Source organism: Lacerta agilis, chromosome 15, assembly GCF_009819535.1.
Source record: "Lacerta agilis isolate rLacAgi1 chromosome 15, rLacAgi1.pri, whole genome shotgun sequence".
Lineage (NCBI taxonomy): Eukaryota > Metazoa > Chordata > Lepidosauria > Squamata > Lacertidae > Lacerta > Lacerta agilis.
This window is the reverse complement of record NC_046326.1, coordinates 28,002,937-28,145,648: the sequence shown is the minus strand read 5'-3', so window position 1 is coordinate 28,145,648 and position 142,712 is coordinate 28,002,937. Positions and strand designations below refer to the sequence as shown.

At 47.2% G+C, this 142,712-nt stretch overlaps 3 protein-coding genes and 1 long non-coding RNA gene across 4 annotated transcripts; 3 read left to right on the top strand and 1 right to left on the bottom strand.

Annotated features, from left to right (window-relative positions):
• The first annotated feature begins 7,880 nt into the window (after nt 1-7,880).
• LOC117060341 (C-C motif chemokine 5-like) lies at nt 7,881-11,330 on the top strand. The gene is made up of 3 exons (XM_033172555.1): nt 7,881-8,090; nt 9,805-9,916; nt 11,093-11,330. Exons 1-3 carry the CDS (start codon nt 8,018-8,020, stop codon nt 11,178-11,180), a joined length of 273 nt encoding a protein of 90 aa, XP_033028446.1. The 5' UTR covers nt 7,881-8,017; the 3' UTR covers nt 11,181-11,330.
• Nucleotides 11,331-47,195: 35,865 nt separating this feature from the next.
• Nucleotides 47,196-50,751, top strand: LOC117060168 (C-C motif chemokine 5-like). The gene is made up of 4 exons (XM_033172333.1): nt 47,196-47,369; nt 48,890-48,928; nt 49,680-49,782; nt 50,570-50,751. The coding sequence occupies exons 1-4, from the start codon at nt 47,297-47,299 to the stop codon at nt 50,655-50,657; spliced, it is 303 nt and encodes a 100-aa protein (XP_033028224.1). The 5' UTR covers nt 47,196-47,296; the 3' UTR covers nt 50,658-50,751.
• A 3,542-nt stretch (nt 50,752-54,293) lies between these two features.
• Nucleotides 54,294-55,583, top strand: LOC117059949. Its single transcript, XR_004427963.1, has 3 exons — nt 54,294-54,417; nt 55,029-55,073; nt 55,490-55,583. It is a non-coding gene; the product is annotated as an uncharacterized LOC117059949 (long non-coding RNA).
• Nucleotides 55,584-66,363: 10,780 nt separating this feature from the next.
• On the bottom strand, nt 66,364-139,675 carry PITPNM3 (PITPNM family member 3). Its single transcript, XM_033171909.1, has 20 exons — nt 139,578-139,675; nt 117,680-117,772; nt 108,261-108,368; nt 104,987-105,034; nt 93,762-93,838; nt 92,697-92,932; nt 83,529-83,718; nt 82,629-82,748; nt 81,558-81,739; nt 79,877-80,049; nt 78,732-78,902; nt 77,288-77,479; nt 76,985-77,133; nt 76,181-76,297; nt 75,934-76,050; nt 74,154-74,302; nt 73,877-74,026; nt 72,697-72,880; nt 71,700-71,828; nt 66,364-69,434 (listed from the first exon to the last, which is right to left on the bottom strand). The coding sequence occupies exons 1-20, from the start codon at nt 139,606-139,608 to the stop codon at nt 69,126-69,128; spliced, it is 2,925 nt and encodes a 974-aa protein (XP_033027800.1). The 5' UTR covers nt 139,609-139,675; the 3' UTR covers nt 66,364-69,125.
• Nucleotides 139,676-142,712: the final 3,037 nt, after the last annotated feature.

The following is a 142,712-nucleotide window of genomic DNA, read 5'->3' as shown; positions in this document are numbered from 1 at the left end:
GACATGGTGAGCTCCCATTGCTCGGTCCCTGCTCCTGCCAACCTAGCAGTTCAAAAGCATGTCAAAGTGAAAGTAGATAAATAGGTACCACTCCAGTGGGAAGGTAAACGGTGTTTCCGTGCGCTGCTCTGGTTTCGCCAGAAGCAGCTTAGTCATGCTGGCCACATGACCCGGGAAAACTGTCTGCAGACAAATGTCGGCTCCCTCGGCCAGTAAAGCTAGATGAGCACTGCAACCCCCGAGTCATTCACAACTGGACTTAACTGTCAGGGGTCCTTTACCCTTTTTTTACTGAAAGGAGTGGGTGGTTATACAATCCCCAAAAAGCAGTGTAGTGAGGAATGCAAGGGAAGCTTTCGATGTTCCATAAAATGAACCTCCAAACCCACGCTTCATCAAGATCAATCAAAATGTCACAGAACAGTAAGCAAGCCTTGGGATGTTCCTCCAACGTTCCCTCTTTAGGCTTCATAGCTCCTGCAGAAAGTGCCACGTATGACTCTCTGGCTGTTGGACTGCAGCTGGGGGTGTGTTTCCTTGGTACAAGGAGCTCCTGGCCCTCAGGGAAGCTGACTCCTGGTGAAGCTGGGAGAGGCAGCACAGTGTTGTAGATGTCTGCTTTGTACAAGGAAAACTTGGCTCTTGGGAAATGCATTTGTTCCTTTGCTGACCAGGTTGCTCACCTGGAGAGGTCAAGGGCTTCTCAGGACTCATTTCCTATTGCACTTCACCTGCAGCTTCAATTTAATATTCATTTTTGTGAGACAGGGTGTGTGAGCAGGCTGCTACCAGTGAGAGACAGGGTGGGATTTGTGTTTAAGACCATTTGGCTGTTCAGTCTGTTGAATGTTCTGTTTGCGTGAGGAGGAGTGGTGGAGACTGCCACCCCAAGAAGAAGAGGAACGGAGTTGGGAAATAATGGGTGAGGAAGAGCAGGAGCAAGATAGCAGTGAACAGAGGCAGGAGTCATATGTGTTCAAATCTGTGCAGCAGCCAAGTGAAACACTGTCTCTGGAAAGTTTGTCAGAGCCCCCTTTCTCTGAGAACTAGACATGCTCTGCGTGTCTCAGAACAGAAAGCCCAGAGGAGATTTGCCCTTAGCAGCCACCGTAGTTAGCAGGAGAAGTCTGGTTGCTAAAGCGTAAGGATGTTTCCCCCTTTGTCTTCTCGTGTTCCTGTGGAAAAATAAAAGAACGGAAATGCTCTTTCTCTGCATCTCTGATTTCCTCGGCAGATAGTCAGGAACTGTCAACAGCACCCTGACATAGGGTGGCTGTGATTGGGGGGTAGGGGGCAGACACGCTGGTTGCCCACCACAGGTGTGTCACAAATGACATGTGTGTGATGTCACACAGCAGGAGGAGGCCCGACGAGGCCAATCACACCCTCTGAAAGGCACAGCGGGGCCTGCCGCGGGTGAGCTGTGCTCCATCGCTGTAGTGTCGGGCTCCACTGGGTCCTTAAAACAACAACAACAACAACAACAAACACACTGAGTTTGCAAACATGTAAAAAAAAATTCCTGCCAATACAGAGAAAGGATCTGCCCCAGATGACTTGCTCCCCCAAGTTTGTTTACATGGAAGTTAGGCTTTATCTGGGCTTTATTGAACATTTGTTTGGTAATGGGGAGCTTATAACATCCTTCATGGGAAGTTTTTAAGCAGAGGTTGAATTGCTGTCTGTCAGGGATTCTTTAGCTGTGATTCCTGCATTGCAGGGGGTTGGACTAGAAGGCCCTTGGGGTCTCTTCAAACTCCACAATTCTATGATTCAGAGGGAAGCATTTCAAGCAAGGAGAACATCAGAGCAAGTTGTCCATGGAGGTGCAAGACATGAACACAGCCGTTTATTGCAGTACAGAACTGAAACTGAAAGTGGTGGATGGCTTAATTTGTCAGTTTTGTTCCCTCTCAGTTTTTCATTTCTCCAGCCTTATGTTTGGTTTTCTACATCCGTTTGTGGTTTGGTTATTATTATTATTTTAGTGTCATTGGTCTGTTTTATGCAAAGTTGTTTTGAACTGCTTTGATGCCTTCTTCATGAATTACCCATATATAAATATTTTTATAAATGAAGTCCTCATGAAGCCTTCTCGGTAGTGGCGCCTGCCCTGTGGAACGCCCTCCCATCACAGGTCAAGGAGATAAATAACTACCTGACATTCAGAAAATACCTGAAGGCAGCCCTTTTCAGGGAAGTTTTTAATGTGTAATATTTTTGTATCTGATTTTTGTTGGAAGCCGCCCAGAGTGGCTGGGGAAATCCAGCCAGATGTGCGGGGTACAAATTATTATTATTATTATTATTATTATTATTATTATTATTATTATTATTATTATTATAGTGCAAATTTCTTCTACTTATATACGGTACTTATTTGCATGCAATTTTGCAAAGCGATTTCTCCTAAAATGATGCACTTTCATCAGGTTCCAACGGAATGAGTGGACGAGACCAATAGTGGATCCGGTGGTCATTAAGGCAGTATCTGCACATGCTTTAGAGGGAAATGAAAGGCAGATGGGGCCCACCAACCTGGGAAGGCAGCTCATCTAGTAGAAGAAAAACTCTGACCCTAAACCACCACCACCTTGAGGGACATCTTTGGGAGAAGAAAAAGTTAAGGAGTAAACCCTGCACAAATCCAGAGTCCCTAAGATGGTTGGATGGTACCTTGTACGTCTCTTTCCAGCAATTCCTGCAGCCATACCGGTGCCAAACATATTGCTCTGCTTTCCTTTGGACCACATTGGTGAGGCAAAAAAAAGGGGGGGTCTTGTCATCTGGGCAGCCCAGAACCTCGATATACACTGCCCAGGTTTGCACCCTCAGGGATGCTCATGCACTCCATCGTCTGACAAATCAAACGTTTACTATTATGTGCATTTTTATGCACAATTTACCCCAGGATATTTGCTTGCTTGCAAGTTGCTTGCCCTGGGCAAGATAAAGCCACTGACAAATCATCTCTCTTTCTCTACACCTCTATCTCTGTACTGCAGATTATGTGGCTTCTCATGAGCACCCATGGCAAAGGGAAAGAGCAAAATAAGAAGGGCATTCCGGTTCTCCTTTTCCCACCCTCCTTCTGCCTTGGCTTTCGGGAAACCTTTCCTGACCCAAACCTGGGTGAAGTGAAACTGCTTTGTTATGGTGGTGTCTTTGATTTCCTCTGGGGAGGTATTTAGTCACATGCATTGCAGGGGGTTGGACTAGAACAGTGTTTTTCAACCTTTTTTGGGCAAAGGCACACTTGTTTCATGGAAAAAATCACGAGGCACACCACCATTAGAAAATGTTAAAAAAATTAACTCTGTGCCTATATTGACTATATATAAAGTAATTTTCCCACGGCACACCAGGCAACATCTCGCGGCACACTAGTGTGCCACGGAACAGTGGTTGAAAAACACTGGACTAGAAGACCCTTGGGGTCTCTTCCAACTCCACAATTTTGTGATTCAGAATTGTGCTTGGATCTTCTTGTGCTCAGGTGCTCCTGGTTGATTTCTCATGATGGGCACCTGGCTGGCCATGGTGTGAGCAGGATGCTGGACTACATGGGCCACTGACTAGTTCCATCAGGCTCTTCTCATGTTCTTCCTGAAGCTGCCTTGTGCCCTTGGCCTTCTTCAAAGCAAAATGTGCCTGCACCCAGGGCAAAAGGGAAGAGAAAACTGAAAAGGGCCTACCGGGTCCTCCTTTTCCCACTCTTCTCCTTCTTTGGCTTTTGTGGACCATTTTCTGGTTCTGCAGGGCCACGAACCAAAGCCACTTCAAGTGAAACTGCTTTGTCATGGTGGCGTCTTAGATTTCCTCTGGGGATATATTTAGCCACATGACACAAACCACGTAGGGGCAGAGGGGAGAGGGAAGCTGGCTGTGACCCATGAAAAAGGGATCTCGCATGAGTCAAAAGTTCTTGGTGGCTTCTATGCTCTCTGGCACTTGAAATAGTAATCCCTTGAGACTTCCCTCTCTGGGGAGAGGGATCCACTCTGTGTCCCGTGTGATGGCCCTCTTGCCAAGGTTTGACTCAGCTGGAAGTTGGCATGAGTCATTTCTTTCCTCCTGCCTCCATGGGTACCTTGAACAGCATAGCCACAGATCAGCGCCCCCCCCCCCTTCTCCCATCTGCCATAGGCAAAATGGGTGTGGGGTGCAGGCAAGTGCCATTCAAGGTAAACAAGTGTAAAGTGATGCATGTTGGAGCAAAAAAATATTTATTTCACATAAATGCTCATGGAATATGAACTGGAGGGGAAGGACTTGAAGCAAGACCTTGGGCTCAGAGGACGTACTGGTAGTTTCATGAACCTGTGGACATAGAGTGTAGCAGCTGTGGAAAAGGTAAAATCCATGCTAGGCATCATTGAGAAAAGAATTGAGAATAAACCTTGAGATTCACAGCTTGTACAGGAATCAAGGAAAATATGATGAAATTAGTATATAGATGGCATTTGACACCAGAGAAAATAGCAAGAATTTCAAAAGCTAAAACTAATAAATGCTGGAAAAGCCATGAGAAGGTAGGCAATTATTTTCACTGCTGGTGGGAATGTATAAAGATTTATGGATTTTTGAATGAAGTATATGAAAAAATAAAAAACTTGGAAATTACTTTTGAAAAGAAACCTGAAGCCTTTCTACTGAGTATGACACCGGAAAATATACCAGAGGATAGGAAAAATATTTTTTTGTATGCTTCTGCTGCAGCTAGGTTGCTTGTTGCCCAAAATTGGAAAGGAGGGAAACTACCAACGGTCCAAGATTGGCAGATTAAATTAGTGGAATTTATGAATTTAGCTAGAATGACGGCAGTAATTAGAAATATATCAAAACAAAAATGTAAAGAGGAGTGGAAATATGTTGAAGATTATTTGAAAAAAGAAGGTATAAAAACAGAATTGGTGATTTGCTTTGATTGAGATTCATACGGGGACGGTTATATCAAAGAGTGAACTATTGTTTTATTTATATTTTCATGTATTAGATATAGCAAATTATGAGTAATTATTGAGAGAAACGATGTACAAAGAATTGGAAGCTGACTTTTAATTGGTTCTTCTCATGTTTTCTTTTTCTTTGTGTATTCCCCCCCCCCCCCGCTATATGATTTGTGTATTGTATTTAAATAATCTAAATAAAGTTTATTTTACAATAATAATAAAAAGAACTGAGAATAAACCTGCAGAGATGATAACCCCATTTTACACATCTATGGTGCGACCACAGTTGGAATGCTGTGTGCAGTTCTGGTCTCCTCACCTCAAAAAGGATATGGTGGAGTTGGAAAAGGTAGACAGAAGGGCACCAAAAGTGATCGTGGGGATGGAGGGGTTCCCCTATGCAGAAGGGTTGCAGCGTTCTAGTCATTTTAGTTTAGAGAAAGGGCATGTAAGAGGCTAAATGACTGGTGCAGGGCATGGAGTGAGTGGAAGGTGGGACATTTTCCTTCCTCTCTCATAAGAACACAACAGGTCGACACCCAATGACGCTGAATGTTGGACAATTTCGAAGGATAAATGGAAGTACTTCTCCACCCAGCACATAGATCAACTATGGAACTCGCTTCTGTGGGTGGCAGGTATGGCAACCCAACTTGTTGTTGTTGTTGTTCAGTCATTCAGTCGTGTCCGACTCTTCGTGACCCCATGGACCAGAGCACGCCAGGCACGCCTATCCTTCACTGCCTCCAGCAGTTTGGCCAAACTCATGTTAGTAGCTTCGAGAACACTGTCCAACCATCTCATCCTCTGTCATCCCCTTCTCCTTGTGCCCTCCATCTTTCCCAACATCAGGGTCTTTTCTAGGGAGTCTTCTCTTCTCATGAGGTGGCCAAAGTACTGGAGCCTCAACTTCAGGATCTGTCCTTCTAGTGAGCACTCAGGGCCGATTTCCTTGAGAATAGATAGGTTTGATCTTCTTGCAGTCCATGGGATTCTCAAGAGTCTCCTCCAGCACCATAATTCAAAAGCATCAATTCTTCGGTGATCAGCCTTCTTGATGGTCCAGCTCTCACTTCCGTACATCACTACTGGGAAAACCATAGCTTTAACTATACAGACCTTTGTCGGCAAGGTGATGTCTTTGCTTTTTAAGATGCTGTCTAGGTTTGTCATTGCTTTTCTCCCAAGAAGCAGGCGTCTTCTAATTTCGTGACTGCTGTCACCAGCGACCCAACTTAGATGGCTTTAAAAAAGAATAAGGCAAATTCTTGGAGGGTAAGGCTACCAATGGCTACCAGCCATAGTGGCTGTGCTCTGCCTCCACAGCTGGAGGCAGCAATGCTTCTGAATACTAGTTGCTGGAAAGACAGGAGGGGAGAATATGCCACTGTCCGAACAGGGACCAGATGGACCACTTGTTTGCTCCAGTAGGGCTATTTTGAGGTTGTTATATTCTTCAACCAATCTCGCCTCTTGTAATGAAAACAAACACTGAGAAGGAAAATGCTTTGGGAGAACTGAAGACTGGTTTGATCAGTGGCCAAAAGATTCATCTGGTCCAGCATCTGGATTCCAGCTGTGACTACAAGATGTCTCTATTGCACAAGCACAGCATGAAGGCAAGAGCTTCCTCCTCTCCTTCATCTGTGAATTTCACCGGAGAAGTGTTGGGGGGCGGCGACTTGTGAGGTCTCGCACCATGGGGAAAATTGCAAGCCTGGAAAACTATGAAATGGTCTAATAAATTGGCTTTTTGTGGCTCTAAAAAGTGTTCTTGGCTGCTGGATCAGGTGAAAAGTGAGCCCTCCAAGTCCAACATCCTCCTTTCCTCACAGTGGCTGACCAGAAGCCTCTTCTTCTGCAAGAAAAGAGATTCTGATTAGAGCATTTGGAATAACTTTCTGATGGTAAGAGAAGTTTGACAGTGCAACAGACTCCCTGGGAAAGTGGTGGACTCCCCTTCATTGGAGATTCTTGAGCAGAGGCTGGGGGGGGGCACCTTTGCTGTGATTCCTGCAATGCAGGAGGGTGGCCCTTGGGCGTCCCTTCCAGCTCTACAGTTCTCTGATTCATCTGGGAAGCTCATAAGCAGGACCTGAGTACAGTTGCCTGGTCTGAATCAGTCTCTGGTTGCCACATCTAGGTCCACCAGCCTCACATTACCTGGTTTTTCCTAGGACTTTCTATGATACAGGTGAAACTCGAAAAATTAGAATATTGTGGAAAGGTTCATTTCTTTCAGTAATTCAACTTAAAAGGTGAAACTATTATATGAGATAGACTCATGACATGCAAAGCGAGATATGTCAAGCCTTTATTTGTTATAATTGTGATGATTATGGCGTACAGCTGATGAGAACCCCAAATTAACAATTTCAACTTTGGGGTTTCCATCAGCTGCACGCCATAATCATCACAATTATAACAAATAAAGGCTTGACATATCTCGCTTTGCATGCCATGAGTCTATCTCATATATTAAATTCCAGTAGCTAATGAAAACAATTGCTTACATAAATGGACTTTTCCACGATATTCTAATTTTTCAAGTTTCACCTGTATTTCTGAGACTCCTAGGGTGTCCGTTTATGCAGAAATGTGAGTAGATGTTTAGGAGTCAGAGCTGCATCAGAGAAGGGGCTCTTTAATCCTCTTTTGGGAAAAGCCCAACAGAGGGGACCCTAACAGGTGCCTTGTGATGTCCCCACATCCTGGCTCCAGGCCTTTTAGGGCAGCGTTGCTCCCCTCACCTACTGAGCGCCTGCAGTAATGATTGATCACCTTCCTCTGCTTCCTCTTGCGTCCAATGATTTCCTCAACCCTTCTCACGCAATTTCCTTTTTCTGCTAGCGGCAGAATCAGTTGCCCCATGACCAACTCTGGAGGATGAAACTCTGGTGTTTCCACCTCCACGGACCCACGCGGACACTCACTCTTTCCACTGCGACAGTGTCCAGAACCCTATATAAAGAGAGACTTGGGGGACAGAAAGGTAGAGAGCAGCAAAGCAGCACAGAGAGACTTTGAGAGACGATCCTCAGCTCCACTCAGCATCTCCAGAAGACATGAAGGTCTCTGTAGCTGGCCTCGCCTTCCTCCTACTCCTTGTCTCCTTGTCTCTGACCGTCGCTTCCCAACGTGAGTCAAACCTCTTCTGCTTGTATATCTCAAACTCAGAACTTTAAAATGAGGGACAGAAACCCTTTAAAAATAGGGGGAGAATCATGGGTGATAAACTTTGAAATGAGGAATATCATTTTGGCAGGGGGTTGTTTTCATTGTTGTTGTCATTATTATTATTTAATTAAACTTATTAGTCCCTTTAATTTTTACAAAAGGAACTCAAAGTGACCTACAACAGGGCATACATAGCACATCCATTCAAACCAGCATAAAACAAAACGGGGAGGGGCATAAACATACCGTGTTTCTCCTAAAATAAGACATGGCCATAAAATAAGCCATAGCAGGATTTCTATGCATTTGCGAAATATAAGCCGTTCCCCGAAAATAAGCCATACCCCGAAAATAAGCCATAGTGACGCGGCACCTCCCATTAAAACAGCCTGGAGAAGCGTGGCTATGCAGCGTACCGATGCGACGCGGTTAAAATAAGACATCCCCTGAAAATAAGCCATACTGTGTTTTGTTGAGGGGGAAAAAATATAAGACGGTGTCTTATTTTATGAGAAACACGGTAGTCGCTTAAAACAAACAAACAAACCTAAAAATAACTTACAGCAATGAATAAATAAAACATGCGTTAAAACCAGCATGAAACAAAAATAATAATAATCTAAAATACATTCAGATTTTTAAAAGGCAGGTTTTAAACATCCTACCCACACAAAAAGGCCATAGATAGCTAAAAACCAAAAGCCTGATTAAATAGGAATGTGTTTGCCTGGTGGCTAAAGATATGTAACTATATTGGCAGGCAAGAGCATCCCACAAGTGGGGAGCTGTCACAGAAAAGGCCCTGTTCTCCTGTTTAGCCATCTTCTGGACCTCCTGTGGAGTGGCCAATGCAATTGGTGCAAGATGGCAATCATCCGTAGAAGAATTATGAACCTTTGAGAGTTCATAAAGCTATTCTGGGACTTTGATCTGCCCAGAATCCACAGATAAGGAGTGTTGTAAATCACGGGCAGCAAAGACAATGCCCTCCAGATATCGTTGGACTACAAGCCCCATCATCCCTCACAGCACTGACCCCACTGGCTTCAACCGGTGGGAACTATAACCCAGCAACAACTGCATAGCAAGGGGTTGGACTCATAGCTGTCAACTTTTCCCTTTTCTTGCGAGGAATCCTATTCGGAATAAGGGAATTTCCCTTTTTTAAAAAGGGAAAAGTTGACAGCTATGGCTGGACTAGATGACCCTTTGGATCCCCCCCAACCCTACAATTCTATGATTCTATGGGAGGCACAATGTTGAACACTCCTGTGATTCAAAATGAGCCAGATTCCATCTGAGAGTGGCATGATGGATAGGAACGGGAACTAGCTCAGTTGGTGAAATTCAAGAGCCTCCAGGGTTAAAAAGGCCAGCCATATTTATTTATTTGCATTTATATCCCGTCCTCTTTCTCCAAATAGCTCGAGATTGGACCTGGGGGGATTTGAACCCTGGCCTCCCAGGTCCTACTCCCAACAACAACAACAACAACCCTGTAAGGTAGGTTAGATGGAGAGGCAGTAAACTGGCCCTCAAGTTAACCCATTGAGATTCATGGCTGAGTGGGGATTTCAACCCTGGTCTCTCCCAGGTTCTACTCTGACACTCTAACCACTACACTGCAGCTTATGATCAAAGGTTAAAACTGACACCTGCCTTTTGTAACTTCCAGGTGCTATGGATGCGTCTCCCTGCTGCCCCAGGTACAACCACAAACCGTTCCCAAGGAGAATCGTGAAGAGCTTTTTCCGCACCAGTTCGCACTGCGACCATCCTGCCGTGGTGTAAGTTTCGGGACTGGGCAGATGCCAAGCAATCCAATGCCCAAGAGGGCATTTCTGTGTGGTCCACTTTTGAACCCAGGAGGCTGCCTTATACCAAGTCAGACCACTGGCTCATCTAGCACAGTATTGCCTACACTGACTGGCAGCAGCTGCCCAAGTTTTCAGTCAGGGAGCCTCTCCCTCTCAGCCCTGCCCCTGGGACCTGAACCTAGGACCTTCTGCATGCAAGGCAAATGGTCTACCTCTGAGCTAGGGGCCTTGATTTGCTGCATTTTTATTTTGCACTAAAATGTAAAATGTAGGTGAACAGACAAAGCTTTCTTCAGGCTTTTGGGGGCTCCTGTACCTTTAGTTAAAAGGGTCCTGTTTGCACACCCTACCCCTTCTTCTTGTTGATGGTGGCTTGGGGACTGAGTAGCCACTCTGAATTGCTCCAATGTCCATTTTGTCTGGCCTTAATTACTGATTTTGTCACCCCCTTCATTTCAATAGTGGCCATTAGCTGTAAAAAAAAATGAAATGCAAAAGAAAAGAAAGAAATGCCATGAAATTAGTCATTAAAGCCCCTCAGCCAACAATGGGACAATTGAGGAGCAATTCATCACGAATCCCACATCTGGAATTAATAAAAAGCAATAAATGGGTAGAGCGTGTGAACAGGAAACTTTTAATTTACACTCCAGGATGGGAACAAACCAGAGAAGTCTCACCTGTGACAGGTGTGGCTGGTTGTGGTTCTGCCTCCCTGCCAATCAAGGGCACGGCCCATGGCAAACATGACCCTGTGGTCATCTCCTAAAGTGTGAGGCAAGCTCCCATCTCTCTAAACGGCCACCAACTTGGATGGCTCTTTGAAAGGCACAAATTCATGGCTAGCGATGGCTACTAGCCACAATGGCTATGCTCTCCCTCTCCAGTCAGAGGCAGCAGTGCTCCTGAACCCCAGGAGGGGGAAAGGCTTTTGTGCACTGACCCTGCTTGTGGGTTTCCCATTGGGGGCATCTGCCTGACCACTGTGAGAACAGGATGCCGGACTAGACGGGTTCGCTTGGGCAAGATCCAGCAGGTTCTTCCGATGTTGTTATAAAACGCAGGAGGAGCAAGAGCATCTCACAATGGAGAGATCCAATTGTGATAGAGAGGGACTCTGTAAACACCTGCTTCTTTCCTTGACAGGTTTGTATTCAGGAATGGTAGATCGGGCTGTGCTGACCCCAAGGCCGAGTGGGTGATAAAACTGATGGCATCCCTTACACCAGAGTGAGAACAACCCACCTATCCATCAACCGTCTGCATCTCTGCCTCTATCCTTCTGGTGCCAGCTGCAGATCTCCTGCTAGGAAGAGCTACCTTTGAGCCACAGCCTCATTCCACTAGTGATCCTGCTGTTTCTCTGATATCCACCCACCCAAGGGACACCGTTGCCACCCAGGTTGAGGTCCCTAGGGGCCACCGCTCTCATGAAGCCATCCATTTCCAGAGAAGGGCTCTCTCAGCGAGAAGTGGTCCGGGGATGAGAAGATGCCCTTTCTTGGCTAAATCGCAGAATTATAGGATGGTAGGCTTGGAAGGGACTCCGAGGGTTATCTGGTCTAACCCCTGCATTGCAGGCATCACAGCAAAGGAATCCTCTTCCTTGCTACAAGTCTCCGTCTTTTGAAGAGCCTTTGGAAATAAGCCTGAGCTTTCTGGTGTGGCTGAAAGTCAGGTTCATTACTAGGCCACAATATTTGCAGCCATGAGGAAATTTACACACAGAGAGGGGAGGAAGGGGGCCGGTTTCTGAATGTTCAAATTCAGTCTTGGTGGTCAGCCTTGCACATTTGCTGATCAGTTTCAAAAAACTGGTCTGCGGACCCAAAGTTTGATTCTGAAAGATGGTGAAGGAAAACAAACTCTATCCCTTCCCCCTGCCACCCCAAAACATATTTTAGGACCAAACTCAAGATTTAGATATAGATAGATTTGGGAACATATATTACGGTATGTGGCTGATAGAATACAGGGTATGATCTAGAGCTCCAAAAGTGCTTTCAGGATCACTGTCCTTCCTGGAGAGATGCAGCTTTGTCCATAGAATTCTCAGCAAAGCACAAAACTCCCATTCCCACAATTCCTTGGTAAAAGTAGTATAAGCTTAACTAAAATGAAATTTGGAGCAGGTTTTTGCTGGGGTGTGTGTGTGTTGCAAACTAGAGGTCTCCGCATGTGCATACTCCCACTTTTGTGAATCCATTTCCATACCTGTTTGTATGTGTTATTTATATATTTAAGTACTCCTCGACCTCTTTGTGAGATTTAAGAATAGTGTGTTTCCTATTTATACTGTGGTGTTTTTTTAAAAATAATAATAATAATAATATATTTCATTGTTTTATGAACCGCTTTGAGGTTTCTTTGTTTGTTTGTTTGTTTGTTTTAAAAAAAACCCCAATCAAGCAGTATATGAATTTCATGAAAAAGTATTTATACTGTGTTATTATAAGCTATTCTCACTATTTCTTAATGCATGTCTGCATATTGGAAATTCCTCAGCTCTCTTGCTGCCTTCCAAAAATAAAGATGCAATTTGGTTTTATCTCTGCCTCTTGCTGAGATTGTCTCTTCTCTGGGAATCTCAACGTGGAGTGGGGCTGGAGGGTCCAAAAGGGGTGGCAGGGGGAGGGTTCCTGGGAAAAGTCTCCCTCAACCTGGTGGTGTCATTCAGATCTTTTGGACTCCAACTTCCATCAGCCCCGGCCGGCATGTTGATGGAAGCAGCAATCCTGCAATCACCAGATTGGGGAAGGCTGCATTTGGGTTGGGGAGGGGTTCATAGGTGCCCTTGAAATCTCAGGTCCAAATCCAAGGTGTGTTGCTATCAGAAAAACCTTCAAGGGCTATCTGACTGATGGACATGAAAGCCAATTCTTGGGCAGGCAGCAAATGTCACTCACACCCAGGTCCGCCCCATAGGAGGAGCCCGGCAGCCTGTTCTCTCAGCAGCCAACCAGATGCCCCAAAGGGGAGCCCACAAGCAGGCTGTGAGGGCCATAACCTTCTCTTCTCCCAACCTCTGCCACTCTAAGCTAGACTGACTGTCCATGGAGACTGCATTTAGGAAACATAGCAACCTTAGGAGAGCCCTGCAGCAGCTAGACCAGGCCAAAGAGGGCCCATCTAGTCCAGAGTCTGACCAGATGCCCCCAAGGGAAGCTCACAAGCAGAACCTGGGTGCAATAGCACTTGCTTAATTCTGTTCCCCAGCACCTGGTCTTCAGAGGTATACTATTGGTAGCCATTGATAGCTCTTCTCGTCTAATCCTCTTTGAAAGCCAACTTAGTTGGTATGGGCTCAGGACCACCATCTAAATCAGTGGTTCCCATGTTTTTTGGGGGCCACTGCCCCCTTGGTTCCGTAAGCTCCTCCCCAGTGCCCCCCCTATAAAAAGCTCATAATAGTGGTTTGAACGGCCAACTCAGGAAGATAATAGCACAATGAAATTCATAACTGCAATGAAAATTCAAAAAAGTAATAACTAAGTACAGTAGCTGTTTTATCTCGGCATATTATGAAAGGGTACTTTTTAATGGGTATGCATTTTTGTGTATCTTTGAATAAGTATCAATAAATAAACTTTTAAAAAATACATGGACCTGTACCTAGAAAGTGTGGGGCAAAACATGTGTGGATAGGCCCCCCCATATGGACATGGGGAGACCTTATTTACTAGGCTAAATATAATTTATCAATTGTTCCTCTCTCTCTCTCTCTCTCTCTCTCTCTCTCTCTCTCTCTCGTTTCCCCCTTGTTCTTCCTTTTTATTGTAGCATATTGTTTTGTACGTTTTAAAAATAGTAATACTGTAATGGGTTTTTATTGTTTTTAAAGCCATCCAAACTGGCGATCATCACTTTCTCAACTTTAGATGTTCTTGAACTACAACTCCCATCATCCCTGACCACAGGCCATGCTAGCTAGGAATGGAGGAAGTTGTAGTTCAACAACATCTGGGGAACCCAAGGTTAAGAAAGGTTGCTTCATCAGGTGCAGAGTAACTGAGGCTTTTCACATTATTTTGGCACCTGAGGCAGAGCACACAAACCCCCACCTGCATAGCTGTCAACATTTCCCTTTTTAAAAAAGAAAATTCCCTTATTCCAAATAGGATTCCTCACAAGAAAAGGGAAAAGTTGACAGCTATGCCCACCTGCCACCCCAGACACAAATATCTCCTCTGGAAGCAAACAGAAAGCAATGAAGGAAATAACCAAGGATTTGCTGTCTCCTTGTGGCTGCATGAAGTGACTGCCTCACAGATTTAGAGAACTGTAGAGTTGGAAGAGTTGTAGAGTTGGGATGCGGGTGGCGCTGTGGGTTAAATCACTGAGCCTAGGGCTTGCTGATCAGAAAGTCGGCAGTTCAAATCCCCACGACCGGGTGAGCTCCCGTTGCTCGGTCCCTGCTCCTGCCAACCTAGCAGTTCGAAAGCACGTCAAAGTGCAAGTAGATAAATAGGTACCACTCCGGCGGGAAGGTAAACGGCGTTTCCATGCACTGCTCTGGTTTGCCAGAAGCGGCTTAGTCATGCTGGCCATATGACCCGGAAGCTGTACGCTGGCTCCCTCGGCCAATAATGCGAGATGAGCACCACAACCCCAGAGTCGTTCACGACTGGACCTAACGGTCAGGGCTCCCTTTACCTTTGGAGTTGGAAGGGAGTCCCAAGGCAGGAATTGCAACCAAAGAATCCTTGAGAGATTATGACTCACCTTCCATTTAAAAACCTCCAATGAAGGAGAGACTACCAGCTTCCAAGGGAGTCCGTTCCACATTCACTTTCAGAAAGTTCTTCCTAATGCTTAGTTGGAATCTCCTTTCTTGCATTGGTTCAGGTCCTACCCTGCAGAGCAGCAGAAAATGAGCCTGCTCCAGAAATTTGAAGAAGGCTCTCGTGTCACCTCCCAACCTTCTCTTCTATAGGCTAAACATCCCCAGTTCTCCCAACCATGCTTGGTTTCCAGGCATCATCTTGGTTGCCTTCCTCTGCACACCTTGCAGCTTGTCAATATCCTTATTGAACCATGGTACCCAGAACTGGACACAGAACTCCAGGTGACCTCAAGACCAGCCCACCCATGACGCAAGATGAGCACACCACTCAACAGTCCTGATTTAAGCAGGGCACCCCAGAATTACAGAAGCCAATTCTGGCTTCTGATTGGAACCTGGAATGTCCTGCTTTTTTGTCCCGGCGCTCTGGCATGAGTCAGCTGGCTCCCACCAGAGCGTCAGACTGGAAGACTCTTGTTTTCTGATCTCACACTTTTGTTTTTAATGTTTGAAGTTTTATTCTGTTTTTAGTGTTCCGTTGGGAGCCACTCTTATTATTATCTAAAAGCCTTAATCACCTTTTGAAATTTTAAAATGGTTATTTCTAACTGATAATTCCATCGCTCCAGTCTTTTTGTAAATCAAAATACGCACCGACACTATACATCTCTGGGTAGGCTTGCCTAAAGAAAAGAAATGTTTTTAGCAGGTGCTGAAAAGAGCAGAGCGAAGGGGCTTGCCTGATATCAAGAGGCAGGGAGTTCCAAAGTGTTACTGCTGCCATGCCGAATGCGAAATGGGTATTATGCGACTCCTTCCACGGATTGAAGCTGCCGAGTGGGCATGTATGAGGTAAGGTGATTTCGTAACTATTAGCAAACATTAACCAAATACAAATTCTAATAACAGAAAAGTCTTTCAGGAAAGCCTGAGTCACCTGGGCAGACATTTCTGTGATGCACGGATTCATCAGACAGAAGAATGCTTGTGTGTTTCTTTAGGGGAAAAGAACAAGGCAGGGAGCCATGAATGTGAGGCTCTCTGAAAGGGCCAGCTCAGAGGAAACGGAATAGGGAGATTCAAGGAAACGGTGCTGAGAGGCCCCTGCCAATCTGGTGCCTTCCAGACATTGTTGAACTATAGCTCTCATCATCCCTGCTGGTTGGGGAGCGATGGGGTTTAGTTCGTTATTTAGCACATTTGAGCTCTTCAAGCAAACCGTCTCCCAGAGTGGCTTGCCTGCAATTGATTAAAGCAAGCTGTGACCTGCAAGAGGAAAGGGATGGGCAGGGTAGAGTGAGCAAGGGATCCCATTCAGTATCTCCAGGATTATCGCTTTTAACATTTCCGTTTTATAATGACTTTCTAAATCCAGCATCTAAGGTAGTTAAAGATTCCAAGCCATGGCAAAACATTGGCTTAGAAAGCCCTAGAGGGGCAGTGCCAATTCCTAAAACCATTGTTCTTATGATGACCAAGCTCCTGAGAAATCCTTTGTGGCTGAATCAATCCGCTCATTCTTTGGAAGTAGCTGGCCAGAGACCCGCCACTTGCATACCCCCAAAGAAGACACTGGGAAATTTCTCATTGCAATGTGGGAAATTCCAGCCAGGCTGTCAAAAGCCCACCCGCTGCCTCCTCCGCTGTCCTTTTGGCTGGGCCGCAAGAGGGTTCAGCTGCTGTTCAGGGTTGGGGGGGGTGTTCACCTCTTCTTCAGGCGTAGTTTGTTGTGTTCCCGTAAAGGAGGCCTCGGTCCTGAGAGCTGATATCACAGGAGGCCTTTTTTGGATTGAGTCAGCCTGCTTTCCCTGGATTCCAGCCCTGTGCGCTGGCCCATGATTAAACGCCAGAGGCATAAAAATAGTGCAAATCATGGCCTGGGTCAAGAGTCCTCTTGGAGCCTGACACTGATGTCCAACCTCTCCTTGGACGGAGGGAGCAAGGTCTTCTATTATGACTTATACTTGGTTCTTTTTTTCCTTTTTCCTTTTTTTTTTTTTTTTGCAAAAATACCTTGTAGCAATAAAGAAATGAAACACGCATTTGCACCGGCATGAAACGAAACACAGAGAAATCTAAAACACCTTCCCTTTTTTAAAAGGCAGGAGAGCTCTGAATGGAGCCAGTATTTCTCTTTGTTATTCCAATGTTTGAGAACTTGCTTTATCAGAAAAGTTGACCAACGAACTATGTGTTTCCCAGGGGACAATGCAAAAAGGATAGATTTGCAGAGCTTTGGTTTGGTTATATTACACGTGTAAATAAGGGGGAAATGTGGCATTCTTCCTTAAGGAAGAGGAATGCTTCTCAATGGATTTGGTTGATTCAATAATATATGAGAGTATATTATTGAATTCATCCCAGCCATGCCAATGAGGTATTTATTTATTTATTTCATTCTGTGTTTAATTGTATACTCAGTCTTCTGTTTTTAGTGTACCAGCTTGATGTGTACTTTTGTTGTAGTTGTTGTTAGCCCAATGATATTGTTATGTATTGAAGTTCTCAGCCTAGGCCACTAGGGGTGTGTGTATATAGTTCATTCTGCTGCATTTTTCACTCAGGTCCGCACATGCAAATGAGGGATTGAAAGTGACGTTCAGGGATTGGGTAACTACAGAAAGTTGTTACTGTTGCTTGTAGCTGAGTTCTATATAAGCAGGCTGCTGAGCCCTTCAGCTCACTTCTGTTCCACTTCTGCTTGGAGAAAGCTCCTTCCGCCCTTAGAAGGAGGGGGGTTTGCAGTTGATATGTGGTTATCCCTTCCCGGACTGCCAGTGCGACGTACTGGAGTCGGATATAGCTAGTTAGGCCCAATGCCTAATGCCAATTCCGCTCAACATCCGTTACCAATAAAGTTGTGGCCATTTCTCGCCCATTTAACCTTATCTATGGTGTCTTGTGTTTTATTTTCCACGGGAGGGGGCGGGATGTAGACATGCAATCACTGTGTCATCTGCTATGTCCACCCACTATTTAATAGATATCTATACAAATAAATTTTAAAATATATTTTTTAAAAAATTAAGCAGGATTAAAACACCCAGCCCACAGAAGGAGGCCAATTAAGAAAACAAGAAAAGCCTTGTGGACTAGGGAAGCCAAGGAACCACCAGGCATCATAAGCAACACACACACAGAAAAAACCAACACCCTCTCTATCCTCCAGGCAGGCAAGAGGCACCATCGGAGTGGATCATAGCCAGGCCAAAACACATCAAGGAAGGGTGCAAATGAAGGGTGGTGAGGGGTTAGGGGCTGAGAAGTGGGTACGGCCTAGGGGTGTGTGTCCCTGAGGGTTGTGGAACTGCTGCTGGTTCCCAAATCAGCCTTTGTATCGGTGGTGGTGAGGTATCCTTTCTTCCAGCATCTGTTACGCCATGATGAAAAGAATGATTTGCCCTAGACAAATTCTATTTCTAACAAGAGCGGGGATGAATGTTTCTCAACAAGCACAACTTATTGGTGTCCCTAAGTAACATCCAGCCAGCAAACGGGACACTGGTCTGGCGAGCTGAAGCACAAAACCCGGTCCTGCCCCCAGGAACAAAGCTATATCTCTGCTTGCTCGCTGGCCTGACAACCCCATAGGAAATCAGATACCGGGCTTCTGTTGCCATGTTCAAGGTGCTGTTTTCATGATTTCATGGTTTGTGAGCTTCTGCCAGGAGTTCTGACTTTAACTTGTCATTTGCCACCATGAGAGGGGTCACTCTGGATGGCAGCCTGCCAAAGGAAAGAAAGAAAGAAAGAAAGAAAGAAAGAAAGAAAGAAAGAAAGAAAGAAAGAAAGAAAGAAAAAGATTCCCGCATTGCAGAGAGGTTGGACTGGAAGACCCTTTGAGTCACTTCCAACTCCACAGTTTTAGTATTCTAAAGACAACTCCTGGCTGGTGGTTCCTGCCCTTGGGGGGGGGACCCATAAGAATTTAAGGAGAGCCTTGATGAATCAAAGGGGGGCAATCTAGTCCAGAGTCCTTTGCTTGCAGTGGCCAGCCAGTGGCCTGTGGGAACCCAGCAAGCAGGATTTGAGCACAAGAGCCCTGTCCCTTCCTTCCTGGGGTTTCCAGCAACTGGTATTCAGAAGCATGGCTGCCTCCTTGGCTAGTAGTCATCAATAGCCCTCTCCCCCTCCCCCTCTGTGAACTTGTCCAGTCTTCTTCTAAAGCCATTCAAGTTGGTGGCCATCACTGCCTCCTTCCTGTGGAAGGGAGTTCCATAGTCTAACTATGCACTGTGTGACGAAGGACTTTTGCTTTGCCTGTTCTGAGTCTTCCAGCGTTCAGCTTCATTGGCTGCCCACGGGCTCTAGCCTTATTATGAGAGCGGGAGGAAAACTTTTCTCCATCCACTTTCTCCATACTTTCATAAACTTCTATCTTGTTGCCTTTCTTACCCTTTCTCTAAAAAGTCCTGAACACAGCAACGTTTGCTTTATCCCCTTGATCATTTCTGTTGCCCTTTGCTGAACCTCAAACATGAACAAGGACTGCTCTGCCAACTTTCTCATCATCCCCAGTACATCGAAACCGACACGTTAGCTGTTATCAAGAGAATAGTCAACATTTCCCCATTAACATTCTTAGCATGGCCTTCCGAGTAATTCAAAAATGCATTTATTGGATTCCTTGGAATTTCATACCCATGTGATCTGTTTAACATTATCTAAGGCTGTAGAAAGATGAACATACACGCCACCTCCTGTGACTTCCCCACTGCTGGCATTTAAACATTAGCCACAATTCGTAGCTATCTTGTAATTTCTAGAGAAATTCTGCTATTCGATCAGAGCTGGCCAACCCATGGGGCAGGATGAGGCAACTGCCTCAGGTGACAGAAGCCCAAGAGGTGGCACCCTCACGGATGCCCCACCTGCTCTGCTGCCTCTGCCACTGGCAGAGAAGTGGTGCTGGCAGCAGCAGCAGCAGCTTCGTGTGAGATCGTGTGAGATCTGCTGAGATCTCACCCTGGAGTCATGGCCACAGCAGGAATCAAAGGGTTAAAGCTCCCTCCTCGCACCTCCTGCTAGGTTCCAGATCAGGACCACTGTTGTTGTTGTTTTTTTTAATGGAGTGCAAACTAGGAAGGAAATGCCATATGCAGTTTGGACCACATTCATAGAATCATGGAATTGTAGAGTTGGAAGGGACAGAGTGGCTGGGGTAGCCTGGCCCGATGGGTGGGGTATAAATAATAAATTATCATCATCATCATCATCATCATCATCATCATCATCATCATCATCATCTAGTCAACCCTCCTGCAATGTGGGAATCACAGATAAAGAATCCCTGACACTCTCCTTGCTATACTTGCAAATAACATGTGTGAAAGTTACCTCTGTTTAGGAGGTACTTGGACACCCCCCCCCGCCAGGTTTCTGTGGATTTAAACAAAGGTGACTCTGTTTCATTTGTGTCTCTTGAAGCAATTTGCAAACAGAAATGCAGAACCATCCTTCAATATCCTTCTGAATTTTGCAGTGCACTTCCGCAGCCAAGGAATGTGTCCAAAAAACCACACGTTTGTGTAAAGTGTGCATAAAAATGCACGGATAGGTTAAAAAACACTCATAAAATGTGTGTAAGTTACCTCTGTTTGTCCCCCACCCCCCAGCAGGTTGAAGGGGCATATTGTAAAGAGGCACTTTGAAACAACCCAACCGACCTCCGGAAGCAAGAGTCTCATGCCTGCCTGATCCTCATTATAAGTGATAACCAAAACCATCTTCTTGGGCTTGTTGGTTTTCCTCCCTTGGGGATCATCTGGACATATCATATGAATACAATATATTTTTGCTTATTCGAACACTGGGCAAGTTGCATTCCGGACAAAGTTCAGAGAGGCCAATGTTAAATAAGTTGATTTTGCAAACTCATCTGTTGCATCACAGCCGTGGACTGGCAGGAGCCGTGTGAAGAGTGATCATTATCACCAGTCCCAAAGTAAAGCCTGATTCTTTTGCAGAGAGATTAGACAAAGCTGCCTACTTCATGAGCGTTCACTCAGATTTTGTTTTTGGGGAGGCTAGATGACGTTACAAGTGTTCTCCTGCGCTAGGGAGTGAGGAGAAATTTGGCCCAGTTCATGCTTAAAGGTGACTCTATTTAATTTGTGTCTCTCGGAGCAATTTGCAAACTGAAACACAAAACCATCCTTCAGTAGGCTTCTGAATTTTGCGGTGCACTTCCGCAGCCGAGGAATGTGGCCAAAAATCCACACGCTTGTGTAAAGTCTGCATAGAAATGCATGGATTGGTTTAAATGCATGGGTTGCATTTTATTGGCGGAAATTGCTTTGCAAAAATGTGTCTAGGTGGCAAAATTGCATACATGAATGAGGAGAAGTTTGCAGTAAAATCCTGATGAGTTTTTGGGAGGGATTTTTCTTAAAATGTGAAGAATTGGGAGGGGGGAGAGAGCCCCTCTGGCACTTCCTCTTTGCAAGGACGATTAGGCCAGCAGGTGCTCAGTGAAGAAGGGAACATGCGAGAGAGCTATTCTTACATCCTTCCTCTTCTGATTGTGGCAAAACTTCCTCTTCTTGCTTATCTGGTTCTAAAGGGCAACAAACAATCCCCCCTGGAGAGCCAGTGTGGTGTAGTGGTTAAGAGTGGTAGACTCCTAATCTGGTGAACCGGGTTCGTGTCTCCGCTCCTCCACATGCAGCTGCTGGGTGACCTTGGGCTAGTCACACTTCTTTGAAGTCTCTCAGCCCCACTCACCTCACAGAGTGTTTGTTGTGGGGGAGGAAGGGAAAGGAGAATGTTAGCCGCTTTGAGACTCCTTCGGGTAGTGAAAAGCGGGAATCCAAACTCCTCCTCCTCCTCCTCTTCTTCTTCTTCTTCTTCTTCTTCTTCTTCTTCTTCTTCTTCTTCTTCTTTTTCTTCTTTGGTTTCCTTTGCAGAGCCAAGATGCATCCAGTCAGTACAGGAGGAGCAATGGCAGTTTTGATCTAGCCACCACTGAGCCCTGTGGAGCCTCCTTTCCTCAGCCACCACCAGGTAGCCCAGGATTCCTCTGAACATGGCCATTGGTCAGGGATTATTGAGCTGTGGGGATTGGACTACATTACCTGTGTGGATCCCTTCCAATGCTACAAATTTCTGAACGCTACAATGCTAGAAATTTCCAATGCTACAATTCTGTGGTGGAGCAGTTCCCAGGAGAAACCAATCCTGTCCCATTCCAGGACCAAGTTTGGCCCTGCTGGGAGGCTCAGGCATGATGCCCTGAGTGCCCCCCCACTCCTGCTCTTTGAGTGGGTCCATATTCACTTGGGCGTCTGCCCTTGGGCCCAGGTCTTTTGGGAATTATAGGGACAGAACTACCTAAAGTGCATAGAAATTTATTTATTTATGTATGGAAAGAAGAAGAAGTCCCAGCAAAGGAAGAATGGATACAGAAACTTATGGAATATGCAGAAATGGCGGAACTCACTGGAAGAATAAGAAATCAAGATAACAAACTTTTTTATATAAAAGAATGGAAATGGTTTATTGAATATTTACAGATAAATTGCAAACAGATAAAAACGGCGGCACGATTATTGTAACAACCTGCAGTTTCATAAGAGTATATATTTAAGGAAGGTAATTAAATGAGCAAATTAAATGAATTTGGATATGCAGAAGATATTTTTTTTTATTAAAAAAATACATTTAAGGAACCGCAGAAAGAGAGCGAAGGAAGTCAAACCTTGAAGTGTTAAAATGATTGTAAAATTAGTGAAATGTATAAATTTGAAAAGTATAAATAAATAAAAATTGAAAAAAAGAAAAAAAGAAGGCTGTGTCCAAGGCAGACAAGCAGAACCAAGGCTCAACAAAGACCAGAGATCATGTGCTTAAGGAAATAATGGAAGATGGGGCTATGGGTGGCTACCATCCATGATGGCTGTGCCGGGCCTTCACTGACAGAGGTAGCAATGCTTCTGAATAACTGTTGCTGGAAACCACAGGAGGGGAGAGGACTCTTGTGCTTGGATCCTGCTTGCTGGTTTCCCATAGGTGCATGTGGTTGGTGAGGACAGAATGCTGGACGAGATGGGCCTGATCCTGCAGGCTGTCCTTATCGTCTTATGCTTTCAAAGTCTGTGTAAACTTTGTGCAAGCAAATCAGGATGAACTCTCAACCTTCCTGTCATGGCCTGACTCACATTTTCCATGTGCAAAAGCTGGTTTGCCCAAACTCCTTAGTCTGAAGGCCATTCACCAGAAAGGGCACGTCAAAGCTGCAGGTTTTTGTCACCCAATTGTTGGTAGGATGACTCGACGAAAGTTTTCATCACAGATTTGGACCTGTAACTGTCCTCCAGACCCCACCCTCCCCCCAAACAGAGCACTGGTCAGACATGAGCAAAAGTTCTAGGGCTGCTTCTAAAATGGGTGAAACAAATCTACTTCATGGGCATTTGGTGCAGCTGAATGTTGTGAGATTCAGAACAGATAAAAGAAAGTCCCTCTTCATGCAGTGCATAGTTAAACTATCAAGTCTCTTTCTCCAGGAGAACAAGATCCCAAATCTGTCTTTGCCTCCCCTTTAACAAATCAATGCATAAAAAAGGAAAAGAAAGACCTCAAAGATGTCTCCACAGTCAATTTTACAAAAGAGAGAGAGAGGAAAAAACCCAAATTCTTATGCAATAAATTTGGGTTGATTAATCAGAAATTGAAAGCAAGAGCTAAGGAAAACTTTCTGTTTTGTTATTTGCTCAGTTACTCTGAATGCTATTGTCCAAAATGAGTTTCCTCTAGGGGGAAAACCATCACACATGGTGGACATGTGAACCCAACAAACTCCAATTTCTCCAGCCAATGGGATCAGCCAATGTAGTGATTTCTCCCAACAGGCATGGTGGTGAGGTGCCAAGTGTTGAAACGCTTTCAAAGCGCTTTCTTTTCACTCTGGCGGAAGTGGTTTCAAAAGGCACAGAGCTGTAAATCTTGCCCCGCTCATTGGCAGAAGTTTCATCTCTAACATCATGTTCCCAGAAATGCCTTATCGGAGCTAGGCATAAACATCACGAGAATGTGGTCGATTTTTGATATTGTGCCTTTCCCCCCCCCCTCTGGCCCTGGGCTGAACCATCAGCTCTTCAGAGGGAGACAGAGGCCCCACGGCCTGGTCTTTGACCAGAAGTAAAGCTCCAAACTGGGATCTTTGATGCAGCTGAATCCATTTAAATGGAATGTCTCCAAGGGGTTCTTGAATCATAGAAGGGAAAGCGGCGGCACGATACCTCATAGAATAGAATCATAGAATCATAGAGTTGGAAGAGACCACAAGGGCCATCCAGTCCAACCCCCTGCCAAGCAGGAAACACCATCAAAGCATTCCTGACAGATGGCTGTCAAGCCTCTGCTTAAAGACCTCCAAAGAAGGAGACTCCACCACACTCCTTGGCAGCAAATTCCACTGTCGAACAGCTCTTACTGTCAGGAAGTTCTTCCTAATGTTTAGGTGGAATCTTCTTTCTTGTAGTTTGAATCCATTGCCCCGTGTCCGCTTCTCTGGAGCAGCAGAAAACAACCTTTCACCCTCCTCTATATGACATCCTTTTATATATTTGAACATGGCTATCATATCACCCCTTAACCTTCTCTTCTCCAGGCTAAACATACCCAGCTCCCTAAGCCGTTCCTCATAAGGCATTGTTTCCAGGCCTTTGACCATTTTGGTTGCCCTCTTCTGGACACGTTCCAGCTTGTCAGTATCCTTCTTGAACTGTGGTGCCCAGAACTGGACACAGTATTCCAGGTGAGGTCTGACCAGAGCAGAATATAGTGGTACTATTACCAGTACCTCCCTTGATCTAGACGCTATACTCCTATTGATGCAGCCCAGAATTGCATTGGCTTTTTTAGCTGCTGCATCACACTGTTGACTCATGTCAAGTTTGTGGTCTACCAAGACTCCTAGATCCTTTTCACATGTACTGCTCTCAAGCCAGGTGTCACCCATCCTGTATTTGTGCCTTTCATTTTTTTTTTTTTGCCCAGGTGTAGTACTTTGCATTTCTCCCTGTTAAAATTCATCTTGTTTGAAATTGAGCATGTGACACAGGTTTGCAATCTCTGTAAAAGTTCCAAGAGACTTGCTCCCAAGAGAATATTAAAAACCATTAACTACCATCCGGTTATGCCCATCTCTGCCACCATTTTGAGATTGGCGGGCGGGGCTCTGTGTTTTTTAGCCTTCTCAGGCAGGCCAAGGGAGTGGAAGGGAGTGTGTAACTTCCACTCAGTTCACAGCTACAAACTCCTGCCTGTGATTTCTACTAAACCAAACTTTCGCCTCTCCAACCCCGACTTGGCTTGCAACTGGGTGATCATGAAATTCCTTGTTTGTTTATTGTTTCTCCCCGGATCAAGCTTATAAACTGCAAGGACACTTGTGGGAAAATAATTAAGCACAGCACCCTGCTGAATCCGTTTCAAATTCTTGCTGCCCAATGAAACAGGCAGTCAGCTGGATTCAGTGTCTACTGAATTTTTTTTTTTGGGGCTTGACCTATTTGGATCCACACCAAGCCTACAAATCACAAATGTTTCTAATGTACTGCCTTTTGTAAAAGGCGAAAGGTTTATACTGTCCGAAGAGAAACCAGAGTGCATTGGTTTATTTTTGCACATAAGTAATAGGCAAAGAGCATAAGAACTTAGTAAACTGTTTTAGTACTGAGACAGAGGAAGACATTTGGTTCATCTAGCTCAGTAATGTCTGCACTGACAGGCAGCAACTATCCCGGGTTCCGGTTGGGAACATGCCTGTAGATGTTGCTGGAGTTTAGACCTTGTGCATACAAGGCAGATCTTCTACCCCTGAGCTCTCACTCTTCCCTGAAGTAAGATTCTAGTCCTTATGGTTCTGAATTAAGGACTGTGCTAAACAGGCACACCAGAAGCTGCCTTGCAGAAGGTTAGACTGCCCCCCAAAAGTGGTTTGTTTTGTTTGTTTATGTGATAAAGAAAGTGCCAGGAAAAGATGCTGCAGTAAGTGGGATAACATCTGCTTGATGCCACATTATCTAACCACCCTGCAACTTATCTAGAAGAGACCCAGAGCTTCATCTATTTATACAACTGTGGTTTATATATCCCCCCCCCCTCTCTCACACACACGCACACTGCAATCTGGTGCTGTTTAGATGTTGTGGCTTGCAACTTCCACCAGCCTCAGCAACATCATTTTATGTGCAGGGGTTGGGGAGCTGCTTTGTTACAGATCTGAATTCGATGACTGAGCTAAAATGCCATAGCTGAGGGGTAGTAGTTAATGTGCCGGGCTGTTTGCTGGGAGAGAACAGGATTCAAATCCTCCCTCAGCCATGAAACTCTCACTCAGGGTGACCTTGGGGGCCAATCACCAGCTCTCGGCTAACCTACCTCACAGGATTGTTGTGGGGATTAAATGAAGATTGTGGAGAACCATGAATGCCACATTGAGTTCCTTGGAGAGAAAACGGTGAGATATAAATGCAAAAAAATAAAATAATGAGTAAACAATAGTCCCACATGTCTGTAAAGGGAGACAGCAGTTAACCTGGGAAGAGTGAGGGAGCCCCCAGTTCCCATAATCTATTTCTTGATTGAAGAAAGAGGAATAAGTGGAGAACATACATCCTCTGCTGAGCACCCAGGAACAACCACAACATGGACTGGAACACACCCCGCCCTGGTGTCTGCACCTCTCTCACTCTCAAGATCAGGATGTGTTAAGACAGGCTGATTGACAGTAGAGTCAAAGCTTTTACTCTTTTAAGGAAAAGGGAGGAAAACATTTCTTCCTTCTGGAATGAACCACAGAACATAAGAACATAGGATGGATCCTGCCAGATCAGGCCAATGAATGGCTCAGCTAGTCCAGCACCAAAAGAAAAGCTGGGCTGGATCAGACCAATGGCCCTTCTAGTCTAGCATCCTCTTCTCACAGTGGCCAACCAAGATCATTCATTCATTCATTCATTCATTCATTCATTGAATTTGTTCATCAATTTATCTTCTTCCCCACGGCAACCCAAAGTCACCTACAACCAACCAAACAGACCAAAAGTCCTACATAGATACATTAAAACTAAGAGGAGAAAGAAAGGCATTCAAGATGTCCCGTCCACTTCTAGAAGGCCACTGATAGTTAAAAGCCAAAGACCTGCTGGTTATTGAGGAAATGTTTTGCCTGGTGCCCCAACGGGAAGCCCTCAAACAGGAGCTGAGCCCAAGAGTACTCTCCCCTCCTCTGGTTTCCATAAGGACATAATCCTCCTGGATTGGGCCATTTGCCCACCTAGTCCAGCATCCTGTCTTCACAGTGGCTGATCAGATGCCTATTGTTGGAAAGATGTTAGTGTTTGGGACTTTTTAGTTGAGAGAAAAGGTGGGAAGAGGAGACAAGATGGAAATTTACGAAATGATGCATGGCATGGGGGGAGTGAAAAGAGGAGAGTGGACACCCAAGTTGAATGTTGGAAGATTCAGGACAGAGAAAAGAAAGCTCTTCTTCACAGAGTGCATAGTTAAATGGTGGAACCCCCTTCACACGTAGGTGGCAGTGATGGCCACCAACTTGGATGGACAAATTTATGGAAGAGGAGAGGACTATTGGTGGCTACCAGCCATAATGGCTATGCTCTACCTCCACAGTTGGAGACAGCAATGCTTCCGAATACCAGTTGCTGAAAACCACAGGACAGGGGAATGTTCTTGTGATAGTGTCAGCCCAGGACATTTTGGCACCTGAGGTGGACCCCAAAATAGTGCCCCCCTCCCCACCAGGAAAACATCAGGAACAAGTAGGGAGAAAGATTGACATCAGGATCTGCTGCCCCACGGGATCCTGCCACCTGAGACCAGTCACCTCGCCTTGCCTCATGGGTCAGGCCCAGTCTTGTGCCTTCGTTACATATATTTAGGTGCCTTCGTTACATATCATTAGCATAGCTGTCAACCCTCCCTGCTGTTTCCCAATGCTGTAATAAGGGAATTTCCCACACAAAAAAGGGAAAGCTTGACAGCCATGAAAAAACGTTGCTTTTCAGCCAGGCCTTTGACTGAATAAAAGAATCTATGACATTCAGAATGTGTTGAGGGTATTTGCTGCTGTGTTGTGTCTTCTTGTTTTTATTTTGTATTTTTATGTTGCAAAGTGCCCTGTGAACTTCAGATGGAGATCAGTATATCAATTTAATAAACAATAATAATCTTAATCATTTGGATTGCTGGCACTCCAGGGTTGGGTACATTGTTCTTCTTGAAATGATACCTCATGAACTAAAAGTATCTAAAAGACAGAGCTTGAATGTCCATTTTAAAAAAAAATGGCATGATTTTATTTCTTATAGAAGTACAGTGCCATCAGTATACGTCTGGCTTATCTAGGACTGTCTCTGGAAAACAGGGACACTTGGAGGGTCTGGAATCCTTTTTTTAAAAAAATAAGTCTTTATTATTTATATAGGGAATCAAGGTAGCCAAGTTCTGTGCTAGAGCCATAAAAATTCGGTCCAATCTAGTTAGCAGTACCCACACAACTTCAGGACAAAGCTAAAGACGAACCAAGGCTATAATCGGCTCCAGCCCACCTTTTAAAGTAGTGATATCTTCTTTTATTTAAAAATTTTAAAGTTGAAAGTTGATATTTTTAGTTTATATTTTAGAATGTATTTTGGATTGTTTTTATGGATATATGTGTGTGCTGGTTGAGAACTGAGAAATACCGGTACATACTGTATTCGACCGACAGTCAGAAAAACATTTCTCAGTACAAACTAAAATATCAAACAGGCTACACAAGTAAAATATGGACTAATAAACACTATACAGATAAACCCATGTCGAGACATTCAGTTTTACGTTTCCGACACTTGAGCGCTAGGAAGAGGAATTTAGCCACCGATAAAGCTGTTTTTCCGGTGGGCTTATTCAACAGATATGCTACCTGCCTTTCTCTAGACAGAGAACTAACCTAAGAGAGATATGGGGCTATGAGATATTGCCTTAGATCAGCATAAAAGGGGCAGCTCAGTAGAATGTGTTCTGTGGATTCTACCTCTCCCAAGGCACAATGGCACGTTCTCTGATCATATGGGACTCCTCCTCCTCCTCCTCCACATTATATAGGGAATCTTTGCATGAGTTAATACTTTACTATCCCTTTGGAGCTGTACTGGATCTTTGTACTTTTGTCCTTCCAGACTAGATGCTTTTATAGTTTACACTTTTGATTCTTCGTTTTGTTATGCTTGTATTTTTGCTGCTGCTGCTGCTGCTGCTGCTGTTGTTGTTGTGTGTAACCCACCACCACCAGAGCCCATAGCTGAGAGTGCTGAGAATTATTTCCCTCTCCAAAACAGGCATGAAATGTAAATGTGTTTTTTTTTGCAAGGACATCTGGCCCAGGGCTGATTCCCCCAACCCCTTGTTCCAGCTCTGCTCTTAAATTTCTCTGCGTCCTTGGCTGGGTTCATACATGGCTTCTCTGGAAGACCCTCAGAATGAGTTGCAGATGGTCCAGGAACAGTGCCGGCGGATGTGTGTGTGTGTAAGATGGTCTTGGATTCCATTGACAGGCAATTTTCTGCTTTCCCAGGTCAAGAGTTATAATGCATCCTCCCTTCTCCTGCTGCCTCAGCAGGGTTGTGTGTTCAAACTGCGAGGGTTGTGTGCTTGTGCAAAGGACAGCATCAGCGCCTTGTGTGTCACTGTGTACAGCTTGGCTGCAGGCCTGAGACATCCGTGGAACTCAATCAAGTTCCCCAGAAAACCCATTGGGACAAATATCTGCTAAGATTAGCAAAGCTTCTACTTTCAACATTCTGAAAGGACCTTGCAAGCGCAGTCCTGGGACCAGCAGGGTGACTCAGCTCCCGCAGTTCAGAAGAAACCGATGGGTGGCCTTCCTGTTAACTCATGTGGGTGCTGTGCAAGGGACCCTGCTGAGCCCAAGGCAGAGAGGCTCTAGAAGTACCCACAGTGACAAGAAATCTTGGGATGGGGGAGAGATTTGATGCATTTTGCATTTAAAGGAGAACCTACTTCCTGCGCAAAACAATTCACCAACTGTCATTTGAAAGTTGTGCTTCTCTGAATTTTGCAATGCAGTTCACCAGCCAATCGTGTGCCCAAAAATGTGTATATTAAGGATATGTTTACATTAAAAGTGCATTGAATTATTGAAAACAGCAAGCAAAAATGCATTATATTGGGGGAAATTGCTTTGCAGAAACAGGTAAAGGTAAAGGTAAAGGGGCCCCTGACCATCAGGTCCAGTCGTGTCCGACTCTGGCGCTCATCTCGCTCTATAGGCCGAGGGAGCCGGTGTTTGTCCGCAGACAGCTTCCGAGTCATGTGGCCAGCATGACAAAGCCACTTCTGGCGAACCAGAGCAGAGCACGGAAACGCCGTTTACCTTCCCACTGGAGCGGTCCCTATTTATCTACTTGCACTTTTACGTGCTTTCGAACTGCTAGGTGGGCAGGAGCTGGGACCGAGCAACGGGAGCTCACCCTGTGGCAGGGATTATATTAGGCCAAATGAGGCACACATAAAGATGTATACAGTGGTACCTTGGGTTAAGAACTTAATTCGTTCTGGAGGTCCGTTCTTAACCTGAAACTGTTCTTAACCTGAGGTACCACTTTAGCTAATGGGGCCTCCTGTTACCGCCACGCCGCCACCACGCGATTTCTGTTCTCATCCTGAAGCAAAGTTCTTAGCCTGAGGTACTATTTCTGGGTTAGCAGAGTCTGTAACCTGAAGCGTCTGTAACCTGAGGTACCACTGTATATGGGGAGAAATTTGTGCCCAACATGCAGCTTCGTAGGATGTTCACGAGTCCTAGTGTCATGGGAAAGGGAATACAGTAACACTTTTCTCTATTCGCTTTTTCATGCCAGGCAAAACAATTGAAGCTTAAACCATGTTGCCTCTTGCTTTTCTTTTCTCTAAATTAAACAGTCCCAAATCCTGCAGTATTCCTCACAGAGAAGCCACTCCATCCCCTCAATAATTTTGATGACCCTTTTCTGAACCTTTGGCCAACTCTATAATATGCTTTTTGAGGTGAGGCAACCAGAACTGTACACAGTAGAGTGCTCCAAATGCAGTTGCACCATAGATTTCTAGCCAAATGAAAACCAATAATAAAATCACCTAAATGTGTTAAAAGTTGAATGATATCATATTATGGGTAACTTCTAATTTTTACCCTGCAAAATAAAAATGCCTTTGGTGCCTCTGCTTCCCGAAAGATGGTGGGTGGGTGGGTGGGTGTACACACAGATAGACAGACAGACAGACAGACAGACACACACACACACACACACACACAGAGAGAGAGAGAGAGAGAGAGAGAGAGAGAGCGCATATGCAAGACCTCTAAAATAGTGGACCAGATTCAATCCATCTCAAAGCATTATTTATTTTAAGACTTTGCACTATATTTTGGTTTCGTTTCTTTTTTTAACATGCATCATGATTTAGTACATATTATTTGTAGTTCAATTAGTTTGTTACATTATTTTATGATTTTTGCATTGTTATGATTTTGGTGGGGGCGTTAGGCTGTAGGCCGAGACCCACCTAATCCCTTCTAATCCCTGGATCCATCAAGGTTTCTAGTTCTTGGAATAGCCAGGCTGGCCCACTAGTGAGATAGTAGCCTGGGTGATGGGCCAATAAAGGGAAGGGAACAAAGGAAAGGGAATCTGTGCAAGATGGCAAATGTGTGGGACCCCTCCCTCAACCCGCAAATAGTTAGAAAGGCAAAACTAGAATGGAGAGCAGAGAGTTTTGGCAGTGATGTGAGCAAGCTGGAGAGAGAGAGTCAGGGCACTGATTGCTTTCTGTTTGAAGAGGGTTGCCATGTTTCAAAAAGTGACAATCCGGACAGAAAAGTTGTTTGAGCTTGTGGGGGGGGGCAAAGTTGTCAGGCTTTTTTTTACTTTAGCAACAATGCAAAGAAATCGGACGTCTTTGAGCTGTTCCTGAGGGAAATGGGCAATAACGACACTGCCAGCATGGACTGCCATATGTCCGGATTTCCCCAGAAGTTTCGCTGATTTCCACCCGGACACTGCTTTCGGCTGCAGTATTCCGTTTATGTCCGGGAAATTCCGGATGTACGGCAACCCTATAGTTTGAATCCAAGGCTGCTAAGGGGAAAGCAAGGCTCTCCTGGTTGTTAATGCCGTGAACCCCTCCGCTGTCAACTCAATATGTATATATGTGCAAATAAACCATATACAGTCGTATCTTGGATCCTGAGCACCTTGAGAGTCTTAACGCCTTGGCTCCCAAATGCCGCAAACCCGGAAGTGAGTGTTCCAGTTTGTGAATGTTCTTTGGAAACCAAACATCTGACGCAGCATCTGCGGCTTCCGATTGGCTGCAGGAGTTTCCTGCAGCCAATCGGAAGCTGCACCTTGGTTTCGGAATGTTTTGGAAGTCGAAAGGACTTCCGGAACAGATTCCGTTCGACTTCCAAGGTACCACTGTATCCTAAAGACAGCACAGCCTCCACCATGGCTCACACCAAGGAGTCTTACCGCGCTTAGAAACAGAGGAGGCGTGTGACAGTATGTTATATTTGCTGAACAATAAAACTGCTGTTGTGTATATTACTACTGTACTATGGAATTTCCTATTTTGGTGTTTTACAGCTCCTGCTTAGGAAATGTTATGTTTGTTGTTGCTATTGTTAAAATAATAATAATAATAGTAATAGTAATGACAAAATAAAAAAAAAACCTTCCAGTAGCACCTTAGAGACCAACTAAGTTTGTTCTTGGTATGAGCTTTTGTGTGCATGCACACTTCTTCAGATACACTGAAACAGAAGTCACCAGGCCCTTATATATAGTGAGAGAATGGGGAGGGGTATTACTCAGAAGGGTGCTGGGAATGGGTGATTGGCTGATAGGTGTGGAAAACCTGTTGACGACTGTTAACGACTGCAATTGGTCTTACAGGAAAAGGCAAGGGGTGAGATGGCTAAAAAATGCTTTGTCATGTATAATGAGATAAGAATCCAATGTCTTTGTTCAGACCAGGTCTCTCCATGGTTTTAAGTTTGGTAATGAGTTGCAATTCAGCAACTTCTCTTTCCAATCTATTTCTGAAATTCCTTTGAAATAAGACAGCTACTTTGAGATCTTGTATAGAATGTCCTGGGTGATTGAAGTGTTCTCCTACTGGTTTCTCTGTCTTGTGATTCCTGATATCAGATTTATGTCCATTTATCCTTTGGCGTAGGATTTGGCCTGTTTGTCCAATATAGAGAGCTGAAGGGCACTGTTGGCATTTGATGGTATACACAATGTTAGAAGATGAGCAATTAAATAGTCCTGAGATTGTATGTTTGATGTTATTGGGGCCAGTAATGGTGTTGTCCGGGTGTGTGTGGCAGCAAAGTTGGCATCTGGGTTTATTGCAGGTTCTGGTACCAGTGTCCATGTTGAGTCCTGTTGTTGTATTATTGTGGGTGAGGAGTTGTTTAAGATTGGGTGGCTGTCTGTAGGTGAGGAAAGGTCTTCCTCCCAGAGCTTGAGAAAGAGAACTATCATTGTCTAGGAGAGGTTGTAGATCTCTGATGATGTGTTGTACTGTTTTAACTTGGGAGCTGTGTGTGATTACTAGTGGTGTTCTGTTATTTTCTTTTGTGAGTCTGTCTTGCAGCAAGTTCTCTCTGGGTATCATGCTCCTCATCTTCTAACATTGTGTATGCTATCAAACCTAGTTCTTCAGCTTAAGCCAAGAAAAAGTTTTCTTCATGAATTTGTATATGTATCTAAGTCTTGAGAACCACTGAAGAAGCCCATAATCTTTCGTGGGAGTGTGCCATCTGCAAGCCCCAATCAAAGGGCCCCATTGGCGATGAATAACGGCCTCCTAAACTACAGGATTGCCTGGGCAAAACAGGTGAAAAACGCTGGCACCCTGTCTCTTCATCTTTATGTACATCTTTATTAATGTCTGTTTGTAATATTCATCAACACCTCATGCTTTTGGAAACTACAGTGAACTTACTTTTGTTGATATCTTCAGAATTCCTGAAGATGAGTTTAACATCTGGAAGACATACTGGAATTAGATATTTAGATGGTATCAAACGTTTGAAAAAACACACACATTGTAATTAGATATCAACAGTCTGTTTTCAGATTTGTCAGGTTATAAGTCTTTGTGGCTTTTGTATAAGGCTTTATATATTCTTCTCAGAACTTTGATGACTAATATATGATAACGAATGTATACAGTAATTGACTTGGAGATTATTGTGCGCCGCCAACGTGTTGCATATATTATACTGGATTGTTCTTTTGTTGGCATTTCTCCAGACTTCCAATTTTGAGCTATTAAAATTATTGACGCGGCTGCCGCATACATAAATAATTTACATTTCCCTTTCACTAATTCTTGATGTATCGTTCAAGGTTAAGGTTAGGTTCAGATGATACAATAATTTCTAATTCTTTCTGTTGCTTATAGTTCGAATCCTGCTCACGGGTTCCTGATTCTATAATATTTATTTAAATAATCCGAAAAAGGCTTCCATTCTTCAATGAAACAACCATCATTAAAACAAAATAAAAAACTAAAAAAAATCCTTCCAGTAGCACCTTAGAGAACAAACTTAGTTGGTCTCTAAGGTGCTACTGGAAGGATTTTTTATTTTTTATTTTGTTTTGACTATGGCAGACCAACACGGCTACCTACCTGTAACTGGAACAATCATTAAGTTCCTTTATTTTAGCTGGTAACTTTGCTGATTCAGTCCATCTCTTTCTTTCTTTCTTTCTTTCTTGCTTTCTTTCTCTCTTTCCTTCTTCATTCTTCTTTAGTGGGAACCTCTTCATCTTTCAATTTCAGGGGGGGTGGGGGTGGGGAATCCTTGCTGCTGAAGTTATATACATAAACAACTTAATTATCTTTTTTTTGGAATTTCTGTCCCTATAATAATCCCTAGCAGAAAATCTTCCCAGTGTCCTGCTATTTCTTGTGCATCTGCAAGAACAGCAACAACAAAAAGCCCCTACTGCTGCCTCCCTCTTGGAAATGTTCCACAGATTGCTGTGCTCGTTCTTATCCCTCTGAGATCTGGTGCTGAAAACTTTCCTCTTCGGACTGATAGCCAAGGCAGCAAACACATCCTTGCCTTCTCTTCCCGGCCAGATCCAGCCATCTGCAGGACCAGCAGGGGATTGCAGAATCTCTTTTTCACTTCCCCTTCCGTCCCTTGCTAGCTAATATGGATCCTTTTCACTTCCCCTTCCCAGCAAAATTGGGCTGGGAATGGATGTCGTCACTCCTGAGTGATTTGGCTTCCAAGGAACCCCCCCCCCCACTTTCCTCCTAACTTTCTGTATAAAGAGGGGAGGGAGAAACTCTTCCATTCCACAAGCAAAAATGAAGAGCTTCATCTCTGCCTTTGCTTTCCTGCTGACCATCAATGCCCTCCTCTTCTCCCAGGCTCAGTCTCGTGAGGGTAAGTCCCCCTTTCCTTCTTCACAGCATCACTGCCAAAGGCATCTCAAGCCTTGGGGACCACAGTCCACACCACCATCTTATTCCAAGGCTGTCCTGCACTCCTGGCTGCTCCTGCTGCCCCAGGAGCTGGGCCAACCAGGAGAGGGCTATCAGTGGCCACCAGCCATGGTGGCTATGCTCTGCCTCTGTGGTTGAAGACAGCAACACTTCTGAAGACAAGTTGTTGGAACCCACAGGAAGGGAGCGTGCTCGGGTCCCACTTGTGGGCTTCCTATTGGGGCATCTGGTTGGCCATTGTGAGAACAGGATGCTGGGCTAGATGGGCCACTGGCCTGATGCAGCAAGGCGCTTCTGATGTTCTCCTTCTCACTGGAGGCAATGATGGCCACCAATGTTGAAGACTTTAAAAAAGCATTAGATCAGTTCATGGAGGATAGTATGACTCCTCTTATATTCTTAAGGGGGCGCACAGTGAAGGAGCGATGGTCTCCTCCTAAAGGGTTTGCTAGGGAGGAGAGCAGGCCCCCACTGCAACCCTCCCCAAGGCACCTCTGCTGGCCAGAGAGAGAGTATTTTCCTCTCTCCAGTGGAGGAACAGTTTCCCATAACCTCATTGAACACAATGGCCTGTGTGAGCAGGAACAACTCCCAGATCATAGAATCATGGAATTATAGAGTTCAGGGATTGGACCTGCTAGAACCTTCTGCGCGCAAAACAGGGGTTCCCAGGCACAGAGATAGTACCCTCTCTTCCCTGCCTGTACCTGTAGAAAATAGCCAGTAAGTGTCATAGAGCCATGGAGGGGTCTTTGTGGGGTGCCTAGTCTTTCCCCTTTCAAGGGATGAATCCAGAACTAGGGAAGCCCCAACAGTGCTGGTTGTCAAGCTTTTGCATCAAGAGCTCTGGAGAGAGTGGGGGGAGGGAGGGAGTTTACCAGCTTTCTAGGCAATTGGTCCCAATGTTGTAATTGGGTCTTCGCAAAGACAGAGTCATAGAATTGTAGTATTGCAAGGGACCTCGAGGGCCATCTAGTCCAACCCTCAACAATACAGGAATATTTTCCTGCACATCACACCATGCAAGCTCCCAGATTGTGTCTCTGCAATCCAGCACTGGGCTCATTTTGGACTGTCTATGTGTCTGAAGTGAAGTCAAAATTATGACCTCCTTCCTCCAGTGGCTCTGGACTGGAGTTTGTTTTTAAGCAGGCGAGGGTGGGAGGAGGATGAAGGGGTCCCATCAGGACTCTGCCGCTTGCCTATTAAAGCTGCTTCTTCACGTTATTAATGCTGACCCAGGGAAAATCCACCTGAACACTCTATTAAGAGCTGGGAGGAAGGCAATTGTTTTAAAGGAGAACCACTGTAGCTAAGTGGTGGAGCATTGATCTGTCCTGCATGCAGAAGGTCCCAGATTCACACCCCAGCATCTCCAGGTAGGGCTGGGAATGCCCCACATCTGAAACCACACCGAGCCACTGCCAGTCCCTGCAGACCATGGTGAGCTAGATGGGTTGGCTTGCTGAAAGGTAGCTTCTTATGTGCCTATTAAATCAGCCCTCTAAGATTTCAGTACTCATGACTGTGGATAGTTTTAGGGAAAGGACAGTAACTCAGTGCCAGAGCATCTGCTTTGAATGCAGGTCTCGTGTTCAATCCCCAGCCGCATCTCTAGGTTAGGCTGGTAACATCCCCTGCATGAAATCCCGAACAGCTGCTGCTGCCAGTCTGTGTAGACAGTATTGGCTTAGATGGACCAATGGTCTGGCTCGGTATAAGGTAGCTTCCTATATTTAATAACAGTCCTTGATTCAGAATCCTTGGGACTAGAATCTTGCTTTGGGGGAAGAAGCTCAGTGACAGAGCAACTGCCTTGAATGCAGAAGGTCTCAGGTCCAACCCCCTGTGGAGTCAAATCAAGACTGCAGGAAGCAGAAGTCATTCGTTCACTCCCTTCTGCTCTTCTCTCCCACAGACTCAGGCTACTGCTGTCAGAAATACGTTAGGAAACCAATACCACTCAGACTCCTGGCATCCTACGAATATGCAAACAGCTGGTGCTCCCTGCCAGCTGTCATGTAAGTATGAAAAACTTTGAAAACAATTTGTGGGTGATCAGCCAAGCTACAAACTATTAGCAATAGCTGCAGAGGCCAAAGCCCCTTTGCAATTCCATACCAGATCAGGGGGCTCCAGGACTGCTCTTTGCATGGAAGGGGCGGGGGACACTCCTTTTTTTGCAAAAAGGGTGACTGTAGCATAGCGTGGGTGTCCCTGGGGCAGGCAAGCCGCTGATGCTGCCAGACCACCCGCCCCATGAGAGCCAAGTGGGGCCGTGCTGCACCGCCTGCCTGTCCATACAGGGGGGAAACCAGCCAGCCGACACAGCCCTTGGTGGGCGAATCCCCCCAATGCCCACATTGAGGAGCACCAGGCAAGGCTGTGCTGGACTCTCCCCTTGCCCACCTCCCTCCAACTGTGCCCACTCACCGTGGGCCTGGGCTGCTCTGTTGTCTTCACCAGGGTGGGGGTCCCTGTGCCTGTATGGGGGCTCCTAGTTGCACCCCCTCAGAATTTTGCACCTGGAGCCACAGCCCCCTGCCCCCCCACATTATGCCACTGAAGGGAGCCTCCGTCCCTTGCCTCAGTTCAAACAGTGGGCACTGCCAGAGCAGGAAGAGGGGGGCAAAAGTTTAGAACAGAAGGACATTAGAACATAAAAGGAGCCTGCTGGATCAGGCCAGTGGCCCGTCTAGTCCAGCATCCTGTTCTCACAGTGGCCAAACAGATGCCTGTGGGAAACCTGAAAGCAGGACCCCAGCACAAGAGCCCTCTCTCCTCCTGTGTTTCCAGCAGAAGCATTGCTGCCTCCGACAGTGAGGCAGAGCACAGCCGTCCTGGCTAGTAGCCTTTGATAGCCCTCTCCTCCAGTTCCTATTCCTCATGTCATGTTTATATTTCATGGGGTTATAGCTAGCTTCCTTTCCTCGGTGCCTGATCGGTGCAAATGCAACACCACCGCCAAACCTCCTGGGTGACTGTCAGGCGACCTTGAACCTCTCTGTCCTGGAAGTGACCTGCTGGCCTCAGGGAAGCCTCAGCCCCCAACCCCAACCCCACCTGAGATGCAAGTGGGAGAGTGAGTCAACAGCTTCCCAGGGGAGGGAGAGGCTCTGGAAAGTGAATGCCAGGGGTGCCCTCCTCTTCCCCACCCCCAGGCCAAAGCTGGGATGCTCTCAAGGCAGAGCATTGCCTTTCTCCATGTAGCTCTGGGACAGAGCACCTGTTTGCCTGCAGATCATCCTAGGTACAGTCCCAGGTGGGGCTGGAATATAGTCCTTCCTGAAACTTTAGAGAGCCACTGCTGCCAGTCAGTGTAGACAGTGCAGAGCTAGATGAACCAATTGGTCTGAATCAGTATGTGTCAGCTTCTGATGCTCTGGCTGGCTGGGCACTAAACAGGCATTTCTCCCTTTGCAGATTTACCACGAAAGCGAATAAATGGCAATGTGCAGACCCCAGTGCCGCGTGGACCCAGCAACGTATCCGAATTCTCTCTCAAACATTGACAAAACCCAGCAAGGAATGAGGGAACCAAGTGCCTGAAAGCTTTGCTGCGTGTGGAACATGCACAGCCACCCACACCCGCCCATGTGACAGTTGCACTTTAATATAATGTATTTTATTTAAATTATGTCAGCATATTTTAAGCAGTTGCATGTTTTTGTATTATTGTTTTCGACAAGGGAAGTGAGATAGCCTAAAGGTTTTTTCTGTAAAGCATCATCACAAAGACCTTTCATGTGAATAAATCTCAGGGCAAAAATGGAATCCTTCTGGGCCTCAGACTGGTTCATTCTGGTTCGTTCATCCCAACCCCCATCCCGCTCGTAAGGGTTCAGCTTCATTCTGTAGCTTAATTGGGGGGGGGGGAGGCAAGAAAAAGCGGCTCATTGGGTTCCTCTGAGTTTCTCATTCTTTCCAACTTGGAAGTTCCATTTTCCACATTTCTGCATCAATTTTTCTTTTAAAAGCCTGTGCAAAAACCCACATGAATTTCCACATATATTTTCTCTGGTTTATCCGCATTCTTACACAATTTTGCCAAATACATACATTTTGGGCAAGGAACTTTCCCCAATACAATTTTATATTGTGACAAGCAGCCCAATTTCTGAGCACCAAGAGACTCAAGGGTTTCCTGCACTTTCCTGGGGTTCAGCACTTCACCTGCTGAAAACCCTCCAACGCCATCATTAAGAAGCAGAGGTTCTCCTGTTAGTTAGAGCTTAATTGGAGTAAAGTACAGGCGTGTGCTAGGAGAGATAAGATCACAAACTGCAGAACAAACCAGCTGCAAAGGACTTTAAGGTTTGTACTTGAGATAAGACTTCATTCGGTGCAAAAGACGGGGGGAGGGGGGAGCCTACGGTTTCTTTATTTAAAGTTTTCTTCTCTACATTTATGATTTGGCAACCCTCCTCTGAATGTTAGTTCAGATTATATTTGTGCAAACAAGGATGGAAGAAATTGAATTGTAAATATGGAATATAACATCAAACGGAACTATGTGTGTTTAAAAAAAAGGTTAAAGGGAGGGAAGCTCTATTTTGCAAAAGGTTAACGATGGAAACTTAGAGCTGACTCTTCCCCATCTTCTATCATTTACGAAGTGAGCTGAATAACGCTGAGAGGCCTTGGATTTTAATTGGAAGTATAATTGCTCATATATCTTCAGTTGGAAGGAAGGATGAAAGGAGTCTGTGAACTGCCAAGGAACCGATAAGGTTCTTTATTGAGTCATCTGCAGTTCAACTGACCGCTCTCTTCCCAGGCTGAGGAAAAATGGTGACAACAGGTAATATTTACTGGGACAGAGTGACTTTTGCAGCTGTCGTTAAAGTTGTGGATGGAGCAACGGAGGAATTTCTGGAACAGCAATGGGATAGCAGTTTCGCCCAAGGCATGAGGGATAATAGCAACAACCGGGCGAAAGAAAGACATAACATCTTACAAGGACAGGAAGAAACAGCACGGACAGAATAATTGCCACATACAAGAAAAAATAAGGATATAGTTTGAGTTCCTCACTTATAGTTTTATAAATCATTTAATGTGTCAACATGAATAGGAGTTATTAATATTGCAGTTCTTGTATGAGGGATTATTATTATGGCTGGAATGTAATTGAAATCAATAAGATTTTGGAATGCAAAAATAAAGAAAAACACCAAATCTAGCACGCGGGGGAGCCACTTTAACTAGATTTTATAATTCGGTATTTGAACGATTGGTATTAATGATTATATTATAAATTAGTATTGTTATAATGAGGCTATTACTGGACTGTAATTGAAAACTAATAAAAATTATTATTAAAAGGAAAAGGAGCTTGCTTCCTCATTAGGGTTTCAGGGAAGCTTCAAATCACAGCTTTGGGTCCAGCACAGAGCAAGAGAAGGCTCTGAGTCTCCCGCTTCCAGCATCAGTAAAAGCCACACAGTACAATTCTCCTACACAGCTACCCTTGGCTTACTGCTCCCCATCCTAGGAAGACCCTGCATTCAGCTAGGTGAGGTGGGGGAAATTCCATCTGCTTATCTCTACAGCAACCACTTTCTTTCTTTTTAAATTTTTTTTAAACAACAACAAAACATTTATTCAAATTTTACAATACAGCTTTGTCCGCTGCCATGATATCACAGAATGACCACTCCAATCCTCAATCCCACATCACTGTCATGTTGGCTCTATGGCAAACACTTTCAACATGTAAATAGGGGTACTTATCTGGCCAACTTAGGCCATTCACTTGCCAAAGAAACTGGTCTGGCTCCTTTAGCAAGTTGAGAGCCAGCGTGGTGTAGTGGTTAAGAGCGGTAGACTCGTTATCTGGGGAACCGGGTTCGCGTCTCCACTCCTCCACATGCAGCTGTTGGGTGACCTTGGGCTAGTCACACTTCTCTGAAGTGTGACTAGCCCAAGTGCAGCAGCTAAAAAAGCCAATGCAATTCTGGGCTGCATCAATAGGAGTATAGCGTCTAGATCAAGGGAGGTAATAGTACCACTATATTCTGCTCTGGTCAGACCTCACCTGGAATACTGTGTCCAGTTCTGGGCACCACAGTTCAAGAAGGATACTGACAAGCTGGAACGTGTCCAGAAGAGGGCAACCAAAATGGTCAAAGGCCCGGAAACGATGCCCTATGAGGAACGGCTTAGGGAGCTGGGTATGTTTAGCCTGGAGAAGAGAAGGTTAAGGGGTGATATGATAGCCATGTTCAAATATATAAAAGGATGTCATATAGAGGAGGGTGAAAGGTTGTTTTCTGCTGCTCCAGAGAAGCGGACACGGGGCAATGGATTCAAACTACAAGAAAGAAGATTCCACCTAAACATTAGGAAGAACTTCCTGACAGTGAGAGCTGTTCTGCAGTGGAATTTGCTACCAAGGAGTGTGGTGGAGTCTCCTTCTTTGGAGGTCTTTAAGCGGAGGCTTGACAGCCATCTGTCAGGAATGCTTTGATGGTGTTTCCTGCTTGGCAGGGGGTTGGACTGGATGGCCCTTGTGGTCTCTTCCAACTCTATGATTCTATGAAGTCTCTCAGCCCCACTCACCTCACAGAGTGTTAGTTGTGGGGGAGGAAGGGAAAGGAGAATGTTAGCCGCTTTGAGACTCCTTCGGGTAGTGAAAAGCGGGATATCAAATCCAAACTCTTCTCTTCTTCTTACAAATTCTAAGCTTACGGATGTAGGATCATAGATTTGGAGGGATCCACAGTTTCTTAAATTTATATTTATCATTTCCTTCATATTCTAACTTAACTTAACATTCTTTTATTTATCTACTTTAATTATTTACTCTGCAGGTTATTATAATAATCCTGCCAATGTCCTTATCTGTTTACAATTTATTTGTACATATTCAATAAACCATTGTCATTATTTTTAAAAGGTTTGTTATCTTGGTTTCTTATTTTTCCGGTAAGTTTCGCCATTTCTGCATAATCCACGAGTTTTTGTATCCAATCTTCTTTCGCCAGGCAATGGCACCCACCCGAGAAGTGCCAGAACTGACTTCCTGTGAGTTGTGGCTGAAAAAAATGCCCTGTATTTTTGTATACCACTTAAAGAACCACTTAAAAGGTTGTAGTTTTATCCCTCACAGAGCTACAGTTCCCTGCACCATTAACAAACCACAGTTCCCAGGATTCTTTGGCAGGGAGGCGCAATGACTGTGAAAATACTATAAGAGTGCTTTGAGTGTGTGGTGTGTTTACGACCCTAGTCCTTCCTGAATCTTCTAGTTGTCAGGAAGTCTCAGCTTGGATTCTCCTCCCTGTGCTGAGTTGCCCATGTGGCCCTCAACTCTGGTGAGATGCCGATGGAAGAACAAGTCAATAGCTTGGGATGAAGGGAGAGGACATAGAGGGGGAAGGTCACAGGCCTCAGCACTACCTCAGCCCCAAACTGGGCTGACCCCGAGGCAGAGAGCTGCCTTTCATCAGGCTTCTGATGAATTTGTGCCAAAGCAGATGTTTTCCCTCTTGCAGATCCATCACAAAGAAGAACCAGAGGTTCTGTGCTGACCCCAGGGAAGAGTGGGTCCAGGAAAATATGCGGGATCTCCCCTCACCATAGAAACAACATACTTCCTCTTCTTACTCCTTCTCTAGCAGAAGAAAAATAGTCTAGAGAAATAGTGACTTTTAATGCCAGAAAACCAGTCGTGCAAAAAGTGATACAATATTATTGAAGGAAGTGAGGCTGAGCATGTGCATGGTGCCTCTCACTTATAACCACCACATGACCAAGAGTGTGGCATTCAAGTGTGTGTATGTGTGAGTTGCTTAAAGATCAGCCAGAGGGACAACCCATTATTTTTCCTCCTGTAGCCAAAGATAGAAGCAGAGAGCAGGGCTGAGGGTGGAGCAAAATTGATCTCAAGATGCAACACACACACACACACACCATTTGAACGGCAATGCCCATCAAATGGAGGCAGTGAGAGATTTCACTTTCTTGGGTTCCATGATCACTGCAGATGGTGACAACAGTCACGAAATTAGAAGACGCCTGCTTCTTGGGAGAAAAGCAATGACAAACCTAGACAGCATCTTAAAAAGCAAAGACATCACCTTGCCGACAAAGGTGCGTATAGTTAAAGCTATGGTTTTCCCAGTAGTAATGTACGGAAGTGAGAGCTGGACCATCAAGAAGGCTGATCGCCGAAGAATTGATGCTTTTGAATTATGGTGCTGGAGGAGACTCTTGAGAGTCCCATGGACTGCAAGAAGATCAAACCTATCCATTCTCAAGGAAATTGGCCCTGAGTGCTCACTAGAAGGACAGATCCTGAAGTTGAGGCTCCAGTACTTTGGCCACCTCATGAGAAGAGAAGACTCCCTGGAAAAGACCCTGATGTTGGGAAAGATGGAGGGCACAAGGAGAAGGGGACGACAGAGGATGAGATGGTTGGACAGTGTTCTCGAAGCTACTAACATGAGTCTGACCAAACTGTGGGAGGCAGTGGAAGACAGGAGTGCCTGGCGTGCCCTGGTCCATGGGGTCACGAAGAGTCGGACACGACTGAACGACTGAACAACAACAGCCCATCAACTTTGTGTGTCCCCAGTCACTTCAAATATTTAATGGGGGGACGGGACTAAAGGGACCTCAGTCCCTAGGCGTTGGCTCCTATGCACTCCAGGAATCAAAAGGGAACACTGCCCCCATAATGCTGTGTCACACTGCACAGCACTGCAGACGTTCTATTTTTGAGCAAGAGAAAGAGTGTGTGTTTGTGACTAGGAAGGAAGTGGCATCTCTTTCAAGAGACATAAACCACTTCTTCCTTATCCAAATGATTCATGGTGCCCTGACCCCTTGTCTAGCTGAGGTGGTTCTGGGGGTAACAGGGGGACAGCTGAGGCCAGCACTGAGTGAGACTGAGTCAGGAAGTGTTGTGGCAACCCAGAGGTGGATACAAGGAACAAGGGTCCAGAAGATGACACAAGCCAGCTGCTTCCATAGGAACATAACAGAAGGACATTTTAAGCGGGACATCCCAGAGTGACAGAAGCTGCCCTGACCTCTGGTCTCCATCTTGGCTGTGCCAGAATGCAGGAGCAGAATGTGGCTGTTTCTTTGTCCCACACGTCCCACAAGTCAGTTGACCCACACCAGTGCATGGGACCAAAAAAATGGAAGCGAAACCTACTTTGCCCCCACGTGTAACCACTCTTCCTCCTCCTTCCATCGCTGAACCTATGGAAGCCAGCTTCTGGAAGTACATCTCCAGCACCAGCAGAGGAGGAGGTGGTGGAAGCCATGGAGGGAGCAGAGGAGGAGGCGGCAGACAATGGTACAAGGGGGGGGCAGCAGCTGGGAAGCGAAAGAGCAGGCAGGGAGGAGGTGAGTGGGCAGGCAGTGGGGCAGCAGGGTGATGTGTCGAGGTGCCCCGATTTGCCCTCCCAAAATGTTGGAGGGTATGAATGAGGCTGGATGAGGCCAACAGCCCAACTAGTCCTGCATCATGTCCTTACAGTGGCCAACCAGAGGCCTGTGGGAACTTGCAAGGAGGAATCAAGGCCAAGAGACCTCTCCTCCAATGTGGTTTCCAGCAACTAGATACATTTCAGTTTAGGTTTAGGCCTGGTTTTGGCACAGAAACTGTTTGGGTCACCCTAAATGATGACATGTGCCATTAATTCTCAGCAACCTGGAACAGCTGTCCAAGTTAAGAGTGGGTGTAACCCTCACTTAGTTGTAGTTCTTGTATCCTAGCTCATCCTGATGAGGGCCCTGAAGTGGCCAGCTAAGGTCACTGTTGTGGGATGTAAAGCACAGGAGCAGTCAAACACAACATTGCTAGAGTGGACGTAGAAGGGGAACTCTAGGCCAGCCAGTCGGAACTTGCTGTTTCCCCTGGGCTGGGATGGACTTCCTCTGTGTAACTGGAGATGGGTGTGGTCTCACCTGGGCAGGTTAACACAAAACCACAGGGACCAGACTCCATCTTCTTCTTTTGGACCACACTCTCAAAGAAGTGAGATCGCTAGGATGCTCTCCAGCCAAGAGGCCACAAAGGAACTGTTTCCTCTTATGGAACAGTCTCCTGAGTAAATGTAACTTTTACTAAGTTTAAGTCTGCCGTCTGGGATCCAATTGTGAACAGGTGATTTCTCGTGAGTTAACTCTTTTTATGCTTTTATAGAAGACTGTGTAATGTCTTATTTTGAGAGGGATTAATGGGGAAAATACCAGGACATTTATTACAGAGGTTTTAACGAACCTGAGCAAGCTTTCCGCTGTGTGTGTGTTTAAAGGGGAATGAGAACCCTGCTGATTTCTGGGACTTGTAAACACAAGTTGGAATAGGATATCTTAAATAATATATCCTCTCCCGCATCCCAAAACATTCCTACGACTGTCTCACAAAGAAACCTGTCTGACTAGTTCAGCAACTTCCTCTGTTAATCTCCAACCCACTGTGAGTGCCAGACCCCAAGAATTGGAAGCGCCTTGGGGCATCATCCAGGTTGACACCTAAAACCTATAATGTTACTATTATTACCAATATCATTATCAACCCACACTTAACCATAAGGTTAAGGGCATATTACATCATTAGAACACAACCTTAATTTTTTTAAAAATACAACTTACTGTACAACTATAAAAATAAGATTGGTCCCAAAACTATGCATATCTTAAGTGTTAATGGCAAGGGCAAAGAAGTGGGTCTTCAGCATCCTCTGAAAGCTGTACAATGAAGATGCCAGATGAACCTTTGTGGGAAGGGAGTTCCACAACTTAGGGGCTGCCGTAGAGAAGGCCCTGTCCTGGGCCGCCACCTCTGAGAGTGGAGGAACTACCCCTTTGCCAGCCTCAACACCCAAGGCAGTCTGTAAGGAAGGAGGCAGCTTTTCAAATATTTGTGTTTTTTTTTAAATGTATTTATTAACTTTTTTCAAAACAGCAACAAAACACATAAAATAAACCAATACAACAACTACAAACACACCACAAATACAAAAACAATAACTATACAAAATACAAAAATGAAAAAAAAAATATTTGTTAAAGACTGCTTCTTTCCTTAACATTGTTGCTTGACTTCCTCACATCTGCCCTTCCTGCGTTCATTGTCCTTCATCTTTAGTAATTTCTTTACATTGTACCAACCATATTTTCCTAGTTTTTCAAATATTTGAGAGCTAAGTCCTTTAGGGCTTTAAACACTATCATGAGCCCCTGGAATTGGGCCCAGAAACTGGCACCAGTGCAGCTATTTTAGAGCAGGGGTTTGTATGAGATCTAAACAGAACCTCAGTCAGTAAACTGGCTGCTGCACATAGAGCGCATCACAAAAATCCAGCCTGGAAGTTATCAGAGCATGGTCAAGTCATCTCTCTCCAAAGGTCCTTAGCTCAGTGTTTTTCAACCACTGTTCCGCGGCACACTAGTGTGCCGCGAGATGTTGCCTGGTGTGCCGTGGGAAAAATTGAAAAATTCAAGAGAATTACTTTATATATAGTCAATATAGGCACAGAGTTAAATTTTCTAACATTTTCTAATGGTGGTGTGCCTCGTGATTTTTTTCATGAAACAAGTGTGCCTTTGCCCAAAAAAGGTTGAAAAACACTGCCTTAGCTGGTGGATGCATTCCACACCTGCTCATGGAACACATAAATCAGCTATCTACTTCGGAAGCATCTGAACTGTTTACACAGAAATTCGCAAGTTTGGTCAGAAAGTGGATCTGCTGCAGCAGCAGGTTTGGTCCACAAAAGGGCTCTTATCAGCCTCCTTGTCAACAAAAGGATGCCACAGATGATAAACCCCATGTTGGGCCCATATCCTACCTCCCTATCTTGGGTATCAAACCCTCACTATCTCTACTGGCATAAGCTGGAGGGGAAGCGGCAATGCTTCCTACAAAGCCATTGTCTCATGACGTCAGCTCTGCGTTCTAGATTTTGGGTAGCCAGAATCCTCTATAAAAAGAAATCTGGGGGAGCCTCGGGTACCCAGGACTGAATAAACGAAGAAGTCTGGGAAGTGTCTCTCCATCTTCATCTGCCATGAAGCTCTCTCTGGCTGCTCTCGTCTTCCTCCTCCTCGTGGCCACCTTTGCCCTGGCTGATGCCTCTTCAGGTGAGTCAAGGGTGTCTATCCATCCTCCTCTCCTCTCCTCTCCTCAGGCACAGGCTGTAGGTCAGCGGAAGAGCACCTGCTTTGCTTGCCATAGGTTTCAGGTGTGACTCCAGCATTTCCAGGTAAGGCTGGTAAAGTGCTCGCTACCTGAATCCCTGGTGAGCAAATGCTCGCCAAGGAATGATGCTGGTACAAGAGACGGAACAGGGCTCTGACTCAGGATAGGGCAGCATCCTGTGTGCCTGAGATTTAGACCCTGTTTTACAGCTGAAAGGTGGGCAGGATGGCTTTCATCATTAGGTTGTAATAATTCTAGAGAGGGGCTGGTGGGGTGGGAAGGGAGAAAGTTGCTGGAAACCACAGGAGGGGAGAGGGCTCTTTTGCTGAAATCCTGCTTGCTGGTTTTCCATAGGAACTGTTCCTTCACTGTGCAACCAGGATGCTGGACTAGGTGAACCATTGGCCTGATCCAGCAAGCTACTTTTATGAGAGAGAGAGAGAGAGAGAGAGAGAGAGAGAGAGAGAGAGAGAGAGAGAGAGAGAGAGAGATATTTCTACAATACTTAGAGAGTAATAATAATAATAATAATAATAATAATAATAATAATAATAATAATTTATTTATACCCTGCCCATCTGGCTGGGTTTCCCCAGCCACTCTGGGTGGCTTCCAACAGAACACCAAAATGCAATAATCTATTAAACATTAAAAGCCTCCCTAAACAGGGCTGCCTTCAGATGTCTTCTAAAGGTCTGGTAGTTGTTTTTTTCTTTGACATCTGGTGGGAGGGCGTTCCACAGGGTGGGTGCTACTACTGAGAAGGCCCTCTGCCTGGTTCCCTATAACTTGGCTTCTTGTAGTGAGGGAACTGCCAGAAGGCCCTCAGCACTGGACCTCAGTGTCCGGGCAGAATGATGGGGGTGGAGACGCTCTTTCAGGTATACTAGACTTAAAAAATATTTAAGTGCTTTATAACGGCTTTTAAATAAATTAAACTAAGATAGGGCCTAGCAATGGGTGATGATTCCGTCACATTCCCTCTTTCTTTGTTCCACATTTTTCCAATTGTCAGGTGCGTTTTCTGCATTTCCACATTGATTGCCCATTCTCATATTTAAAAGCTCTCATGAAAATTCATCAGCTTTTTAGAGAAAGCTCCGAATATACACATTTTTGCAGAGTGCGTACTCCCTAATGGGGCCAGAGGGGGCATCCATTTGGCTCTGTGGTGCCAGGGTGACGGGTTCTAGAGCTGAAATGGCACAGGCCCCAGAGTGAGTCTGCCCACCCAGACTGGTCTCTGCATCTCCTCACAAGGAGATACACAAGGTGTATTGAATTTGCAACCTTCTGAAAATTTAAAACTAAAATTTAAAAAAGGGGGGAAAGTACCTCACACAAGTCACAGGCTAGCAATGAAAGTTTCACAGGGCAAATCCCGTATCCTTGGCAATGGGATGGTGGACTGTTGAAAGCGAGACCAACCTATATTGAGCCGCCATTCATTTCTTTCCATCAGGGGAAGACACCAAGGAGACCCAGAATGAGGCTCGTGATGGTAAGTCTTCCTTGTCCTCCCTCCTCAACCATACTCAAAGGGGAAGCTGGTGCCAGACTCACATGGGCAGTTCCTTCTCTACTCTGTCCTAAGAATGCTGTTCAGACAGCCATTTCATAGAATCATAAAACTGTAAAGTTGGAAGGCACCCCAAAGGTCCTCTAGTCCAACCCCTGCAATTCAGGAATCACAGCTACAGCACCCCTGACAGGTGGCCATCCAGCAGAAAGAAAGCTCAATTGAAGGGGATCCCACCACTTCCAAGGGAGCCTGTTCCACTGTAGAATGACTCTTACCCTCAGAAAGTTCTTCCTAACATTGAGTCGGAATCTCCTTTCTTGTTTTTTGAATTCATTGGTTTGGGTCCTCCCCTCTGGTGCAGCGGGGGGGGGGGGGAGCTTGCTCCATCTTCCATGTGACAGTCCTATCACCATATTTCAGGCAAAGGTGGCCACAGTTTTTAAGGCTGTCCCTGCTGCCCCAGGCTGAGCCTGTTGTGTGGGAAGCAGCATCCATTTCAGGGAGATTTGGGCTCCTTTCCATGAAGCATCAGTTCAGGTGGATGGGGGGAGGGAAGGAGGCCCATTGCAGCCCTCCCCAGTGAACCTCCCTTGATTGGAAGGAGAAAGAACCCTTCCCCTCTCCAGGAGAGGCTGGGGACTTCACAGAGCCTTTATGAATACTATCCCCCTTTCACCTTCCATGGTACAGAAGCCACTAAGCTGTTCCAATCCTCACCTCTCCTTCACAGGCTCAAGCCACTGCTGCACAAAATATGACAGGAGACCCATTCCACTCAAGCTCCTGGTTAGCTATGAGTATGCAGGCAGTACCTGCCCCCTGCCGGCTATCATGTAAGTAGCAGCAGGTTTGTTTTTTAAAACAACCAAACAACCAGAAACCTCTGCACGTTCTGCATGTTCCAAAGTAACAAAGGGTTTTCTTTGTTTTCGATTGTTCGTCTCGTCGCTGAGTTGCAGCCAACTTCATGTACTTGGCTGATGAATTGTACAAATCCAGCCCACCAGCAATTCTCTTGAGTTAAGGTGCACCTGGGTACATCCACCCCATTCATTGAAAAGACACTCATGCCACTTAAAGAAAGAATCTTGAGAGGTTTAGTTTATCCCTTGCAGAACTACAGTGCCCAGGACACTTAAGAAATCACAACTCCCAGGATTCCTTGGGGCAGAGCCAAAACTGTGAAAGTGGTATTCAAAGGGCATGAAGTGTGTGAGAGCAGAGTCATTCCTAAGTCTTCTAGTTGTCAGAAGGTCCCTGGATGGAATCTCCTTTCTGCCCTGAGTTGGACAAGTTGCCTTAAGACCCTCAACTCTGATTGGATTATGTTAACCATATTTATATTATAACCCTCTATGGAGCTCAAAGTGGTGTATATGTGGCTCTCCTGTCCCCATATCATCTTCACAACAATCCTGTGAGGTAGGTTAGGCTGGGAGACTATACTGGACCCAAGAGAGCTTCATGGTTATGTGGGGATTTGAACCCTTGACCCCGGGTCCTAGAGGGTGAATGTCGGGACCAGACCTCAGCACCACCTCAGTCAATCCCAAGGCAGAGAACAACCTTTTGCCCGGCCTTGACCAACTTGGAACTAAACAGACATTTCACCTTTTGCAGATTCCTCACAAAGGGGAACAAAAGGATCTGCACCAACCCCGATGATCAGTGGGTCAAGGATCGCATCCACAAACTACCCCCGCCATAGAGACAACGTCCCTCCCCATCCTTCTCCACAGGAAGAAAACAGAGTCCAGGGCTCAAGCTGCTTTGAACGCCAGAAAAAAACAGACGTGCAAAAAGTGAAGCAATATGATTAAAGGGAGTGATGCTGATCATGTGCTGAGTGCCTCTCATTTATAGCCTCGCAACTGAAAATGTACATTCCCAACCCTTTCGTCCTGGCCAAAAGCAGAGGTGGAGAGCTGGGCTGGGCTGGGGGTTGACTCTCAACATTTCACCTCATATCTCCATATCGAACAGGGCAACATGGTATCCTACAGAAGTCATTGGACTAGAACTCCCATCATCCACCTTGACCATTGACCACGATGGCTAGAAGTTGATGGGAGTTGTAGTCCCAACTTGCAAACCAACATCAAACTTGAGGTTACGTGAAATACATTCATAAACACACACGACGTAACCGGCTGCACATAAATACCGGTAATGCTCTTCAATATGTTTCTCACAGTATCAAATATTTCTCTCATACAATCAGCATGTAAAGATCAACAAAGTAAATAATAATAATAATAATCTTTTTTTATTTATACCCCGCCCTTCCGATTTAAAAACCGGGCTCAGGACGGCTAACAACCAATATAAAACATTGATAAAAACGACTTTAAAAACAGCATAAAAACAGCATAAAGTTCAACATAAATGTAGCATCGCCAGGGCTAATTGGCCAAGTTAGTCCTGCTAGGGCCAGCAAGGAGACCAAGGAAGAGTTTAAATGTGGGGTCTCAGAAAGGTTTCTTCATAGAAAAAGGGAAGGGAAAAAGGAATGGAGGATCAGGATAAAGTGAAGGCTTGGCAGAATAGCTCTGTCTTACAGGCCCTGCGGAAGGAGATCAAGTCCTGCAGGGCCCTAGTCTCGTGGGAGAGAGCATTCCACCAGGTTGGAGCCATCACTGAAAAGACCCTTGCCCTGGTGGAGGATAATCTGGCTTCTTTAGGGCCTGGGAACCTTAAGAAGTCCCAAGCAACCAGTTCATTCATAAAGTCCAAATATAAGCTACCGGTAGTTTCTAATCCACACATGCCTCTGTGTATTCATAAGGTCCAAAGAATCCAGATGGGAGCTTGCTACAGTTCCACGTCAAGGATTTCCGGAATAATAGCCTTGTTTTGCCTGGGCTTCGTCGGTTGTACATGTTTCGTATGATGTATATCAAGATTATGGATCTCATGACATAGTGGTTACTGCAACAACAGCTGCCTTTCCAAGGAAAGCTGGGAATCTGGCCAGTAAATGGTGGAAATGGGCACAGGAGGCAGGGCTAGGACCTAGGTAAAATCCAGCTGCCAAGGAAACATGACTACCCAAACCTGGAATGGGCCCAGGACTGCAGTCTCCTCCTCAAATCTGACCAGGGTAGCATGGGGGGGCATGGGCGTACCCAAGGGGGGCAGATGCCCCCCCTAGAAGCAAGCTACCCCCCCCCCCAAGCGAAAATGATCGGCGTCCGTTTGAAGTAGACCGGGACTCCAGGGTAGAGCCGACAGCTGAACAGAGCTAGGAAATAGCCCTGCAGTTCCTGAAGCTGCCACTGGGGGCGCAGGGAGTCCTCAGCCCCACCAGAGTCGGTGGAGAGCGGCAGACCTGCTGCTGGAGGTCTCACCCACTCGCCTCAGCCTTGGGGGAAGAAGCCCCCCCCCCGCGCTGGCTTCCTGGCCATGCCGACTGCCGCCTCTTTCCCTCCCTCAGCCTTGGTTTCTAAGAGAGTTTGAGATCTCTCACATGGCAACCCGGGGGGAGGGGACCCTTCCCCCAGAGCCTTTTTGTCCTTGACACCCCCCAAGTCCTTGCCATGGGGCTCCCCGTTTTGCAGGCACAGGCACAGGCTTCCCCACCCCAGTTGAACTGCGTCCCCTCCCTCCCTATTTTAAAAAATATTTTTAAAGAGTCCTCTTCGGTGTCAAAATCAGTGCCCTCCTCTCCCGCCTTTATTTTGCACATCGCTTCCTTAACACTGCGAGGCCGGCAAGGAATCCCTCCCCCCAACACTGCAAGCCACCACCTTTCCATTTAGGAGATTCTCTCATATAATTGATCCTCGCACACTTTTTTTTTCTTATTTCATGCTGTCCTGAGAGCAGCTGGCTGCTCATATCACAGCCATGTCGTCATACCTTCCAGTTTTTAAATTTGCTATTTGAGAGAGGAGAGATCTCCACTTTGCATGTAAAGAATTTCTCTGAAGGAGACAACTCCTGTTTCTAAAGTAAGTTGAAAGGAGAAGGGTAGCAGATAGGCTTTAAAGTGCAGAGACTGAAGGAATGTAATCATAGAGTTGAAAGGGACCCCCAAGGGTCATCTAGTCCAACCCGCCACAATGCTATCCTTAATGTTGTTTACATCTCTTTCCCCCCTTCACATGGCTTAAAGACACTTGTAATCAGATTTTGGGGTTGATCCACTGGGGTTGGATCAGTATAAATAGAAGAATACAATTCTATATAAAGGAGAAATATTCCATGTAAATTGGCACACTTGAATTTAAGCATGCTTTACAGTCAAGGCTGTAGGAATAAACCAATTTAAATGCTTCTATACTGTGTAAAGTTGGGATTTTACCCTCAGGACTGGATTGAAACGGAAGTTTTGAACAAGTTTTCTTCAAACCCAAGAAAAATGATATGAGTATAAGACATGTAACTAGAATAAAAAAAAATTTCCAAGCAAATCATTGTAATAAAGCACTGCTATAATTATATATAATTTTCTTAACATTTTGGTTTCATTCACCTTTTCCGTGCTGAAATGTCACAACCTGAGTGACCATGGCTTGCCCCCACCCCCAGTTATGATGCTGGGTACGCCCATGTGGGGGGGGCTCACTTTTTCACCCAGATGCTCCCAGTCTATACATATTAGGATGTTTCTAGTCATCAGCAAAATTCTAACCAGTCCTGACTGGGCAGAGGAGGAATTCAGCCCTCCATCTCTCAAAGCTCTTTGGGTAGGGGGCTGACAGAAGATAACTCTCTCATCCTGGAGAAGGAGCCTTCAAATGATTTATACCTTCTGATACTGAGCAGAGTCACAAAAGGTGTGTGTGTGTGTGTGTAAACTTCAGTTTTATTTTGGTGTTTAGAATATGTGTTTCTGTATAGTGCACCCCTCCCACTCCTCTCCCAGCTCTCAGAGTCCTTAAGGTCATGACATCCTCCATTACACCCACAGCCTGGTTGCTACCCATCCATAACCCTAAAATGGGTTATTTTTCTCAGGAGCTTGTTCCAGCTGCCCTTTGCTTGCTTATTGCCCTGATGTTCTCCAACCCTCCCCTGATGCTTTTGAAGCATCCAAGTTCTTTGTGGGTTTTCTCAGAAAGCGGATCTGCTGCTGCAGCAGAGTTGGTGCACGAAAGGGCTCTTATCAACCCCTTTCTCGAGGTGCCGCAGATTATGGGCCTCATGATCGGCCCATAAACTGCCTCTCTATCTTCAACATCAGCCCCTCAGTATCTTCATGGAGTGGAAACTTCACTGCTTCATATAAAGTCATTTTCCCCGTGATGTCACCTCCGCATTCTAGAGACACAAATCTTGGGTAGCCAGACTTGTCTATAAAAAGAGACCAGGGGATCCTTGGGGTACTGAGCATTGAAGGAGTCGAGGAAGGAGCCTGGGAGGGTCTTGAGTCCTCCCTCCATCTCCACCTGCCATGAAGATTTCTCCAACTTCCCTCGGTTCCCTCTTCCTTGCGGCCACCTTGGCCCTGGCTGCTGTTTGCCCATGTGAGTCTGCCCTTTTCTTCTATTCCTTATTTTGAAAATAGTAGTTGTTGTAGTAGTTGTACAGCACAGGCTGTAGGACAGCAGTAGAGCACCTGCTTTGCTTGCCATAGGTTTCAGGTGTGACTCCAGCATTTCCAGGTAGGGCTGGTAAAGGAAGGCCTGGACAGCAAATGCTCATCAATGCATGATGATAGTAAGAGAGACAGACCAAGGCTTTGACTCAGAGGTGGCTTCCCTTTGGTTATGTAGCCCCAGGGCAACTGGTCCTCAGTGCCTCTGTGGTGCAGGCACCAGAGTGAGTCTGTTCGCCCAGACTGGCCTCTGGATCTTAGCAGGAACGGAGGGGACTGGTGGGGAGATTGCAGGGATTTCCAAATGCAGAGCTGCAATGTTGGCCCACAAAAAAGGCATTTGTCTCACCCAGAGAAAGCTGCCACAGGATTTCCTTGTTTTGCTCGGTGAAAAAGCCATCCTAAGAAAGTCTCACCCAAGTCATAGGCTAGCAACAAAAGTTTCATGGGAAAAGATTCCCATATCCATGGCTGTGGAACAGTGGACAGTTCATGGAGAGAGGAACCCATAATGACCCTCATCTGCTTTCTCTCTTTCAGTGGAAGCTGCCAAGGAGACTCAGGATGAGGCTCATGATAATACCAGTAAGTCTTCCTTGTTGCCGCCTCCTCAGCTATACTCAAAGGGGGAGCTGGTGCCACACACACAGAAGCAGTTCCTTCCCTACTCTCTGTCCTGAGGATGCTCTTCACACGACCACTTCAGGCAATGCTGGCCACAGTTCTCAAGGCTGTCCCTTGCTGAGCTTGTTGTGATGGAGGCAATGTCCACCAAAGGGGGCTTCAGACTCCTTTCCATGAAGCATCCATTCAGGTGGGTGGGAGGGAGGTCCATCCCAGCCCTTTCTAGGGACCTTCCCTGGATCACAGGAGAGACAGTCACTTTCCCCCTCCAGAAGAGCAGCAGGCTGGGACCTCCAGAGCCTCTGTGGGCATAATCTCTCTTTCCTCTTCCACACTACAGAAGCCACTCAATTATTCCATTCCCTCCCTCTCCTTAGGAGCCCACTGCTGCCTTACATATGCAAAGAAACGAATTCCATGCAAGGAAATAAAATCCTACGAATGGGCACCCAGCACATGTGCCAAGCCGGCTGTCATGTAAGTAGCAACAAACTTCATTAGATGAAGGGGGGCACAACTCTGCATGTTGAAAGTAGAAAATGCTCAGGGCTGTTTGTTTCAAATTCTTGGACTGGTCCTTGAGTTGCAGCAGATTTGTGCAGATCCGGCATACCAGCAACTCCCCCAAGGTAAGCTGCAACAGATCACATCCACAGCTGACATTGAAAGTGCCATTTCATAGAATCATAGAATTGCAGAGTTGGTAGGGATCCTGAGGATCATCTAGTCCACCCCCTGCAATGCAGGAATGTGCAGCTGTCCTATATGGGGATCAAACCTGCAACCTTGGTATTATCAGCACCCTGCTCTAAGCAAGACAAGAACCTTGAAAAGTGTAGTTTAGGCGACACAGAGCTACAGTTCCCAGCGCCCTAGAGAAACCACAGTTCCCAGGATTCTTTGCACGGAGAGCCACAAGGACTGTGAATGTGGCATTAGAGGTCCAGAGTAATCCCTAAGTCTTGTACCTGTCAGGTGGTCCCTGGCTGGAATCTCCTCTCTGACCTGCACTGGCCATGTGGCCTTTGGGAAACACCAGGCCCCCAACTCAGCATTTAGATCTCTCCAAGGAGCTCAAGGTGGTATACAGTGGTACCTCGGGTTAAGTACTTAATTCGTTCTGGAGGTCCGTTCTTAACCTGAAACTGTTCTTAACCTGAAACACCACTTTAGCTAATGGGGCCTCCCACTGCCGCTGCACCGCCAGAGCACGATTTCTTTTCTGATCCTGAAGCAAAGTTCTTAACCTGAAGCGTTATTTCTGGGTTAGCGGAGTTTGTAACCTGAAGCGTATGTAACCCGAGGTACCACTGTACGTGGCTCTCCCCCTTCTGTATCACCCTCACCACAACCCTGCGAGGTGAGTTAAGTTGAGAGACTAGGACTAGCCCAAAGTCACCCAATTTAATGGCTGAGTGGGGATTTGAACCTTGATCTCCTGGGCCTGAGAAGGTAAATGTCAGGATCAGTTCTCTTCCCTGCAACCCAGTTGCACCCCATCAGTCCTAAGCTGTGGAACCTCCAAACTGCTTTTTGCCAGGTTCTGACTGAATGGACACTAAGCAGACCATTCCCTTTTCATAGAGTCCATCTGAAGAAGAAGAACAGGAACATCTGTACTGACCCCAGCAAAAAATGGGTCCAGGAGATCTTGAAGTGTTTTCCACCACCATCATAGAGACAACATCCCTCCTGCTCCCTGCCTCCTCCTCCTCCTCCTCCTCCTCCGGAAGAGAAGTGGAATCAGGTCTCAAGCTGTTTTGAATGCCAGAAAATCAGGCTTCTGCTATATGATTAAAGGGAGTAGTTCTGAGCATGTGCAGAGTGTCTTTCTTTTAAAATTGCATATTTGAGTGTTTAGTTTGCAAGTATGGGGGATGCTTAAAGGTCAGCTGGAGTCATGGCCCTTTTGAGTTTTGTCCTGTATAAAGTCAGAGACAGAGCGGAGGGCTAGTAGGGGTGGGGGCTCAGCATTTTCAACTCAGGCAGCGACAGGAAGAAAAGCTCCCCCCAGCTGGAAGCCCTTCTGAAGCACACTCCAGATCCTTACATCCTTTTCATTGGGAGAGGTGGTTATTTTTTTTTAAATGCAAACTCATATTTATAGTTTTGCATGAAATAAGATCTGAGCCTAGACAGAGGTGCCAACTTGAATAAAGTTTTGGGAGGGGAAGCAGATACGCCCTGCCTTGCATAATTCATCACATGACATGCTGCACGCACGTGCACACACACAATTTGAATGGCAATGTTCATCAACTTGAGTGGGGCTCAAATATTTTATTGAGGGGTGTGGCTGAAGGGACATTGGCCCCTAGGATTTGGCTCCTATGGCCAGGAAGATCTTGCTGCTACCTCCAGACAGGTGTGTCACTCTAGTGTGTCTATGGTTAAAAGCACCACTCCCTCTAACTGTCAATCATCGCATTGATGTCACCCATTGGCTAAAAACACTGCTAGGTGGGAGCTGACCCATATCACACAATCGTTTGGAAAGCGCCTTAGCATTTTGAGCAAGGGCAGCCAATGTGATGCCCTCTGGATGCGGGCGGTGCTGTGGTGTAAACCACTGAGCCTCTTGGGTTTGCCGATCAGAAGGCCAGCGGTTCGAATCCCCGTGATGGGGTGAGCTCCCGTTGCTCGGTCCCTGCTCCTGCCAACCTAGTAGTTTGAAAGCACGCCAGTGCAAGTAGGTACCGCTGCGGCGGGAAGATAAACAGCGTTTCTGTGCGCTCTGGTTTCTGTCACGGTGTTCCTTTGCGGCAGAAGCAGCTGTTGGACTACACTTGCCATCATCCATCCTGACCATTTGTCACAGCTGGTAAATGTCGATTCCTTATCTCTCCCTGCCTGGCCACCAACCTGGATGGCTTTAAAATAGGTTTAGAGATATTTATAGAAATAGTTGTGGCGATCACACAGGGTCCCCGGACCTTTCACAGTCTATTGATCCCTGTGCCACCACAGCGCTTTGCTGCCACCAACCAGGATCCCCCCCTGGTAATCACTGTCACAGTCAGGGTTTGTATTTGAACAAAATAATAAGTGTTCATTTAAAATATCAACAAACTTAGGATATTAGTTACAATAGTATATATTTATTCTTATCTCAGCCCTGTCTTGATCCTACGCTCACCACTCTACCTCACCACCAACCCTCACCATCACCAACCACCAACCAACCGTCTCAGTCAACTGCCCTTAACCAACTGCCTAACACCAACTCCCTTTTTTCAGCTGCCCCTAGCTCCTCCTCCCTCTGTTTATTGGTCCACCTAGGGTCAGCCACTTAACCCTTTACTTACTCCTGCACTTTCATATATTCCCCAGGAAGGGGCAAACGCCACAGTAGTGCTTTTTTTTTTTTTTAAGGGGGCACTCAAGGGTACGCAGTACTGACACCTCTTTTTGTTGTTGTTAAAAAGTGTGGCACTTACTGTAACAACTTCATGGTGAGTACCGGCAGCTATTGCTCTAGAAAAAAAGCACTGATGGAGAGGGTGATTGATGGCTGCTAGTCATGATAGTTATGTTATAGTCCAGATTGCTATGTTATGCTCCCTCTGCCCCTGAATAGCCAGAAACAAGGGGAACAACAGCAGAGGAGGAGTAGTGTTGCCCCAATGTGGTGCTCTTGGGTTTCCCAGAAATATCTGGTTGCACAATCTAAGCTGGTGGCCCTCCATCACTACATTTTCCTGGAGGAACATGCTCCCTACTTTAACTGTTCTTCTTTATCATCCTCCGCTCCACATTTTTCTAAACTCAAAAGCAATGTTGCAGCCTTTCCTTCGCATCCTGTCTCTGTTTCATGGGGTGCCAGTCCCTTGCCACCCCCTCACTGAGGAGCTGCGTAGGCAGAAACTGACCTCCTTCTCATGAAATTTCCTTCCTGGAAATGAGCTTAATCTTTCAATTGCACCCAGCTTCCCTTTTCCATTAACAGCAGACCCGTTTGCCACTATGGTATCATCTCCTCAGTTCTGGAGATAGAAATTACATAATCACAGACCACCGAGTTCATGGAAACTCGTCTTGATGAAACTGAAACAAGCCCAGTAAACAAAAGAAAAGAAAATGGAAACTAGTTTATGAAGGTTGAAAGCAAGGAGGGTTACAATGAAGGTTTCAGAGCAGGGACTTCAAATGACTTTTCTCCATGGACCACTTAAAAATTGCAGAGGGCACTACAAGCTGCCATAGCGATTGCAGTGCTCTGTATTAGGTGCTCTCTGGCTTCTTAAATTTATTGCCTTGTGTTTTATTTAGTTTTATTTTTGCTGATTTATCCCGTCATTTTGTTCCCCACACCCAAATATTTTATTGTTTTTATTTATGCAAGAAGCAACCATCAATATTCAACAGTTCCCACCCCACAGAAGGATCAGGTGCCTATTTAATTACACTTTGTTGTTGTTGTTCAGTCGTTCAGTCGTGTCCGACTCTTCGTGACCCCATGGACCAGAGCACGCCAGGCACGCCTATCCTTCACTGCCTCTCGCAGTTTGGCCAAACTCATGTCAGTAGCTTCGAGAACACTGTCCAACCATCTCATCCTCTGTCGTCCCCTTCTCCTTGTGCCCTCCATCTTTCCCATCATCAGGGTCTTTTCCAGGGAGTTTTCTCTTCTCATGAGGTGGCCAAAGTACTGGAGCCTCAACTTTAGGATCTGTCCTTCTAGTGAGCACTCAGGGCCGATTTCCTTGAGAATGGATAGGTTTGATCTTCTTGCAGTCCATGGGACTCCAAAGAGTCTCCTCCAGCACCATAATTACACTACATAATTAATTACACTTACTTTTTTAAAAAACCAATAAACCTGAAATGACTTAAAAGATATCATTCCACAAGTTGCTATATGTCCTCAGAGGCCTACCTATAACAGTATTAAACTATGGAACTCACTTCCACCAGAGGTGGTCATGGCCACCAGCTTGGATGGCTATAAAAGAGGATTAGACAAATTCATGGAGGAGGAGAGGGCTATCGATGGCTACTAGCCAGGATGGCTGTACTGTACTTTTCCTCCTTAGCTGGAGGGAAGCAATGCTTCTGAATAGATGGAAACCACTGCCGGGAAGAGTTGCTTTTGTGCTTGAAACCTGCTTGCTGGTTGCCCTCAAACATTCGGTGAGATCAGGATGCTGGACTCGATGGGCCACTGGCCTGATCCTGCAGCCTGTTCTTATGTTCCTGCAGGAGAGCAACACCAAGTCTCCCCACCTGTGATTCTCAGACATTCAAAGACATGCTACCTCTGATTGGGGAGATACAAACAACTACTAGCCCTTTTGACTAGTAGCCATAGCTAACATCTTCAGTCCACCACCAGGAATTTGTCTAATCCTCTTTTAAAGTCATCCAAGTTGGCCATCATTACCTCATGTAGGAACAAGTTGCCGCCACGGCCGCACGACGTCCGTGGCCAGTGTAGGGAGGGCCAAAAGACTGGACACAGGAGACTGATGCAGTATTAGGTTGAATTAGGCCACAACTTTATTGATTACAGGGAAGAGTCAGTTTGGGAAAGCGTTGGGCATGTTATGCAACCCTCTGCAGTGCAGAAATCACAGCTAAGGAATCTTTTCCGTCAACAAACTGTTGCACTTGTATTACCCCGCTCACCATTTTTCTGAACTGGAAAGCCCCAAGTGTCGCATCCTGCCTCTGTATTGTGGGGTGCGGGTTGCTTGCCATCCCCCAGTGTGGGGCTGTGTTTGTGGAAACTGCTCTCCTTCTCATGAAAGGTTCGCCCTGTGAAATGTGCCTCATCCTACACATCAGCCTCCTTCAATCGCTGCATCTTTTGATTATGCCCAACTTCCCCTTTCTGCTACCCATGAAATGATTTGCCCCCATGACATCATCTCCTCAGTTCTGGAGAAGCTTTGTGTGTGTCCTCTCTGCGCCACGCCCTGTGACTTCAGCCAAAATCCTATATAAGAAGAGACCTGGAGGAGCATTAGGTACTGAGCAGCTGAGAAAGCCTTTTGGTCAGTCCTCAAATCTGCTCCTCGTCGCTAGACAACATGAAGATCTCTCTGGCTGCCATAACTGCTCTCCTTGCTGTGGCCTTGTTCTCCCTGGCCACTGCTGCCCCAGGTAAGTCAATTCAACTCCTCGTCTCTCTCCACATGATTCTCCTAGGAGATTTGGGACACTCACCAGGGGCTTGTGGTGCCTTTTCTTGGTCCTTTATGGGCTTGGGGATGCTCTAAAATGAGGCATACTTAGTGGGTGTAGTACAGGAGCTTGTTTTTTGGGGGGGGATAGAGCACTTTGAAATGGGGAGACATGATGAGAGGCATCAATCTCTTCATCTAAAAAGAATCAAAAAGTTTCATGGAGAGCAATGTCTGCTGTGACCTTCAGCTGACCTGGAAACCTACTGGAGTTGTCAGTGCTTGTTCTGAGGCATTGATTGTCCTGTGGTTGGACATTAGCTGAAATAAGGACATAAGAATGCAAGAAGAGCCATGTGGTCCAAAACCCTGTTCTCACAGTGGCCAACCAGATGCCACAATGGGAAACCCACAAAAGCAAGTCTTCCCTCCTGTGGTTCCTAGCAACTGATATCCAGAAGCATTGCTGCCTCCAACCACGGAGGCAGCTCATAGCCATCCTGGCTAGTGCCCTCCATGGAGTCATCTAACCCTCTTTTAAAGCCATACAAGAAGGCCATCACTAGGGTGGGCCATCTCAGGGATGTGCCAACCAGTTCATTGGAGAGGTGGCTCAGTGCCATGTTTAATGGGAAGGTGTTTTTGGTTGAACACGCCCCATTGATGCAATTCATTAACTGAAGATGTGGCGATGGAAACATCTTATCTTAGATGGTGGGAAGGAAAAGACATAGACACATCCATGCAGCAGGCGGGGGGGGGGGGAGGAAAAAGAAGTTGTTCCAACAGTATATAAAACAGTATTTATATTTGCGTTTATAGCAGTAATTTCTGTTGTCACCCACCCCAGGACCTTATGGTGAAGGGATAGGGTAAGAAATCTTAGAAATGAAATGAAAAATTTCGAGGCATGACAGCTACATAGAACCCACATGTTAGGAGGGCCATGCTTCTCTCCCTCCCCCCCCCCCCCAGGCATTCCTATGAGATCCTGTTCGTTTCACTGGGGCTTCGTCAGGAGACCTTCCTTGGAAGTAGTACCCCATCAAGCCCAGACCCATCTGTAGCCCCTGTGTCTTGTGGTTGGGTTACCCATGACAGCTTTTCAATAGACCGAGGGCCACATTCCCATCTTGGGGGAGGGGGTTTCACATACCCAGAGGTAGTGAGTATGGCCAGAAGCAAAGTGGGGAGGAGGGGAAGCACTGGATATGCCTCTGAGATTCGTACAGCAAAATACATCCCAGCCACACACAGAAAACCAGGGTGTCCCATCCCCCCCACCTCCAGTCTCCAATTCTCTTCCCCTTTCTCCATCCTGGCACATAAGAGCCAGGTCCAGGGAAAACTCTGAGGGCTAGATAGAGACTCACGATGGGCCACATTCAGACTGAGGTTCCTAATTGCTGCTATTAAATATAAGGGATAGAGAAAGGTGGGGGGTTGCAGTCCAGTCAAGTGAATGATGGTGCCTCTGGTGATAACTACTTTGCATTTAATACATATATTAAATTTAGTCAATAAATCACAGTACCTGGGTTTGATGGGCTCAGGGATGCCCCAAAATGAGGGACCCTGAAAGATTCTGTGTAGCACAGCAGTTAAACGCAAGAGGTTCCCCCCCCCCCCGCACAATGGAAATTTGGTGATAAGAGTATGGTGAAACAGGTAGACAGGATGAAGGGCATCACACTTTTTATTAAAAGGAATTAAAAAGGCAGTGCTTTATTCGGGGAAATGTGTGGCAGTGATCTTGTCTAGTAGACTTCAAAGCCTACCAGAGCTGGCAGTGCTTGCTCCTTGGCCTTGATAGGCTAGGGTTGGGCACTCAAGGAAGGTGGAGAGCAGGGACTGGTAAGGGGAGGAGAGTGTGGTCTGGGGAGAGTTCTGAGGGAGAGTCCTGAAGGGCCACATTCAGCCAAGCCTGAAGTCCCCCACTCCTGCTTTTAAATGCACAAGCCTCTATGCAGGACCAGTGCTAGGGTTTCTTGCGCCCTAGGCAGACCACTTTCTGGTGCCCCCCGCCAAAGCTTGCTTTAGCGGGAGGTGGGGGGTGGTGGAGAGGCAGGCAGCAGTTTCTCCGCTGTAGCGGAGAAGCTGCTGCTCGCCTGTCCCGCCGCCCGCCCCCTGCCAAAGCCTGCTTTAGCAGGAAGTGGGGGGTGGTGGAGAGGCAAGCAGCACCTCTCCGCTACAGCGGAGAAGCTGCTGCTAGCCCCCCCGCCCCCCGACCAAGCCTGGCCAGCGCCCCCTCCATTTTGGCGCCCTAGGCAATTGCCTAGTTCGCCTTAATGGACGCGCCGGCCCTGCCTCTATGGACAGATAAGATGGGGGGAACCCTCTGGTCAAGTGGATGATAGTGTCTCTGGTGATAGCCACTTGGTTTTTAATGAATTTAGTAAATAAATAACAATACCTGCTTTCCCCACCTCTTACAGCTGAGGCGGATGCAACTCCCTGCTGCATACAGAATTCCAAGAAGGCATTCCCAAAGGGTAGGGTGAAGGATTATTTCTACACCAGCAGCAGCTGTCCTCTGCCTTCCGTAGTGTAAGTTTCAGAGTCTGGGCAAGAGTCCAAAGAACAGTGGGTAAACTTGGTTCAAAGGGTGAAAGGTGAAAGATGACGACGACGAAAGGTTCCAGCATTTGGGGGGCTGTTTTGAGTTTGGGGGAGACAGTCCTAGAGGAGGAAGACACACTGAGAAAATCACGAGTAGGTCTGAGAGATACGGAGGAATTGTCACCAGGGAGCCAAGATGGGTTTTGTCTTCCCACTTAGGGATGGTAAAAACTCTCCAATTCAGCTTCTGAGTCAGTCAATTTTTCAGGGAATTTGTAGACAAACGTTGCATATTACTCATAATCCATGCATTTATGGAAGCAATAGGTTGTACTTTTGTACATTATCACCATTAACACAGACATATTTGTGTGTGTGGTTTTGGTGGGAGAACTGGATTGAAAAATTTAGAGAAGTGCACATTTTAAAGGAGAGATGCAATTCAGTGGGTGTTTTGGTTGGGAATTTGGTGGGACTCTTATTACATTGTGAATAGGAGAAATTTCTCCCTCCTCTCTACGCCCTGTCAAGGATGGGCCTGGTGCCTTTTAACGTGGGAGGGAAACTCCCTGCCTGTTTCCCCAGATTCAACAGAAGAGAGGTCCTCACACAAACGGAGAATTCAAAGAGCATACTCGGTGACAGATTAATGATGTCTGTTTCTTTCCCTGACAGGTTTATATTCAGCAGTGGGAGGTCAGGCTGTGCTGACTCAAATGCTCAGTGGGTCAAGGATCTTGTGTCATATCTAGATAGTGTTATGAATACTACAGCCATTCCTGCCACTACCACCAGCGCATAGACCTCATGAGGAAAACGCAGCCCGGATCTCAGCAACCCCTTTGCCACTTCAATGGGCCTCCCCTCTCTCTTTCCCCACCTCAAATTCTGGCCTTTTCATCCAAGGGATTCTCTGCCCATCAAGCAGACAAGCCTTCTGGGAAAAGCTCTCCCAGAAAGTGGTCCCCGAAGTCGGCAAGTGTCCCTTTCTTAGCTACTGGAATGATGTAATTTACACTGTTTGAGGTTTTTTTGTTCACATAAAGAATCATCTATTTCCAAGCAGCAAGTTCGTCCATTTTGTTGAATTGTTTTAGCTTCAATTGGACTTTGAATAAAAGCGCAATTAATTGTCCTCGTTTTGAATTCCATTGTGGTATTATCTTACTTGGTGGGGTCATGCAGACAGCTATTCTGAATTATGCTTTTTGGAGGGTAGGGTAGGGGGTGTTGGGTATGCGTTTATGGAGCCAAGGGGGGCAAAGGCCCCAAACGGGTCCTCACCGTGGAAGTGCAGGGCAGACCCCTGTTCTCAAACACACATTTTCAGGAAGGAGGGAGCCTGGAAAACTGAGGCCAATAGCCCTGACAATAAATGAGGTTCTAACCAAGAAGCTCAGCAGGGAATGCTAAATTAAGAGTTCCTAAGGTGCTGAGCTTAACATCAGGCCAATGGCTCATCTATCCCAGCATCCTGTTCTCACAGTGGCCAACCAGATGCCCCCAATAGTAAACCCGCAAACAGGACCTGAGCACAAGAGCAACTTTCTTCTCCATTCATTTTCTCAATCCTCTTTTAAAGCAATCCAAGTTGGCAGCCATCACGGCCTCCCATGGGGGCGACCTCCATAGATGAATGCTGCCTGGAGGATTTCTTTTCTGATCTTCTAACAAGAACATGTGCTTTGTCTCTAAGATTGGACTGGAAAGTCCTTCTGGACTGTGATGCATTGTGGTTTAATCCCCCCCATTTTGTTATGTTTTCACTTTTTTATAATAAATCAATAAAATTTAAAAACCACCACCACCAATAGCCATCATGGCTGCTGGCCATAGCCCTGGGATGTAATCCATTGGAACAGTCAAGCACAACATTCCTTATTTCCCTAGAGTGGGCACAGGCAAGGGGATGTTACTCCAGTCAGTGTAACTTCCTCTTCCACTGGTCTGGAGCATTCTCCCCCCTGCATGTGATCTGGGAGATGGGTGTGGCCCTGGCTGACTCCATAAAAGAGCCAAGTCACACAGCCATTTTCTCTCTCTTGCTTGCTGCTCTCTTGCTGCCATGCTGCTCTCCTGCTGCCATTTTGTTCTTTTAATGTAATTTTGCTGTCTGCTGGCTCTCAGCCAGCAGCGCATGAGCTCAACCTCCATATGAGATAAACTTACAGTTTGTTATGTAACTAAGTAAAGCCTGCCTTTCGGGGATCAAATCGTGAACTGAAATGTGAGTAAATCTCTGGTTACTTTTAAGGAAAGACTATGGTGCCTTTATTCTTTTAAGAGGGATAAAAGGGGACACCAGGAATAATCTACCTGGGCAAGCCAGATTGGGTTACTTAACCAAAGAGATTCAAATGAATCTGCAAACTAGCTTCCTGCTATATTGAGGGGAATCTGCTCTGCTACATCACTCACTAGTATGAGTAAAGGAAGGATAATACTTGTTCAATATATTTCCTTTCCTACTATCCTCAACATTCCCACAAGAGGAGCAGATCATACTTTGACACACACACAGTCTGACAAAACAAAGAATTGCAAACCAGCAAGAGCCACACAGTCCTGAGTGAGAAGGTAGAGTTGTTTTATTTGATCCGTGTGCTGAGAGGGTCGCAGAAATTCAGCAGGAAGGACAGAGAGTGAGAAAAGGACCCTTTCCAAGTACAGATACCAAAAAGGCAGAGAAGGTGTTCATTTGACAGGACTCCATTTGTCAGAGGATTATTATTTTTATATATATAATAGAAAAACACACAATTCCACAGCAAAAGGTACACCGCTTTTGGGGGGAGGACATGAGTCTTTATCCCCTCCTCCCGTTTTGATTGTCCATGTAAGAAATTCAGAGTTGTACATTGATGCAGACTGTGAGACTTCAAAATGCACCCCGAAACCCTCCTGTCTCTTTGCACAGAGAGGACACCCAGGACTTCACATCTGTGTCAGGACAAGAATCCTCAGAGTCAGGGCTAGGAAGAGCCTTGCCACCCCAAGACCACCATTCCTTGGCACACCAGCTCTTGAAAGCATTGGAGGGGCCATAATCTTCTGGCGCTTGCAACTTCCATCACCCAGCCTGAGTTTTATCAAGAACTACAGCTGTGTTTGATTGTCCAGACTCGCTTACATTTGCTTGGGTGATCTCACCCCTCTGCCTTTCATGGCAGAAGTTCAATAGGCATAGAGGGAACCTCTCTATGGTCATCAACTGTGTCCTAAGAGGCTGCTGATGCTGCATTTAGCAACCCAAAGTTCAAGCAGTTCAGAGTTTGAAATGCGGTCCTTTGAGATAATCACTGGACAGTCTGTCCCCAGCTCCAAGCTCAGGGTTGGGCTCTGAAGGAGACACCACTGCAGTATTGCTACAGGGGGTTGGACCAGATGACCCTTTGGGTGCCTTCTAACTCAGCAATCCTATGATTCCAGCCAGTTTGAAACTGGTTCAGGGATGTTACTTTCCCACTGGAGCAATTATTAAAAACTTTCACAGAAACACAACCCTACCCCTGGGATTTTTCAGCCTGGAGCATCAAAAGCTTTGAAATGGGTCTGCAGTACCTTCCAAGTTACGAGACCACCGCTGACTCACTCCAAATCATGGTATCACATCAGTAGGTTTTTTTTTTATTAAAGAAAGAGGAAGTTGAAAGTGTTTTGCGTGACCTCGCTTTCTAAGACTTGTGAAACAAACTCCACAGAGAGAAGGTTCAGGATGGAGCTGAGGAGGGAAGCCCAGCTCTCTCACCCCTCAGGACCAGCAGACCTAACCATCGCCTGAGCACCTCTTGTCATGAAAGCTCAAGATCTGGGTGATGGGTGCAAGTCCCCCACCCAACCCTCTCCCCGCTTTCTTTCTTACAGGACAGCAAACGAAACAGACCAAGTGCAAAAATGTGAAGCTGTGCTGCACAACGTCAGCAGTGGAAGTTGTGCAAAAGGCCCCCATGGGATAATATACACTGCACACACAGGGTAGTTCCAGGGCACGCCATTTGGCACCCCATCCTGTTCCCCTATTTAAAGATTTCTCTCTTTGCACACCTTGGCTTAGTGAAACTGGGCTACTCAGCTGCCATGGAGCTCCCCTACCCCCCCCCCAAAAAGCCATGGGTTTGCACCCAAGAGCCGGGAAAGAGAATGTGAGTGTGTTGGGTATGGGGTGTGTGTGTTGGCTGTGTTGGCATGTATGGTTGTGTGTGTGTGTGTGTGTGTTTAGGACATCAGACTTGGAAGCGCAGGTGTGAGCAAGACCCTGCCTTTTCCGTTTGAGATCCACACTGAACACTGAACAGGCGACACATGCACTTCCCACCCACCCCTTTCACTTGGAAACACTTGCCACAACCGACCACGTTCCACAAGACACAACGGCAGCGCGCACAATTTCGACACACGCACACAGGGTGGCAGCAGCAGCACTGAGGGGTGCTTTGGAGATCCCAATGGGGGCGAAGGAGAGGAGGAGGAGAAGAAGGGGGACATAACAGACCCCTAACGCTATTTGGTTCACCAAATGGACTGCTCCAGTGTGGGGTTTATTGTCCACAAAACCACAAGCCACGAACACGCCCAACCGTGTGGCAGGAGAAAGCAGGCGCCACAGCTGGGAAAAAAGCCAGGCACCCCTTCAAGCAACATATGCCACCTTTGCCTTCCTCTTATCCAGGGAATTTTCCTTCCGTAAATGTTTCCGGAGAGAAGCCACATTCGCCTCCTTCTTTGCTGATGTCCATTTTTCATCTCTTTAGAAACATGGAAATCTGAGGCCGGCTATATCAATGGGCCGCTGGAATGGAAAAGACCTTTCAGGCACTTCAGAGTCTCTTTCTGCAAAGCTGCCTGCTGACCACCTCTGTGCTTGGATGGGTTCCCTTCCATCCCCGGGAGAGAGTTGTCTCCACTGTCGGTGCAGCCACGGGGCTTGGAAACCAACCTGCACTTTTTTATTTGAAAAGCAGGTTTAGGTGCTGCCTGGGGTCCCCCCTTGCTCTGTGGTATAAGCCAGACCCCTTATTGCACGCTTCAAAATGTAGTATACATGTACAGACAAAGCTCATTTGCCCGCCCAACACACCAACCCCCAGCGACCGTAGCAGGCGTGCTCTCTTTTCTCTGCTCTCCACATTTCATCAGCAGATACACAAATAGGGGAGCACGCAGGGGTGTCCCTTCGGAAGACAGACACCATTGGAGCTTGGGGGAGCCCCCCTCCCGGCCCTTCCCTGCCCACTTTGGACCCCAGAGCTGCCCAGGCGGCTCTCAAAGCGCCGGAACCCAACACGCTCATCACAGGACGCAGGAGCCACGACGGCACCCTCCCCGATGCCCGCTATGGGGCGGACTCGAACTTGGGGACCCCGCCTCTGCCCCACGCAATGGGGGGCAGGGGCCGGTCGTGGTCCTTGTCCGATTCGGGTTGGCTCTGGGCCCGTTCCGGCTTGGGGGTCAGGGAAGGCGGGTCGGGCTGCTGGACGGAGAGAGTCCTCCGGAGGTGGTTCCGCTTGCGCAGGAAGTCCGGCTGGGAGTGGAGGCCGAAGCTGCCCTTGCGCAGGATCATGCGTGAGTTGTTCTTCTTGGGACGGGAGCGCAGGCTGAACTCCAGCGAGGCCAGGTGGGCTGCGTAGCCTTCGCTCAGGAACTGGAGGGAAGAGGAAACGGAGAAGGACAGAAATCGGCAGCGTTGAAGGCAGTTGGACTAGACCCTTGGGGTACCTTCCAATTCCACAATTCTATGATGATTCTGGGGGGCAGAGGGGACCGGCTAGAGGGGCTGGGAGCTGGGGGCACTGTTATACAGTGGCTCCACTCCTTCCTCCAGGGCTGTGTCCAGAAAGTGATGTTGGGGGATGAGTGTTCAGACCCCTGGGCTCTCACTTGTGGGGTGCCTCAGGATTCCGTCCTTTCCCCCATGCTTTTTAATATCTATATGAAGCCGCTGGGAGAGATCATCAGGGGGTTTGGGCTGGGTGTCCATCAATATACGGATGATACCCAGCTCTACATCTCTTTTAAATCAGAACCAGTGAAGGCGGTGAAGGCCTTGTGTGAGTGCCTGGAGGCAGTTGGAGGATGGATGGTGGCTAACAGATTGAGACTGAATCCTGACAAAACAGAAGTACTGTTTGGGGGGGGGGACAGGGCGCAGGCGGGTATGGAAGATTCTCTGGTCCTGAATGGGGCAACTGTGCCCCTGAAGGACCAGGTGCGCAGCCTGGGAGTCATTTTGGACTCACAGCTGTCCATGGAGGCACAGGTTAATTCTGTGTCCAGGGCGGCTGTCTACCAGCTCCATTTGGTACACAGGCTGAGACCCTACCTGCCCGCAGACCATCTCGCCAGAATGGTGCATGCTCTAGTTATCTCCCATTTGGACTACTGCAATGTGCTCTACGTGGGGCTACCTTTGAAGGTGACCCGGAAACTACAACTAATCCAGAATGCGGCAGCTAGACTGGTGACTGGGAGCGGCCGCTGAGACCATATAAAACCGGTCCTGAAAGACCTACATTGGCTCCCAGTACGTTTCCGAGCACAATTCAAAGTGTTGGTGCTGACCTTTAAAGCCCTAAACAGCCTTGGTCCAGTATACCTGAAGGAGTGTCTCCACCCCCATCATTCTGCCCGTACACTGAGGTCCAGCGCCGGGGGCCTTCTGGCGGTTCCCTCACTGCGAGAAATGAGGTTACAGGGAACCAGGCAGAGGACTTTCTTGGTAGCGGCACCTGCCCTGTGGAATGCCCTCTCATCAGATGTCAAGGAAATAAGCAACTATCTGGCTTTTAGAAGACATCTGAAGGCAGCCCTGTTTAAGGAAGTTTTTAATGTTTGATGTTTTATTCTGTTTTTAATCTGTTGAGAGCCGCCCAGAGCGGCTGGGGAAACCCAGCTGGATGTGCGGGGTATAAATAATAAATTGATGTTGTTATTGCTATTGCTATTGCTATAAGATGTTATAAGAATGTGAGGACTGGGGTGCTGTTTCCTGAAGTCCAAACCACCCAGGGCAAGGGAACAGAAGCCCATTCACAATCGCCCTTTTCACCCTTTGGACCTGCCCCTCGCCAAGAGTCAACACTCACATGCACTCAGTCAGTAACTGGAGGGGCAAACACAGAAAAGTAGGGTCCCAACCTTCCTCACAGCCATGCCCCCTTCTAAGATTATGCAATAATCTTACAGTTATACAACAACAATAATAAATAGGGCTGCAGTGCAGTTAAAGCAGATTGATTACGATTCCTGCATTGCAGGAGGTTGAACTAGATGACTCTTGGGACCCCTTCCAACTCCACTATTTTTTGATTCAATGAGATTTCCTTGCCTTGCCTTTCAGCACAGTGGGCAGTACTACCCCCTGGGGGGCAGCAGGATTCCCTAGGGGGGTGGCTAAGAGGCAAGCAGATAGTAGAGGGGCACTGGATCAATTTCATCCAGTTTGCTTACTCCATTAAACTAAACAGTTTCATTTGGATTTTGAATAAACGTGCAATTAATTCTTATTGCCTTGAACTGTGTGCTGCATTATTACTTTGCTCGGTGGGTTGCACAAACTGCTATTCCGAAAAATACTTTTTTATGGGGTTTTGAATAAATGTGCAATTAAGTGCAACTGTTTTGGGTTGCTCACCCTGGTCAGACACCGAAATAAACTGACTCGTTCATTCATTGGGTTATTATCGTCCTTAGTGGATCATGTAAAGCGATATTATGAATGATGCTTATATATATATATATATATATATATATATATATATATATATATATATATATATATATATATATATATATATATATATATATATATCACAGGGAGCACTAGGGATGAACTGATGGAACCAAAGGGGGGTGGCGGCCCCCAAGGGTTTTGGGACCACTGCTCTAAACAAAGAAACAACAAAGTCACCTGGCACTGAGCCTGATATTTCTTTGCTGGCCGTCCTACGATGTAGATCTGGGAGGGGGAGAGACCCAGGACGTTGTAAACAGAGATGTCTTTCATGGAGCCATAGGCAGCACAGATCTTGATGTGGCACTAGGAGAGGATGGAGAAATGGCAAAGCTTCAGCCCCTTTTCATCGCATTGCCTCTTCAACTCACTTATTTCAGGCCTTGAAGCACCAACCCCAGAGGGATTCTCGTTTGCTGCTATGGACCTGCTCTCAGTACTCTCTCCAGGGCCAGGGGTATACGAGAGACAAATTCATGGAGGAGAGGGATACCAATGGCTGCTAGACATGCTGTGCTCTACCTCCACAGCTGGAGGTGGCAATGCTTTTGAATACCATGGGAGGGGAGAGGGCTCTTGGGCTAGGATCCTGCTTACTGGTTTCCTGCAAGCATCTGATTGTCCACTGTGAGATGCTGGACTAGATGGGCTGCTGGCCTGTCCCAGCAAGCTCTTCATATGTTCTTATGTTCCTATGCTCCTAATGTCCAAAATTTGCCCCTGCAGGCAGTTTGAAGCATCAGGACTGAACAAGAGATATTCATCCAAGCCAACGCTGGCGCCAGCTGAACCGGAAGGTCAGTGCCCAGTCGGCAAAGCCCTCTGCCCCAACCCGAACTAAGGATGGGTGTGGATTTGATCTGAACTTCCTGAAACAATTTTGCAAACTGAAACAAAACTCTCACTTGTCTGGATTTTGGAGTGAAGTTATCCAACAACAGAAAAGTGGCCAAAAACACATATACTTGTGGGCCAGTAAATGTGTCTATTTAAAAAATAAAAATAAATAATGCATTATATCAAGGAGGATTGCTTGAATATAGCTATATATGCTGTGTAGATATATAGATATATACAGTATATTGTTTGTTTGCTTATTGCATTTGTATCCCCCACCCCACCCTCCATTCCCAAAACCCTCAAGAGCAGAAGTCCCAACCCATTTGTCAGCTACCTCTTGCACCAGGTTACGGAGGAAGATGGTCTTCTGCCTCAAGGGGTCGTGGACCAGCCCATCCGAGAAGAAGATCATCCCTTGGGGAAAGTTGTGCTGAGAGAGCCAGGAGACGACCCGCTGCTTCTGCATGTCCGGGCGCCCTGTGATGTAGATGATCAGGTAGCCCAGGTCTTGCCAGTGTCTGCAATATGCAGGGGACACACACACACACAGAGAGAGAAGGGGATCATTTTCTAGAGCTGGAAAACGTTCAGAAAAGGGCAACCCAAATGAAAAAGTGGATGGAAGGACTCCGCTAGGTTGTGGAATTTTGGACTTTTCGATTTGGAGAAAGGACAAATAAGAAGCAACATGATAGAAGTTTGCAAAATTACGCAAGGCATGGAGCAAGAGGGAAGAAAAAAGTTTTCTTTTCTTTTTTTAATAAGAATTTATTGGTATTTCAAAAAAATTAACAAACAAATAAAAACAATACAAACATACAAATTACAAAAAAGTATACATACTACAAAAAATAAAACAAAGAAAACTCATACAAAACACAAAAATTACATAAAACACCTATTTAACTATCTTAATCTTATTTTATATCTTAATTGGGGGGACTTCCTCTCTCCCTCTCTTCTGCATTCATTTCAGATATACTTTAGTAACGAAGAAAAAAGTTTTCCTCCTTCTCTTGTTAAGCTAGAAATTGGGGCTGTCCAATGAACACTGGGAGATTCGGGACAGATAAAAGAAAGTCCTCCTTCACACAGCATGAAGTTAAACTATGGAACTCCCTGCCACAGGAGGCAGTGATAGCCACCAGCTTGGATGGCTTTAAAAGACCATTGGACAAATTCATGGAGGAGGAGGAGGAGGCTATCAATGGCTAGTAGCCAAGATGGTTATGTTCTGCCTCCACAGCTGGAGGCAGCAATGCTTCTGAATTCCAGTTGTTGGAAACCGCAGGCGGGGAGGGGGCTCTTGTGCTCGGGTCTTGCTTGATGGTTTCCCACAGGCCTCCGGGTGGCTACTGGAAGAAAAGGATGTTGGACTGGGTGGGTCCTTGGCCCGATCCATTGGCCTGTTCTCATTATCCAGCCTCTGGGGCTTCTCAAGGTCAACTGAGCCTCCACCCAGCCTGAATATGGATTAATTCTGTCCACAGAATAATTTGTTGGGAGACCCTCACCTGACAACGTCGACTGCACCGGCCCGGACTTTGGGGTCACTGCCCATGATGGAGACACTGGCTGCGAAGGACCCATCGATGCTGAAAACCACGCACTCCATCCCCCGGGGGAGGACAGTGAGGTAGCTGACGGCTGTGCTCTGGTCGCCCCTGAAGTGGGCAAAAAGCAAGTACCGTGTTCTCTCCAACCACTGAGCATTTCTTTGGATTCTGCGCCGCCACCCTCATCATGGCACACAGACACCCTTCCCAGAACCTCCCAAGCCCTGGGCCTTACCTGACCACCATCTTGATGGGGTAGACACCCACTGCCAGCCTCTTCTCTTTAGGGAAGTTGTAGGAGACCCTCCCGCTGCTGTTGGTGATCTCCGTGTCAAAGTAGACCCAGCGCCCAGAAGAGGGCTCTGTCATAATGAAGATGTCAACCTGGAGGAGGAAGAGAACACCTGGATGTACTTCCTGTTATCCAGTCAGAGAGCAGGAGCACATAAGAACGAAAGGTGAACCTTGGTGGGTCAAGCTGGTGGCCCGTCTGGTCCAGCACGCTATTCTCACAGGGGCCAAATGCTAGGAATGTAGATAGAATGCCTCTGGGCCTGGAGGCTCCAGAAGAGCACCAGACGATCCTTCCTGGATGTTGTGGTGCAGGGGCAACAGACCCACAGCTTTTCCTCCTGAGACTCCCCCCCCCCACATACACTCCCCAGCCGTTCTTCTCTATTGGGACACCACCAGGTCTGTGTCACAAGCACCCTACGACCAGATATTCATGGAGTACAACTCTCATAAGCCCCAGACTGCAGTGGAAGAGGAGAGGGAGGCAACGTTAGTGGCAAGCAGCACCAGGCTGTGATATTGGTGCGTTATACATAGGGCTGCCTCTGAAGATGGTTCGGAAACTTCAGCTGGTGCAGAATTCACCGGAGCTCACTGGAGAAAGAAGGATTGAGCATATTATACCGATCCTGGTCTAACTGCACTGGCTACCAATTAGTTTCTGGGCCCAATTCAAAGTGCTCGTTTTGACCTATAAACGACTCAGGACAGCAATACCTCAAGGACCACCTCTTTCCATATGAACCTACCCGGACCCTGAGATCATCTTCTGAGGCCCTCCTTTATGTGACCCCTCCTCAAGAGGCCTGGAGGGTGGCAACACGAGAACGGGGCCTTCTCTGCAGTGGCTCCCCGTCTGTGAAATGCTCTCCCCAGGGAAGTTCGCCTGGCGCCTTCATTATACACCTTTAGGCGCCGAGCAAAAACGTTCCTTCTTAACCAGGCCTTTGGTTGATCCGATTTACATCCTATGCCCTTTTAAAATGTGGGTGGTTTGGGGGGAAGGGAAGGCTACTGGGTTGTTTTAAAAAATATTTTTATTAGGTATTTTATGGTTTTATATGTTGATTTTGTTCTGTGAACTGCCCTGAGACCCCCAGGTATAGGGTGGTATATAAATAACACAGTGGTACCTCGGGTTACATACGCTTCAGGTTACAGACTCCACTAACCCAGAAATAACGCTTCAGGTTAAGAACTTTGCTTCAGGATAAGAACAGAAATTGTGCTCTGGCGGTTCATTAGCTAAAGTGGTGCTTCAGGTTAAGAACAGTTTCAGGTTAAGAACGGACCTCCAGAACGAATTAAGTTCTTAACCTGAGGTACCACTGTAATTATTATTATTATTATTATTATTATTATTATTATTATTAGTGGGGAGGCAGCACCAGTCCCTTTCCCCACTTTACTTCCCAGCTTTGAGTGCTGCAATTTTGCCCAGGTGAAGAGAGATGCAAAGGAAGAGGCAAATTTAAATGTGGCATTAAATCAAAGCTGCCAGCGAAGGGTTCCCACCCAGGAGCTGCTTCCCTTAGATGCTGCACTTTGGTGCAATACAGAACCTGCTGAAAATGCTCTTCCTCTGCCGTCCCACCAGCAAGAAGCCCCCGTCTGAGAACGTCTGAGAAGTCCCTTTCTCAAGCATCTTTTACCGCACGGCTGACACACCCCTGTGTTTCCAATTAACCTTAGCAGAAAGAATGAAGACCGGGAGGGCTTACCTTTTCTCCCGTCAGGGCCACCATGTCAAGGGGGCCGTACATGAAGCGGCCAACCAGGGACTGGGGGCCATCTTCAGCCGCGATGACGTCGTTCGATCTGTGGTTGGAAGTCACATTCTGAAAAGGAAGGAAATGCACTCCTGGTTTCTTTGTTGTAAGCTGCAGTGGGTATTTCTCTCTTATGTGTGGAAAAACACCATACAAATAAAATGAATGAATGAATGAATGAATGAATGGCGCTCATCACCCTCAGTTTGACTTGGGTCCTCTTGCGCAGCCATTTCTCTCGTGGGTTCGAGGGACTGAGCATCGCCGGGTCCAAACTGTTACTCTCTTTGACAGTGGTGGTTTCAAATCTCATCACCTGAAATGAAATGTGAGCGTCTGAGAGGGACGGTGGCCTCGGGGGCAGAAACAGCCATGTAAGACGGCATTGTTTTTTTAAAAAATAATAATGGGTGGGATTCAACTAGGTTGTTGCACGCGTGGAACAAGGAATTTCAAGGCGCCCTGATCTATTTATTTATTTATCCATTCTGTTTCATAAAAGTCATACAATTCATTAAAAAAGGTTTTGCAAATATATATATATGAAACAATGAAATTATGGATAATAAAAATTAACAACAATGATTTAAGACATTCAAAAAGTTAAAAACAGGTTAAAACTCGCACCAGCTTTCTAAACATCTCGGTGGACTTCTCTAACCAAGAATGTTTTTAGCAGGCGCCAAGAAGAGCAAAGTGAAGACACCTGCCTGGGGTCAACAGGCAGGGAGTTCCATAGGGCAGGTGCTGCCACACAAAAGGATCGATTGCTTACAAATGCAGTATGGGTGTTGCGTGGCACTTGCAAACAGTGCTAGTTTGGCCGATCAAACTGGTTGAGCCAATGTTGCAGATAAACTGATCCCAAGGCGTTAATTATTTGTTTTTTTATTACATTTATATTCCACCTTTTCCCCCCTCCGAGGTTCCATGGTTCTCCCACCCTCCATTCTACGTCCGCCCAAAGGTAGAGGAGGAGGAGGAGAAAAAGTGGCCCTCTCACCTGTCTGAGGATGAAGGCAACCACGTCTGTGGACTCCCAGTAGCTGGCGTGGAAGAGATGGGGGAGAGCCACGGTGGGGAAAGCCGTAAGGACGTCTGGGCAGTATAAGGCATAATCTATCCTCTTTGCCCCCCACCATTTAGATGTGACTGCAGGGAAACAAAGGAGGTCAGCATCAGCAAGACTGTGCCCCAAAGGTTCCTTCCCTGAACCCTGGATTCCCATTTTTGGAACAGCCAGAAATGGGGGGGGGGGGAGAGAGAGAGAGATCTCCTGCCTTAAACCCCAGAGGGCGGGACTCACTCTGGGTCACGCTGGCAGGCAGCAAACTCTCCCTCGACCCAGAACTCTCGCTGTCACTGCTGCCGGTGCTCCCTCGCCGCCCCTTCGCTAGAGTGGCGTTGGGGGGCTCAGAGACCCCTGCCAAGGAGAAGGAGGGCAGCTTTGCAGAACTATCTTCAGCAAACAGGGCACTGTGGCAGTGGAGGACATCCGCTGCAGGGGGTGGAGAGAGAGAGAGAGAGAGAGAGAGAGAGAGAGAGAGAGAGCGATCAGGTGACAGAAGGTGTTATTCCAGTCCCCACCCCCACCCCCCCAAAACCCCATGTGTTCGTGAGATGCCTCCCTTTGGCTGAGTATTTGGGGAAAACAGAAGTCTTTTAGGCTACTGTTTTGCCACTATCTTATCTGATATTACAGCCTTTTGCTACCTACCTACCTACCTACCTACAGTACCTACAGTGGTGCCTTGGTTCTCAAACTTAATCCATTCCAGGAGTCTGTTTGACTCCCGAAACTGTTCGAAAACCAAGGCACAGCTTTCAATTGGCTGCAGCAGCTTCCTGCACTCAATCAGAAGCAGCGCTGGATGTTCGGCTTCCGAAAAACGTTCGCAAACTGGAACACTTACTTCCGGTTTTGTGGCGCTCGGGAGCCGATTTGTTCAGCGACTAAGACATTCGAGAACCAAGGTACCACTCTATCTATCTATCTATCTATCTATCTATCTATCTATCTATTGTTTTCAGCTATTTTTGCAAGTCACCTTATAGTAGGAAAGGCATGGTTTTATTTCTTATACGAATATTGCGGCACATGGCTACTCAGTGCCACCAGGGTATGCAAACGTCTCATTTAAGTCTACATAGAAACTTTATTCTCAAGAATGATGGGACTCACAGGTAGAGAATCGTTTTTATTTTTAATGTTTGCGAAGAAGAAGAAGAAGAAGAAGAAGAAGAAGAAGAAGAAGAAGAGGAGGAGGAGGAGGAGGAGGAGGAGGAGGAGGAGGAGGAGGAGGAGGAGGAAGAGGAGTTTGGATTTGATATCCCGCTTTTCACTACCCGAAGGAGTCTGAAAGCGGCTAACATTCTCCTTTCCCTTCCTCTCCCACAACAAACACTCTGTGAGGTGAGTGGGGCTGAGAGACTGCAGAGAAGTGTGACTAGCCCAAGGTCACCCAGCAGCTGCATGTGGAGGAGCAGGGATGCAAACCCGGTTCCCCAGATTATGAGTCTACCACTCTTAACCACTACACCACACTGGCTCTTTGTATGAGGTTAATACTTTATTATCCCTTTGGAGATGTGCTCTCTCTTTATACTTCTGCCCTTCCGGGCTTTGATGCTGTATGTATACACTAGAAGAATTTTTATGATTCTTTGTCCTCTTTCATTTGTTGTTATATTTGCACTTTTTGAGGTAACAAACCAATAAAATTGGAGAACAAGAGAAATATGAGAAGTACCTAAGAGGTGGGACCTCCCATCTCCCAGTGGGTATCGCTGGTATCTCGGGACTGTAAATGGAGGCAGGAGGTGGAACTTGTTCTCCAGTAAGGGCTCAAGCCTGGAAGCAGAAGGGTCCGCAGAGTGGAAAAGGCTGTAGACCTGGCTGCAGGCGGGATGCACCTGGGAGGCTGGAAAGGGGGAGAGAGGGAGGGGAGGGAGGAACCCCAGAATCATCAGAAATTGCTCACAAAATGTCTTGAAGCAGGACAGAAACAGCTGCCAAGCTTGTCCCTACATTCCCAGAGAGGCTTCAGCAGAGGTGGGGGCAGGCAGGATGGGGTCAGCTTTGAGCTGTCAAATGGAGATATGGGGCAGCCCAGTGGATTCTTGAATGAGCGGGTGCATCCCATAAACAGCAGAATTTTTCTTTTTCCAGATTAATAATAATCCTCTCTGCATCTGCATCATTCAACACAGTAACAATTAATTGCACATTCATTCATTCATTCATTCAGAAAATAAATATATGCTCTGACATTGCAGCTAAAAGAAAGAATATGCAGCAAAGAATATTGCATGAAAAATATTTTTTACACATCCTTACTAATGGAAATGTGAGGGTGAAGGAAATTTAGAGCCTTCAGAGTGTTTGTATATTTAGATTATTTACATATGACTACTTACCAAAAAGCTGGAGAGCTCAGTCAGTAGAGCACGGGACTCTTAATCTCAGAGTTGTGGTTTCAAGCTCCATGTTGGGCAAGTGATTCCTGCATTGCAGGGGGTTGAACTAGATGGCCCTCGTGTTCCCTTCCAACTCTACAATTCTATGATTCTCTATGCAAACCTTCACCTACCACAGATGTACAGTTACTAATTTATAGGAAAATCAATAGCTGTTACCGGAAATTGGCTATGTTGTGACAACTCGGCACCGTAAATACAAACAAATGTGACCAATGGAAGTAGTGTTGAAAGCGCTAACAGCAGTAAAAAAAATTGAGGAAGAAGTGTGGAATGTGTTTTGTTCAAGGCTCTAAGGCTGATCAGTCATAAAGAAGTGGTTGGTGCGCTTGAAGGGGGCCACCTCCAGAGCCCCCCTACTACCCCCTTAGCACCCCTCCAGGTAATTTTCCACCTACCCCCAAGCAACTGGGCTCACCTTCCAGGCCGGGGAGGACCGTCCTCCTCATGGCAAGCACCAAACCAAGTGGGGAGCCGAAGAGGAAGAAATCAGAGACTTCAAAGTCAAAGCGTCCCAGGTTGACATCCAACAGGTTGGCAGAGGTCTCAGGAGGGAAATCAGCATCCTCACTCATCATTGTGGAGTGGATGCTGCAGGGGAGAGAGGGAGAGGGAGAAGAACGTGGAAGATGAACGTTGTGCAGAGGAGGGAGACCGAGAGGATCAAGGGTCTGCAAACCAAGCCTTATGAGGAATAGCTGAGGGAGCTGGGTATGTTTAGCTTGGAGAAGAGAAGATGGAGAGGTGACATGATAGCCATCTTCAAATATCTGAAGGGCTGTCACATGAAATATCAAGCAAACTTGTTTCCTGTTGCTCTGGGGTGGGGACGACGACGACGACCCAAACCAACGGATTTGAATGAGAAGAAAGTCAACCCCAACTTTAGGAAGAACATTCTGGGAGTAAGAGTTGTTCAGCCAGGGGACGGACTCCCTCGGAAGGTAGTGGACTCTCCTCTATCAGAGGCTTTTAAGCAGAGGTTGGATAGCCACCTATCAAGGATTCTTCTGCTGCAATTCCTGGATTCCAGGAGGTCAGATTAGACGACCTTCGGTGTCCCTTCCCACTCTACAATTCTACATTCCCACTAACAGAATCATAGAATTGCAGAGTTGGTATGGACCCCAACAGCAATCTAGCCCAAGCCCCTGCAAAGCAGGAGGTCAGCTCTCATACATTTTGAAACTATACCAGATCCTCTTAGCTTTGTGGGATGTAAACACAGAGCAGCCAAACCCAACACTGCTAGAGTGGACATGAAGGTAACTCAGTCCTCCAGGCTTAACTTCCTGTTTACCTGGACTGAGTTACAGGAACCAGAAGTAGGTGTGGTCTTACCTGGGAACAAGATCCCAAAGACCATTCTCCATTTTGCCTCGTCTCTTGAACAAGCAGGATGCTCTCTCTCAGCTTGCAGCTGAGAAGAGCAGAGGTGAAGCCTGTTCCCCTATGGAATCAGCTTCACTACATGTAAATACATTTATCTAAGCCTGTCTGCCTTTCTGAGACTGTATGCTGTAGCTCAGGATGCTTGTAAGTAAACTCTTTTATATCTTATAAACAGTACTGTGTTGTGTCATTACTTTTAAGAGGGAAGAAGGGGAATATACCAGGAATATATATTTCTTATAGAGGCTTTAGCAAGCCTGTGCAAGCGCGTCTGCTGTGTGTGTGTTTTAAAAGGGAATGGAACTCTGCTAAGTTTGGAGCTTGTTAACTCAAACTGGGATTGAGATATATAAAATAATATATCATCATCCACACTCCTAAACATTCCCACAAGCTTTACAAATGTCGTAGCGGTTTTATTGATGCACCATGGGGTTTGTGAACAAAAAGGCCCAAATTTGTTTTGTGTGCATGTTTAATTTTAATCCTAGTTCAGTTGCATGGTCCTCTTTATTTCCTTCTTTAGTCTTTTATCTTGTTGAAGATTGCATCCTTTCTTGAATAAAGAAACATTTAAAACTTGCAAATAATTAACTAAACAACGACATGAATAGGAACTGCTCCCAGGTGCTCATAGAACTTTGGCCTCCAGGCTCCTGGATGGACCCACCTGAGGCTGCCTCTCCTCCTCTCTCCCTCTTCCTTACCTGGAGAGGAAGGCGTGATGCTGCGTAATGGCATCACATTCGTAGCTGGAGCAGTCGCTTTGTTTCCGCGGCAACGGTTGCCGGGGCTCCTCGTCCTCCATCATCCCAGAGATGTCAATGTTGCTCTTGCTGAGACGCTTCAGCTCCCCCAGGTTGGAGTCTTCGCCTGAGAGGAGATTATCCTGAAGGGACAGAGAAGTCAGCAAAAGGGAATATTGGGTTGCCGTTGGGACGACCCTGGGGGCAGGGGTGCTCAAAAGGGAAGAGAGAACATGATGGGACACAAGAGGATCTGGAATCTTGTTATGTAGAGGCCTTCATCCACTAGGGGGCATTCATGGTGCAAAAATCGCCAATGTACAGCCATGAAAATCTACTCCCAAAATTTGGACAGGTTTATAGTGGCAGGGAAAGAGTGGGATAAAGCAGGGATAAGAACATGAGAAGAATCTACTGGATCTAGTCCAGTGTCCTGTTCTCACAGGGACCAGCCAGATGCCCCAATGGGAAGCCCACATGCAAGACCTTAGCAAAAGAGCAACACTCTCCCCTCCTGTGGCTTCCAGTAACTGATTTATTTATTTTATTACATTTACATCCCACATTTTCCTAAGAGGAAGCTCAAGGTGGTGCATGTGGTCCCCCCTATTTTAACCTCACAACAACCCTGCAGGGTAGGCTTAGGCCGTGAGTGGCTGACTGGCCTGAGGCCACACCCAGTGAGCTTCATGACTGAGTGGAGATTCAAATGCTGGTCTCTCCCAGGTCCTAGCCCCACACGCTAACCTCTATACCACACCACCTTATATTGGGTCTCTGGGCCTCTTGCAAAAAGGCTTGCAATTTTTCTTAGTATCCTATTCTGCTACCCTTAATAGTAGTCTGACGGACAGAAATTCAACAGGTGCAGCTGCAACCATTGTTTCGCCTCCAAAGCTTCCTCAATGTGCTTTTTCAGTGGATAGGAGGATCACTGGGGTTCCCAAGCACAAGGGTGCCTGGGCTCTCTCAGGAAGCGTGCCAGTCCCAACTCCCGCCCTCCATCCCACTCCCGAGAGGAAGGGGCTGTACCTGGGCACTGCTGGCACTGCCTCTCCTGCTGCTGGACTGACTTTCATCTGCCAAGCCGGTGCTGTAGCAGATGGCATCGAAGCCCATAATTCCTCCCACGCAGTCCCCAATGAGGCACACCTGGAAGGGGAAGGAGAAGAGAAGGGCAGCCAAGTTGGTAGGGCATCACCTCGCAGCAAAGTCCCAGAGGCCTCATCTGGACCCACCACCCAGCATGCACACACACACACACACAAAGACTCAAACAATCCCCAAACCCATCAACAGAAGTCAAGAGAGCCTCCACCACAACACACGGAGACAGGAGGATTCAGGTGACGTGAAAACATAAGAATGTAAGCAGATCCGTGCTTGATCAGGCCAATGGTCCATCTAGTCCAGCATCCTGTTCTCACAATGGCCAGCCAAGGTGAAACCCACACCCAGGACCTGAGCACAGCAGCCCTCTCTCCTGCTGCCGCTTCCAGCAACCAGCATTCAGAAGCATCGCTGCCTCCAAATGCGAAGGCAGAGTGTTGCCATCCTGGCTACTAGCCCTGGAGAGCGCTCTCCTCCTCCGTGAATTTAAAAGAGGATTCTTCTAAAGCCATCCAGGTTGGTGGCCATCACTGCTTCCCACGGGAAGGAGTTTTAACTGCAGTGTGCTTACAAGGCCAAAACTTTGTAAGTTAAAATTTATTTTCCACTGTGTATAAGGCAGATTTCTGTGTAGTTTCCAGTTGCCTTGATTCCATTTAAAGAAAAGGAACACACAAGTTCAAAGTATGGAAGAGAGAAAGGGAGAGAGAAATGCCCAGTGGTTAGAGGGAAGAACCTTAAGCAAAGCTGCCGTCTGTGGACTGGCTGATCCCATTAAACCCTGGCCATCGTGCTCTCCATCCAAGAGAGGCATGATCATACCTGCCCGTTAAATCCACTCCCGTCAGGAGACTTGAGAAATTCATTGTAAACCTGGTTGGCTCGGCTGATCACCATGGCAACCGCATCCTGGTACTGCGGGGAGGAGATGGCCAGCAGTGGTAAGGCAGCCAGAGGGATGTGGTCTTCGCTGCTGCTCAGGGAGGTCTCATCATAGCTGTAGGGATTCAGGCTGGGGGTGGGGGACAAGGGGGTAAGAAAAGGGACAGCACAGGGAATTAGCCAGGGCTACAAAGCAGGTGCGAAATCACAAGGGCCATTGACACCAGGATCCTCATCTGTATTACTTATTTTCAGATTCTCTTTAAAACAAACAAAAAGATTTATTGAAGCAAAACAAATAATCAGAAAATGATGGGGGAATTGCATTTTCTGCATTCCTCTTCGGTTGGAAGAGGAACCTGGCTCTCACCCGTAGTTTGCCTGGTGGTCTGGCACTCACTTCCCCATGGAATACGAGGGCAGGCAAAGGCACTGGGTGCATGGAGCACTCTGGCTGCTGTGACCCATCCCACCCACCCACATCCCATTCCTGGAGGCACAGGTTATCCTGCTAATTGGTGTTTTTTTTTAATGGGAGTAAATTGCAGGTGTGCACTGGAGATGGTAAGATAAGAAACTGCAAAAATAAACCCAGTTTACAAGGATTTAAAAGGTTTGGATTGAGAGGGGATTTAATTTGGTGAAAGAGATGGTGAGGGAAGGGGAGCCCATGGTTTGCTTATATCAAAGTTTTTCTCTACATTTATGATACGGCAATTGTCCCTGGAATGCAAGTTTTATTTTAAAAAAAATATCTGTACAAGCGAGGAAGGAAGGAATTGGAACATACATATGGAATTTAACAAAATTGGAACTGCGTGTGTGAGAGAAGGGAACTGGGGGGGGGGACACTACGCTTTGAAAATATGGAGCAAAGTCCACCCTAACCTCCGATGAAGGCCAAATTACACGTTATGCTGTGCAGAAGGAGTCCTGTGTGTTTGTATTTGTTGCATATAAGACAAAATCCCACCAACCAGTGCAGAATTTTCCAGGGTCCTCCGAGCCTTTGGCAACACATAATTTATGAGTTGTTGTTTTTCAGCTAATGCTAAACTCCACATATTTTAATAACAAAGCGAAACATGGAAATCCTGCAAGGTTTCCATTTGGGGGAAAGTGAGGTTGCGACAGCTGACATCATCCACGTCAAGGGTTCCTGAGAGCTAAAACCTTTCAGCTGATCATCCCACAGGTTTAATAAACAAAGATGGAATGGGACGTTTGAGTATTCCGGTCGTTTCCTGACAAACCATTGTCCAGAAGTTGAATACTTGTGGGCAGTCCCACCACAAGTGAGAAATGCTGTCTCTTCTTCCACAGCCCCTCCCAAGAGTTCTGAGAATATTTTGACATCATATGGGCAGTTTGCACTGGTGTACAGTTCCTTCTGTGTAGGATTTTCCTGGAACACATAAGCTGGGACTGGCCTATATGGTTTAGATGACCAAAGTGCATACGATTTAGAATCCTTGGTTTGCATGTGCAGGTCTTTCTCCCACGTACGTTCAAGACCTGATCAATTTGTCTGTATTGCTGAGACTCACCTTGTGCTTCAAGACCTCCCAAAGCCAAAGAAGTTTTATTCATTTAAGAATTAGTTTTGTTTAGAACTAATGCATGTTCTTACAGAAAGGGGCTGTATGATACAGGTCAATGCTGGAGATGTGATGCTGGAAATGTTTTTGCTGAGGTGTGTTACATGGGCATGCTCAGAGATATCTTCCTTCTTCTCTGAAGTTGTTATCCATATTGGTTTTGTATTGGCCAGACCCTAAATATTTGCAGATAGGATCATAATATCTGAAGAAGTGTGCATGCACACGAAAGCTCATACCAAGAACAAACTTAGTTGGTCTCTAAGGTGCTACTGGAAAGAGTTTTTTATTTTGTTAGGATCATAATAGTATTGCAGAGTAGGGAGGGGTGCTCCAAGGGCCATCCAGTCCAACCCCCTGCAGTGCAGGAATCACAGCTCAAGAATCCCTCAGAGGTGGCCTTCCAACCCCTGATTAAAAGCCACCAGTGAGTCATAGAGCTGGAAAGTACCCAAGGCTCCATCTAGTCTAACCACCTGCGATTCAGGAATCACAGCTAAAGAATCCGTAAATCGAACCTAAAGAATGATTATGCCTGTTGCCACAAGGGGTCGGCATTGCCCAGCCTTGGCTATTGGTTCCCTATTGCCACCTGCTCCTTCTGCAGAACCCCAGGGCTGGGATCTCTGTTATGATGAACCGCGTAAGTCAGCACTCTGCTCTCGTCCTCCAAATCTATCCAAAAGACTCCAGTGCCTGAGATGTTCGGCCTCCAAAACAGCCCAACCGCTCCTGCTGGATCCGTCCGCCTAATGTGGCCACTTTGAAAGGGCCCCTTTGAGACACAACAGGTATGAAAAGGTCTCGGGGGGGGGAGAGTTAGAATATCTAAGAAAATAAGTCAAACGCACAGCTCAGATGAGAAAATGGAGTGGACTGAAGCAATGGCTGTGGAATGAGTGCCATCAGAGCACAGAATCATAGGAAACTGCCTGATACGGAGTCAGGCCATTGGTGCATGTGGCTCAGTACTGTCCATACTGCCTGGCAGCAGTTTCTCCAGAAGTTCAAACAGGAATCTTTTCCCTGGAGATGCTGCTGGGGATTGAACCTGGGACCTTCTGCATGCAAAGCAGGTGCTCTACCGCTCAGCTATGGCCTTGCAGGGCCAGAAGATGAGCAGTCCACCACCTAGGAAATCCATGCAGCCCACCACCAAGAAGCCTCTGCCCCATGAAAGAGAGAATGTGCAAGAGCAGAAGAAGAAGAGAAGAAGAGTTTGGATTTGATATCCCGCTTTATCACTACCCGAAGGAGTCTCAAAGCGGCTAACATTCTCCTTTCCCTTCCTCCCCCACAACAAACACTCTGTGAGGTGAGTGGGGCTGAGAAACTTCAGAGAAGTGTGACTAGCCCAAGGTCACCCAGCAGCTGCATGTGGGGGAGCGGAGATGTGAACCCGGTTCACCAGATTACGAGTCTACCGCTCTTAACCACTACACCACACTGGCTCTGCAAGTGAGGTCTAGGTGGCTCAAGTAAGCAAGCCAACCACAGCAGGTGCCCTTTGCAGAGTGTAAGGAACACCCCCCACCCCTTGCTCACACAGGTGTGCTCAGCACCTGTCCCTAAGGAAGCAGCTTTTGCTATGCAAGATTTCTAAACGGCCTTGCAAGAACGCTGCTTCCAAGGCAGCTGGTGATCCTGAGGAAAGGTAGATTTGCCATAGGTAGGATTTGCCTTTTGATGCAGACTTGATGGGGAAGGGTCTGGTGTCCAGACAGGAAGCCTCCTCCCACTAGGGAGTTGGTCCAGGTTGCACAAGCTGAAAAGGTATCCATAACAACAGAGCCTCTAGCAACTGTGTCCAAACTGCATCCATCTCCAACTCAGCCAAAGGTGTTGAGTCCATCTTGGCAGGAATGCGAGAAGTCTTATCTGCAAAGTGTCCTCCAGGAATTGGTCACCAGGAGGTTTTGAGAGTTCTTAGAATCATAGAATTGTGGAGTTGGAAGGGAACCCCGGGGTCATCTAGTCCAACCTCCTGCAATGCAGGAATCACAGCTGGGGCTCCCCAAACCTGCATTCAACAGGCATCTCACCACTCGAAATGCCACCACGGTGTGGAGGCAACAGCAGTACTGGCAAAACTTAAAGCTTATTTTGCCACAATGATTGCCACAGAGCAGTGGGCCTGAAAATGGGCTCTGATCCTCGGTCATGTTCACAGAATCCCTGAACTGTAAAGTTGGAGGGGACTCCTAAAGGACATCCAGTCCAACCCCTATTCAGGATGGGTTTTCTTGCTATTTGCAGATCTCTTCCATGGAAGATCCAGGTGCTGACACTGTCCTACGACTGGCCGAGAGGCTGGATCCCCCAGGGCAGAAAGAGTCGCTTTGGCTCCATCCCAATGGAAAGACTGGCCAGCCTCCTTCAGTATTCTCTTAACGTAAGAACATAGAGCTGCCTGCAAGATCAGGCCAATGGCCGATCTAGTCCAGCACCTTGTCCTCACAGTGGCCAACCAGAGACCCAAGTAAGAAACCAGCAAGTCGAATTCAAGCACAGGAGCACTTCCCCCTCCTGTACTTTCCAGCCACTGGTATTCAGAAGCATCGCTGCCTCTGACTATGAAGGCAGAGCAAAGCACGGTTGCCATATTTCAAAAAGTAAAAAAACCAGGACACCCCAAAAGATCCAGAACAAAGCGCTGCCTTTCGGAAATTCCCCCCCGGACGTCAATTCTGTCTTTGAAATCTCGGTAATGTCTGGGGAAATCTGGACGTATGACAGCCCGAGAGCATAGCCATCCTGTAGCCCTTGATCGCCCTCTCCTCCTGCATGAATTGTTGGTGGTGACTGCCTTCCAAAGTTTTAACTCTGCACTGAGTGAGGAAGGACTTTCCTTTCTCTGTCCTGAATACTGGCCTCCTCTCTGGAGGAAACCTGGTTTCCCTTCTTTGGAGACCTGACATGGTTGCCTCTGGCCAAACTGATCTGGGAGATACCCTTGATTGGATGGCACAAAGAGGAACACAAACAGGACAAGGTGGTCTCTAATTATTTACAAAGCAGTTTAACTCAATTAATGTCGCTGAAGGCGCAGCAGCAGAAAACGCCAATTAGGGCAGGAGAGATGCTTTGACATGGGCGCCCGTTCCATAACTACCAATTATGGTGATGTGATGGCGTTTTGAGGGCAGAGGAAGGAGCAGCCTGGGCTCTGGATTTTATTTCACTGCTCACAGAATGATTGCTGAAAATTATTCTTCGAAAGATTTTAATCATAGCTTGTGCAGAGCTACAGTATATGTTAACTCTGTGACCTGAATCTCTTGAACGCTCCCGCCTTCAACGTCTCAAGTCAGAAGAGCATGAGACCCTTAATCATAGGGTAATGGGTACAAGCCTAACATTTGGGCCAAAGATGATGCGTTGCAGGGGGTCGGAATAGATGACCCTTGTGGTCCCTTGCAACCCTAGACACCTATGATTCTATGAAAGAATCCTAGAATCACAGAATTGTAAAGTTGGAAGGGTAAACTAGTCCAGCTCCTCCCAGCAATGCATTAGAAATGGACCCAAACAACAGGGGTACGAGGCTCACGCCAGCCGCCCATTGGCAGGTGACAAGATGGAGCCAGATTGTTTTCTGCTGCACCGGCGGGTAGGACCTGAAACAATGGATTCAGATGGCAAGAAAGTAGATTCTAAATAAACATTAGGAAGAACTGCCCAATGGCAAGAGCTGCTTGACAGTGGAATGGGCTCTCCTTCTTTGGAGGTTTCCAAACAGACATTGCATTGCCAACAGTCAAGGATGATTTGGCTGTGGTTCCTGCATTCCAAAGGGTTGGGATAGATGTAGCCTATCTTGATTTCAGCAAGGCCTTTGACAAGGTGCCCCATGATATTCTTGTAAAGAAGCTGGTAAAATGCGGGCTAGACAATGCTACCATTCAGCGGATTTGTAACTGGCTGACTGACCGAACCCAAAGGGTACTCATTAATGGCTCCTCTTCATCCTGGAGAGAAGTGACAAGTGGGGTGCCACAGGGTTCTGTCTTGGGCCCAGTCTTATTCAACATCTTTATCAATGACTTGGATGATGGGCTTGAGGGCATCCTGATCAAGTTTGCAGATGACACCAAATTGGGAGGGGTGGCTAATACCCCAGAGGACAGGATCACACTTCAAAATGACCTTAACAGATTAGAGACCTGGGCCAAAGCAAACAAGATGAATTTTAACAGGGATAAATGTAAAGTACTACACTTGGGCAAAAAAAATGAAAGGCACAAATACAAGATGGGTGACACCTGGCTTGAGAACAGTACATGTGAAAAGGATCTAGGAGTCTTTGTAGACCATAAACTTGACATGAGTCAACAGTGTGATGTAGCAGCTAATAAAGCCAATGTAATTCTGGGCTGCATCAATAGGAGTATAGCATCTAGATCAAGGAAAGTAATAGTACCACTATATTCTGCTCTGGTCAGACCTCACCTGGAATACTGTGTCCAGTTCTGGGCACAACAGTTCAAGAAGGATACTGACAAGCGGGAATGTGTCCAGAAGAGGGCAACCAAAATGGTCAAAGGCCTGGAAACGATGCCTTATGAGGAACGGCTTAGGGAGCTAGGTATGTTTAGCCTGGAGAAGAGAACGTTAAGGGGTGATATGATAACCATGTTCAAATATATAAAAGGATATCATATAGAGGAGGGAGAAAGGTTGTTTTCTGCTGCTCCAGAGAAGCGGACACAGGGCAATGGATTCAAACTACAAGAAAGAAGATTCCACCTAAACATTAGGAAGAACTTCCTGACAGTGAGAGCTGTTCGACAGTGGAATTTGCTGCCAAGGAGTGTGGTGGAGTCTCCTTCTTTGGAGGTCTTTAAGCGGAGGCTTGACAGCCATCTGTCAGGAATGCTTTGATGGTGTTTCCTGCTTGGCAGGGGGTTGGACTGGATGGCCCTTGTGGTCTCTTCCAACTCTATGATTCTATGATTCTATGAAATCGACCGGATTTGCATTTCTCGAACTAAGACATGGATCATAATGCAGTTAATCATTCACTTTGGGGACTCTATGTACCAAAAAAATAATAATCACATTTGAGATTCAAATGCCTGTTTGAGAATAAAGCACATACAGACATGCAAATTTCGCAGAGGGGAACATGCAGAAATGATGCAAATTTTCCCAAAGGCTTCTTGAAAAACAAAAATGTAGGATTTGTTATGGTAACAAAGACATGTCACATGGATGAAAAAGGAGAAAACAGGGAGGCAGGCTGGAAATCATTGTATATCTCCCCCACCCTCTTTTCCACGAAGACTTAGCTGGTGGCTTCATGGGTAAGCAGATTGTTTTAGCTCTGCTGTGAGAGAAGCACTAAATATCAGCCCAAACGCAGCAGAGCAAAAGCCAAATATTTCATCCTAAGCAGAGGCGTTTTTTGCTTAACGGGGTCTCATTTTTCACTGGAAATGCCACACAGAAGCTTTGCCGTTCCATAAATTTGTGCACAGAGAGATCCCCGCAGGAGCCTCCAAAAAGCCAGAGGCAGTGAGCAGGGCTGAACGCCATAGATTGAGCAGCTTGCTAAGTGGAGCTGAAGGATCGCTCGTGTTAACTTGCTATGAAAATTGCCACCAGCTTAAAATCACTCCTATTTGTTTTCTCTTTATGAATCCAGCACTTCTAATCCAGACGTGTCTCGCCATCTAGCCCAGCACCCTGTTTTCACAGCGGCCAAACAGACACCCCAACGGGAAACCAGCAAGCAAGACCTGAGCACAAGAGCCCTCCCCTCTCCTGTGGTTTCCAGTAACTGGTATTCAGAAGCGTTGCTAGAATCATAGAATTGTAGTGTTGGAAGGGACCCCCAAGGGTCATCTAGTCCAACCCCCTGCAATGCAGGAATCTTTTGCCTAACATGGGACTCAAACCCACAACCCTGAGATTAAGAGTCTCATGCTCTACCGACTGAGCTATCACAACTGTGGAGGCAGAGTATAGCCTCCGTGGCTAGTAGATTTCAGTAGCCATATTATCCTCCTCATTATACCGTTTAATTCTCTTTCAAAGCAATCCAAGTTAGTGGCCATCACTGCTCCCAGTGGGAGAGAGTTCCATAGTTCAACAATACACTGCATGCACAAGGACTTTCTTATATCTGTCCTGAATCTTCTAACTTTCAGCTTCACTGGACGTCCATGAGTTCTGGTGTCAAGAGGGAGGAAAACTTTTCTCTATCCACTTTCTCCAGGCCACGCATTAATTTTATACACCTCCATTATATCAAAATTGGGAAAGGAGTACGACAAGGCTGTATATTGTCTCCCTGTTTATTTAACTTATATGCAGAATTCATCATGCGAAAGGCTGGACTGGATGAATCCCAAACCGGAATTAAGATTGCCAGAAGAAATATAAACAACCTCAGATAAGCTGATGAAACAACCTTGATGGCAGAAAGTGAGGAGGAATTAAAGAACCTTTTAATGAGGGTGAAAGAGGAAAGCGCAAAATATGGTCTGAAGCTCAACATCAAAAAAACTAAGATCATGGCCACTGGTCCCATCACCTCCTGGCAAATAGAAGGGGAAGAAATGGAGGCAGTGAGAGATTTCACTTTCTTGGGTTCCATGATCACTGCAGATGGTGACAGCAGTCACGAAATTAGAAGACGCCTGCTTCTTGGGAGAAAAGCAATGACAAACGTAGACAGCATCTTAAAAAGCAAAGACATCACCTTGCTGACAAAGGTCCGTATAGTTAAAGCTATGGTTTTCCCAGTAGTGATGTATGGAAGTGAGAGCTGGACCATAAAGAAGGCTGATTGTCGAAGAATTGATGCTTTTGAATTATGCTGCTGGAGGAGACTCTTGAGAGTCCCATGGACTGCAAGAAGATCAAACCTATCCATTCTGAAGGAAATCAGCCCTGAGTGTTCACTGGAAGGACAGATCCTGAAGCTGAGGCTCCAATACTTTGGCCACCTCATGAGAAGAGAAGAGTCCCTGGAAAAGACCCTGATGTTGGGAAAGATGGAGGGCAGAAGGAGAAGGGGATGACAGAGGACGAGATGGTTGGACAGTGTTCTTGAAGCCACCAACATGAGTCTGACCAAACTGCAGGAGGCAGTGGAAGACAGGAATGCCTGGCATGCTCTGGTCCATGGGGTCACGAATAGTTGGACACGACTGAACGACTAAACAACAACAACAACATCAATATCTCCTCTTGATCAACTTATTTCCAAAGCTAAAAAGTCTCAAACACTGCAACCTTTCCTTATGGGCCTGTCGCTCTATCAATCATTTTGCTTGCCCCTTTCTGAACCTTTTCCAGCTCCACAATATCCTTTTCAAGGTGAGGCACCCAGTACTGTTTGCAGTATTTATTTGTCCATACAATAGAAGCCTGCGAAGGAGATCCTGGCTGTTCCCATTTCCCAGGTGGGAGGCTGAGCCTAAGGGAGAAGGTTTCCCCTTTCCTCACTCAGGACTAGTTGACTGAACAATGCAACACGACAGCCAAAAACCCACAGAAAACTCACTTTGCCATGAGGGAGAAGGCCTCTGAGCAGACAGCTGGGCAAGGGACAAGCTTGATCAGGATGTGGCCCAGGGCAGCCGGGAAGTGGGCCCGTGTCACCTTCTCGAACACCAACGTGAAGGTGTTGATGTCACCCATCTTGGTGCTGGGCTCCCCGCCGCCCGTGTCCAGGATGTTGCCGCCATGCAGGACCAGGATCAAGACGTGGGTTTTGCAGTTCTGCTGCTGACCTCCTTCCTGGGGAGAGAGAGAGAAAAGTGAACCAAGCTATGTACCTACCTAGAAGAGCAAACCAATCTGAGGATAAAGGCCTGAGCAGATCTTGTTTTGGAGTCAAGGGGCAATGGAAACCTCGTGAGAAAAACCAAAGAGCCTTGTGGCAGTGCATTCTACAGGGAATGAGTGAGTTGCAGGGCTGGAAGGGAACTCCAAGGGCCATCTATTACAACCCCCTGCAATGCAGGAATCCCAGCTCAAGAATCCCTGGCAGGTGGCCATCCAATCTCTGTTTATAAACCTCCAACTAAGGAGAGCCTGCCACCTGCTGACGTTCCTCTGTCAAACAGCTCTTACCCTCAGAAAGTTATTCCCAATGCTCGCCAGATTCTCCTTTCTTGTCATTTGAATCTACTACTGGTTCGGTTCTTCCCCTCTAGAGCAGCAGAAAACCTTCTTTCCCCTCTTCCTTTAACCCTTTAGATATTCGAAGGTGGCTATCATATCTCCTCTCAGTCTTCTCTTTCCCAGGCTAAACATACCCAACTCTCTCAACAGTTCGTAAGGCACCTTCAAACAGAGTTTGGATGGCCATCTGCAAAGGAAAACTTGAGCTGTGATTCCTGCACTGAAGGGGGTTGGGCTAAATGACCCTTGGGGTTCCCTTCCAATCCTACATTCCTACAATTCTATTACCCTCCCCACAATAAAAACCAGGAGAAATCAAAGAGAGCCCCACACCCCATGACGTCCAAAACTTTCCTCTGCGGAGCCCACCCCCACCCTCCTCCTGCCCCTCTCCCACACACTGCCTGTTTATTTCCTGAAGTGCGATATGGCCATGGCTCACCTCACTCTCCTCGTGGATCTCGATGCTGCCTTGCGCAGGATAGCGGTGCTTCCTCAAAGAGGCTCTGTAGAGCTCCCCTGGAGGAAAAGAGAGAAATTGGGGTCACCTTTCAAACGCTTTTACTGCTGGTTGTCCTGGACAACCGCCAAATGGGCCGCTGAATTTTCTCTCCTGCCAGCCCTGATATAATAGTCACGATCTGCAGGGACCACCTGGGTGGCAACCTGAAGGGCTGTATTCTTCCATATGAACCAGCCTGGGCTCTGAGTTCATCGGGGGAAGCCCTTCTTCTCAGTCCCACCACCCTCACAGTCCCGCTTAGTGAGGACGCAGGACAGGGCCTTCTCGGTAGCTGCTCCCAGGCTTTGGAATTCCCTCCCTAGAGAAGCCAGACTGGCTCCCTCCTTGTTGTCCTTCCTCTGGCAGCTGAAGACTCCTAGGTTCTCACAGGCCTTTGGGAACTGACTGTTGCTTTTTCTTCTTTTTTAAGGAAGTGGCTTTTAATAGTGCTGTGCTGATTTTACTGTCTGTGTTTTAATAGACTTGTTTTCTACTTGGCTTTAATTTCTGCTAGAGTTTAATTACTTTCTAACCATCACGTTTTATAGGTTTTTAGCTTTTTGTATTTTATCTGTGTTGTTTTGATTTCTGCAAACTGCCTTTGAGTCCCAGTCTGGAAAGAAGGCAGGATATAAATAAATTTAGTAATAGTAATAATAGCAGAAGAATGAGGGCAAGCAGGGGAGAGTGTGTGCATATAGTGTGGTCTGGCTTATACAAACTTGTCTATTATTATTATTATTATTATTATTATTATTATTATTATTATTATTTCCATTACCTGTAATAAAGAAAGTAGAGACACAACTAATAATGAAATATCTGCAATAATAGGAAATGGGTGTATTATAATTTACCTAATTTAATTCAGAAGTAGGTTTTACGTACACGCAGAAATTTCCTTATGATGTCTCATTGTTCTATATATGTTGCTGATTTCGATTCTGTTTTTAGTTTTATGAGTCAGAATGGGATCTTGCAGGCAACAGGCTCCCCTGCCCCAGAGAACCAGGGCACAACTTCCTGCATTGCAGGGGGTTAGACAAGAGGACCCTTGGGGCCCTTTCCAACTCTACAATTCTACGATTTCCCCATTGGTAAGATAACAAGGGGAAGAGGGAGGGAGGTGAAAGTCCCACCAGGGGGCTCAATCTCGCACATTACATTCCTGAAATCTCTGGAGGAGACTCTACAAAATGTAAGGTGTGATGAAATTGTGAGGAAAGGTTTTTATACTCCTGTATTTCCCCCCCCCCCCAAAAAAAAGCTGCTTGCTCGGTCACTCCCCACCCCAGGCTTTTCTTCCACCCGCTCAACTCTGTCTTCTCGCTATCTCTGCCTCTGTTACTGGTAGTTGTCAAGGAAACGGCCGCAGGACAGAATCCAATTATCTCTGTGGCAAAACCTGGCTGCCATGTCCATCTCTGGGGCGGCCACCAGGAGCTCTGCCCCAGCTGCCCCCACTGCCCCCCATTTTGCATTTTGATGTCAAACTCTGCGCCAGTTTTGGGGAGCAGCCACAGGGCCAGAACTTCTTTCTCTCGCTTCCAGAGGCTTCTCTCCTTGGCTCCACCTGTGTATGCACTGCCTCCTCCCTGGGACTGCACCAGCAGAGGATGGGGTCCTGCATTTGAAGACTCCTGCCCCACATTATCCAAAACCTTCCTGTCAGGGAAGAAGACTCCTCACACTTCCTGTTTGCTGCACTAGTTTTCTACAGGCAGGGTTTGTTTAAAAGATGCCAGAGGGTATTTTTAAAAATGAAATCACTGCAGTCTCAAAAAAAAGGGTGCTGGCCCAGAAAATGTGCTCTGATCCAAAGTGGCTCTACTCATGGGCAACAGGGTGAGGTGGGATATCTGAGGGACAGAGGATAAAAGCCAGGATAAAAGGTTGGGGTCCCAGCCCCTTTGACTGCTGGCTTTCTACATGCAGGGAATTTTAAACATGGAGCAGGGGAATTCAAAACTGCGATCCCTCTGAAGGGCGTACTGCCACTACAGTTCTGGCCACTTGACTACCTCACGTTTATTTCTTTATTTCACAAAAATTTATACATTGCTTGATAGTTTTAAAAAAGCGGTTTACAAAAAAATTAAACAAGAAAATTATCAACAAGAAAAATCAACAATGATAATTACAATACTTTTTTTAAAACGTTAAAACAATGGCAGACTAAAAACAGATTAAAACACACACCAGCTTTCTGAACATTTAGGTAGGCTTATCTAAACAATAATGTTTTTAGCAGGTATCAAAAAGGGTATACAGTGAAGGCACCTGCCTGGTGTCAATGGGCAGGGAGTTCCAGATGTGCAGACGCTGCAACACTAAAAGATGGGTTTCTTACTAATGCAGAACGGGTATTTTGTGGCTCCCTGTAACAGGGCCAACTCGTGCTTATTGAAGCGGTTGAGTGGGCGTAATGCAGGGCTTCAAAAGCAGACTAGCACAATAACATCACCCTAGAAAAGTGATACATTTTTTGCATCCTGGCTGGGCAACAAGGGAGTTCCTTGCTGTGAGGATTTGCCTGGGGAAACTCCTTCTGTGTGGGAGCTGAATCACCTGATGCCACAGTCAACATGGGACATGCAGGCAATGAGCCTATGAGGCCAATTCAGCTGGTTTGAGGTGGAAATCCTGAGTTGCGGATTGTTCCCAAAGACCATCCATTGCAGAAAACATTCGGCTCTTATTTCTCCATAAGACATGAATCAGTAGAGGCCACACAGTCTATGGGCCATTGCCAGGATGCAGGGGTAAAATGGATGAGGAGAAACAAGCCGAGCTTGAATCCTGGCAAGATGGAGGCACTGTGTGCGAGAAGCTCCTGTGTTTGGGAAATTGCTCAGCTGCCTACCCTGGATGGGTTTGCTCTCCCCCCACCCCAGAAGGAGCAGAGTCACAGTTTGGGGTTGCTTCTGGATCCAGCTCTGTCACTGAAGGCCCTGGTAGCATCAGTAGCTAAAAGTGCCTTTTACCAACTGTGGCTATTTCAACAGCTGTGGCCATTCCTGCCCCAGGAAAACTTTGCCATAGTTCATTCATTGGTTACTTGAAAACAGGATTGCCGTAATATGCTCTATGTGGGACTTCCTTTGTGCTTGATCTGGAAGCTGCAGTTAGTGCAGATTGCTGACAGGAGTGAGGTCTTGCAAGCATACCACACCTGGTTGCCGATGCCCTACCTGGCCAGGTTCAAAGGTGCTACTATTAGTATAAAAAGGTAAAGGTAAAGGGACCCCTGACCATTAGGTCCAGTCGCGGACGACTCTGGGGTTGTGGCGCTCATCTCGCTTTACTGGCCAAGGGAGCCGGCGTACAGCTTCCAGGTCATGTGGCCAGCATGACTAAGCCACTTCTGGCGAACCAGAGCAGCGCATGGAAATGCTGTTTATCTTCCCGCCAAAGCGGTACCTATTTATCTACTTGCACTTTGACATGCTTTTGAACTGCTAGGTTGGCAGGAGCAGGGACCGAGCAATGAGAGCTCACCCTGTCGCGGGGATTTGAACCGCTGACCTTCTGATCGGCAAGCCCTAGGCCCTGTGGTTTAACCCACAGCGCCACCCGCATCCCTATTAGTATACAAAGCCCTTAACAACTTACAACCAGTTGACCTCTGAGATTGCCTTCTGAACATGTGCCCACTTGACCGCTTTGATCGGCAGAACTGGCACTGCTACAAGTGCCACATAATACACATTCTGCATTTATAAGAACTCCTACACTTTGGAACACCCTGCCTCTTGACATCAGGCAGGCCCCTTCACTGTACTCTTTTTGTTGCCTGATGAAATCATTCCTCTTTAGGTAACCCCACCCAGATGTTTAGAAAGCTGTTGCTTTAATTCGGATTTGGTCTACTGCTATTTTAACTTTTCAGAAGTTTTAAATTATGGTTGCTGATTTTTCTTAGTACTAAAATTAATGGGTTTTTCCCCTTTTGGGGGATGTCTTTCTCTCTCTCTCTCTCTCTCTCTCTCTCTCTCTCTCTCTCTCTCCCCCCCCCCCCGTTTCCAATGAAGTGTATGAATTTTGTGGATGAAATAAAATGCCCCTGTTGACATCTCCTGAAGCACTGACACACACCACGGGTGTGGGGTTCTTTCCAGTCCGAGGGCCACTTTCCATTCTGGTCACATGCTGACGCTGTTTGGGGCCAGAGCCAAAAGTGAGCAAAGCTCCAGGATGCTGCTGAGGCAACGTGCATGTTCTACCTCAGCAGCAGGATCTTTGGCCGAGGTCCTGAAACCCACACCAAGGTCACTCTCCAAGGTGCTGATTTTACATCACCTCCCTGCCTGTCTGGAAACCAATGAATACTGACTGTTTCCAAGGGGCACTGGGGACTGTGAATGGTCCTGTCATCCAAGTGGAGGGGAAACAGCCAGACCCACCCAATGGAAAAGGAGAAACCTGTGACCTTGCAGTTGAGCATACACCAGGGATGAGGTTGTATGCAGGTCCCCAGAGCAAGAGAAGAGGAAGAGGACCATAAAGAAAACAGGGTGATTTCATTAGCTGCCTGAATGAAGCTGATTATGAGGGAAATGATGTGTTGTTCTGTTTACTGGAGGAGTTTTAATGAGGTAAAATTATAAAAGAGACTTAGTAGGACTCAAAGAGGCTCCCAGGTGAGGCTCCAGCTTTTCGCCAGTTTTTCCTTGGCAGCCTTTGTACTGTCATTACTGCAAGTTATGCTAATTACATCATTATACAAACTATGGGAGGAAAGAAGGTAAATTAAAATCCCACACAGAAGGTAGAACTCAGTAGTGGATGAGAGTCCTCCATTCAAACAGCAGGGGGGAAAGTCCTGATTGGATATGGGCTTGTTTGAGGGGTTTGTTTTGTTGTTGTTTACAATCCAGATCTGGGGAGGGAAGAACCAAGGCAAGCTTTGCGTGGAAGACGGGAGAGGGGGGAGGAAGAAAAAGAGAGGAGGAGGAAGAGGAGGAAAGGGAAAAGGGGGAGGACAGGAGAAGGATAGCATCTTGTCCAGTCTTGCAATTCTATGACCTGGTCCTGGAGGGAGAGTTGACCTCCTGACCAAAGGTAAACTAACTCCAAACTAAGAGCATCTACTATTTCAGATAACACTGGCCAGGCTCAGTTAACTTTCCCTCTTCGCACAGACAAGAATGCTTGGCTGTTCCAGGCAACTCCTCTGCTGGCTGCTAAGTGGTCATTCCTCAGTTGTGCTGCTTCTCCAGAGCAGGGGTAGCAAATGTGGTGTCCTCTACATATACTGCTGGATCCCAATTCCCAGCGGCCAGCAGGACCAGCAGTCAGGGACCAAGGGAGTTGCAGTCCAAGAACATCAAGAGGGCACCCCATTAGCTAACCCTGTTCTGATCTATTCTATTCACTGCATTTACATCCCACCTTTCTCCTGCAAGGAGGATCAAGGTGGCTGACATGGCTCTCCCCTTCCTCATTTAATCCCCACAACAACCCTGTAAAGTAGGTTAGGCTGAGAGGCAGTGACTGCTCCAGGAGGCAGAAAGGCAAGAGTTGCTCGGCCCCTGGAGGCAGCACCACCGCCTACCACTCTTGAGCAAGGCTGAGGCATCAATGGCCTACCCAACCCTCCTGGGTGACAAGGCCCAGGCCCCCCTGTCTTAACATGTTAGCCAGCCAGCCTTCAACCATCAAGACAGCAATCTGCTAGACAGGGATGGCGCCACCCAAAATGGAAGAGCTGTGCTTAATCAGAAAACACAGGCCTTATTCCACATTCCAGGCAACCTGCCTCCATGGCTTCCTAAGGCATTTGTAGATAACAAGAAAAACGTCTCTGCTAAGATTTCTCAGAAGAGCTCCAGGCCATGGAGGGAAAGATCTGACTGGCAGAGAGGCAGCAGTGCTTCCTGGGGAAACCTCTACTCCTCATAAGAATGTAAGCAGAGCCTGCTGGATCAGGCCAAAGGAAGGGGCATCTAGTCTAGCATCCTGTTCTCACAGTGGCCAACCAGATTCCCAGTATGGGAAGCCTGCAAGCAGGACAAGCAAAAGAGCACTATCCAGTTGTTCTCCATTGCCCAGGATTCAGAGGTAGACTGTCCCTGGGCATGGAGGTTCTGCTCTCACAATAGACCTCCATAAGAAGATCTCCCAAAGGGGGCCCATTTCCTCCACCATCACAAGGGCATCAAAAGAGGCTGCTGGATCAGGGCAATGACTCATCTCGTCTAGCATCCTGTTCTCACAGTGGCCAGCCGGAAGCTTGTGGGAAACTCACAAGCAGGATCCGAGCACAATAGCCCTCTCCTCTCCTGTGGTATTCAGAAGCATTTCTGCCTCTGACTGTGGAGGCAGAGCATAGCTATCATGGTTGGCAGCATTCAATAACCCTCTCCTCCTTTAATTGTGCAATCCTCTTTCAAAGCCATCCAAGTTGGTGGCCATCACTGACTCTTGCAGAAGTGAGTTCCACAGTTTAACCATGCAGTGCGTGAAGAAGAATTCAAGAGCATGTTAAGCCCAGTGTGGAACTCCTGCCTCAATGAAACCCTCCCCTTTTGTGCAGAGGCAGAAGGGGGGTTGAGTTAATGGGGGGGGCAGCCTCATTAAATAAGCCCGACTTGAGCCACCAATGAACGGAATAGGAAAACTAATCTTTGCTGCAAAGGCAAAATTGCATCTCCCCATTTCATGTAACTTGCAGGGAGCAATTCAGAACCTGTTCCAAAGGCTTCCTGGCCTCCAACTGGGATGCTAGCAGGTAGAAAACAGGGACAAGCCAAGGATTCCACCCTGGAGAACAAGATGCTCGAAAACTGGCTTATGAATCACAGCCAGGAAAGCTGGAATTTATTTTTCCTCTTTTCTTTGCAAGGGAAAAAAGGAACTCACCAGGAGGGTCTGTACTCAATAGCAGACATCCTGCTGCAGGGCTGGCACAGCAAAGCCCTGCATGGGAGAAACATGCCAGGCTCTTTTTGTGGGAAGAAAATAGTAAAAAGTACAGGGGGGGATTTGGACTAATGGTATCTGGGAGAAAGAAGTGGAGAGCCCTATGGCTCTCAAGTTAATTTCAGGCAGGTAGGTAGCAAAGGGGGAGGGATAGGGATAGGAGAAGGAGAGGAAAGAGAAGTTCTGGCCCCCTGCCAGGATTTATTATTTGTTGTGTTTATATTCCATTTTTCCTTCATGGATATCAAGGTTGCATTTGAACCCTGGTCTCCCCAGTTACCAGTCCAGCACTCTGACCACTATACCACCACCCTTGCAAGGGAATGAGGCCTTCAACAACAACAAACCAGACTCAACATGCATTTCCTGGGGAGGGAAGCAGAAGGTCAAATGCAGCTTCTCTCTGCTAGGTTTGGGAGGACCATTTTGCACAGCAGCTGGCAGAATCAGTAGGTTCTGCCCTAGACTGAGAACATGGCAGAAAGTAGCAGTCAACTGTACAGCATCCAGAGCTAACAGGGGTGCCCTTTAAAAGTCATAGCAGAGGCCCAGCATTGGGGTGGTGGTGGTGGAGGTGCAAGCATGCCCACTCGCCATTCTGGGCAACAATTGAGAGGGAAGAGCTAGTCCTGCTCACACAGTAACAGGTCTTCATACATTCCAGCGACATAGCAAAGTCACCCACCTCCATCTGATAATACATGAAGGACATCACAAGTTACAGGAGTCACAAAGTGCCTGGTCTTTGGCAAAGCCAGCCCAGCTTCCAAGGCAGGACCTCTCCACAATATCTGGTTATCTGCTCCACATCCTGTCTTGGTGAAAGGACAGCACCCACAGATGTCTGGAGAGACCTGGTATTGACAAGGTGCCCATTCCAAAGTGGTGCTTATGATCCTTGAGATGAAGATTAGCAGATAAACCAAGGTCCAGTAGCTGGACAGAGCGATTCTTTCAGGACCACGGACAGGTCGCTTTGGGGGAGTCAGTGACATTTTCAGGACTATGGACAGATCATTGGGACAGAGCCTGTCATGTTTTCAGGACCTCGGACAGAACTCTTGGAGGGAGCCACTCGCCCAAAAGAATTCCCAGCTCCAAGGAAGACCTTTTCTCTCTGGGGAACAAATATCCTTAAAGGGGCAGCAGCCCTCATGCCCTGAACCAGCTCTGGTCACTTGCTGCCTAGCATCAGTAGGATATCCCAGGGGGCTGGGAGGGGGCTGGTGTGGGAGGGGGCTCAGCCTCTTAAGGGCATCAGATGCAGGGAAGTGCTTCTCTGGAGTTTCTGGTTTGTGGGGTCCAGCCACCCCTTGCTCCTCCTCCTAGCCCTAGCTACTGCTGCTGCAGACCATCACAGAAGCTGGGCTTCATAAAGCATCCATTGCTTCACGGGGGGGGGGGACAAGGACTAATTTTCTGTCTTGCCTGCTGCAGAGAAGCCGAGAGCCACCAGGCAAGAAGGTTGATGAAAAGGCAAGTAATAGGCAGCATGATAGAAGTTTATAAAAGTGTACCATTAAACTGTGGAACTTGCTCTAACAGGTGCATGAAGCCAACTATTTGGGTTACTTTAAAAGATCAGACACTCATGGATGATAATAAGGCTATCAATGGCTACTACCAATGGTGGCTATTGTTCTGCCTCCATGGCTAGAGGCAGTAAGTACTGTGTCTGAGTGCCAGCTGCTGGAAACCGCAGGAGGGGAGAGTGCTCTTCTGCTAGTTTCCCACAGGCATCTGTGTTGGCCACTGTGATAGGAAGAAGAGTTTGGATTTGATATCCCGCTTTATCACTACCCTAGGGAGTCTCAAAGTGGCTAACAATCTCCTTTCCCTTCCTCCCCCACAACAAACACTCTATGAGGTGAATGGGGGTGAGAGACTTCAAAGAAGTGTGACTAGCCCAAGGTCACCCAGCAGCTGTATGTGGAGGAGCGGAGACACGAACCCGGTTCACCAGATTACGAGTATACAGCTCTTAACCACTACACCACAGGATACCGGACTAGATAGGCTATTGGCCTGACCCAACAGGCTCTTGTGTTCTTATGGTTGTGTTTGCCCATTTGTAAGAGACCTTCCTGGTTGCAGGGGAGATAGAGCAGGCAGGCTGCCTAGGGAGGGGGGGGATAGCTTTGCAAGGAGTAGTCAAGCAATTGACCAGAGCAGCAGGCCTGGATCCAGCACCTGAGTCAAAAGCATCTCCACCCACCCATCCCTCCAGCCAGCCCTGTTAAAGGTCTCTCCAAACCACGCATCCTACCCAAAAATGCTCAGTCCTTGAAGGTTAAGATTCTTGCTGCTCCTTTATGTATGGGCACGTGGGAAGGGGGAAATAATCACTCAGTGCCTCACAAAGTCCTTTTCAGCTCTTCTTATGTTTGTTTTTTAAAAGGAGAAGAATTGCCAACAATTGAGAATTAACAAGCCGATGCTAACGAATGGTGCCGGGGTGGAGGGGGTGGGGTGGGGGGTGAAAGCCTGTCATTCTCGCATTCCCCGATGAAATCAGACCCGTTTTCCTGCCATCTGTTGCACTGTTGCTAGCTGTTTATGACAACAAATCTGTCAAAGAGAAATAAACTTGCATGCGGGCTGTGGGCATATGGTTCCTATTAGCAAGTGATAAAAAAAAATATCTAGAAAGAAAAACCTGATGGAAGATTGAAATGCTTACAGGCTACTGTGTGTGTGTGTGTGTGTGTGTGTGTGAGAGAGAGAGAGAGAGAGAGAGAGAGAGAGAGAGAGAAGTGGCACACGAGGGGGGTGGGAGCTGGGAAGCCCCCCGGAATCAGTGCTGCCCAGCCTGCAATCTGCCCACTTTATAGAAGCGCAGGCTTTTGGCACCGACTCTGCAGCCACAGAGAGCCCGTTTCGGACCAGCTCCCTGTGGACCTTCATGTTAGAGAGATCAATAAAGCTTGGCTTTGGGATTGAGCGTAATGAATTTTGCTTTGTACAACGATAAGAGTGAAGGTGACATGGGGTGTGAGTGAGGGTGGCATTTGATGATTCAAGGACTGCTTTGGCCACAAGAGCAAAGCGGTGCAAAAATGTTCTGACATGTGTAACCGCACACTGCGCTTGGTGAAGACAGGGCCTTCTTGGTGGCTGCTCCCAGGCTTTGGAACCCCATCCCTAGAGAAGCTAAAGGGCTCCCTCCCTCCCTGTTATCCCTTTCTAAATTCCGGCAGGCTTTGGGAAATGGAACTTCTTTTAAGGAAAAGACTCTGAACAGTGCCATTATGTTTCTATTATCTGTATTTCATTGAATCACAGAATTGTAGAGTTGGAAGGGACCCTGAGGATCATCTAGTTCACACACACAAACAAACAAACACACAATGCAGGAATATGCAACTGTCCCATATGAGGAAAGAACTTGCCACCTTGGTATTATCAGCAGCACGCTCTAACCAACTGAGCTATCCAGAGTTTAATTATTTTTTATTGATAGTCTTTTATGTGATTTTAGCTTTTGTCATTTCATCTGTGTGGTTTTAATTTGCATAAGCCACCTTGAGTCCCTGTCTGGGGGAAAGCAAGATATAAATAGAAATAACAAGAACAACAACAACAACTGCCCTGTAAACAAATCACAATGAATGCTCGCTAAAGGATGGGCAGAGTCTAACCTTTGCATAAGCAACTCAGGATAAATACCCAATAAACAGGTTGTCTGGAGGAGCACTGAGTCTTGAAATCTGCAACTACCCTGACCCATGGCCTGCCCCACACCACACATCACAAACTCCAGGGATCACTTTTTCTATTTGAGAGGCTTGTTAACTGAAGGTGCCAGGGGGTGGACTTAGGAGCCTGTGCATATCCAAGCCTGGGCTCCCCCCCCCCACACACACACATAGACATACAAAAAGAGCATCTGGGGCTGTACATAATAATAATTTATTTATACCCCACCCATCTGGGCGGCTTCCAACAAAAGATTAAAAATACATTAAAACACCAGTCATTAAAAACTTCCCTAAACCAAAGGGGAGGCAGAACTACTGAGAGTGAAGACGCACCAAAACATGGCTTTCAAGTCATAAATAATCAACATCATAATCCCGAGGACGGGGCTGAACAAAAATCTGATTTTGGCCTCCAGATGGCCTTAGAAAAGAGCATTACAATGGGTTTAATCCCAGTTACCATTTGAAATTGAAATGTAAGAATGAACCCCCTGGAGGAAAAAAGGAGGAGGTTTTTTTATTTTTTAAAAAAGCACCAGGACTCACTTTGTTTTTCCTGCAGGACTCCAGATGAGCAGAAGGACAGATCTTCGCCTGCCAGAGGGAAGCAAGAGGGGCAAAGTTAGCATCTCTTGGCCAGAAGTACAAGGAAACTGCCTCTGTGTGGCATCTGCTGAGCCACAAATTGCTCTCCCTCCCAGACACTTTCAAGCTCCAAAGTCTCTATTATTTATTTGTTTGTTTGTTTGTTTGTTTGTTTTTATTACAATTTTTATTAAAAGGTTTTTAAACAATTACCAAGCATTAAGTGCCATCTTCCAGGACAAATGCATGCACAGATGTTAAGTCTTGAATGCAGTCATCCATATGACATCAAAACTGAGCTGGAAAATCTTTCCCATGACAGTTTAAGCTCAAATCCACAGGGTATTCTTCAGTTTAGAGTATTAAGATAATTTCTCCAGAGCGGTTGTTATGACCGAGATGGAAGGGAGATAATTGCACTATTGTTAATAAATGGTATAAATTGAGAGCACACAGAGCCAAACCCATGTTTTGTTATTCCTCTGATGGTGAGCTAAGTGCTCCATAATAAGGAGCTATATTCCACCCACATTGGGTCCAAGTTTCAAGCTCCAAATTTGACCTTCCAAGCCCATGGCAAAGCTTGGCTGCTCCAGGAAGGGACTTTCCTGCCTCCCCCACCACTAACCTCCATCTCCCACCCAAGCCAATGTGGCAGTTGCATCACTGGGACTCTTGAAAGGCCATACAATTATACTAATTACCATGAGGAATAAAGATAGGGTGGTGCAAATGGAAAGCAGTGAGAGTTGGGTGGATGGGTAGAAACAGACAGCTCAGAGCCAAACAAGCTCAGGAGAGACAGAAGAAAGGACCCTATTGCACAATGTGTAACCCATCCAAAATACAGTGATGGCTACTGGTTTGGGTGGTTTTAAAACCGGCCCAGGGCCCCTCCAAGTGTTAGTGGTCCACAGGGGCCATCATCAAAAGAACCCAAGAAGAGCCTGCTGGATCAGGCCAATGGTGCAGTTTATGCACCATCCTCTTTCCACAGTGGGCAACCCGATGCCTCAGTGGGAAACTTGCAAGCAGGATGCAAGCACAAGAGCCCTCTCCCCTCCTGCAGTTCCCAGAAACTGGCATTCAGAAACAAAGTGCCCTACCGAGGGGGAGGGGCGATGGGGGTGGAGTAAGACACCCTCACCCTATGGCAAGCTGGAAGATCAATTAGGCTGGGAGATGCTTGTTGGACCCCAAGCAGCCCTGTTCTGCTCTATGAGCAAGATCGAACTCGGCACCAAATTCCGGTCCTTAGAATCCAAAGCCAATATGACCTGCTTCACCTCGTAGCCAGGTTTAAGATCCAGATTTAAGACCCAGATTTAAGATCGAACACAATCCTGCTCCACCTCACAGCCAGATTTAAGACTTGATAGGCTGTTACATAACCTACACAAGATGGGACACAAAAGAGAGATAAAAGCACCATTTGCAGGTTTCATTCCCTAAGAGGCTTGCACTGCAATGACGACAACTCCCAGGGGGAAGCCAGATCTGAGGTTCTCAGCCCTGTCATTCCCCGCTAAATGGCTCTGTTCCTTGTCAGATTAATCTGCTTCCCCCATGCCCCACCTTGCCTGCTGTCAAGAGGAGAAAAAAAGCTTGGGATGCAGAGAAACCGTCTTTTCTCAGCAAAGGAAAAAGGAAAAACCTATGAATCATCCGGTCTTGATTGAGATAAATTAGCAGGGAAGCACTTGATCCTGGCCATCATCAAGGGCAGTGTGAAACAGATCACACTCCCCCCCCCCTCCAACACACACATACCCACTAATTATCTGTTCAGCAGCCTTGAAGATGCTGCCTGGCCTGTGCGGAACCCATGACAGTCAGCTAACATGCCAGCAGGCGGGGAAGAAGAACCCCAAGCAGTGACAAGAGAGCAGCAAATGCTACTACCCTCTCCAGCATATTGCAACAGAGCCCAATAACTGATTGGAGGTCTTTAGTGTGCACAGAATATGTGTTAGGATACTAATCTGTTGATTCACACACACAAGGGCTTGTAGAGCAAGAAAACAGCAAAGCAGCTTATTATTGGGAGTGCATCACTTGGAAAAGGTATACCTAATTCTAAGCTAATTGACGAAGGTCGCCAAGGGTCTGGAAACCAAGCCTGATGAGGAATGGTGGAAGGAGTTTATGGGTGTTTAACCTGAAGAAGAGCAGGCTGAGAGGTGACATAATAAAGCCATCTTCAAACATCTGAAGGGCTTCCACAAGGAAGATGGAGCAACCTTGTTTTCTGGAGGAGGCAAACCAACAGATTCAAATGACAAGAAAGGAGATTCTGACTCAACATTAGGAAGGGCTGGCAGGTGTGGTGCAGGTAAGGGGAAGGGGCAAGATTGTAGCTGGAAGCCTTTGAGAGGGGAGCAGTGATCTGCAATCATAGGCAGGTTGCAGAGGCTGGTCTTGAGCCTGAGCTGCGAGGAGCAGGGAGCCGCTGCAGAAGAGCATCACGCGACTTTGGTCGCCGGGCAACAGAGCTGCATCAGCATCAAACTGGGCTCCCAATTGCTATAGAGAATGAGAGCAGCATTTGCCAACTGGGGGCCCTCCAGGTGTTAAGAGCATGAGAATAGCCTTCCTGGGCTCTGCTGGATCAGGCCCATCTAGTCCAGCATCGTGTCCTCACAGCAGCCACCCAGAAGCCTGTGTGAAACCCACAAGCAGCAACTGGTACCCAACTGGTACCCAGAAGCATTACTGCCTCCTGCTGTGTAGGCAGAGCATAGCCACCATGGCTGGTAGCCATCAATAGTCCCTACCTCCATAATCTCCATGACCAGATCATCTCTAGTAGTCACTGATAGCCTTATTGTCCTCAATGAACCTGTCCTAAATGATGGCTCTTTTAAAGCCATCCAATTTGGTGGCCATCACTGCCTCCTGTGGCAGGGAGTTCCATAGTTTAACTCTGTGCTGCAGGAAGAACTTCTTCCATTTTATCTGCCCTGAAACTCACAACTTTCTGCTTCATTGCACAGCCATGAGTTCTAGTGTTAAAAGAGATGGAGAACTTTTCTCTGTCTACTTCTTCCACGCCATGCAGAATTTTATAAACTTCTATCACGTCGCCACTTACTTCCCCTTTCTCCAAACTGAAAAGATGTTGCAACCTTTCTTCTTAGGGGAGTCACTCCACCCCCTTGATCATCCCATTTTCTGAAACTTCTCCAACACTGAAGGGGGGGGCAGAGAGGAGGCGTTGCACGTGACTCAACGTTACCTTGGTTCTCCTCCAGCTTCCCAATGGTCTCAATCTGCTCCACCAGGTCGTTGGAGTTCCACTGGCTCATCCCCAGGAGGATTGCACTCTTCCCTTCCGCCACCTCCTCTGCGGTGAGAGAAAACAGCATCACATTTCAGCACAATGGCATGGATACCAGAGCCAGGGCGGCTTCACTGAGACTAAAGCAGGCCGTGGTTGGAATGCATGGCCTGGCCACAGGATCAGAAAGTGGAGGGTGTCCCCCAGGATCCTTTGCAAGAGTACGGCAAGAGCATCACTGCATCTCCTGCATGTGGAAAATACTATTAGTATATAAAGCCCCTAACAATTTGGGACTACCGGTACTTTACTCAAGAGATCACCTTATCCCTTATATATGCTGACTCAACCGCTTCAGTAGGTGGAACTGGCACTGCTATGGGTACCACATAATACCCGTTCAGCATTTGTAAGAAATCCATCCATCTTTCAGTGAGGCAGCACCTACACTTTGGAACTCCATGCCTATTGACGTCAAGAAGGTGCCTTCGTTGTTTTTGGGGTGGGTTTTTTTTTTTTTTGGTGCCTGCTGAAAACATGCTTTTTAAGACACACACATATCCAGTTATTTAGAAAGCCAGTGTGAGTCTCATATCTCTTTTCAGTCTCTTGTTATTTTAACCTTTTCAGTGTTCTGGATTATTGCTGTTTATTTTTCTCACTGATAACTTTATGGTTTTGCCTGTCTTTCGCAAACGAATCTGAAGTTCTTTTTGCAAGCTAGCGGTGCGTAAATTTTATGAAATAAATAAATAAACAGGAGGCCCAGACACCCACTGTATCTCCTTCACAACCCCCCCCCCCCTTAGGATGTTAGCCCTGCAGCGCTAGAGAGAGAATACCACATGGCAAGGTTGGCACAGAGCTGGGTGCCACTCACAAGGCATTCACACGGGCAGTATTATTATTATTATTATTATTATTATTATTACCCCACTGTTTTCCCAGACCAGGGCTCAATGCACCTTACCCCTAATTAAAACAACACAGGTAATAAAATACAAAATCTTTCTCTGAGGATATTTGTTACAGGTTGTGTTATCATTTGTATGTTTCACTGTTCTGGGTTAATTGTAGTGGGTATTCTTGGCTGAACTTCAGTGCAATTTGTAAGAGACGGCGATGTTAATGGAGGATTAAGTAAGGTATACGCATTCCCCTGAATTAAAAATAAATAGATCTCCATCCCCCTTTATTGAAGTCCAAGGCTGCTACCATCAACTGTGTGCAAACTGCAGTTAAGACTGATACACTGAGAGGAGGCAAGTTTACAACACACTGGTGGTTGGGGGGAGTTGCGCAAGTTTAGCCTGGAGAAGAGAAAACTGAGAGGTGATGTCAGAGCCATCTTCAAATACCTCAAGCGCTGCCGCATGGAAGATGGAGCTAGCTTGCTTTGTGCTGCTCCAGAGGGCAGGGCCCAAATTGATGGATTCAAATGACAAGAAGATGATTGTGACCAAATATTAGAAAGAACTTTCTGGGGGTAAAAGCCATTCGACAGCAGACTCCCAATGAATGTGTGGAGTCTCCTTCATTGGAGGTTTCTAAGGTGAGGTTATACAGCCAACTGTCAGGGATTCTTTAGCTACAATTCCTGCATTGCAGGGGGCCGAACTAGATGACCCCTGTGGCAGACCCTCCAAGTGTCCCTATTTTCCAGGGACAGCCTGAATTTACAGAAACCTTCTCGGTTTTTGATTTTATCCCAGAAGGTCCTGCTTTTCCTTAGGACGTCCCTAAGTAGAAATATTAGCGGGTATGGTAGGATGTCCCTATTTTCATGGGAGATATGTTGGAGGGTATGGAGTTATGTGACCCCCAGACCCAAGGAGATAACTATACAAGCTTTAGAAGACATCTAAAGGCAGCCCTATATAGTTTTATTGTGTTTTTATATGTGTTGGAAGCTACCCAGTGTATCGTCGTCATCGTCATCATTGTGGGACTGTTCAGGGTGGCAGGAGAGGCTATATTGTTTATTAATATCCTTCCTAACTTGCGCTAGCAAGTTCCTTTATGTAGCAGAGTTACATTCCCCCTTTTATACGCACAGCAGATATCTGGTTGCAGGCTCGTGTGAGCCTCACTATTATACAATTCAATCTGTCTCAGATTGAATTGTACATTCCTGGTAAGTTCCCTTGAATCCCTCTTAAAAGAATAAACACGTGACAATCTTATTCAAAGTGAATAAAAGAAGTTTACTCACATCAGTTCACAGTTAGATACCTGAAGGCAGACTTAGCTACAAATATGTACATGTGGATCTACCCCATATGGGGGAATAATCCCGGTGTTTCTGCTAGCTGAGAGCTAGCAGAGCAGTCCTGGCTAGAAGCTGGTCAAACGAAGAAGGAAGTAAAAAAGAGGCAGGTGTGCTGCGTGACTCGTCCTTTTGTTACCTGGACAGGTTAGGTCACACCCACCTTCTATCACATGCAAAAGGAAGGATGCTCCAGCCAGGAGGAACAGAAAGTTTTGACTGGCTGGACCAAACATTCCCTCGCATGTCTTCTCTAGCATTACAAGGAATGTTGTACTTGACTGCCTCTCATGGATCACATCCCAACAATTATGAAATAGGATGTCCCTGTCCCTGCTCCTGCCAACCTAGCAGTTCAACAGCACGTCAAAGTGCAAGGAGATAAATAGGTACCGCTCCGGCGGGAAGGTAAACGGCGTTTCCGTGCACTGCTCTGGTTTGCCAGAAGCGGCTTAGTCATGCTGGACACATGACCTGGAAGCTGTCTGCGGACAAATGGCGGCTCCCTTGGCCTATAGAGAGAGATGAGCTCACAACCCCAGAGTCGTCCGCGACTGAACCTAATGGTCAGGGGTACCTTTACCTTTATTTTCATCAGAGATGAAGTGAAGAACACGCTTAGGAATTGATGATGCAGGTGAGCTGTGAGTAAGCAAGCTGACTGCTAGCTCGGCAGAGGCTCTTTTTATTAGCAAGAATATGCACACGTTTAGGAACAGTCTGACCTTTAGCACTTTTACATCATGAGCTGACACATATGTTTCCTCTGACATTTGCGAGACCTGCTGTGACGGATTGGCCCTAGGGTGGAGGAGTTATTACATCCCGGCTCAGAAGGAGTTAATCCACCTCCATCTTGACGGACAGTTCATCCTTTGGGGGCGGGGCGGTCCCCCGGTTTAAAAGGAGGGACCGCCCGTTTTGGCAGTTGAGAAGAGGGAGGGTGTGTGTGGAGACAGGGAAGAAGAGGGGTATGGGGCCAGGATAGTGGTGGTTAGGCTAGGCTAGGATGAAGATCAGTCGGTTATACTGAAAGAGTTTATACTTTAGAATGTAACTAAGCTGATGAACTATTGAAGTACTTGAAACATGATGTTCTGAAATAAATAAAGACTTGTTTTTGTTGAGCCAAGAGAAAAGAGGCATTTATTTGGTCCAGCGATATATGGATGCTCATGAGGAGGTGAACTCAGGCAAAAGACAAAACTGACCTGCAGGGTGATAGTTTGTGTCTTGGAGTTTCACTCAGATGGGGCAAAAGGGCAGAAACCTTGGTAAGGCTACACAGTTGCTAAAAGGGTTTAGCTAACTGACGCAGTGGGGGAATCTAATGGGAGAGAGACCCGGAACTGACAGCTGAGAGGTATTCTTAACCCAGGAGCCCAGAGCAATATATATATATATGTATGTATGTGTGTGTGTGTGTGTGTGTGTGTGTGTATATATATATATATATATATATATATATATATATATATATATATATATATATATATATATATATATATATATCAGGCCACGGAAGCTGGACAAGAGAACCCCGTTACTAAGTTATCCCTAGTTATAATAAAAGGGGATTATTCACACAGACGGACCTCAAGGCATCGAGGTGGGGTGAATAGAAAAAGTGACCCGGAACACCTCAGAAATAATACACTTAGTAACAGAGGGGTAGTTGGCAGGGAGGTTCGTCGCACCCGCTCCACCACATCATGTTCCTACCAAGTGGAAAGTGAGCCATGCCTCTGCAAAGGGTGGCAAAGGTCACAGACAGGGCATGGCAGACCACTGAGAGAGCAAGAGGTTAGACAATGGACATGGCGTTCAGACAGAGCAAAAGGTTAGACGAGGACATGGCACTTAGACAGCTGTATGCTGCCCCCCCCCCAGCAGCTCAGTCTTCTCCACAGATGCTATTTACATAACGAAACACAAGAAAAATCCCCCATTAATTGTCTTTGTCATCCTGGGCCTGGCTTGGCTCCAAGAGGCAACAATGTGGAAAGGCAGCCTCACCCCTGGCAAATCTCTGACTCCTCCATTGGGTGGTTTTTCTACCAAGCCCAAAGCATTTCCTTCCTGCTGCAATTATCACCATCTCAGCCACTGGATTCATGAATATGGATGACGGATCCCCCTCCCTTCCCAACACTTCCAATCAGGTGTTTTGAAGCCAGAAAATGCCACCTTGGGAGTGGAACCCCTCTAGGCCCTTTGTGTTCGCTCAAGAGTCAGCAGCAAGGAAGGCAGAAAGAAAGAAAGAAAGAAAGAAAGAAAGAAAGAAAGAAAGAAAGAAAGAAAGAAAGAAAGGGGATGAGGACTCTGGAACCCATTTTCCTTCCACTCTCATGGAGCTGCAAATTCAGAAGAAGAAGAAAAACAGAAGGCAGGTGGGCTCCAGCATCCAAGGACAACAACTAGACCTGTTGCAAGGAGCTCTGAGGCCTCCTTGAGGAAAAAAAATGCAATGATTGTTTCATTTGCTCAAATATCATTCTGCTTGCAGGTTTCCCTTGGGGGCGTCTGGTTGGCTACTATTGAGGACAGGAGGCTGGGTGAGTTGGAACCCCCTGCTATGTTGTTGTTGTTCAGTCGTTCAGTCGTTTCCGACTCTTCGTGACCCCATGGACCAGAGCACGCCAGGCACGCCTATCCTTCACTGCCTCCTGCAGTTTGGCCAAACTCATGTTAGTAGCTTCGAGAACACTGTCTGTCCAACCATCTCGTCCTCTGTTGTCCCCTTCTCCTTGTGCCCTCCATCTTTCCCAACATCAGGGTCTTTTCCAGGGAGTCTTCTCTTCTCATGAGGTGGCCAAAGTACTGGAGCCTCAACTTCAGGATCTGTCCTTCTAGTGAGCATTCAGGGCTGATTTCTTTGAGAATGGATAGGTTTGATCTTCTTGCAGTCCATGGGACTCTCAAGAGTCTCCTCCAGCACCATAATTCAAAAGCATCAATTCTTCAGGCGATCAGCCTTCTTGATGGTCCAGCTCTCACTTCCGTACATTACTACTGGGAAGACCCCCTGCTATAAGGCTCTTCAAAGAGTCCCTTCATTCAACGGAGGCACCACTGGGGAATCATACAACCAGGAGCAATCCTGCCTCTGACTGTGGAGACAGAGCATGACCACCATGGCTAGTGGTTGGTGACAGTCTTATCCTCTGATCTCTTGGGTGGGGTGGGGGGAGAACAGGAAGAAGCTGAAAGAATGGCATTTTCTTCACAGAGGCACCAGCTTCTCCAGAGGATGGGGGGGCGGCACATCACACGGCTTCCTGACGTCACACATGCAACATTGCACGATGTGCTGACAACATGTGACATCCTCTGAATATTGAGGCAGCCCAGACCCCTCAAAAAAATATATTCTGGGGGCCAAATCTGCATCGGCCCTTAGGAGCCAGCACCCCTGCATCATGCAGATGCCCCATAAAAACTGAGTAAACACAGCATGGGTGTTTCACAGCCAATACCCAGCTTGGAAGCAGCCTGTAACCATAAGAAAGAACGTAAGTTGAACCACCGGCTGGAACAGGCTAATGGCCCATCTCCATCAGCTTCCTGTTCTCACAGCAGCCAGCCAGATGCCTCTTTTGGGAAACCCGACAAACAAGACCTGAGCACTAGAGCCCTCTCCCCTCCTGTGGTTTCCTGCAACTGGCATTCAGAGGCATGTGGCTGTAGAGCATAGCAGCCATCAATACGACCAGAAATTCTTTCAGTTTGGCATTTGGGGCTGATTACACCAGAGATGGGATGCAGGTGGCGCTGTGGGTTAAACCACAGAGCATAGTCCCGACAGTGGAAGAATGGCAGATGAAGTTAATGGAGTACATGGAACTCGCCGAACTGACCGCGAGAATCCGAGACCAGAGGGAGGAGAAGGTGTCGCAGGATTGGAAGAAATTTAAAGAATATTTAGTTAATTGTGTTAAATTGAATATTTGAGCAGAATTAGCTTGTAGAATAGGCTTTAGCTAGTTAATGTTAGATAAAATTGTTTTTAAGAGGTCTTATTGTTGAAGATTTATTGATTCAAGAATATCTTGGGATATATGGTTTAAGCGATGAAATAGAGCTGGTTATTTAAATCCAGAAGATTATTAAGAGATATGGTTAATGTTTAAGAAAAAGGATACAAAGTTACCCAATATATATATGAATCTTGAATGCAGTGGAGGGAACGGGGGAAGTCCCATACTGTGAAGATAGAAACTAGAATGGTATAAAGATAAGTGTATATTCAGGTTTGTATCTGTATGTTTTTATATTTTGTGATTATTGTTGGTGGTGGTGATTGTTTAATGTTTAATGTTCAGTGTTTATTGTTTTTTATTGTGTATGTATTGTACTTTTTCTTTGTTCTTTATACGAAAAATAATAAAATATTATAAAAAAATAAAAAAATAAACCACAGAGCATAGGGCTTGCTGATCAGAAGGTCGGCGGTTCGAATCCCCGCAACGGGGTGAGCTCCCGTTGCTCGGTCCCTGCTCCTGCCCACCTAGCAGTTCGAAAGCACGTCAAAGTGCAAGTAGATAAATAGGTACCACTCCAGCAGGAAGGTAAACGGTGTTTCCGTGCACTGCTCTGGTTCACCAGAAGCGGCTTTGTCATGCTGGCCACATGACCCAGAAGCTGTATGCCGGCTCCCTCGGCTAGTAAAGTGAGATGAGCACCGCAACCCCAGAGTCGGACACGAATGGACCTAATGGCCAGGGGTCCCTTTACCTTCACCTTACACCAGAGATGTAATCCGTGTGTGTGTGTCTGGGGGCTGCACACACAACTGTCTTCCCCCACTGGCATTTATTCCAGATTAGGACATTAGTCCTCCCTTATCAAATAATAAAATTGACTGGAAACCTGCATCACACCCAGTCCTTATTAATGCAATTATTACTGTCTTTCGCTGACGAACTGTAATAATAATATTTGATGGGAAAGAGTCTTTTGAAACATCAAAATATTGACAGCATTTCTGTCACTGTGTACTTCTAGTTTCCATGGAAAGCCTGGGTGGGCCTCTGTTCAGGCATCTGCCTAGGGAAAGATGCCATCGGTGCTTTTAAATTATAGATGTTGTTGAGCAATTCCAGAAATAGCAGCGGGACGAAAGAGCTGCCGTGAGAAGGAAGGACTTTAAGGTTCCAAAAGGGCTTTTTGGAGGGGGGTCATTTTTCCTTCCCAAGAGGTGGGGGGAGAGAAGGGGAAGAGCACCGGGGAGGCTCCTCATTCTGGAGTCTTCTTTGCACTATGGACATGTCAGATAGCCAAGGAAGGAGAGCTCCCACCCCACCCCCAACAACACAGACACTCACAAGGCCTCAAGGCTTCTCACATCAGTACATGCAAAAAAAAAAAAAAAAAAAAAACATCTAGGGGTCTTAGTCTACCACAAGCTTAACATGAGTCAACAGTGCGATGGAGCACTAAAAGAAGAGCTAATGCTATTCTAGGCTGCAACAACAGAAATCCAGTGTCTAGACAGGGCCATCTTAGCCATAAAGGCTAGAAGCGCAGTGCACCAGGGCGCCACGTTCTGGAGGGCACCAGGGAAGAGGTCCGGGGCCACGTCAGCGGCTCAGTAGGGGTGGCAGCCTGCCCCCCGCCAGGGGAAAGTCAGGAGGAGGCGATCGGCGGCGGCGAGCTGGGCGCGCAGCAATCAGCCCTGCCTCCCTCCTTCCCTCCCTGGCTGGTGTGTGCGCCCCGCCCGGGAGGCGGGCGTGATCCCCGGCGGCCGCCCCTCCTCTTGGCGCCGCAATTGGCCGCCGGAGCGCTTCTCCAGCCTGCCACTGTGCAGTACTGGAGGAGGGCATGGGAAGGCAGGAGGAGGTGATCAGCGGCGGCGATTTAGGGGTACTCTCATTTTGGCTGCTCCCCCTCGCCCCGTTCCTCCCCCCCAACCCCCAGACGAGGGACTTGAAGCAGCAGCGGCAGGGCTGCTCTCGCCCGCCTCTTCTCGGGCTGCGGGTGCAGGGAGGCTGTTGGCAAGCCTCCCGTCGGCGCTGCAGCCAGGCTCCCTGGATGGCAGCGCTGCCGCTTCAGCCAAGCAGGCAGAGGCAGAGCACAGCTGGCAGCGTCCCCACCCACCCCTCCGCACCCCCTGGCTGTCCGCCGCGCCTGGCCCTGCCCGGCGGAGCGCGAGTTCGGCGTCCCCGCGCGCCGTGCCACGCCCTCCGGCTGCCTGCTGTGCCTGGCCCTGCCCGGTGGTGTGCAAGGGGCACCGGAGAGATCTTCACGCCAGGGCGCCAGATTTACTTAAGACGGCCCTGTGTCTAGATCAAGGGAAATCTTAGTACCACTGCATTCTGCCTTGGTCAGACCACAGCCTGGAGTCCTGTGGCCAGTTCTGGGCACCACAGTTTTAAAAGGACATTGACAAGCTGGAAGATGCGCAGAGGAGGGAGACCAGCAGGATCAAGGACCTGGAAACCAAGCCTTATGAGGAACGGTTGAGGGAGCTGGGGATGTTTAGCCTGGAGAAGACCGAGAGGTGACATGAGAACCATCTTCAAATACCTGAAGGGCTGTCGCATGGGAAGAAGGAGCCAGCTTGTTTTCTGCTGCTCCAAAGGGGAGGGCCTGAACTGATGGAGTCGAATGATAAGAAAGGAGATTCTGACTACACATTAGGAAGAACTGTTCAGCAGTGGAACAAACTCCCTCGGAGGACAATAGACTCTCATTCACTGGAGGTTTTTAACAGAGTTTGGATGGCCACCTGTCAGGGATTCTAGCTGCAATTTCTCCATGGCAGGGGGTTGGACCCTCATGGTCCCTTCCAGCTCTACAATTCCACGGTTCTATGTAATACAGTCACACAGGACTCGCTTTCCACAGCACAATGTGAAAATTGACTTTCCTAATGGTCTTAAGTACTGCACTGATCAGATATACCACACTGTTTTGCTTTGGGTTTTTTTTAAATTTCTACTTTTATTATTTTCATTTATAATAATGTTGACACGGATGGACCAGTGGTCTGACTCAGCCTAAGGCAGCAGAGGATGTCAAAGAGGAACCCGGCAGTGGAAGCACCAAAGGCCTCTAGGAAACGGAGCAAGGGGACTTTGGATGCCTGGCAGTAAGCACAATGAACACCAACCTCGTGCATCAAAGAACTCATCATCGGAGCTCTCCACGGAGTCAGTTAGGATCCCGTGCATGGGCCACTGGGTGCTGAACCGACGTAAATCAGCTGCAGAAGGAGACAGACAAACAAACAAACAGAGAAAAGTCAGAGGAGTGAACAGATCTTTGGCTGCAACGCTGGAGTCAAAACCAAACATTTTGATCCGCTGTGAAAAGTGCTCCCAATTAATCAGCCTGGTGAAATTAAACTTATTTTCATACAAGGACTTACAGAAACAGCCAACATCAAGCACCATATGAAAGGCAGGGTCCTGGTCACCCACCCCACATAAGAACAGCTGTTTAAGAATTGGTACCCAAGTTTTGTTTTGTTTTCCTCTGCCCTTCCTGTGCCTTTTTACCTTGCAAGTTGTATTTTCTTACTGGCATATAGCCAGCCTGTGGAGAATGGGATTGCTTTGTTTTAAGTGACTGTATGTAAGCTACTCTGGGAGTCTTGTTGGCTGAGCACAGGGGTGTAAATGCTCAAATAATAATCATGAACATGAGAGAACAACAATGCACCCCTTATCCAAAACAACCCTTCATCCTCAAGGACACTTTTTCACTTCTGGACCAAGTGGATTCCCCTCCAACCATTTTTCAAACTGTTTATACAGATTTACTGGTACCTATCAATCAACTGAGTAAAACTGCTACCATTTCATCACTTATTGAGATCTGAGAGTACCCACCATGTCCAGAGAACATCACTGGAAGATTTAGGACAGATAGAAGAAAGCCATGCATCTGAATGCCAGTTGCTGGAAAGGGCTCTTGTGCTAGGATCCTATTTGCCGGTTTCCCACAATAGGCCACTGTGAGAACAGGATGCTGGACTAGATGGGCCATAGGCCTGATCCAGCAGGCTCTGCATCTGTTCTACACATTCATCCCAGAAAAGGAACGCAGCCCAGGGAAGAGTTTGGAAGCAACTCTAAAGCTCATTGAGTGACGGTGGGCCAGTCGCCACCTCTCAGACTAGCCTACCTCACAGGGTTGTTGTGAAGATTAAATGAGGAGGGAGGACAAACTATGTGGGCCACCTTAAGATCCTCGGAGAAGAAGTTGGGAGATAAATGCAACAAATGAACAATACAGACAGCTAGAAACTAGAACCCCAAGTTGGCTTCTCCTCTATTAATGTATATGATTTGGAAGTTTGGCTTGCAGCCCAAACATCAGGCACCCAAAGAAATAAACAAGGGGCAAACCATTACTCATACAATAAAGACAATCATCAATGAAGGAAAGCAGCAAGAGCCGCCAAAAAGATGAATCTTTTATCAACTCTCCCCTTGTCTGCAAACACTGTGGCAAGTCAGAATTCTCTGGAAACGGCCAACAGTGCTCATTCCTGCTTAAAATTTATTAGGTGTGTACCTGTGCAAGACTTTTAAAAGCCCTCTGGCGGCTTGCAATGCATGATTCTTGCAAATCAATGGATGAGTCTCTTTGGCTAAGAGGTAAAAATGCTTGTAGATTAAGTACGATGACTAACAAGGCAGATATATGACACTCTGAGAGAAAAGAAACATTTCAGTTACCACCACCTTCAGCAGCTCAGACATGACTCAGAGCCTGTCCTAAGACCATAGGAAGAGCCTGATGGATCCTGCCCTCACAGTGGCCAAATGGGAAACCCACTCTTGTTCTCCACCATTCTAAGGTAGACCGGCTCTGTCCACGGAGGCTCCATTTAGCAATCCTAAGAAACTAAGAAGAGCCCTACAACTGGAACAGGCCAAACAAACATCCTGTTTGGGCTCAGAGACTCAGCAGATGCAAGGGAAAGTCTTAAAACTCCCCCAAGAAGCCCCCGTGCCATTATTGGCACAGCCAGGTCAGCCATTAGGTAGCCTTCCTCCTTCGACAGCCTCACTGTTCCTGCTCCTCCTGATAAGCCCACTTAATGCCTATAGGATTTTATAAATGCAAGTTGTCTAATTATGGCTAATGAATGCGGCAGTCATGGATCCAATATCTCGACCGCTTTGCCTGGCAGGCACAGAACTCAGCTTAATCGCTTGGCTCCATTGAATAAAGTCCACTTAGCCTTAAGTGTTCCCAGACACACACGGAGCCCCTTCAAATTAAGCTGACGAAGCCTCGACTAATTGAGTGCTGCGCCTGATGAGGATAAATGTTTAGGCCTCCCTCCCAGCAGTGCTCCTTTGCATCGCCCGCTTGCCCTCTGCATTCCCCAGCCTCAAAAGCCAATGCCAGCTTCAGCCCCCCCATCTGTAGGGGGTAAGGGAGCCCTTGCAGTGTGGAAGCAGAATGTCTGGGTCTCTGATCACCAAGGAACTTGGACTCTATTATGTCCTCAGCCTATTTCTATCTTGAGACCGTGTCTCCCTTGGAGTGTGCAATAAGAAAGAAAGAAAGAAACTCAACAAAAGAAGGAGCATGTTTGACTGGCAATGCTATTATCCTGTGTTTTTCTTGCAAAGCTAATTTCTTGCAGTGTCTTATTAACCAGGTTGTAATAACTTTGTCTTAAAAGCTGTTATGTACGCAAAACAGCCTATCAGCTCAGAAGAGAGTCTGGCGAGTGGAGTCTCCTCTGATACAACAGCCAACCTGAGCGGAATTTCATGCTAATCACATGGTGAAGGCTTGATTGTTCTTCTGCTAGAGCAGGCATGTCCAACAGGTAGATCGTGATCTACCGGTAGATCACTGGACGTCTGCAGTAGATCACTGGTAGATCATTGGCTCCCCCCCAAAGAAGCTGAACAACTGTGGCTCCCCTAAAAAAAGTTCAACATTTTACCTCCTCCCTGAAAAAACTCAACAACTTTGACCCGAATCCCCCCCCTAAAATGGGCCTTCCTTCTTCTTAAAAAAAGCTCAGCAACTTTAACTTGAACCCCCAAAAAGGGGGTAGATCACTGCCAGTTTTTAACTCTGTGAGTAGATCACAGTCTCTTGGGAGTTGGCCACCCCTGTGCTAGAGCAATTAGAGAAACAGTTGTCCTGTTTGGGTGCCCTTTAAAAACCTAAGAATAGCCTGGCTGCTAGATCAGTCCAGCGGCCCATCTAGTCCAGCATCCTGTTCTCACAGTGGCTGCCCAGAATGTCTGTGGGAAACCCGCAAACAGGACTTTAGCCCAAGAGCAGCAGCACTCTCCCTTCTTGTGATTCCCAACTGCTGCCTCTGACCGTGGTAGCACAGCATAGCCATCGTAGCTAGTAGCCATCAACAGCCCTCTCCTCCTCCATGAATTTGTTCAATTCTCTTTTAAGTCCATCCAAGTTGGTGGCCATCGCCAACTCCTGTGGGAGGGAGTTCCATAGTTTAATTATGTGCTCCGTGAATAACTTTTCTTTTACCTATCCTGAAACTTCAAGCGTTCAGCCTCAGCTTTGGCCTCACCTCTGTCCTTTGACCACAGCAGGGATGGCGGTAGCTTTGCGTGAAGAGAGAGGCTGGGGTGGAGGAGCATTAGCTTACCTGCAAACCAAATGGGCACAGGAGATGCCAGGAAAGCAAAGGAAGACCACCACCACCCCTCTGGTTGCTAGGCTACCATAACACACTCTTCTCCCTGCATCCAACTGTCAGACAGAGCTGAAGGAAGGGGGGCAGGAAAAGATGGGGTTCATAGTCCTCTATTCTGCCTTGGACAGACCACAGCTGGAGTCCTGTGTCTAGTTCTGAGCATCATAATTTAAGGAGGCTATTGACAAGCTAGAAAGTGTGTAGAGGAGGGCGACCAAGATATCCAAGAGTCTGGAAACCATGCCTGATGAGGAACAGTTGAGGGAGCTGGGGATGTTTAGCCTGGAGAAGAGGAGACCAAGAGGTGACATGATAGCCACCTTCAAATATCTGAAGGGCTGTCCTTGGGAAGATGGAGAAAGCTTGCTTTCCTCTGCTCCTGAGGAGGGGAACCTGAACCAATGAATTCAAATTGCTAGAAAGGAGATTCTGATTAAAGCTTTCTGACAGTAAGAGCTGTTTGATAGTGGAATGGGCCACATGGGAAGGCGGTGGGCTGTCCTCCCTTGGAGGTTTTTAAACAGAGCTTAGGCAGCCACCTGTCAGGGATTCTTTAGCTGTGGTTCCTGCATGGCAAGGGGTTGGACTAGATGGCCCTTGGGGTGCCTTCCAACTCTTCGGTTCTATGATTCTACAATGCCCCGGGCACACTGAACAGTGGGGAGGGCATGTTCTAGGCCCTAAGCGACAAAGATTGGGTCTGCAGAGGAGAAGGACGAGGGCTAGCCCATTTCTATCCCACCTTTTCCTCACAGAAGACCAAAGTAGTGCCCATGGTTCTTTCCCCACTTTATCCTCACAACAGCCCTGTGAGGTAGGTTAGGCTGATAGGCAGTGAATGGCCCCCAAGGCCACCCAGTGAGCTTCGTGGCCGAGTGGGGATTTGAACCCTAGTCTCTCCCAGGCACTAGTCTGGCACTCTAACCACTACACCACCACTGCCTCTCTCTCTCTCCCTCCCCCCTCACGGTACCAAACCAAATTGTGCATGGACACCACAGACACACCAGGCTCTGTCACCTTTTGCCGAGATGAAAGCTTCCATTATGCACTCTCTCTTCTCAAAAAGCCTCCTAGTTCCTTTGAAATGCTAAAAGCCCTCCTTCCTCCTTCCTCAAGGGGGTGGACTGGGATGAGAGGCTTCTGCCTCCTGCTCCTTCTTCCTTTCCCCTGAGAGGGTAAAAACGTTCCCTGCTGTGGCGATTAGCTCAGGCTCCAGGCTCACCTCCGCCCTCGCCTGGGAATTCAAAACAGGCAAGAAGAAGGGGGGGGTGGCTTGTGGAGCTGCTCGCTGGATGACTCATCCCCCAAATGGGTATCTTTTTCTCTCCATTCCCTGCAAAAAAAGCTACGCTGCTGCTATTAGATGGAACCCCTGATGGGCAGAACTAACCCTGCTGGGGGGGCCAAGCCCTGGTATCCCTGCTTTTGCAAGGGAGCCCATCATCATTTCCGGAAGGAGGCATCGCCATCACTGCTGGGGCGGGGGGGGGGGGAGAGAGAGAGAGATAACTGAATGCAAAAGACACAGGCCATAGAATTGTAGAGTTGAGTTGGAAGGGACTCCCAAGGGTCATCTAGGCCAACCCCCAGCAATGCAGGAGTCACAGATAAAGAATCCACAACAGGTGGCCATTGAACTCTTTAAAAACCTCCAAGGAAGGAGAGTCCACTACCTTCCAGGGAAGTCCGTTCCGCTGTCGAACAGCTCTTGCTGTCAGAAAGTTTTTCCTAATGCTTAGTCCAAATCTCCTTTCTTTGCCATTTGAATCCCGCTGGTTTGGGTCCTCTCCTCTGGAGCAGCAGAAAACAGACTTTCTCCATCTCCCATGTGTGACAGCCCTTCAGATATCTGAAGATGTCTGTTTCAAATGCAGAAGAGAGGTGGGATCATTCCAGAGCCGTGGAAAAGAGGCCCCTCACCCCAAATCTTGGCAGAGAGCATGAACAGAGCCCCTCCCTCCATACACACAGAAGTATTAAGAATAGATCCTTCTGGTTTTGGAGCTGGGGTGGGAGCCCTGCAGATATTTGGGACCCAAACCATCAAGGGCTTTGCAAACCATGACAAACAACTAGCCCAGAAACCCAGGGTAGAATTTTGAGGCTGGTAGCTGGACAATCCCACCTCCCTGGCCCTTCTTATTACCTGGCAGCCACATGCATTTCCCCTTGATAGGCACTAGTAGGTTTGCCATATTTCAAAAAGTAAAATTCCTGGCATTCATGACATCCACAAAGTTGCTGAGCTTTCTTTAGGAAACCACCCAAATTGTTGAGCTTTCTATGCTGTAATAAACAAAATCTGGCCCTTTTTCCCTTATGGGTACAGAAGAGCCCTTGTAGAGTCCCCCATCGGTAGGAGAATATAACAGAGGCCAACCAGAGAAGATTGAGAAGCAAAGTCTTCATTGAACTGTTGCAACAGGGTCCTTCCTCTCACACAGGAGAACAAAGAAGGAACCCAGAATGTGTCCGCTCTTATATACACATTTGAAATTCCCCATGCTGGAGTTTAAGACCACCCCCAGAAACATCATACATATGTCACAAAAGAGGGGTGTATCCCAGAACCACCTTCCCCAATACATCACACCTACATCACAAAAAGGCGGTCTCCAACTGAAATCTGAGAAAACAAAATAAAATAAAAAATTCCTTCCAGTAGCACCTTAGAGACCAACTAAGTTTGAGCTTTCATGTGCATGCACACTTCTTCAGATACATGCACACTTCTTCACTTCTGAAGAAATGTGCATGCACACGAAAGCTCATACCAAGAACAAACTTAGTTGGTCTCTAAGGCGCCGAAGAATTGATGCTTTTGAATTATGGTGCTGGAGGAGACTCTTGAGAGTCCCATGGACTACAAAAAGATCAAAACTATCCATTCTTAAAGAAATCAGCCCTGAGTGCTCACTAGAAGGACAGATCCTGAAGTTGAGGCTCCAGTACTTTGGCCACCTCATGAGAAGAGAAGACTCCCTAGAAAAGACCCTGATGTTGGGAAAGATGGAGGGCACAAGGAGAAGGGGACGACAGAGGATGAGATGGTTGGACAGTGTTCTCGAAGCTACTAACATGAGTTTGGCCAAACTGCGAGAGGCAGTGAAGGATAGGCGTACCTGGCGTGCTCTGGTCCATGGGGTCACGAAGAATCGGACACGACTGAACGACAACAACAAGATGCTACTGGAAGGAATTTTTTATTATTTTGTTTTGACTATGGCAGACCAACACAGCTACCTACCTGTAACAGAAATCTGAGAAGTTTGTTTTTTTCCTGCCTACCAATTTATATGATAATGTCTTATCTGATTGCCTTTCCTGGGTAGCCAGGCCATTCCTTTGAGATGGTAATCACTTTTAATTCTTGGGACAATGGGAAAGCTCCCTCACCCCCTCCTTCCTTGCAGAGAACCATTTGGTAAACATTTGGTCAGTTTTGAGAGTCAAAATGGTGTCAAGCCTGTCTTCCTGTGCTGCTTCAGACATGGCCTATACATTCCTGCACATGTTTACTTGGTACACTAATGAACAATTATATATAATATAATATTCTTACAACAATGTGAACAAACCCAAACTTTTGAGCAAACCCTCCCCCAATAAAGTACTGATGTTTAAGCTTTGGGAGCTGTTTCCGCATTGCCATACACCTGGGTTTTCCCTGACATTTTGCCAATTTGGCAAAATTCCCCCTGTCCGACGTCATTTTTACACCCAAAAACAAGGACATGTCAGGAATTGTCCTGACGTATGGCAAGCCTAGGCACTAGCTATATTGTAGGGGATTGGACTAGATGACTCTACTATTCTATCATTCAATTATATTATGCTGCATCCAATTAATTAAAGGTCAGCCTCCATGCCAAGGATCATTTTCTGGCAGATTCTGGCTGTGGCCCACACCTGGATGCAATCAGGTCCTTGCAAGCCACATTAAAAGTAATTTTCTGGGCATTTGCCAACATGTGGAAAGTGCCCAACTGTGGACATTGTTTTAAAAATTAGGTTCAATCCCAGAAGGGAGTCCACGAACCCAGGGGAGAGCCTTATTAGGGCTCCCCTCCTCTCAAGAGCACTTATGAATAAAATAGAGACAATACAGAATCTCCCAAGGCAAGGCGGTAGCCCTTTATTAGAAACTGCTGCAGCAGGGTGTCTTGCAAGCCCGAACAAAAGCGTGCAAGCTCCTATATAGACTTTTGAAAATTGCCCCCCTCTAGCTCAAGACCACCCCTCCATACATTAGAATTACATCACAAATTGGGAGGGTCTGGTAGCAGTGATCTGAGCATCTTGGACCCTGCCCCCATGCCTCTTGCCCTCCACCAAAAACCCATCAAGTGAAACAAAAGATATTTACATTTCCCTATTTCCCAGCCAAGTTAATCACACCTTTTTGTCTGACACTCAGGTATCAGGATGCCAGAGATTATCACTCAGGCAGAGGGCTGCTGAGTACTGAGTAGCTGGAGGGGCAACCCCCCCCCCTTTGTTCCTGAGACAAAGAAATACTTGGTCAGTTGGGAGTCTAAATGGAGTGAGGCCTGTCTTCCTGTGCTGTTTTTCAGACATGTGGCCTTATTTGTTTTGGTACATTAATAACAATTATTATATATAAAAATAAAATACCTAAAATTCTTACAACAACATCCTGAGAGCTGAGTGGGGCAGGCATTTTATTCAGGGGCTCTGCAATGCAGCTCTGCCCCTGTGGAAAGGAGCCCCTTGTTCAAGGCTTGGGTCTCATGAGAACGTAAGAATAGGATGCTGGTTCAGGCCAATGGCTAATCTAGTCCAGCATCCTCTTCACACAGTGGCCAACCAGATGCCCCAGTGGAAAACTGGAAAGCAGGATGCGAGCCTTCTCCCTCCTGCGGTTTCCAGCAACTGGCATTCAGAAGCATTACTGTCTTGACCTTGGAGGCAGACCATAGCCATCATGACTAGTGGCCATTGCCAGCCAAATTTGGGTCTCCAGCTATGTTTGGACTACAGTTCCCGCGATTCCTCACCACTAGTCCTGCTAGTGTTAAATTATTATATTGTTATAAAAATTCTGTAACTGGGTCCGTCTCCAGAAGGGAGTCCATAACCCCGGGAAGAGCGCTATAATTTAAGAGCCCCTTCCCGACAACGCAGCACAAAGACAAGGACAATACCAAGTCTCCGAAAGCAAGGCCTTGTTTATTAGAAACTGTTGCAGCAGGGTGTTTTGCAAGCAAAAGACATGGAACAATGGAGCGCAAGCTCCTATATAGACTTTTGAAATAGCCCCCCTCCAGCTCAAGACCACCCCTCCATACATCATGGACACATCAAGAAAGGGGAGGTCTGGTGGCAGTAACCTGAGCATCCTGGACCCTGCTTTATAACACTAGCTAGGGATGATGGGAGTTGTAGTCCAAAGGAAACACTGCTCTATAAGAACAAAGGTGACTGCCATGACTGTAACAACTACCGTGGGGTCTCCCTGCTGAGTACTGTGGGGAAATCCTTTTCTCAACAGATTACAGTCACTCACTGACAGGGTCTATCCTGAGTCACAATGCGGCTTTAGAGCTCAGAGGTTAACAGCTGACATGATTTTTTCACTGCGGCAGCTGCAGGAGAAATGCCCAGAGGAGAGAAGCCCCTCATACATCGCCTTCATAGAATTGACAAAGGCCTTTGACCTCAACAGCCAAAAACAACACTTCATGGCATTCAACAAGATTGGATGTCCACCTGAGCTCCACAAGATGATCGTGTCCTTACATACCCTTGCAGAGGGGTGGGCAGCCAGGTCCACTTGGCTCTGAGCCTTGGAGGGCTAAGCCATCTGAGGAGCCTTGCCGGGGCCTGCTAGACTTATGCTGTCATGCCAAGAACAAGACTCCCATCCCAGACCTCAGGCAAGGTCTGCACTGGCCTGCTTACAAGAGAACAAGAACTCTATCCGAGCCATGCAAAATTTCATAAACTCTCTGGTGATTTCCAGACTCTCATCTCAGGGCCATCCAGACTTGGCAAGGATGCTATTCTGCATTGCAACAGGGAGGTGTGTGTGTGTGGGGGGGTACACCCCACAAGCACATAATGGGCGTCTTAATTACAGGATATATATTGCAGATGGGGGAAGGAGAGACATCAGGGTCCTTATCACCGCTAAGGAAAGGATGATAGTTGTCCTATCCTCTTTCAGTGCTTAATTTTCACCATTGACAAATAAGTCACAACTAGATCACATGTTCCCATTGGTAACAGTCAGAGTGTCTTACTAGGACCTGGGTTCAAATCCACCACTCTGCCATGAAGCTCGCTTGGTTACCTTGGGGAGCCAGTCGCTGCCTCTCAGCCAAGCCTACCTCACAGGTTTGCTGTGGGGATTAAAGGAGATGGGGGGGGGGGTACACCGCCTGGAGCTCCTTGTCCCTGGGGAGAAAAAAAGTGGAGCTCTAAAGGCAATAAATAAACACTAAGAGAGTGTGGAGTCTCCTCCCGTGTGTTGAACATGGGAAGAGGCAATCAGAAGTCGGGGAGGGGGAGACTGAAGTTGTGATGGAGAGGCCTCATTCTGCTCAAACCTGGGGAGCTAAAAATAGAACCGGCAGCAACGGCGCATGCTGAGGAGGGGAGAGGGAAGCACCGGAGAGAATGCCAATGAACCGCGGCTGACGCAAGAGGAGTGGCTGCGTTCTGGAGCACAGCGCCAACTTCAAGGGTGACATCAGGGGCTAAATCGGGTGCTGGTGATGCAGCTTCACTCCAGTTCAGAGGGGGCAGGGAAGGAGGGGGGAGGGGAGGGGAGGAGAGAAAGAAAGGAAAGCTAAGCACCCCTTCTTTTGTCCCTGGCAGGGCCTACGACAGGAGCGGGAAAGCCAGTGGAAAGGGGGCATCCTCTACGATTTAGTGTGGCAGCATCTACACTTTGGAACTCCCTGCCTATTGAAATCAAGCAGGCGCCTTCGCTGTACTCTTTGGGGCACCTGCTCAAAACATTCCCGTTTAGACTAGATTAGAAAGCTGGTATGTATTTTAACCCATTTTATTATTTAAACTTTTTGCATGCTTTAAGCTACTGTTAATTTTCTCTCTCGGTTGTCTTATTTTGTCTTTTTGTAAACTGCCTTGAGGTGTGTTTGTTTTTGCAATCAAGCAGTGTGTGAATTTAATGAAATAAAAATGTTTTATGTGGTTCTTCACAAAATGTAGTATTTCACTTTCAACACACGCGCAATACGGATGAATGGATTCCTCCGTGAACCAAGCATTTCCAGGTCTTTCTGGCTCTGTGTGGACATTTGCTCCTAACAAGTGCCCTGCTGGATCAGGCCATCTGGCCCAGCATACTGACCAACCAGCTAGCCCAAAGGGAAGCCCACAAGCAGGACTGAAGCAGAAGACCACCACTCTCCCCTCCTATGTCTTCCAGCAACTGGCATTCAGAAGCATCCCTGCTTCAGATGATGGATGCAGTGCATACCCATCATGGCAAGTAGCCATTGATAGCCTCTCCTCCTCCATGAATTTGTTTAAGCCATCCAAGTTGGTGGCCATCACTGCCACCTGTGGGACGGAGTTCCACAGGTTAAGTCTGCGCTGCATGGACTTTATTTTGTCTGTCATGAATCCCCCAACATTCAGTTTCATTAGATGTCCGAGCGTTCTGGTATTACAAAAGATTATGCCCTGCATAATTTCATGAATTTTTTTATCATGCTGCTTCTTACTCATCTAACAATCTAGGAATCTAGATAGACTGCCTCTGGGCCTGGAGGTTCCAGAAGAGGACCAGAAGAGCCCTCCCTGGGATTGGGCCAATGGCCCCTCTCATCCAGCATCCTGTTCTCAAAGTTGCCAACCGGGTGCCTCTTATGGGAAACCCACAAGCACAAAACCCGCCCTCCCCCCCTGTGGATTCTAGCAACTGGTATTCAGAAGCATTGCTGCCTCCAACTATGGAGGCAGAGAGCATTGCCATCGTGGCAAGCAGCAGCCTTCTCGGCCTCCGTGAATGTGTCCAATCCTGTTTTTAAATCCTTCCAAGTTTCTGGAGAAGGATGCAAAGCCTGTTTCGCCATTGCAGGTGGCCCATCGACCTTCCCTTTGAATGCAGCTCTCAAGGGAGACACAAAGGAGGCTGCTCAAACTCCTTCGGGATGGAGAAGGTCACAGACTCTCAAGAAGCCCAAGCCTCATTTTCTGCCTTGGGCAGACAAGGCGCCTCCTTCAGAGCTCGCTTCGACACAATGCCAGCCAGCCAGCCAGCCAGCCAGCAGAGAGAGAGAGATAGAGTTGAGCGCCACTGGCGTCTAGCCAGGCCGCCAGGCTTTCAAACACCCTGAACTAATGTTTATTTTCCCAGAGCTATTTTCTCTCTCCCGTGCAGGGAGGCGCCTGTGCAGTGGGCTCCCTTCAAATATCACCGCTACTGCAGGAGGCAAGATGCCCAGCAGACCACGGCAGGAGGGGGCACTCAGCACCACCAGCATTGTGTGGGAATGTTTTGGGATGCAGGAGAGGATATATTGTTTAAGATATCCTATTCCAACTTGTGTTTACAAGTCCCAGAAATTAGCAAAGTTCTCATTCCCCTTTAAACACACACACACAGCGGAAAGCTTGCTCAGGTTTGTTAAAACATCTGTAACAAATGTCCTGGCATTTTCCCCATTAATCCCTCTCAAAATAAGACACTACACAGCCTTCTATAAAAGCATAAAAAGTTTACTCACGAGAAGTCATCTGTTCACAATTGGATCCCAGACGGCAGACTTAAATTTAATAAAAGTCACATTTACTCAGGGGACTGTTCCTTTGTGGTCTCTTGGCTGGAAGCCAAGAGAGCATCTCAGTGGTGCTCCTTCCTTGAGAGCGTGGTCCTAAAGAGAGGAAGATGGAGTCTTGCCCCTGTGGTTTTGTGTTAACCTGCCCAGGTGAGACCACACTCATGTCCAGTTACACAGAAGAAATCCATCCCAGCCCAGGGGAAACAGCGAGTTCCGACTGGCTGGCCTAGAGTTCCCTTTCTATGTCCACTCTAGCAATGTTGTGTTTGACTGCTCCTGTGTTTTACATCCCACACATTGCAGCGATGCAACTGGGACAGCGAGATACAGAAAGAGATTAAATGTTATTCAGGGTGGGGTGAATGCCACAATGAGACAAGCCCCAACACCGGTACTGGTGGGAATCTGAGCCCCCCAGATGGTGCTAGATTCCCATATCCCCCTTGGCCATTGGCCCTGCTTGCTGGGGCTACCAGCTTTGGTGGCTGTGCTCTGCCTCCACAATTGGAGGCAGAATTCCGCCCCCCACCCACCCAAATATCAGTTACCAGAAACCATGCGAGAGGAATCATAGAACTGTAGAGCTGGAAGGGAACCCAGCAGCCTTCTAGTCTGACCCTGTGATGCAGGAATCACAGCTAAAGAATCCCTGACAAATTGTCATCCAATATCTCTTCAAAATCATCCCATGAAGGAGCGTCCACCACCTTCTAAAGGAGCCTGTTCCACAGTTGAATGGCTCTTACTGTCAGAAAGTTCTTCTTAATGTTGATCTGGAATCCCCTTTCTTATCAGCTGAACCCATTGGTTCAGGTCCTCCTCTCTGGAGCTAGAGAAAAGAAGCTGGCTCCATCTTTCGCCGTGGAAGCCTTTGAAATATTTGAAGGTGGCTGTCATGACCCCTCTCTTGTCTTCTTCTCCCCAGGCTAAACACACCCAACACACTTTATTCCTCGTAAGGCTTGGTATGCAGACCCTTGACAATCTTTGTCAGCTAGCTAGAAAACTTTTCTATCGTCAACTCAGTTGCCGCCTTCTGCACATGTTCCAGCTTGTCAATATCCTCCTTAAATGGTGGTGCCCAGAACTGGATATAGGACTCCAGGTGTGGTCTGACCAAGGCAGAAGAGAGAGAAGAGAGAGAGTTGCTCTTATACTCAAATCCTGTTCTGGGGCTTCCCACAGACATCTAGTTGGCCACTGTGAAAACAGGATGCTGGACTAGATGGGCCATTGGCCTGATCCAGCAAGCTCTTCTTAGGTTTTCATGATGGGAGTTGTAAATGTAATCTAGCAACTTCTGGCAGGCCAAAGGTAGAAACCATCCCAGAACATAGGGAGACAGGAAGCACTAGATTTAGCTGCAAAACCCCAATTTGATGTGGTGATCAGGGCAAAGGATTCTCCATTTCTTAAATAGTCTCTCCCCACCCCCGCTACCTACACGACTGCTCAGAGGCATTGCTGTTCTCCCTCTCCAGCCCAGAACTGCTTTTTACAAAACCCTGAAAGATTCAGGGATTCAGACTTGATTCTACCACCAAAACCAGGAACAAATCCTGCAAATGCTTCCCATTCTGCCTTTTCTAGCGGGGGGAATATGTGCCCCTCCAACAACTCCCATCACCAAAAACTCCAGTATCACCATCCCTGACCACTGGCCATGCAAGCTACTGTGATGGGCTGGAGGGGGAGCCTAGCAACTATTCACACTATGAGCAGATCCACACCATACATTTAAAAAAAACATCAGGTGCACATTTAAAGCCCTTAGCAACATTGGACTTGTTTACCTGCAAAATCTCCTTACCCCATATACACCTACTTAACGATAAAAAATTCCTTCCAGTAGCACCTTAGAGACCAACCAAGTTTGCTCTTGGTATGAGCTTTCGTGTGCATGCACACTTCTTCAGATACATGCACACGAAAGCTCATACCAAGAACAAACTTGGTTGGTCTCTAAGGTGCTACTGGAAGGAATTTTTTATTTGTTATTTTGTTTTGACTATGGCAGACCAACACGGCTACCTACCTGTAACTGGAACTACTTAATGATGTCAATTGGCAGAACTGAGCAGTGTTACAGCTGCCACATAATACCCATTCCACATTTGTAAGCAATTGATCCTTTAGTATGGCAGCTCCTGCCCTTTGGAACTCCCTGCCTCTTGACAACAGACAGGCCCCTTCACTGAACTCTTTTCAGCACCGGCTAAAAACAGTCTGTCCAGATGTTGAGGAAGTTGTTGAGAGTCTCGACCTGTTTTTAGTCTATTGCTATTTTAACTTTTTGAAAGTTTGAAAGTATTCGTTAGTTTTTCTTAGTGATAACCTTATTTTTTATATATAAACTGCTTTGAGTTTTTTTTTAAAAAAACAATCAAGCAGTGTGTAAATTTTATGAAATAAATATAAATAAAAATCACGCCCGCCCCCCAGCAAGAATCCTGCTAAGTGTAGTTGCCCCCTCAAATGAGTTTTGATTCCCAGTACCCTTAACAACCTACCCTTCCCAGAATTCCTTGGGGAAGGTCATGTGATTTAAATGTGTGTGGGGTGCACATTAAAGGTGGATTTGCCCTAATGGGCAGGCCAGCAGCCAGTTTGGGGCCTTTTCAAAGGGAGGCTGGGATTCACAACAGCATGGGATGTGCTTCCCAGCTGGGCCACAAGAGGTCCCCACATGCAGCAGCAGAACCAAGTCCCCAGGGTTTCCCTGTAGAGCTGAAGGAGATGCAATCAACCTGCCTCCTATTAAGCCAACGTAAAAGTCTTTAAAATTAAATCAGCCTCCAGCACACACCAGAGGCTTTGGCCCTGAGCCCAGCAGAGGGTGGAGGCGGGCAATCTCCCCACCCCCGCAGTGAGTTCCAGTGGGAGGTAGGAGAGAGTAATTGCTCATCAGTCCACACCCTATGCCATCTCCAGTCAAAACAAGCCTTGCAGTTTTATTTCCTAGAAGGCTTTTAAAAACTCAGAACTAAAATTGCTAAAAACTGGGAAAGTGAAGAACTAACGACAGTGGAGGATTGGCAGATGAAGTTCATTGAATATATGGAACTCACAGAACTGACCGCGAAACTCCGAGACCAGAGGGAGGAGAAGGTGCAAGAGGATTGGAAGAAATTTAAAGACTATTTGAAACAACGTGAAAAGTTAGAAATTTGAAAAGAAACCAGCGGATATTATAGGCGATAGCTTTAAAATGTTAGTTTAAAATAGGACTTTAGTAGTTAAGATGGTGATTCTTTGTATTTTATGCATTTTGATTAAGAATAAGGTGATAGATACAAGATGATAGATAATGAGTAAGATTAATTGTAAAAGTAGGGATAAAAAAGTTACAAAGTTACTACAATATATTTGAAATGAACGCAGAAGAGAGGACGTGAGGAAGTCCCCCAAGTAAGATTTTAAAGAAGATTATTATGGTTAAATAGGTGTTTTGTTGTTTTAGATGTTTTTTATGTTTTGTATAAGTCTTTTTTGTTTAGTATTTTGTAGTTTGTATTTTGTATGTATTTTTCTTTTTTCTTTTTCTGTATTTTTCTGAAATACCAATAAATTCTTTGAAGAAGAAGAAACTCAGAACAGCAGTGGGGCAGAAAGAGAGGGGGTCAGAACATGACAAGGGGGTTTCTGTGGGGGTCCACTTCCTTGGGTGGGCAGATGTGATCCTCATTGCCTTTTAAGAACATCAGAAGAGCCTCCCGGATGAGGCCAATGGCCCATCTAGCCCAGCATCCTGTACTCACAGCAGTCAACCAGCTGCCCCCAATGGGAAACCTATCAAGCAGGACCCGAGCACAAGAGCCCTCTCACCTCCTGCCATTTCCAACAACTAGTCCAGTGGTACCTCTAGTTACGAACTTAAATCGTTCCGGAGGTCTGATCTTAACCTGAAACTGTTCTTAACTAGAGGCGTGCTTTCGCTAATGGGGCCTCTTGCTGCCGCTGCGCCACCGGCACACAATTTCCGTTCTCCTCCTGGGGCAAAGTTCTCAACTCAAGGTAACTCTTCCAGGTTAACGGAGTTTGTAACCTGAGACGTTTGTATTCAGAGGCATTGCTGCATCTGACTGTGGAGGGGGGAAGATAGCCACCATGGTTAGTAGCCGTTGACAGCCATCTCCATCCTCCATGGAGCCAGTTTGGTGTAAGAGCGGTAGACTCGTAGTCTGGTGAACCGGGTTCACGTCTCCCCTCTTCCACATGCAGCTGCTAGGTGACCTTGGGCTAGTCACACTTCTCTGAAGTCTCTCAGCCCCACTCACCTCACAGAGTGGAGAGAAAAGAGAATGTTAGCTGCTTTGAGTCTCCTTCGTGTAGTGATAAAGCAGGATATCAAATCCAAACTCCTCTTCTTCTTCCATGGATTTGTCTACCTCAGGGCCGGCCCACCCATGAGGAAAGATGAGGTGGCTGCCCCGGGGGAGGGGGGACAGCATCCATGGGGGGGGCAGGTCCAGCCTCCAAGGAATGCATCGCCTGCCACTGCTTCCACGGTGTCAGTGGCAGCACACACCTTGGATGCTGCCTTCTCAGCAGCGCTGCCACCCCTTCCCCAGCCCAATGCTGTCTCCTCTGTGAATAGATGACCTGTTGGTCTCCTCCCACCACCTATTTCTGAGAATCTTTACCCGCCACTCTTGTTCCTCCTGTAGATCTCCACCCTGCCTTCGCCCCTGGCCTGTTTTAGGGGAGCATCGTTGTGGGGTTCATCTCAGGTGCCAAAATATCTTGGGCGCAGCCCTGATCTAACCCTCTTTCAAGCCATCCAAGTTGGTGGCCATCACTGCCTCCTGTGGGACGGAGTTCCATAGTTTAACTCAACTCTGCGTGAGGAAAGGCTTTCTTCTTTCTTGTCCTGAATCTTCCAACGTCCAGCCTCGTGGGATGCCCGGGATTTCTGGTGTGATGAGAGAGGGAGGGACGTTTTTTCTCTATCCACTAGAGAGAAGCTGGAGAATACAGGAGGGGAAAGTGCTCAGGTGCTGCTCGTGGACTTCGCCACTGTGAGAACAGGATGCTGGACTAGATGGGCCACTGGCCTAATCCAGCAGGCTCTGCTCGTCCTTAAGATTTCGAGTGCATTTGCCTGTGAAGGAGTTGGATACAGCAGGTTGGGCAGAAGGTGGGTTGTTTGTACATCATTGCAGGTGAGTCGCACTCAGGAGCAGAACAGCAGAGCTTCCTTTGGGCTGCAAGCACCCATCCTTACCCAGGGTTTGGGGGCTGCCTGTCTAAAGGGAAGTGGAATGCTTGCTGTCTGGGGTCTATCTTTGGAGCTGAGGGCTGCTGCTCTTTCCCCCTTTCCTCCCCTTACCTCTCTTCATCAGGTAGAAACTCATCTGTGTCAACCAATGAGAGGGAAATGACACCTTTATTCCGGTTAAGGGTTTGTGGCCAGTGGCTCAGCAGACTTCACCTAGGGAGGGACAACTGGTGCAGCTTAAGGACATAAGAAGACCCTGCTGGATCAGGCCAAAGGGGTTCTATCTAGTTCATCATCCTGTTCTCACAGTGGCCAACCAGATGCCCCTTATGGGGAAACCCGCAAACAGGACCTGAGCGCAAGCACAATTCTCCCCTCTGGTGGTTTCCAGCAACTGGTGTTCAGGAGCATTGCTGCCTTGTGGAGGCAGAGCATAGCCATCTAGCCATCAATAGCTTTCCAAGTCCAATCCTATTAGCAGTCAATTACTGGAGGAAGAATTCATTTCCATCCAAATTAACAGAAAACAGATTGAGTCGTCTCCCCGCCCCCGCCCAACACACACACACACACACACACACACACACACACACAGACTTTCTCCCTGCTGCTGCCATCCCAAAGGCAGGAGCCAACCACCCTCCTTTGCCCGGGCAGATTCTGCCTTCCTGTTCCTCCTAGGAAAGTTTGGAGCACAAGTGGTATTTCCTGTTCTGCGAGGTCAAAGCAAAACTCTTGGAGCAAAAATAAAATAAAAGCCACATTATGTAAAGAGGCTCCCCTTAGCTGCCTTCCTGAAAGCCCACAACAAGGATCCAGGCAGAGACTCGCCAGAAATCCCAGCAAAGTCAAAATGTGGCATGCTTTTTTCTCCTTTGCACTTTCGCCCATGAGCTGTTCTTCCTCCTTCGAAACAAGAATCAAGGAGGAGGAGACAGCTAGTTAAAAGAAAAAGAGAAAGAAAGAAAACGTTTAATAAAATGAGAAGGAGGATGTCCACCCCCACTTTTCTTGTTTTGCAAGGCAGATGAGCACAGACTAAGCTCTTGACCTCTAATGGCATGAACAAGAAATACTTTTTAAAAATACAATAGAATTACAGTGTTGGAAGGTCCCTCAAAGGTCATCCAGCTCAACCCCTGGGCAGCACAGAAACACACCCACTACTATAGCATCCTGGAGAGGAGATGGCCAGCCAACCTCTGATGATGAACCTCTAAGGAGCACCCACTACCCTCCCAGATCCAGCATCAAACAACTTGAGTCAAAATTCCTTTCCTAGCGGTTGGATTCCCCTGCATCAGGACCTGCCCTCCTGAAGACATCTGCTGCAGCCACAACGGCCTGGCCTCATGATGCTCCCAAAATCATCAGGTAGCCTGACACACTTGCATACTCATCCTACACCTGTTAACCCAATCCCCATGAAAGCAACGGCTGGAGGATATGGGGGCACCCTCCCCTGCAGCAAAAAATAAATAAAAAAGGGAATGTGAAAAAGGCCATCTCTTTGCTACAAATGTGGTTCTTCAAAGGAATGACGCAGGGACATCCTATAACTGACAGTGACTGACTTATGGTGCAAAAAAAAAAAAAAAAAAAAAATGAGATGAAAGACAGAGGAAGCCCTTAGCGTGAAACAGCAGCTTATCAGAGATGAACCAGAGAGACAGAGTAAAGTTCTGGCAACAGGGTGGGAAGCAGACCTCCTTGCACCAACACAACTGACCCCTTTCTTATCTCACTGCCCCCTTGCTTCCCTAAACTCCTGCCCACTGCCCTATAAGAAACATTACTCAGAAGTTTGCATACCCCACTGAGAAAGATAGCAATGCAATAACATTCAAAAGAGTAACAATTAATTGCACATTCATTCAAAATCCAATTAAAACCATTTAGTTTAATCAATTCAGCAACTGCAAAGCGATACCAGCTGATAGGCACTGACACCTCCGGTGCCCCCCTCCCAGGTAATCCCACTCTAACCACACACTTCGGGAACCACAGTCTTAAGGCTTTGCATTTTGCTCCAGGACCACAGCTGGGGAGCTCAGCCTTGTCCATGGGGGCTCCTTCCTTAGGAGGATGCCTGCAAGGCTGAACTGCCCATCCAGGATCTCCTGTGACAGAGGTGGGGGGGGGGAGAGAGAGAGAGAACAGCAGCAGGAGACAGAGCTGAACCGAAAGCTTTCCAAAGGGTCCCCAGATTCCCCCCTAAGCAGAAACGCCTGCAAACCCAGCTTCTTATTTTGGGATGCTCAGCTAGGAAACAACACTACCTTTTACGACCCTGGCCATCTTGATCTCTGGAAGGGTGACTGGTGGATGTGAGCTCAGCAAGCCAAAGAGGAGGAAGGATCCTTGGCAGAAGGAATCTCTCCCCACGCACCCTCTGATTTTTCGGAAGGAGGTTCCACCAGGGGGTTGGAAAGTGACCCCCGCCCCAGCTCCAGATGTGAGCCAGTTTCATAGTCTGACCTGTTGAAAAGCTGTGGGGTGCGGGCGAAGGGGGTTCTCAGGCGGGGACTCTGCCTGCTGAGGGAGTGCCCATTTGCCTCCTCCGTTACAAAGATAGCATGACTTCCCCCTCCGCTTTCGTCCGGAGGAGGCCAAACCCAGCAGGGGCGCGACGGCTAGAACTTCTCCGGCGCTCAGAGAAGCACGTAGCCATTATGCATCTACAAACCACCCCCATCCCCAATTAGGTTTTGCACCAGGCGGGTGGAATTGAGGAGACTTAGAGCACAGGCTTGCTTCCTTCCTTCCAAATTCGCTGGAACATTTCCTCTGCTCAGGCTACAGAACAGCAGCAGAATGGACGGGACGGAAGTCATCTCTCCAGAGCTTTGGGGAGATACTGGCCCCAAGGCAGACTCAGAGCAGTCAAGTAACCCTCTCGGCCCAGGCCTGGATAGGCGCCTTATCCTCGCCGCCGCCGCCGCCAAAAGCAGCCCCCACCCCCCACGCAGCCCCACCGTGGACAGTGGCCTCCTGGCTCCAAAGCTTCACCCCTTTGCACAAAGCAGCCACAACAGTGTCAGGAAGTCCCATTGCAACTGCCATAACCACAGGTCTTCCGCCACACATCCTCCAGCTTGCTCTCTGTCTGCTTGGGAAGAGTCAAGCTTCGTTCATTCCAGGAGCAGGGAGTGGGGTGGGGTGGGAATCAGCCCCACAAGGGCATTTTGCAACACATGTGGGGGTGGGGAGAGCAGAAAAGACGTCGGAGATATTTATACACCGCTAAGCAGCACAATACAGTAATACCACAGCAGCATTCAAGGATAAAACCATATCAGGTAAAAGCTGTCCTTAACAGATATGAGGCCAAGGAGCCAGCGCCTTTTGAAAATATAACGTCTGTAAGAACGTGGGGAAACGTCGCCCCGCGTTTAGGAATCTGCCTAACTTCACGGAGCAGGGAGTTCCGCGGGGCAAGCCCTGCTGTCACCAAGCAGAAACACGAAGTTGGCCCCAAACCGAGAACGCAGCGGGAAAAGCCTCTCAGATGGGGGATTGGTAGAGTAAAAAAAACGCCTTTACTGCTGTAGGGAAGAGGGATTCCCGCAAAGGCTGGAAAACGGGTAAACTAAAGGCTGCTGGCGAGAACCCGGCATCGTCCCGGCCCGGGACTGCTACTGCTAGTCCAGCCTCCGGGACCTCTCCGGGTCCCGGAGATTCGCCGTGGGTGCTCCAGAAGACTCGCACCAGGGGTGCCAACTTGCATAAAATATGGGGGGGGGGAGGTAAGCCCCACCCCGCATAACTGATCACACGACGGGGTGCACCCACACTATTTGAATGGCAATGCCCATCAACTTGGGGGGAGGGCCGGCCCCCTCAAATATTTTAGGGTGGGGAGCGAAGGGACCTCGGCCCCTGGGAGTTGGCTCCTATGACTCCCACCACCACGAGAGCTCGGTGAGGAGTAGAGACAACGTGGGGCAGAAGGAACCTGGGGGCGGAGAAGCGATGAGGGGCGGAGATGGCGGCCCGAGAGCGCTTGATGCAGCCAGGATGGTGGGGTATTTTTTTGGGGGGGGAGAGACGCAGCAGCAGAAATCACCATTTCTGTCAATGGCTAAAGGAGGGAGGAGTCCCAGCTCCCTGCGATTCCAGAGCGGCAGAGGGGGAGAAGGCCCTTTGCACATGTTTGGCGTCCTCGCTCCATCAGCGCTCTCTCCCCCTCCCCTGTTCAAAGGCACCGCCTGGTTTGCAAACGGGACCGCTTGCGGGTGCAGGGGACTCCAGGTATGCAGAAGGTCAAGTCGAGCGCCTACACTGGCTCGCCGCGCTCTGCACGTGCTCAGGAGCCGCTCCGCCATAGCATGCTCCCCCTCCCTCCGTTTTGGGTCATGCGGTGGCAGCTCACCTGGGCGCGGCTGCGGCGGGTCTGTCGCCATCGCCTCCGGCCTCCCTCCGCTCTCCAGCGCTGGAGCTGCGTCGCGCTCCTCGCCCGGGCAGGAGAAGGAGAAGGATAGGCGCCGCCGCCGCCGCGCTCTCCCCACCCCACGCCTCCGTATTTAAAGGCGCCGCAGCCAATTGACAGCGTGTGGCCGGGGGGGGGGGGTCAACTGTCTTCGAGGACACACACACCCCGCGCCTGCTGTGCCCGGAGCTGGGGTAGAAACCATTAATCCCCCATTCCCGGCCTCTCAGTCCTGCGTCTAAAGCGCAAAGGGGTGGAGAACTCCTGCTGTTTCTCATAGAATTGTAGAGTTGGAAGGGACCACAAGGCTCATCTAGTCCAACCCCTTCAATGCAGGAATCGCAGCTTTAAGATCCCTGACAGGTGGAACTCGGTGCGAGGAATCAGCAGTGCAGGCCTCTCCCCCAAGCATGTGCACCCCGTCTCTACTGCTTGGCAGTGGGCAGAGAACAAGACAGCCGCCCCCTGCCCCGTCGTTCGGGAAATGACTTTTTTATCCCCCTCTTTCACCTGTGGGGAACTCCCTGTACTCACAAAAATTGCGTCGGGCGTTCCAGCTTCCTTCTGCCAGGGAAACTGAGGCAGGTCTCCATCTGTCTCGCCTTTGACAAAGGAGGAGAAAACATCTCCGCAGCAGCAGCTATCTGGGAAAGAGATGTCGTTCTCCCTCCCACAAAAGACCCCCACCACCCCTCGACCTGGTGCCACTGGGGTAGCATCAAGGTCCAACCTCATTGGAAAACGGTCTTGACAGCAGCTACCTCCCCACGACCATGAGGTGGAACATAGGAAGCTGCTATACTGAGTCAAACCAGTTTCCCATCTAGCTCAGTACTGTCCACACTGACTGGAAGCAACTGCTTTTGAGGGTTCCAAGCACGAGTCTCTCGCAGCCATACCTGGAGATTTCCAGGACTTGAATTTTGGCAGATGCTCTATTATTCCTTAGCTGCAGCCCTTCCCCAAATGCTGCCCCCTTCCTCCTCTGCACATCTCCCTGCTTGGGGCAGCTGCCATGCCCAACACACACACACACACACACACACACACACACACACACACGCTGTGGCTTCCATACTGACTACCATCACAGCTGCTGTAGGCTGTGGGTGAATCTCTTAGGGACCACCATGACTTTCAAGAGGTTTGGCTACTATGAGTGGCTGCTAACCATGTTGGCTCTGCCTTGCCTCCACAGAGATGCAGTAAATGCTTCTGAATACCAATTGCTGGAAACCTCAAGGTGGGGAAATTGCTCGTGCTCAGATCCTGCTGGAGGGTTGACCCTCTGGTTGGCCATTGTGAGAATAGGATGCTGGACTAGCGGGGCCACTGGCCTCATCCAGCAGTCTCCTATGCTCTCTGCTAACAGGGAGAAAAACCATCGCCCCAGCATTAGAAAAGGCTCAGCAGCAAAGAAAAATCAGGGTCCCTGGGAGAGAAACTGCAGCAGCAGCTGCTGCCAAATTAGAAGCTGTGCATCTGGAGAGTCAATGGCCCGGAAGTGGTCTCACTCAAAATAAAGTGCTCCTTTTGCATTGGAAGGGTTAGTGGTAGAGCACCTGCCTTGCATGCAGAAGGTCCCTGAAGCTGGCACCTCCAGGTCAGGCTGGCAGAAAACCCAGCTGGAGACCCTGCAGAGTTGCTGCTGCCGGTCAGTGTAACCAGTACTGAGCTAGAATGAACCCCGATGGTCTGAATAGAATGAAAGGCAACCATCAAGCTATGTTCCTCTCCTTCCCTCCCTGGGCTGGGAGATGCCCATGCCTTTCAGCGCAGCAGCAAATGCCTGGTTAGCACCAGGAAATAAAGGCCGCTGCCCCCCCCCCAGGCTTTGGGAGAACACACCCTCCTCTCATTCACACATTACGCTCCGAAGGGTCCAGGGCCTGGGCTTTGCGCTGCACCTGGCTAAAAATAGAACCTACCAGTTATATCCATCTGCTGCAGCCTCCTCACCAGATGGAGGCAACGGCATCATGGGGACGGGTGGACAGGCCTCTGTCCAGGCGTAAGGGAGAGGGCGTGTGTGTGTGGCAGGAATGGGATGGAAAGCCAGGCTCTTCACATTTCACCCACACTCCCCTTTTACAGCCCACCACCACCACCAAACACAAACACACAAGTGGAGGTGACTGTTGAGGGCTACTAGCCACAAGGGCTCTGCTGCTCTCCTTCTGCAGTTGGAGCTGCAGTGAAGAGCTGCCTTGCCGGTCAGGACAGAGAAAAGAAAGACCTTTGCACAGCACATAGTTAAAATATGGGACTCTCTCCCACAGGAGACAGTAATGGCCACCAACTTGGATGGCTTTCAAAGAGGACTGGACAAATTCATGAAGGAGGAGAGAGTTATCAATGGCTACTAGCCACAATGACTCTGCTTTGCCTCTACTGTCAGAGGCAGCGACACTGCAGAATTCCAGTTGTTGGGAACCACAGGAAAGGAGAGGGCTCTTGTGCTCGGGTCCTGCTTGCTAGTTTCCCTTTGGGGGCATCATCCAATCAGGCACTGAGAACAGGGTGGGGCCCCTTGGTCTGATCCAGCAGGTTTAAGTGGTGGATGGAGAGAGACCGGGCACTGTTTGCATTTTCAAGGGGGATTCACTCATGTTGGAGTCCAGGAAGACTCAGATCATCCAAGTACCGGAGTGGAAATTGTGGGATGTGAAACACGGGAGCAGTCAAATACAACATTGCTAGAGTAGACATAAAAGGGGAACTCTAGGCCAGCCAGTTGGAACTTGCTGTTTATTCTGGGCTGGGATGGGCTTCCTCTGTGTAACTGTCTGGAGATGGGAGTGGCCTCACCTGGGCAGGTAAACAAAAGCACCAGGCTGACCACCATCTTTCCTCTCTTTTGGACGGCGCTCTCAAAGAAGCAGCATCGCTAAGATGCTCTCTTGGCTTCCAGCTTTCTCCCATATGGAGATAGTAAATAGTATACATGTGGAGACTAAGTTTAAGTCTGCCTTCTGGGATCCTTTTGTGAACAGATGTGTAAGTAAACTCTTTTTATGCTTTTATAGAAGACTGTGTAGTGTCTTATTTTGAGAGGGATTAAAAGGAGAAAATACCAGG

Excerpts from the sequence above, each read along its gene's own strand:
- PITPNM3 (XM_033171909.1), bottom strand. The coding sequence starts at position 139,608 with ATGGCGACAGACCCGCCGCAGCCGCGCCCAG. Across the intron at positions 108,369-117,679 it reads TGAGTTCTTTGATGCACGAG|AGGAGGTGGCGGAAGGGAAG; the intron begins GTTGGTGTTCAT and ends CTCTCACCGCAG. Across the intron at positions 71,829-72,696 it reads TCCGTAACCTGGTGCAAGAG|TGCCACATCAAGATCTGTGC; the intron begins GTAGCTGACAAA and ends ATCCTCTCCTAG.
- LOC117060341 (XM_033172555.1), top strand. The coding sequence starts at position 8,018 with ATGAAGGTCTCTGTAGCTGGCCTCGCCTTCCTCCTACTCCTTGTCTCC. Across the intron at positions 8,091-9,804 it reads TCTGACCGTCGCTTCCCAAC|GTGCTATGGATGCGTCTCCC; the intron begins GTGAGTCAAACC and ends TGTAACTTCCAG. Across the intron at positions 9,917-11,092 it reads TGCGACCATCCTGCCGTGGT|GTTTGTATTCAGGAATGGTA; the intron begins GTAAGTTTCGGG and ends TTTCCTTGACAG.
- LOC117060168 (XM_033172333.1), top strand. The coding sequence starts at position 47,297 with ATGAAGCTCTCTCTGGCTGCTCTCGTCTTCCTCCTCCTCGTGGCCACC. Across the intron at positions 47,370-48,889 it reads CCTGGCTGATGCCTCTTCAG|GGGAAGACACCAAGGAGACC; the intron begins GTGAGTCAAGGG and ends TCTTTCCATCAG. Across the intron at positions 49,783-50,569 it reads TGCCCCCTGCCGGCTATCAT|ATTCCTCACAAAGGGGAACA; the intron begins GTAAGTAGCAGC and ends CACCTTTTGCAG.